At 41.4% G+C, this 144,179-nt stretch overlaps 4 protein-coding genes, 1 long non-coding RNA gene and 1 pseudogene across 7 annotated transcripts in view; 4 read left to right on the forward strand and 2 right to left on the reverse strand.

Annotated features, from left to right (window-relative positions):
- Positions 1-14,191: 14,191 nt before the first annotated feature.
- On the reverse strand, positions 14,192-22,008 carry zgc:86599 (Cyt_c_Oxidase_Vb domain-containing protein). Its single transcript, XM_021590664.2, has 4 exons — positions 21,854-22,008; positions 21,321-21,391; positions 14,965-15,064; positions 14,192-14,798 (listed from the first exon to the last, which is right to left on the reverse strand). Exons 1-4 carry the CDS (start codon positions 21,948-21,950, stop codon positions 14,686-14,688), a joined length of 381 nt encoding a protein of 126 aa, XP_021446339.1. The 5' UTR covers positions 21,951-22,008; the 3' UTR covers positions 14,192-14,685.
- A 7,794-nt stretch (positions 22,009-29,802) lies between these two features.
- tcf7l1a (transcription factor 7 like 1a) lies at positions 29,803-54,523 on the forward strand. Of its 2 annotated transcripts, none has more exons than XM_036967494.1 (12): positions 29,803-30,775; positions 30,916-30,997; positions 31,347-31,510; positions 42,163-42,246; positions 44,432-44,549; positions 51,133-51,226; positions 51,363-51,449; positions 52,242-52,358; positions 52,432-52,597; positions 52,736-52,843; positions 52,929-53,016; positions 53,127-54,523. In XM_036967494.1, exons 1-12 carry the CDS (start codon positions 30,590-30,592, stop codon positions 53,699-53,701), a joined length of 1,869 nt encoding a protein of 622 aa, XP_036823389.1. In that variant the 5' UTR covers positions 29,803-30,589; the 3' UTR covers positions 53,702-54,523. The 2 variants fall into 2 exon arrangements, with proteins under 2 accessions (XP_036823389.1, XP_036823390.1); XM_036967495.1 differs by having other exon boundaries at positions 30,919-30,997.
- Positions 54,524-54,725: 202 nt separating this feature from the next.
- LOC110509322 lies at positions 54,726-64,930 on the reverse strand (annotated as a pseudogene).
- A 1,662-nt stretch (positions 64,931-66,592) lies between these two features.
- Positions 66,593-73,398, forward strand: dusp11 (dual specificity phosphatase 11 (RNA/RNP complex 1-interacting)). 2 transcript variants are annotated; one of them, XM_021590667.2, is made up of 10 exons: positions 66,593-67,012; positions 67,223-67,315; positions 67,442-67,517; positions 68,106-68,237; positions 68,324-68,447; positions 68,589-68,649; positions 68,754-68,800; positions 68,876-68,951; positions 69,048-69,176; positions 72,293-73,398. In XM_021590667.2, the coding sequence occupies exons 2-10, from the start codon at positions 67,281-67,283 to the stop codon at positions 72,684-72,686; spliced, it is 1,074 nt and encodes a 357-aa protein (XP_021446342.2). In that variant the 5' UTR covers positions 66,593-67,012; positions 67,223-67,280; the 3' UTR covers positions 72,687-73,398. The 2 variants fall into 2 exon arrangements, with proteins under 2 accessions (XP_021446342.2, XP_036823781.1); XM_036967886.1 differs by having other exon boundaries at positions 68,136-68,237.
- Positions 73,399-78,114: 4,716 nt separating this feature from the next.
- atp6v1b2 (ATPase H+ transporting V1 subunit B2) lies at positions 78,115-95,619 on the forward strand. The gene is made up of 14 exons (XM_036967965.1): positions 78,115-78,302; positions 78,632-78,687; positions 78,824-78,922; positions 79,064-79,157; positions 85,763-85,840; positions 85,959-86,098; positions 86,434-86,535; positions 90,918-91,015; positions 93,218-93,341; positions 93,466-93,616; positions 94,020-94,102; positions 94,266-94,370; positions 94,467-94,596; positions 94,728-95,619. Exons 1-14 carry the CDS (start codon positions 78,164-78,166, stop codon positions 94,856-94,858), a joined length of 1,530 nt encoding a protein of 509 aa, XP_036823860.1. The 5' UTR covers positions 78,115-78,163; the 3' UTR covers positions 94,859-95,619.
- Positions 95,620-139,632: 44,013 nt separating this feature from the next.
- Positions 139,633-144,179, forward strand: part of LOC110509656 — a 6,740-nt gene continuing 2,193 nt past the window's right edge. The window contains exons 1-3 of the long non-coding RNA XR_002471458.2: positions 139,633-139,753; positions 143,000-143,068; positions 143,653-144,179. The exon at positions 143,653-144,179 is cut by the window's right edge and continues 177 nt beyond it. This is a non-coding gene — a long non-coding RNA (uncharacterized LOC110509656). The remainder of the gene's footprint in view (positions 139,754-142,999; positions 143,069-143,652) is intronic.

Genomic DNA, 144,179 nt, shown 5'->3' on the forward strand with positions numbered 1-144,179 from the left:
GTCAGAGGAAGAAGTCCTTGCTAAACGTTATCTCTCAAAAAAAGAAAGATGCCACTCCTGACATGTCCTGTGTATATAAATTGTTTACACCCTGATATGTTCCCATCACTGAAGGCAATCATACAGGCTGCGCTGAACATGCCAGTTAGCAGCTATGAGAGATCTTTCAGTGCATTAAGATGTCACATACCTGCACTAGTGGAAAAAAATGACTCAATTCTCATTCTTGAATAAAAGTAAAGATATCTTAATAGAAAATTACTCAAGTAAAAGTCACCCAGTAAAATACTACTTGAGTAAAGGTCTAAAAGTGTTTGTTTTTAAATATATTTCAGTAACAAAAGTAAATGTAATTGCTAAAATATACTTAAGTATCAAAAGTAAAATGATGAATAATTTAAAATTCCTTATATTAAACAAACCAGACAGCACAATTTTCTTGTTTTTTTAAAATGTATCTACGGATAGCCAGGGTCACACTCCAACACTCAGACATAATTTAAAATCAAAGCATGACCAATGACTCAAGATTGAATGCATCATGACAATTGACAAAGATATACATACTAACACACTTGGGAAAGAGTGAAGTCATAGACAGGTTTGCACCTACAGTTTAATTTGGTTTAATTTCTAATCTTTATGGATGGACTGTGTAATATAAACATTGTGAATATTTATTTGGCGAAAGGATTGTATGCTGGTGTGTACATGTGTGTAAAATTGTGAAGTGTTGTTACTACAGGAGTGTTGGAGGGGGTGTACTTGTTGTGTAATTAAGTAGGTAGAAATATTATCCTGTAGCTAATTGACCTTGGAATCTGTGATTGATTACCACAATTATTATAAAATCATGATTTTCAAGTGTGTTTGGTGCCCCCCCAACTAATCTACAGTTATAATACAAGCCTACTACTAATGAGTTTCTGGAGTTCCAACATAATCTGAAGGATGGCAGCCTAAAATCCTAATCCTGCCATATTGCACGTAACTACAATATTTTTGTTCATTGCAAAACATTCATTTGTGGTTTAGGCTGCCACCATTGGGATTATTTTGGAACTGCACAGTGTGCGCCACATGACTATCTCAGCAGTAATGTGACCAACATCAACATGAGGCTTTTTCAATTATTTTGTATTGCCAATCAAATATTGGACATGGTTTATGAAAACATTGCAACAAAATGATAAATACTTTTCCCAACAATTTTTCTTCATGGAAAATGATGAACTCTGATCACAGCACTGTCCAGATCCTTCCAACCTACCTTACAGCAGTAAACCCCTTGTGAAATCTGTGAATGTGTGGACTGAGGACAGCATAGAATCACTTAAGATATTTATTTTATGTACAGATTGGGACATTTGTCATGAATTAGACGTGCACAAGTCAACACTGATTGTCACAGACAACAAGTGTTGACTCTGTGATACCCAAAAAGCAAACAAAGGCAAACAACAAACAGCACATCACAATGGAGGTAAAGGACTGTATCAACTGCAAGAGGCAAACGTTCAAAAACAAGGACCAACAACAACTGCTGGGGTGGCAGGGTAGCCTAGTGGTTAGAAGGTTGCAAGTTCAAATCCCGAGCTGACAAGGTACAAATCTGTAATTCTGCCCACTGTTAACCCACTGTTCCTAGGCGATCATTGAGAAAGAAAGGTAAAAAAAAAAGTTATAAAATAAAAAATGTGTGCAAAAGGAGCTCAACCAAAAGCTCAGTCAGATAAGGAAACGCAAGGAATCAATAAAAAACAAAACTCAAAAAAAACTGTGGGAGTCAAGGAGAACAATCACCAACATGAACCTGCAAAACAAATCCTTGAACACACCAGATGAGCTGACCAAAGCCAATTAATTACATGTTTTTGCATGCAAGATTTGATGTGTATAATGTGATTGACTCCATTGTTATTGATGGTTGTGTTCGTAGGTTGGAAATCAACCCTATAGTTGTCACTGGAGTCTTCAAGCACACCTGTATGAATAAGGCAACAGGTCCTGATGACATCTCTGCTTTTCTTCTAAAAACATGTGCAGAGGAACTGACTATGGCAATGTTATTCACACTGTACACAAACGAATGCACTAGACTAATCCTGATAATTATATTGTCAACTTTTCTGATGATACCGGCATTTTTGGTCTGCTGTATAAAGATGCTGAAACTGCTGTGTACAGGTCAGAGATTCAAAAAAGTTAGTCAAGCGGTGTGATGAGAACCATCTCAATGTTAATGGTGTTTGACCCCAAGTACCTGGGTGTACACATGGACAATGTGCTGGAAGGTCCAAGTAGAGAGTGTCTGCTGCAGAATCCAACAATGCTTGTTTGTGATAAAGAGATTTTTGCTGGAGGTTGATTTTGCTGGGAGTTCATTGCTGAGAGTGGGTATGTTCTGAGTTTGTTGCTCAGGTAGAGCTTAGTTGATGTCCTTTTGTTTTTTAGTTTGTTTGTAAAATTGTGTAATATTCTGTTTAATTTGTTCCCAGGGGGGAAGGGGAAGGCACCTTGGGAGTGCTTAGGCAAGAGGCCCGCGGGCATACATATACCCGTAGTATATTCACTGTCTAGTCACACTAGGTAAGACCTGGGCGGACCACTCCCTGTATTTTGGTTAGGGCACCAGGTGGTGCTAAATTAGGTAAGTAGTGGGTAGGCAGGTAAGATAGGAGAGGGGGGGGGCTTTGAGATTTACTTTCTTTGCTTTGGTTCCGTCCAGCCCCTTTTCCCCATATTACCGTGTACAGGAATAAAGTCCTTGTAAAACGGTACCACATTCTGTCTGTCATTCTTACTCGCACCTACAGTCCATACCTTTTTCACTTCACAGAGAGTTTAGTTGTAGCAGGGTGTTGCGTTCCCTCTTCATAGAGGCGTGCGTAACATTAAATAATTAAGGCAATTTGTGTAACTTGATTCATCATGGACACTAGGGTTCGTGCAGACTTATTGGATATTACGACATTCAGAATGAGACTGATGAGTTAATAATGATAATTCATGGATGACTGGTAGAACAATATATATCTTTAGAGTTCATTTGGGAAACGGTAATGCATTAAATAAACTTTTCCCATGGTGCCCCAGATTCATACTTAATTAATTGTTATATGATTAATTTGAGTAATAATTGAACGTGGTATGTAATTATTTGATCAAATAATTTCCATTGCAATAATGGTACTAACATCACAACACTAGCTAGCTAGAAACATTTGCACAGCTTGCTAGTTAGCTTACATTAGGTAAAGCAGGCACAAGCTAAATAACTTTGTGCCCTTGAGTTTTTAAACAAAGGAAATCGGAGATAAAACTGTTCTATGTTCTACCAATGAAGGGGCGTAGACTTCGGAGCCAAACTTTGCTTGCCTCCAGAAAGAAATGTGTGAGCCTGAAAAACCGAAGGCCAAAATGAACAAAAACATCACAAAATATCTTCATAATTTATGCACGAAATCTACCGGATTGTTTCGGCTGGGAAGCATGCGGTGATTGGTCAGCAGCAGGGATTCTTCAATAAAGTCTTTGTTGTCTATCAATGAGAGACGACTCGTTTTACTGCACTTGTTTAAATAAAAAAATGTATACTGCACCAAACATCTTAGTTTGATGTCAAATTAAGCGACTAAGATCTCTTTGGCAAAAACATCAACATTAATAACTGATTTCTTGAGTTAATTCGGACTATTTTGAGGAAGTCTGTACTGGCTAGGTGTCTCAAAATGAACAAACAGCACTATTGCCGCTTTTTTTCTAGTTTTTCAAGCAAAGGTCTTTTAAGGGAGTATGCCAGCACACTTGTTTGGTTCGGCTAGCCGACTTTGGCTAGAAGCAAAACACCAGTCTCAACGTCAACGGTGAAGAGGCGACTCCGGGATGCTATGAGTAGTCCACAGCGTTGTACGAGATCTTCAGTTTCTTGACAATTTCTCGCATGGAATAGCCTTCATTTACCAGAACAATTAATAGACTGATGAGTTTCAGAAGAAAGTTCTTTGTTTCTTGCTATTTTGAGCCTGTAATCGAACCCACTAATGCTGATGATCCAGATACTCAAAATGAGTATTGCTTCTTTAACAGGTTTCAGTAGTGCTAACATAATTGCAAAAGGGTTTTCTAATGATAAATTAGCCTTTTAAAATGAGAAACTTGGATAAGCTAACACAATGTGCCATTGGAACGCAGGAGTGATGGTTGCTGATAATGGGCCTTTGTATGCCTATGTGGATATTCCGTTAAAAATCAGCCGTTTCCAGCTACAATAGTCATTTACAACATTAACAATGTCTACACTGTATTTCTGATAAATTTCATGTTATTTTAATGGTAAAAAAATGTTTATTTTCTTTCATAAACAAGGACATTTCTAAGTGACCCCAAACTTTTGAACGGTAGTGTAAGTAATCAGATCCTTTACTCAGTACTTGGTTGAAGCACCTTTGACAGCAATTACAGACTTGAGTCTTCTTGGGTATGACGCTACAAGCTTGGCACACCTGTTCTTCTCTGCAGATGCTCTCAAGCTCTGTCAGGTTAGATGGGGAGAACTGCTGTACAGCTATTTTCAGGTCTCTCCAGAGATGTTCGATCGGGTTCAAGTCCAGGCTCTGGCTGGGCCACTCAAGGACATTCTGAGACTTGTCCCAAAAGCCACTCCTATGTTGTCTTGGCTGTGTGCTTAGGGTCATTGTCCTGTTGGAAGGTGAACCTTCGCCCCAGTCTGAGGTCCTGTGTTCTCTAGAGCAGGTTTTCACCAAGCATCTCTCTGTACTTTGCTCCATTCACCTTTCCTCAATCCTGACAAGTCTCCCTGCCCCTGAAAAACATCCCCACAGCATGTGGCTGCCACCACCATGCTTCACCGTAGGGATGGTGCCAGGTTTCCTCCAGACTTGACGCTTGGCATTCAGGCAAAAGTTCAATCTTGATTTCGTCAACTCCAAACTCCAAGATCACCAGACCCGGGCTTTGTCTCAGCCCCAAGTCTTTTTCCCTGTTGGGAGGTTGCAAAGCTTGGCTACACTGCATTACACACTGCAATGAATACTCCAAACATGAGCCCTGGCCTGCCCTGCCTTTTTAGTGCTGCCTAAAACCAGCATTTCTGCAGGGTCAAAGTGGTTTTCCAAAGTCATTTTTGATTCATCCCAAAAACTTTTTTTTTTTTTTTTTACAACACTCGTGGGCAACTGTTCATACTCTGAGGGAGAGAGTGCAAAGATGAGAAGAAGAACCGGAGGTAAACTTTGTTAGCTTGTTTTTACAACAGCGCATTTTGTTAGCCCATGATGATGTTATTCAAAGTTATTGACCTCACAGTAAGCCAGATTTTAGTAACTTAAATTTCAACATGTTGACTAAAAAGCTGCAATGACAGATAACGTTAATTAAGCTAACTAACTAAAGTGAGGGACTACCCAGTCTAGCTAGCCGTGCTGCTTCATGAGCAACCTATGAGATTTTATGAGCAAGGTTTTGACAGTACAGTTATTGATTAGCTATCTGGACATTGAATCCAACTGCTGGAGCTCTGTTACCACCCGACAAAGTATAGTATCAATAACTAACCAATTACCGTTTAATCAAGTACTGTCCAAAGATGCACAAAAACAAATAGTAATAAAGATAGCTAGCTTACTTACAGAGACGGTTGTTGTATTTGTAGGAGTAAGTGAATAGGTTATGTGCTTACATCTAACAGTAGCTACATAGATGGCAAAGTGGCTGACAACGTCACGAAAACGATGTGCGTCCTTCCATGGGGCATAAGTCTGCCTGATTCTGGATGGCCAGATTGCTAGCAAGGGTGACACTGCCATGTGTGGGAATCATAAGTGGCTTATTTCAGCATGTTTCATCATGAACACAGGTATTGTGGTTAGTGACGGGTAAAACATTTGAATGTTAATCAGGTTTAAGATTGAGTGAACTGCTAATATCATTAAGGAACAGAAATGATCCCAGACTTGACCTTTAGCTCAATTCACATAAACATTATTTGCCTGTTGTTCATGTTGTGAATGTGTGCGTGTATTTTTCTTACGCGTGTTTGTTAAGAATTCGCCATGTTGCTACGGCACTGATACTATGCCGTCTCTGTAACAATATAGGAGATCTGAGAAAGCAGAACTTCAGACAGCAAGGAAGAGAGGGGAGCAGACAGGGCAGAGTGAGAACACAGGAGAACATAGAGAGAGGGGAGGCCCACACAAGACAAACATGGCACATTCCTCTCAAGTCAGAGGAAGAAGTCCTTGCTAAACGTCATCTCTCAAAAAAAGAAAGATGCCACTCCTGACATGTCCTGTGTATATAAATTGTTTACACCCTGATATGTTCCCATCACTGAAGGCAATCATACAGGCTGCGCTGAACATGCCAGTTAGCAGCTATGAGAGATCTTTCAGTGCATTAAGATGTCACATACCTGCACTAGTGGAAAAAAATGACTCAATTCTCATTCTTGAATAAAAGTAAAGATATCTTAATAGAAAATTACTCAAGTAAAAGTTACCCAGTAAAATACTACTCGAGTAAAAGTCTAAAAGTGTTTGTTTTTAAATATATTTCAGTATCAAAAGTAAATGTAATTGCTAAAATATACTTAAGTATCAAAAGTAAAATTATGAATAATTTAAAATTCCTTATATTAAACAAACCAGACGGCACAATTTTCTTGTTTTTTAAAAATGTATCTACGGATAGCCAGGGTCACACTCCAACACTCAGACATAATTTAAAATCAAAGCATGACCAATGACTCAAGATTGAATGCATCATGACAATTGACAAAGATATACATACTAACACACTTGGGAAAGAGTGAAGTCATAGACAGGTTTGCACCTACAGTTTAATTTGGTTTAATTTCTAATCTTTATGGATGGACTGTGTAATATAAACATTGTGAATATTTATTTGGCGAAAGGATTGTATGCTGGTATGTACATGTGTGTAAAATTGTGAAGTGTTGTTACTACAGGAGTGTTGGAGGGGGTGTACTTGTTGTGTAATTAAGTAGGTAGAAATATTATCCTGTAGCTAATTGACCTTGGAATCTGTGATTGATTACCACAATTATTATAAAATCATGATTTTCAAGTGTGTTTGGTGCCCCCCCAACTAATCTACAGTTATAATACAAGCCTACTACTAATGAGTTTCTGGAGTTCCAACATAATCTGAAGGATGGCAGCCTAAAATCCTAATCCTGCCATATTGCACGTAACTACAATATTTTTGTTCATTGCGAAACATTCATTTGTGGTTTAGGCTGCCACCATTGGGATTATTTTGGAACTGCACAGTGTGCGCCACATGACTATCTCAGCAGTAATGTGACCAACATCAACATGAGGCTTTTTCAATTATTTTGTATTGCCAATCAAATATTGGACATGGTTTATGAAAACATTGCAACAAAATGATAAATACTTTTCCCAACAATTTTTCTTCATGGAAAATGATGAACTCTGATCACAGCACTGTCCAGATCCTTCCAACCTACCTTACAGCAGTAAACCCCTTGTGAAATCTGTGAATGTGTGGACTGAGGACAGCATAGAATCACTTAAGATATTTATTTTATGTACAGATTGGGACATTTGTCATGAATTAGACGTGCACAAGTCAACACTGATTGTCACAGACAACAAGTGTTGACTCTGTGATACCCAAAAAGCAAACAAAGGCAAACAACAAACAGCACATCACAATGGAGGTAAAGGACTGTATCAACTGCAAGAGGCAAATGTTCAAAAACAAGGACCAACAACAACTGCAACAACTGCTGGGGCGGCAGGGTAGCCTAGTGGTTAGAAGGTTGCAAGTTCAAATCCCCGAGCTGACAAGGTACAAATCTGTAATTCTGCCCACTGTTAACCCACTGTTCCTAGGCGATCATTGAGAAAGAAAGGTAAAAAAAAAAGTTATAAAATAAAAAATGTGTGCAAAAGGAGCTCAACCAAAAGCTCAGTCAGATAAGGAAACGCAAGGAATCAATAAAAAACTAAACTAAAAAAAAACTGTGGGAGTCAAGGAGAACAATCACCAAAACAAATCCTTGAACACACCAGATGAGCTGACCAAAGCCAATTAATTACATGTTTTTGCATGCAAGATTTGATGTGTATAATGTGATTGACTCCATTGTTATTGATGGTTGTGTTCGTAGGTTGGAAATCAACCCTATAGTTGTCACTGGAGTCTTCAAGCACACCTGTATGAATAAGGCAACAGGTCCTGATGACATCTCTGCTTTTCTTCTAAAAACATGTGCAGAGGAACTGACTATGGCAATGTTATTCACATTGTACACAAACGAATGCACTAGACTAATCCTGATAATTATATTGTCAACTTTTCTGATGATACCGGCATTTTTGGTCTGCTGTATAAAGATGCTGAAACTGCTGTGTACAGGTCAGAGATTCAAAAAAGTTAGTCAAGCGGTGTGATGAGAACCATCTCAATGTTAATGGTGTTTGACCCCAAGTACCTGGGTGTACACATGGACAATGTGCTGTGCTGGAAGGTCCAAGTAGAGAGTGTCTGCTGCAGAATCCAACAATGCCTCTATTTCCTACTTAGACTCAGGGATTTTGGAGTTGGCCAGAAAATAATGCTCTCGTTCTGCAGTGCAACCAGAGATTATCCTGGAATATGGCATCAACGTATGGTTTGGTATTTGATCAGTTCAACTGAAATCCCAAATTGCCCACCTGGTACAAACTGTCATGAAGGTCATGGGTGGCAATTATCATCAGCTGTTTGCGTCAAGGGTGTAGACATGGGAGGCCCACCAACTGGGAAGCCAGGCCTTGACAGGCCCATCCAAATAGATTTGATGTGGTTTAAGCATTATTGTGGACTTAGGGGATTTAAAAAATATATATTTTTTAATGTATGTTCTATTAAAAAAAGTGCAATTTTGAGTGAAAATCTGAATAGTATATATGAAAATATAGGATTTTTCACACAGGGGTGCCTTTCCTAAACTGGTGGACCGTTTGGGAACTTTTTGGCAAAAGTAGAGTTATACCCACTTCTTCAGGCACCACTACACCACTGCATAGGGCTGATGGAAAGACAGCAGTCACACACAGCATGATGTTAGAGCACCACTACACCACTGCATAGGGCTGATGGAAAGACAGCAGTCACACACAGCATGATGTTAGAGCACCACTACACCACTACATAGGGCTGATGGAAAGACAGCAGTCACACACAGCATGATGTTAGAGCACCACTACACCACTGCATAGGGCTGATGGAAAGACAGCAGTCACACACAGCATGATGTTAGAGCACCACTACACAGCGCTGATGGAAAGACAGCAGTCACACACAACATGATGTTAAAGCACCACTACATAGGGCTGATGGAAAGACAGCAGTCACACACAGCATGATGTTAAAGGACCACTACACCACTGCATAGGGCTGATGGAAAGACAGCAGTCACACACAGCATGATGTTAGAGCACCACTACACCACTGCATAGGGCTGATGGAAAGACAGCAGTCACACACAACATGATGTTAAAGAACCACTACATAGCACTGATGGAAAGACAGCAGTCACACACAACATGATGTTAAAGCACCACTACATAGGGCCGATGGAAAGACAGCAGTCACACACAGCATGATGTTAAAGCACCACTACATAGGGCTGATGGAAAGACAGCAGTCACACACAACATGATGTTAATGCACCACTACACCACTGCATAGGGCTGATGGAAAGACAGCAGTCACACACAACATGATGTTAAAGAACCACTACATAGCACTGATGGAAAGACAGCAGTCACACACAACATGATGTTAAAGAACCACTACATAGCACTGATGGAAAGACAGCAGTCACACACAACATGATGTTAAAGCACCACTACATAGGGCCGATGGAAAGACAGCAGTCACACACAGCATGATGTTAAAGCACCACTACATAGGGCTGATGGAAAGACAGCAGTCACACACAACATGATGTTAATGCACCACTACACCACTGCATAGGGCTGATGGAAAGACAGCAGTCACACACAACATGATGTTAAAGAACCACTACATAGCACTGATGGAAAGACAGCAGTCACACACAACATGATGTTAAAGCACCACTACATAGGGCCGATGGAAAGACAGCAGTCACACACAGCATGATGTTAAAGCACCACTACATAGGGCTGATGGAAAGACAGCAGTCACACACCGCATGATGTTAAAGCACCACTACATAGGGCTGATGGAAAGACAGCAGTCACATACAGCATGATGTTAAAGCACCACTACATAGGGCTGATGGAAAGACAGCAGTCACACAGCATGATGTTAGAGCACCACTACACCAATGCATAGTACCGATGGAAAGACAGCAGTCACACACAACATGATGTTAAAGCACCACTACATAGGGCTGATGGAAAGACAGCAGTCACACACCGCATGATGTTAAAGCACCACTACATAGGGCTGATGGAAAGACAGCAGTCACATAGGGCTGATGGAAAGACAGCAGTCACATACAGCATGATGTTAAAGCACCACTACATAGGGCTGATGGAAAGACAGCAGTCACACAGCATGATGTTAGAGCACCACTACACCAATGCATAGTACCGATGGAAAGACAGCAGTCACACACAACATGATGTTAAAGCACCACTACATAGCGCTGATGGAAAGACAGCAGTCACACACAACATGATGTTAAAGAACCACTACATAGCGCTGATGGAAAGACAGCAGTCACACACAACATGATGTTAAAGCACCACTACATAGGGCTGATGGAAAGACAGCAGTCACACACAGCATGATGTTAGAGCACCACTACACCACTGCATAGGGCTGATGGAAAGACAGCAGTCACACACAGCATGATGTTAATGCACCACTGCATAGGGCTGATGGAAAGACAGCAGTCACACACAGCATGATGTTAAAGCACCACTACACCACTACATAGGGCTGATGGAAAGACAGCAGTCACACACAGCATGATGTTAAAGCACCACTACATAGGGCTGATGGAAAGACAGCAGTCACACACAGCATGATGTTAAAGCACCACTACACCACTACATAGGGCTGATGGAAAGACAGCAGTCACACACAACATGATGTTAAAGCACCACTACATAGCGCTGATGGAAAGACAGCAGTCACACACAACATGATGTTAAAGCACCACTACATAGGGCTGATGGAAAGACAGCAGTCACACACAGCATGATGTTAGAGCATCTATGGAGAGGTGTATTTATACACCACATCAAAGCCTTTTTTAACTCCAACCATATGACTCGGCTCACTGATAAGAGTATATCCTAGAAGTGACAGTAATGCTTTTGAATGAGCACTTTTAGAACGCAATGAACTAAAGTGGTAACTGATAAATGAACCTGAAAGTAACAAACTGCACACCTACTGCCTTTTCAAATGCACTTTGGGGATATAACCTTATGTACTTACGGTTTTATCCCAGCAATATCGAAGCTCTTTTGCAAAATGTAGATGTGGAGTGGCCCCTCTCGCTCGAGTCTGGTTGATGCACAAACACTCCCCTAGATTAACACGTTTGTACTTTATGTAACGATGGTTCCATTGAAACTGAAGCGCACGCCTTAGTGTAAATGCCTGCGCCAAAGCCTGACATCTTATCGTCCATTTATCCACTGTACTTTGTTTTAAGCATAGATGTCATGTATTATAGATGATGCTTGTACCACATTTGACCATGATTGTTTTTAGTATCTCAAAAAGCAATTGGAGTTGTCCACAATGTGGTTTTAAAAATAAAATCTGGAGTGATACTTAAATTCATTTTTTAAACACAAACATACAGCAGGGTCGGGGAGGTCTAATGGTCTCAGACCCATCCGGCTGATCTGACCCTAGTAGCCTGATGCTGGAGCTGACCGGGGGCTCTCACAGAAGACATGATAAAGACAGGGTAAGACACCCTGGACCTCTAGGAGGAGACCATGCCAGCAGCAGCCTGAAGGTAGGACAGTTCCTCCAAATCAGATCTCTGTGTCTCAGAGAGAGACAGGAGAGCAGTGGCTCAGCGGCAGTAGACAAAAAAAAAAAAAAAAAAAGTAGCAACTGCAGCTTAATGAAGTCAGCACAGTTGATGTAATCCCCCTGAGTTCTCCTCCCGAAACACAGCCTTTCTGCCTCTCCCCCTTTCCATCTACCTCTTCTCCTCTATGGCATTCACCCTCTCCCTCATCATATCCCCCCACACCCTTCCTACCGCCTTTCCTGCAGTATAAATAATTTCCCAGCTCAAGTCAGGCATTTCTCAGGCCTGTAGGATGTGACTGTCCTCTCTTCCTCTCCCTCCCCATTCCTCAACCTCTCCTGAAAGAGTGGTAATGGGTAGAGGAGATGGAAATATAGAAGGACAAGGAATGAGTCCCAAAATACACAGGAAAAAAAACAAAAAACACGATGGGTAATTGGGCATCACCATCCTTTTCTTCTAGTAGCCATGGAAACACAACTTCATTAGGCTACAGGGGATTATAGCCCCGGGCAAATCTCCACTGACAACCTAAACCTAGACTATTCCCCCTCCACTTAGTAGTGCACTATATGGGGAATGGTGTCATTTAAAAGTTGTGAACTATAGTGAATACGGTGTCTTTTGAAGACAAGCAGTGGGTCAAAGAACCCTCATAGTTCCCACCATCTTGTGGAAGACATCCGTATCAACATACTGTAGGCCTACTGTGAGAATGGATTAACACTAGTGTGACTAACTTAAAAACGAAGGAACTCAGACATTCTGATGTTCTGCCCGGTACAGGAGAAGTTGTGGAGTCAGACAGATGTAGACGTGCTTCAACACAGCAGTTTCCAAACTAACCAGCCGAATGACTCACTCAAGATCCTCAGGAATAACTAAGAAGTTTTTTTTGTTTTTTTTAATGATATCGGCCAGTCCCTGAAGGAGTCAGTACGGTTCACTAATTCATATTAAACTGCTTATGGCAGTAGGCAGAGCATGGCATTAGTCATGTAAACACCTTACTTTGCTCATCTTAAAATCGGCACATGGGTCATAATCAAAGTAAGCATAAGTACGCTGATTAAAACTTGGTTTTCAGGGCAATTTTGAATGATTACATGTAAACACCTTAAAATCACCGTTTCAGCAGTGTATTCTGTCTGTGCATGTAATAGCACCAGCCGACTAGAGCGAGCCTCCCTCTAACACGAGTTACGTGTCCCTACGTCCTATCGGCATCGAACATGTCACCCTCCCTAGCAGAGGGGGTGACCCCGGCAATTTGTTAAAACGAGAGGCTGCCTGGATCTTTAATTTAAAGACCCTTGCTCCCGTCGGTTTCAACGTCGATTTTGATCTGAAGCCATTGTGATTTTGCAGCCCTATGTAGCCAAATTGTATCGATGATCGTATGCTATCCATTTATTTTTTATTTTTTATGTTTTCTTAATTTGAGAATTAACCAATGATCTCAGGCCACACCCAGCCATGATTTGACCCCTCCCTGTATGTGTCCTTTGACGCTATAGAAAGTCACCCCCGCAGTGTTTGTCATTATACCCTGATGAAGACAGCGTGTCTATCTAAACGTTGGATATTAGGTTATTGCGTCTGAGCCCTTAGTGTGCGGCTCGCTCTATTTTTTCAAGTGTTCTACTAACCAGCACCGCGCCTAAATAGGTGTGCGTTTTTCACTTCTAGATCGAACTCCCCAAAAACAACATGGTCAGTCAAGTAGAACCTTTATTTTGAGAGGCGATTTTCTGCATTCATCAAAGTCCCATCAGGTAGCCCGACTTCCTGTGTCCATGTAAACACGACTATTAGGGAAATTGTTCTTCTCGCAAAATATATGTGAACATTTTTAATCAAACCACTATATTAATCTGACAACCCACAATAAATTGTATTGTGTGCAAGTAACCGCACTCATTACATAGAATGAATATGGAACATCTGCAGGGAGGCACAGAACTGGGATCATCTGATGGTAAATGTCACCCTCTGTTGGTGACTGGCCACATGTAGCAGAAGCAAGTCATATCGAGACTCAACTGCGGTACATGTACAGAACACAACCCACCACAAGAGAGACTGTCAAAAAAAAAAAAAAAGGGTCCCACCATCACAATCTACACGTCACCACTGGAAAAAGCATGAGGAGTTAAAGAGTTTATTGGTTTGATAAGAGGGGTAAACTGGACCAAGTAACATTGTACAGTACATACGTCAACGTAAACTGCTGTTTGAATATAATTGCTTGAACAATAACATTGTGTCCCACACCGTAAAGCCTAGGCTTTTGGTACATTTAAAACAATAACTGGCACTGTAAGCACAGACCGACATTGAGGTTAGATCATCAAGTAGACTCTAGGATGAGATAAAGAATTGGACAGCAAAGAAATCATAAAAAGGAATCCAGAAAGTGCACAGAGCACAATGTTCTAATTTAGAAACCCCTACACCTAATGTGCAAATACACTTCCTGAAAGGGCATTGTGATTTCTGACATCACTGTCTAACCCCACTTCACCCCATTCTAAAGAAGCTGGAATCTTTCAGAGTGAATGTAAGGGAATAGGTGTGTTTTTTTTTGGTGGTGTGTATGTATGTATGTATATATATAATAGATAGAGGGTGTATATATTTTAGTGTGGCAGCTCGTGGGGCACCAGTTTGTAGTGGGAGCCACAGGAGGGACAGCGCTGAGCCTCGCCCTGATGGAGCCAGAACCACACCACTGCTGTGTTATCCTCCTCACCTAGAAATGGAGAGAAGGGGGAAGGGGAGAGAGTGATTGAAGGAGAGATTAGATATGAGCAGAGACAAGAACAATCGGACAGCCAAGACAAATGAGTGGTATGGCTTCTGGCAACAGAGCGCTACCAGACAGCTGTTGCAAGACTAATATGAAGCCAGTCACGTACAGACACAGCCCACAATCCTCTTTGTGGTGACGGAGGGCACCAGATGAGGGTCAGCCTTGGAGCCAGCATACTCCTTGGGTTTCAGCATGCTGTAGGGGTCCTGGAAGGAATTCAAACAAGGCAGGTTCAGTAATAGAGCCTTATACAGTATGAGAGAGCGAACTACAATAAGGGCAAAGCCCACTAAGAAACCTTGTAATGATACTAGCTAAGTTAGCCAAGTAACATCAAAATCACACGGTCACATGCGTCGTAAAACAGGTGTAGACTAACAGCAAAACGCTTAATTTACCGTCTCTTCTCAATGCAGAGAGAAAAATAAGAGGAATAAACACACAATAAGTAACGATAAGTAACTTGGCTATACACACACAGCTTACCAGTACAGAGTCAATGTGCAGGGGTCCGAGATAATCAAGGTAGATACAAAAGTATGTGGACACCCCTTCAAACTAGTGGATTTGGCTATCTCAGCCACACCCATTGCTGACAGGTGTATAAAATCAAGCACACAGCCACCCAATCTACATTGGACAAACTTTGACCATAGAATGGCCTTACTGAAGAACTCTGGCACCGTGGCACCGTCACAGCATGCCACCTTTTCAACAAGTTAGTTTGCCAAATATCTGCCCTGCTAGAGCTGTCCTGGTCAACTGTAAGTGCTGTTATTGTGAAGTGGAAACGCCTAGGAGCAAAAATGACTCGGCCGCAAAGTGGTAGCCCACACTAGCTTACAGAAGGAGCTTGTTCTCTGGAGTGAGGAATCACACTTCATCAGCTGGCAGTGCTGTAGACACCGAGGAAATTGAAGCTCTCAACATGCTCCATTGCAGCCTCGTCAATGTGGACATGCTCGGCCAGCCGTTTCCTGTAGTCCACTTTCAGCTCCTTTGTCTTGCTGACATTAAGGGAGAGGTATATGTCCTGGCACCACAATGCCAGGTCACGTCTAATCAGTGATCAGGTCTACCACCGTCGTGTTATCAGCAAACTGCAGTTCCTACATCCATTTTCTTACTTAGAAAAATTTGATATTTACCCATTGATTCCTGACGAATGTAACAAAACACCTCCTGAACTTAGTTCAGCTGTCGTACCCCATCAGAACCCAAAATACCAACACTAGGCCTATATAGCCTCTAAACATGCTTTAAACAATCATTTAGATATCTTGGATGATCAGTCCTTGCATCCCTAGCACTATGAATTTGAGAGTGGTTACATTTCTCCAGGCCCATCACTCAGCTGTTTCAAATGCGGAATGCTGCTTTAAGGTCGATGTCCCTAGAGTTGAAAAATGTGATGAAAGCTACCATTGCTGCACTGCTGTGTTTAATCACTTTCATCCCTACATCCCATGAATTTGTTTACCCATAGAGATTTTACCCTATGACAAACAATGTCAGTTTACAACAAGTTATTGCTCACTTATACATCATTGGAAAGAATAGAGTCACACTTCAATCAGACACATTTTCGGGAATGTTGAGATCCACAGAACTTTGACCTCTAGGGTACATATCAGAATTACCCATTTAAAATGTCTTAAAAAAATTATAAAAAATAAATAAAATGTAAACTTTGTTTGACAAGTGGTTCTGTACGGTCATGAAATTACCTTCCAAGTGATAGTGTCTTTAGAAAGTATTCACACCCCTGATTCAATACTTTGTAGAAGTACCTACAGCTGTGAGTGTTTCTGGGAAAGTCTCCAAGAGCTTTCAACATTTGGATTGTGCAACATATCCCATTATTCTTAACAAAATTATTCAAGTTCTGCCAAATTAGTTGTTGATCATTTCTAGACAACCATTTTCAGGTCTTGACATATTTTGAAGTAGATTTAAGTCAACTAACTCGGCCACTCAGGAACATTCACGGCCTTCTTGGTAAGCAACTTCAGTGTAGATTTGGCCTTGTTTAGGTTATTGTCCTGCTGAAAGGTTAATTAATCTCCCAGTGTCTGGTGGAAAGCAGACTGAACCAGGTTTTCCTCTAGGATTCTTTTTATTTTTTTATCCTTAAACTCCTCCTTAACAATTACAAGCATACCCATAACATGATGCAGCTTGAAAATATGATGAGTTGTACTCAGTAAAACAGAGTTACACATGGAATAAACAAACGTACAGTCAATAACACAATAGAAAAATATAGAGATAATTGTATGTGGGGTGTAAGGATAGCACAGTTACTCCATGCAATTGGCAACAACAAAAAACATGCATCTTTCGCTCCTGAAGTTTAGGCTTAACATAAAAGGGGTTGAAAACTTAAGACATTTCAGCTTAATCGTTTGTATTTAATTTCAAAAAAACAATTCCACTGACATTATTGGGCAGTGTGTGTAGATCAGTGACAATATAAATATGATATATTTTAAATTCAGGCTAGAAAACAAAAAGGTGGAAAAAGTCAAGGGGTGCGAATACTTTCTGAAAGCACTGTATAGAGGAAACTTTTGCTTCCTTAAAAATCAGTATCGGTCTCAAAAAAAAAAAATCACAAATCGGCAGGCTCTGCTAGTGTCACTGGGCAGCTCGCAGCTGGATTTCCCTTTGTAATCTCTGATAGTTTGCAAGCCCGGTGGTCACGAGTCAAATTCCACGTTACTGTTTAGTCACGGTAATTAGGCTTCTCCAAGCTCCAATGCTGCTGGTGGTCATTACCAAACTTGCCAACTGCCTGGTACTCAGCACTCCATTTTCCCTCTAATCACTGACATCAATACAAATGTAATCGAAAATCTAATCAATCACTTCATGACCGCCCATGAGCTCATGTTGTAAAACATTTATGGGCTTGGCAATTGTGTGAGAAAACAGTTGATGGATTCCATCAGCTTTCTATAGGCTAGGCCTACTATTTATCAACTTTCCTAATATTAAACACATCACTTTGCTTTACAACAGGAGCATAGCCTACCTGGATGGCATGAAAATGAACCATGGGAAAAGCGTTCAGTCGCTATTTAAGTGCGTAGTTGACAGTTTTCCTTCTCATGCCCCAAGAATAGTTTGATGGGTGACAATAGTAGCCCATCACGTGGATCATGTATTACCACTTGTGAATGACACCCAGCTTGTGCAGTAAGGAATAGTAAATGCCTTTTTTTTTGCGACTTTTTGAAAATCATAGTCGCACACCTTATGTAGCCTAGCCCAAAGGCTTATATGATATGGTTTATATTACAACTAAAAAGGCCAAATAGCGCCTTAAAATTAAGCACGAGTTAAGCACACGCATGAGTTAAGTTTGGGGAAGATATTAGTCACCATAAATACGCACCTTTTTAATAAAGCATTACATGCATAAATCGCATTGGCCTTCACTTTCCAGAAGTGTTTTCCCGCTAATTGATTGCAATTTGGAACATTTGCGATTAGAGCCTACTGCCATGTGCGCATTGCTGCGCTTAAAATGTGAAGAAAATCACATAACTTAACATATTAAGCTAAATGTTCTGATGTTGTATCAGCCTCATTTCTTTTAAAAGATTGATGCGAGTAGTTGTATTAATTTGGGATATATCACATCCCACAACTGTCCCAGAGTATGTTTGGAATATTGATTTCTTGCACAGTACAGTTGACTAATAGCATAGGTCAACTTTTGTACTATTAGGGATAGTAGATTGACATAGGCTTTGCTTTTCTTTAGGCCTACTTGTTGGCTGACGGAAATAAGGCTATATGGAAACCTCTAACATCTTCAATATGGGCGTCGGAATTGAATTATAGGCTACAGTGCCTTGCGAAAGTATTCGGCCCCCTTGAACATTGCGACCTTTTGCCACATTTCAGGCTTCAAACATAAAGATATAAAACTGTATTTTTTTGTGAAGAATCAACAACGAGTGGGACACAATCATGAAGTGGAACGACATTTATTGGATATTTCAAACTTTTTTAACAAATCAAAAACTGAAAAATTGGGCGTGCAAAATTATTCAGCCCCCTTAAGTTAATACTTTGTAGCGCCACCTTTTGCTGCGATTACAGCTGTAAGTCGCTTGGGGTATGTCTCTATCAGTTTTGCACATCGAGAGACTGAAATTTTTTCCCATTCCTCCTTGCAAAACAGCTCGAGCTCAGTGAGGTTGGAAGGAGAGCATTTGTGAACAGCAGTTTTCAGTTCTTTCCACAGATTCTCGATTGGATTCAGGTCTGGACTTTGACTTGGCCATTCTAACACCTGGATATGTTTATTTTTGAACCATTCCATTGTAGATTTTGCTTTATGTTTTGGATCATTGTCTTGTTGGAAGACAAATCTCCGTCCCAGTCTCAGGTCTTTTGCAGACTCCATCAGGTTTTCTTCCAGAATAGTCCTGTATTTGGCTCCATCCATCTTCCCATCAATTTTAACCATCTTCCCTGTCCCTGCTGAAGAAAAGCAGGCCCAAACCATGATGCTGCCACCACCATGTTTGACAGTGGCATGGTGTGTTCAGGGTGATGAGCTGTGTTGCTTTTACGCCAAACATAACATTTTGCATTGTTGCCAAAAAGTTCCATTTTGGTTTCATCTGACCAGAGCACCTTCTTCCACATGTTTGGTGTGTCTCCCAGGTGGCTTGTGGCAAACTTTAAATGACAATTTTTATGGATATCTTTAAGAAATGGCTTTCTTGCCACTCTTCCATAAAGGCCAGATTTGTGCAATATACGACTGATTGTTGTCCTATGGACAGAGTCTCCCACCTCAGCTGTAGATCTCTGCAGTTCATCCAGAGTGATCATGGGCCTCTTGGCTGCATCTCTGATCAGTCTTCTCCTTGTATGAGCTGAAAGTTTAGAGGGACGGCCAGGTCTTGGTAGATTTGCAGTGGTCTGATACTCCTTCCATTTCAATATTATCGCTTGCACAGTGCTCCTTGGGATGTTTAAAGCTTGGGAAATCTTTTTGTATCCAAATCCGGCTTTAAACTTCTTCACAACAGTATCTCGGACCTGCCTGGTGTGTTCCTTGTTCTTCATGATGCTCTCTGCGCTTTTAAACAACCTCTGAGACTATCACAGTGCAGGTGCATTTATACGGAGACTTGATTACACACAGGTGGATTGTATTTATCATCATTAGTCATTTAGGTCAACATTGGATCATTCAGAGATCCTCACTGAACTTCTGGAGAGAGTTTGCTGCACTGAAAGTAAAGGGGCTGAATAATTTTGCACGCCCAATTTTTCAGTTTTTGATTTGTTAAAAAAGTTTGACATATCCAATAAATGTCGTTCCACTTCATGATTGTGTCCCACTTGTTGTTGATTCTTCACAAAAATAGTATATCTTTCTGTTTGAAGCCTGAAATGTGGCAAAAGGTAGCAAAGTTCAAGGGGGCCGAATACTTTCGCAAGGCATTGTATTTGGTTGACATTTTGATGTATATGCACAAACTCTTCCGAATTGTTTCGGCTGGGAAGCATGCAGACGCCTTAACACCTGCTTCCGACCAGAAATGTGGAATGGTCCAATAGAAATGCGAGTGCAATGTGAGAAGATGTGTCGTACCTTGGCTGGAGGCTGTGTTAAAGCCAGGTGCAACTTTGCTAAACTGCGTACGTTAAGTGCATCTTTTGTACATTAAAAATATAATTTCTCACTGGTATGGAAATTAGGTTCAAAGGTTTGCAAAAAGTGAGGATTAACATTTTTAACTAGTGATATACATATTGCCAGAGTCCATCTGTTTTATAGTAGTTAGTTTGAATAGGATGTGCAATCTTACTCTCCACTCTATTGATTTCAACATGAAAGCGGTACAAGTGATTAATAAGTGTATGGGCCACCCCCATATCAAAATGCATCACTCCAAAAATGTAGCTGGCTGTCTTCAGTAACTTGTCTTCTAACGAGTGCTGTAAACAATATTTCCAGTTTCCATGTGTTAAAAATAAACAATATGATGACTAATGTAGCACATGCATGTGTAGGTAACACATTTGATGTTTAGGTTATAAATATATCATGAACTGGTTCAGCATATTCATTGATTTAAACTGATCTTTGTTTTGACATTGGTCTATTTTTCAAAGGTTGTTGCCAACAGGATGTCGTAACGTCATTTTCAAATGGTTATAAGAATGTACCTTCAAAACTTTCGACAGTTCAATTCCAAAAGTATTGTACTTAATTTTGAACAAAACAGCGTAATGAGTACAAAAACGTGATGTGATTTTTTTTATTTTGATGATCTACCAGAAATTATTTTTTTTAAACTGATTTGACTTAACCTGGCCTTGGGTTCTCGAGAGCTACATCAACGCTAGCGTTCTAACGTTAGCTAGTTAGTGCAAGATACCTAACTGACATTAAAATATTATTTTTTTAAATACTCCAAAATCTTGACCTACCGCGCCCTGTTGGGCAGCCTTCATAACGATCTTCTCCAGACCAGTGGCCTGCTCCTCGTCGGTGGGGATGCCTGAAAACATGTAATCGTCAGTGTTTGCTAGCAAGCTTAGCTAACTAGCTTGTCAGCTAGCTGATATGATTGGAATTAGCTAGCCAACTAGCAAAATTAGCACTGGGCTACTTTCGCGCTAACCACACTCAATAATGTCGACACTAAGCTAGAAGGCTAATGCACCATCTTTGGCTACGGTCGCTATAAAGACAAAATAGCTCAATATAGAACATGGAAAAATTGACATCTGCTCAGTTAGCTACTTCATTTGAACAAAAAACGGAACATATATAAAAATAATAGATATATATTTTGCTACAACGAACATTTTATGACAGCCATCTAATACTATACTGTTGTTAGCTAGCTCTGATAAATTGGATAACTAAGCCTTGCGCCATTGCCTGGCATCGTCTGTCCTTGACATCAAATATGTCTAATATGATGCTTCTGCCCAAAAACTCAACATTACCGACTCACCTCCAGCAGCCATGCCGCGGGTGAGAATAGGGACCGGTGCGGCCCGGCAAGTTGTAGCGGCCCTGATGGACGATCGGAGCAGTAACCTTGCAGCCATTTCGACTTCTGGTTGAAAATACAACTGGCAGCACGCTGATGACGTTTAATATTTTTACCTACTTCTTCTTCTCCTTTGGAAGTTAATTGGCGGATCGCATCCAACTTTTAGGTGCACACACCGCCACCTACTGCACTAGTGCGTGATGCCATTCACGTCCTACCTACATTATATTCTTAGATACAATAAATCAAAATTGGGGAAAAGGAAAATTACCCTACCATCTATTAGTCCTCTATAAAAAAACACCACCCATTCCACTATTTAACACTATCTAGTCCTACTCCAGACCAATGGTCTGAAGGGACATATCAATACCCCTCAACACCCCCTGCAGCTGTTCTGCAGTAAATCTTCGCAATCTCAAGCACTTCTCTGCCGCTGCCACTACAACCTCTATTTTCGGTGACTTTCAATTAATTTCTGCTGTACAATTAACCACCATGGCTATAAATGCTAAAAAGCCCATGTTACTGAAGCACATATTATTCCCATTACTCTCTCTTGATCTCTGCCTCCTCACAGGAATCCTCTCACGATCTTTCACCCTGTAGCCATCTTCCTCTAACACTCTTCACTGCGTCGGCATACAACACTTTCTGTACTACCATAACCCTGGCAACCTCAATCTGCCTTTCTATCACCGGACATCTCCGATCTCCTGCCCCATGATCACCTCCACAACTAACACACACAACTTTCTCCACCGATACCACACTTTCCTTCGTCTCATGCCCACTCATGCACACTTCTCACATCTAGACATCGGCCAACACCATGGGTTTAGCACCTACAAAACCTACAGTTTACAAACAAGTTTTTCCACTGATACCACACATTCCTTTGTCTCATGTCCAACTGCACATTTCTCACATCTAGGAATTTCCCTTCTACACACTGCTGCCACATGACCATAATCTTGACACATAAAACATCGTAATGGGTTCGGGACAAAAGCTCTCACGGGATAACTGACATCCTAAATTGACTATTTGGTCAAAACTCTGCATCAAAACTCAGTAGTACAGACATCTTAAACTTCTGTTGACCCTCAACACTGAATGCCACTCCAGTTATCACTCCTTTCAACGGCACCCTGCTCCGGGAAGGAAAGCAAGTCACAGCTTTTGTCCCCAGTCGCATGGTGCAGAGAGCACGCTCCCTCTGAACAGCAGAAACACAAAAAATCTACATGATTCCACCTACCCAACCTCTTCTCCACCCAACCTGGCACCACATATGGATCAGACAGAGGACAAGGATCCATTCTCTCCAAAAAATCTCACTCCCACTGGGCAAAAAAAAGACCTTTATCACCATCTGGACCAGGCTCAAACTCAGCGGTCTTCACCGCACATGCCTCTGCAGTTAATTCATCATCACTCTAGTCCTGTTCAACTTCCATCTGCAGCACTCCCATACACTTAATATTTTGTACTTTCTTCCTTTTTTCCTGCCCATCTTCTTACCAACCTCTATGGGTTCCTTCGACTCCATCTCCAAATCAGACAGCCATTAGGGCATAGGCCTACCCGCCATTTTGTCCACCCGTCTTCTTTTGACGCGCTTGTCAAAGACAGTCTGTGCTCTTGTATTAAAAAAATAGATGGGGTGCGTTCAAAGGGCCAGGGTTCCAGTTCCTTAATACACACATACTAAAACAAAATTAACGTAACAAGTTCTAACTCCCTCCCCAAGCTCCGGGGCCTGAGAGGGTGGTACTGCTCGTGCAAGTACATCATGTAAATCCTTTGCCGAAAAAATCCTTCAGGCCCAGGAACTGCTCTGCCACATGCATAATAACGTACATTCTTCTGGACCTCTTCTCCACCGTAGCCATGCCATTGACCACCATTGCCATAAATAATATGTTTTGCAGATGTCAGTCAGTCACAATTTACCCATGGCGCATCATGGTTTTAATGCTCTCGAGCAACTGCTCCATTTGTGGTGGTTGACTGTACCTGAAAAGGTAGGCTATACACATACAGTACTTCATCATGCCAGCTAATTAGCTCCAGCTTTCTGTACATTCAGTATTCTATATGACATGGCTAATGACAAAGATGGTGGTATGGCACTATTCCTCTGCTAATAATCAGATGAGCCCAAATACGCTTACCCATATTTCGTAGTCGAGGGAAGATCATAAATCATCTAGACTTGACTGTGCTTCAAATGCTAGAAAAGATTACGCAAACGTAAACAATTGGACATGCAACCATCTTTATTTCATTTAAAAGCTCAATCAAAATCAAAACCCTGACAAGACAGATAGTAAAACACAAAACATCCCCCTGATCGCGTAGAAGACCATGAGTTAGAGCCTAATAGTCTAAGACCGGACTAAAACCAGACTAATAAACTGGCATTATCCCTGGGTTAATTAAGATACAGTAATCAAGTCAGTTTCTTTCCCTGACGTCTCTCCAATCTCCCCCTATAAATCTTACCTCGGTTCCCAGAATGATCCAACTCATGTTCCGCTTGGTTGTATAGGCATGTGGGGGCTTTGGGACTACAGGAGCTCAACGTAATTGCCAGGGAACATTCTGTGGCCTCCTCACCAATCCTTGTCCACCATATCGATCCCTGAAATGACATCATCTGAATCAGAGGTGATCGTAGAGTCATCAGCTGATGAGAGGATTGAGAGGTGAGAATAGATGAACGAAGGGAAGAAATAGAAAGATGACAGAAGACATGAGAGATGAGAAAATATGGAATGAGATAAAGAGGGATGTGTTTTGAAACCAGAGCTGGGCAACACTCACTGGCTTAGTAGTCACACAGGGCCCTAGTATGCAAATTCTGTCCACTGGCCTCCTCTCCCTGCTCCACTATCTGAGATAGAGATTGTTCAAGTGATTTTCAAGTGATTAGGAGTTAAAGAAAACCTAAAGACGATTAAAACATTGTATTCATAACATGGCTAAGGGTAATGTCGTCCTACTTCATGTAGACTCAGTGTTGGTGTAGATACCCTCATAAATGTTCTCATTTGTCTCAGCCAATTGCAGGGGTTCGGACACCTCGTCTGGGCCAATGGGCGCCTCTGTACCCGAAACCAGGGTGGCAACGGTTGGCTCAGAGAGATGAAAAAGACCTCCGGCCAGCTGTAGTTTTTAAGCGGTAACAAAGTGAGATTGGAAATGAGTGCACGTGTGTGAGGCCTACTGTCCTCTAGTGCCGTGTCCTCTGGATCATCAAAATCATCAGACCAGTACTCCTTTTCAGTAAAAGAAGACTGACACACACACAAAGATTTTATTTTGACTGAAAGGCTGAAAGGGTTAGCGGCGTGCATGCATGTCTGACCTGTTTGTTGGACAGATGAGGGCGGGCAGCTGGTGATTCAGGCTGTGAGAGCAAAGGAGCAGGGGTTAAAGGGTTATTTATGATAAAGGTGTGTGCATGCATGTCTGACCTGTGGGTTAGACAGGTGAGAGCGGGGCAGCAGTTTTAGGGGTTTCTGGGAACAGGGGTTTCTGGGAGCAGTGGAGCAGTGGAGCAGGGGTTAAAGGGTTATTTATAATACAGATGTGTGTGTGTGTGTGGGTATTACCTGTGTGTTGGACAAGTGAGAGCAGAGCTGTCGGTGCCTCTGGCCCTGAGAGCAGAGGATCAGGGGTTTCTGGGAGCAGAGGAGCAGGGGCTTCTCGGAGAAGTGGAGCAGGGGATTTTGGGGACTGTGGTTCGATTGGCGTCTCTCTCTCAGTGGACATCTGAGACAGAAAGGGGCTCTTCAGATTCCCTGAAGGGGGGGGGGGGGGGGGGGTGTTATTGATATGTCATAATTATTAATTGAGAACCTTAAAGTCAAAAAGTGTTTAATGTTGACTGGTTTTCTAAGTCGATACCCATCTAGCTTGTTTAATTTTTTGTATTTTATTTAACCTTTATTTAACTAGGCAAGTCAAATTCTTATTTACAATGACCGCAGACCAAAAGGCAAAAGGCCTCCTGCGGGGATGAGGGCTGGGATTAAACATAAGAAAAAATTAAATAAATATCGGACAAAACACACATCACGACAAGAGAGACAACCCAACACGACATAAAGAGAGACCTAAGACAACAACATAGCAAGGCAGCAACACATGACAACACAGCATGGTAGCAATACAACATGACAACAACATGGTAGTTACACAACATGGTAGCAGCACAAAACATGGTACAAACATTATTGGGCACAGACAACAGCACAAAGGGAAAGAAGGCAGAGACAAGAATATATCACGCAAAGCAGCCACAACTATCAGTAAGAGTGTCCATGATTGAGTCTTTGAATGAAGAGATTTAGATAAAACTGTCCGGTTTGAGTGTTTGTTGCAGCTTGTTCCAGTCGTTAGCTGCAGCGAACTGAAAAGACGAGCGACCCAGGGATGTGTGCGCTTTCGGGATCTTTAACAGAATGTGTCTGGCAGAACGGGTGTTCTTTGTGGCGGATGAGGGCTGCAGTGGATATATCTCAGATAGGGGGGAGTGAGGCCTAAGAGGGTTTTATAAATAAGCATCAACCAGTGGGTCTTGCAACAGGTATACAGAGATGACCAGTTTACAGAGGAGTATAGAGTGCAGTGATGTGTCCTAGAAGAAGCATTGGTGACAAATCTGATGGTGTTGCTTATCTATGGGCAATTCCACGATAACTGAAATGCGCCAAGACTCAGAAACCATTGATTTCAAAGTTTAACAAACCATACTCTATGCACAACTACTTTTAACAATTTACACTGAACACTTTACCTAAAAACACATTTACTGAAAGAATTGTGCAGATGCCAAAAGTTTAGTAAAATAATTTATGTAAAATCTCCCTCAGTTTTGTTTTATTTTTATGTGATCTCGTTTTCCATGATGTCTGCAGAAAGAAGGAGGTGCCAGCCATGACATGACACCTCGAGTTTGAAAAAAAATCTATTTAGATTCTTGATCTACAGTAAGTGAAGTGGATTTACACCCAGTAACATAATTTAATTATTAATTTAATTATTAATTATTAGAGATTGACATCCATTATGTATTTCTGTGTAGTACAGATCAGGGACCCATAATCTGTACTACACAGAAATACAAAATGGATGTCAATCTCTTCATGGAGATGTATTCTAAATAGGCCCACAAAGAAAGGTAGAAATATGCAATATCCTCCTTTGCATATCTGGGTATTATTCTACAAACGGGCTATTACAAGTCTAAGCCAGGGGAATTGTTTTCAGATGGTCATAACAAGGATCATTTAAATATTTGATTTAATTTTTGGACCCCGTTCAGGTATAAAGATAAATAATACCATTTTGATTAAACATTGAATTTGGCCTTACTGCTATCAGCCCATAGAAACATATTGAGTAACAGATGCATACATGGAAAAACAGATAGTCAATAAATAAATAAATAAATAAGAAGTTTGTTTCGAAGTGTCTGTCCTGTATCTGAGAGATGAGATCAGGAAATTATATATACAGTACCAGTCAAAGGTTTGGACACACCTACTCATTCAAGGGGTTTTCTTTATTTTACTATTTTCTACATTGTAGAATAATAGTGAAGACATCAAAACTATGAAATAACACATATGGAATCATGTAGTAAGCAATAAAGTGTTAAACAAATCAAAATAGATTTTATATTTGAGATTCTTCAAAATAGCCACCCATTACCTTGATGACAGCTTTGCACATTCTTGGCATTCTCTCAACCAGCTTCACCTGGAATGCTTTCCCAACAGTCTTGGAGGATTTCCCACAGGTGCTGAGCACTTGTTGGCTGCTTTTTCTTCACTCTGCGGTCCAACTCATCCCAAACCATCTCAATTGGGTTGAGGTCAGGTGACTGTGGAGGCCAGGTCATCTGATGCAGCACTCCATTACTCTCCTTTTTGGTCAAATAGCCCTTACACAGCCTGGAGGTGTGTTGGGTCATTGTCCTGTTGAAAAACAAATGATAATCCCACTAAGTGCAAACCAGATGGGATTTCATATCCCTGCAGAATGCTGTCGTGCAGTAACGCTCCCCATCCAACCCGACAGAGTTTGAGAGGATCTGAAGAGAAGAATGGGAGAAACCCACAAAATAAAGGTGTGCCAAGCTTATAGCATCATACCCAAGAAGACTCGAGGCTGTAATCGCTGCCAGATGTGCTTCAACAAACTACTGAGTAAAGGGTCTGCACTTATGTAAATGTTATATTTAAGTTTTTTATAAAATTTCTACAAACCTGTTTTGCTTTGTCATTATGGGGTTTCGTTTGTAAATTGATGAGGGGGGCGGGGTGAACTATTTAATACATTTTAGAATAAGGCTGTAACGTAACAAAATGTGGAAAAAGTCAAGGGGTCTGAACACTTTCCGAAGGCACTGTATAACAGTCATAGCAATAAAACCAAATATATTACCTTTACTGTGAATGTTATTGTACCTGAAGTGGTCTGTTGGTTTATTATGTAGATTTGACTACTTTGAACATCATTACTGCCAGTTTTAAAGAGTGGCTTTACCTAATGTCTCCGTTTGACAATGGCCTATGTGGCATTGATATGAATCAAAAACATTCATTCTAGTGTCAAAATAAACTATACAGTGTAAATAGGATAATGTTTGTCATTAAAGTCAGTCTCCTCCAAAACTGAGATTTGCGAGCTGATAGGACAAAATTCGGAATGAAGGGTATTCTAACAGTTTTCTTTTAGTTGAGTTTATTTCAACCCTGCCCACGTACCCATAGTTGGCATCACCCAAGTAATCGTCAAATCGGAGCGCGGCTGCACGCAATCACAATGCCCACGGTCAATTTTGTTCGCACACCAGCTGGCTGAAGCCAATTGGTGAAAGAAGTTGACTAGCCCTATCTAGCCTAGGCGACTTCAAGACCTTGTTAGACTGTTACAAGTTATCTAGAAGGGTAGTTACTGTAACTGTTGACTGTTTTGGCCACCTTTAAAGATTTTTGAAATAAGCTACCATAAAAGTACATGTGACAGATTGTATCAATAATAAATATATGTTGCAATCTTTAGTTGGTTCCTTTTTCCAATATAAAATGGATTTAAAAAGCGTTATTGTGATATCATGCTTACCTCAGTGAGATTGAATGTGCAGTATAGATTTAGCCATGACTAAAATACTTTCATTCAGAACTGAAAATTAACCTGATTTCAACGTCTGGAAAATACGTATGTCGACATCTGGAAAAGAGGTATTTTCAACTTCCGAAAAAAAATATTATTTTCAACTTTCATTCAGATCCGAAAATGAACCTGATTTCAACGCCTAGAAAATACATATTCTCAACATCCAGAAAATAAGTATTTTTGACGTCCGAAAAAAACAAACATATTTTCGCCTTTCATTCAGAACCTAAAATGGACCTAACTTCAATGACTGGAAAATGTTCCTTTTAGAGGTCTTTCAATATCATTTTGCTATCTGGGTTGTCTCATTAACTCATTGGAGTGTGGTGGGATTATGATAGGGATGGGTGCATGCGCATTATCATCATCGTACATTCTTCACTTCACACCACGAATATGTACATGGCCAATGCAAATCCAATCTAATTCAGTGTAGTGAAAAAACAGCGATATTCAGTGTGCAATCCAGACTAATGCAGATATGGCAAAGATATTCCAAAAATGTACACGTATTGCCAGAACTTTCACACTGATTTAAGAATGTTTTATTTTTATTTTAAAGAAATCAACTGGGAAAGATCAGGTTCTACACATGATTGATGGCTGGACTGGCATTTCTCCGCCCAAACGTCTTCCCTCCTCCCTTTCTCCTCCTTCCCTCCTCCCCCTGTCTACCTTCCTCCCCCTCTTTCCCTCCCCCTCCCTCTTGTCTCTTCACCCCCTCCCCCAGTCTCCCGGCGGCGGCCTAGCTCTCTTCCTTCCACTCCACTTCAGAAACACCAAGCGACTTTTCTTCTTTCCCACGCCAGCACAGACACACAAAAACAGAACACAGACAGCCCGCGAGTAACTTCTTCTCGAAGTCACAACAATTACATTTTTCTCAGTTTTAACGATAATGGACGACGAAATAAGCAAGAAAGTAGGGCTGGTGAGCTGACTTCGCTTCGGATGGATTTTACTCGGGGGGGGAAACAGGATAAAGTTTTATGTGCGTGCGTGTTTCAGCGAACTTCGACGCACAACTTTTCATTGTTGTCGTTTTCCCTTTCAGTTGGAGGAGATACCTAGCTATATATATATATATATTTTTACACCCGTATGCAAATATTCATGGATTTAACTTTTTGCTTTCGTCGGTGTGTTTTGTAACTTGTTTTTCTATCCCAGAAGACGCAACAAGGAACGAGGGGGACAAGTCAAGAAATCTGCTACCTAAATAGCTACTGTAGTTAGCTTAGCTACTGTAGCTAACAAAAATGAACAGTCGTTGAATGCTTATTTTTGCGGGGTTTGCAATAAATAGTCTCTTGTTTATGGGTTATATCGTTACTACCACTGAAAAGCGTGCAAATATAAATAATACCGTGTGTTAGCTAGGTAGCCAAGTGTTTTGAGATAGGGTTTTTGGAACTGGATATTTTCCGAACGGAGTAAGTTAACTGTTAGCTAGCTAAAACAGGACTTCCACAGCAAGACCACACTGTTTCGAAATCCAAGATGCCGCAGCTGGACGGGGGAGGAGGCGATGATTTGGGGGCAAACGACGAGTTAATTTCGTTTAAAGACGAGGGGGAACAGGAGGAAAAAACAGCCGAGAATGTGTCCTCTGAGCGGGACCTGGACGACGTCAAGTCCTCGCTGGTTAACGAGACGGAGAACAACAGCAGTTCGTCTGACTCCGAGGTAACTAGTTTGTCTACTTAGCTAATGTTAATGTGACGGAAGATTGAATCACTCTATAAACCACTGCAGTACAGTACTAGCCGTTGTCTTCTAGCTACCAATCTGTGTTGTTTTACAAACTATGTTTATGTGTTTGTCAGCAGGCAGGCAGTCACAGACGTCCACAGCAGCACAGACCAGATTGGGAGAGCTATGTCAGGCAGAGAGAGTTCTTTGCAGAAGGTATCTAAAACTTTACAAACTCAATAGTAAAACTATAACTGTAACTCTCACGGATCCTTTATGAATGCTCCCCCGTTTTCTCTCGTTTTCCTATGCATTATCTTTACAATCTCTTTCTACCTCCCAGTCTCCCTTTATCTCCCCATTCATTTAAATAAGCTTTGTTGAAATGAGGTCATTTTACACCCCTTATAAGAAACAACCAAAACCCTCCTTTCTCCCTCTTCCTATCCCTCCGCCCCCTCCTCTCTCTCAATTCAATGAGCACTGTTGACCCCAGTCTATCCCCCAGCTCAGAGGAGGGAGTGGATCAGCAATTGCTAAAGTTAACTGTGTGTGTCTTTTCCAGCTCTGAGACAGCAACACGACAGTGGGTTGTTCAAGGCATCTCCATATGCTGGCTATCCCTTACTGATGATCCCTGACCTGGGTAACCTAGCTAACCTGAGTCACCTGGGGAACCTTGGCAACCCCTACCTCTCTCCCGGAGCCCTCTCACCCGGCGCCAGGACGGTGAGTCAGTCACACATGCACGAACATGCATTAAACACACTCAATCTTTAGTTAATATTTTTTTGCAAGTAAGGCTGCTAGACTAACATAGCTTTCTATGTGGTGTGGCGGTGTATCTAGTGTGTGATGTCTGGTGTGTGTTATAAGGGACGGTGAACGATGAGTTCTATGTGTGCTCTGACTCTGAGCAGTATAATATGTCTCGTAGCGATTAACGGTGTGTTATGATAACACACTAGCGTTTCAGCAGCAGGCAGGCCTCAACACCGTCCTGCTAAAACGCTGATGCAGGAATGTGTGCACGTGTGAGAGAGAGACATGTATAGATGCTACAGTATTTCTGTCATCACCATCCATGCGTACCTATGTTAGTTGTAGTCAACATTGTTTTTTTGTTTGCTTTCTGTATATTGGGGCCGAGGACCTATTTGGGTTTATCCCCTAAGTCCTTTCTGTTTGTGTCTAATAAGACATAAAATCTTAGCTTTTTAACTGAGAATTGAAAAATGGTCCCTACGTCACAACTGTCAGAAGCTGCTCTTTTAACATGTACGTTTACCCCCCCCCCCCCACTTGCATACCCTGCCTGCCTCTACACTCCCCTCCCCAGGTATTAATGAGCTATTGTTGTCATGAGGAGGAGGAGGTGGAGAAGCTCAATTGACCTAATGTTGCTCTCCACGGGAGATCATTACCACATGCACACACAGTGGAGGTTGTGTTGACTTTAGTCAGCACCGTGGTTAATCCTCCTCATTAGATGGCATGTGTGTGAGAGATGTACGCCTCTCTGTCTGAGTGAAGATCTACATGCTAATGTAAATTGTACAATAACTGAATTGTAGCACACCACCATGTGTGTTGTCCAGCGTCTACCCTCACCAAAATATGGAACAAAAACTCTAGGGGTATCCAAAACAGTAAGGGTGAAATCAGGTGCACTCTAGACCATGACTGAAAGTTAAGTGTGTAACGTTCTGTGATCCGGGCTTGATATAGGTGGACCCCCCACGGATACTGTAACCCCAGGGAGAGTTGCTCTGGCCCCTTTCCTCTTTTAACACACGCGTTTGAGTTGGAGTTAGACAGGAGTGTTGGGGATGGATTCAGCCTTAAGTTGCTGATTTTACTCACTTGGTGAGCTTTCAACACACACACACTTGGTTGTCAGTCACCCCTAAGCATTAGTGAATTTGTGGAGGGGATGCTGGGAGAGATTACTGACACTGTTCTAACACGTCTCGCTACCTCACTCTCTCTTTGTGAATGGTGTGTGTGCTGTCGACAGCCTTCTCTCCTGGTATTTTAAGTTCAGTGAGACAATGTGGAGTAAACACAAGCCAGAAGGCCTCACACTTTACATAAACACACACTGCAACCTTTACACACACACACACACTGAGCGAGAGACACCGACCATCTGAAGAGTAAACTCACATGGGACAATGAGGTCAGTTGCACAAAGTCTGCAAGGCTGACATGGAGTTGACTTTTGTGTTCTCCACAGACCTGGGCAGAAAATAGTTTATAGTAGTTTATTTGAAAATGCCAACTTATCAAATACTCAAGGTAGTCAAAGATGGTTTGTTTTGCATTCAACTAAAAGGCAACAATTTGATATTCAAATACAGGTCTCAGAAAACCAAATCATATTTGAAGGTATTAGAACATATGCAAGTTATTTGAAAAATGTATTTATGACTGGCGAATATTTGTTGAAGAACCAAAATCTACAGCAGTTGTATTAGTCTAAATATATGATCATAAGCACATGGTTTGGAGGGCACCTGGATATCCTTCTTAATAAAGCCTACAATGAAAGGCCCACCCAGTGCAGTAAAAAAAGATAGATTTTCCTGTTTTATACAGTGTCTTCAAAGTATTCATGCCCCTTGACTTGTTAAAAATTGTTATCGGCTCAATTAAATAAATAAAAAAATCTCGCCCATCTACACACAATATTCCATAATGAAATGCATATCTTTTCTGAAATGTTTGCAAATCTATTAAATTAAATGTAGAAATATCTTATTTACAATACAGTGCCTTCGGAACGTATTCAGACACTTTCACCTTTCCCACATTTTGTTACGTTACCGCCTTATTCTAAAATTGATAAAATAATTTCCCCCCTTATCAATCTACAAACAATACCCCATAATAACAAAGTGAAAGCAGGTTTTAAGAAATGTTTGCAAATGTATAAAAAAAAATACTGTATTTACTTTAAGTCTTCAGACCCTTTGCTATGAGACTCAATTGAGCTCAGGTGCATCCTGTTTCATCCTTGAAAGGCACAGAACTGTCTATAAAAGGTCAGAGTAAAAGTCAGAGTCAGAGTAAAATCCAAGCCATGAGGTCAAAGGAATTGTCCGTAGAGCTCCGAGATGGGATTGCATCCAGGCAAAGATGTGGGGAAGGGTACCAAAAAATGTCCGTAGCATTGAAGGTCCCCAAGAACACAGTGGCCTCCATCATTCTTAAATTGAAGAAGTTTGCAACCACCACTCTTCCTAGAGCTGGCTGCCTGGGCAAACTGAGCAATCGCGGGAGAAGGGCCTTGGTCAGGGAGGTGACCAAGAACCCGAAGATCACTCTGACAGAGCTCCAGAGTTCCTCTGTGGAGATGGAAGAACCTTCCAGAGGGACACATATTTCTGCAGCACTCCACTAATCAGGCAGAGTGGCCAGATGGAAGCCACTCTTGAGTAAAAGGCACATGACATCCTGCTAGGAGTTTGCCAAAAGGCACTACTATCTATGAGAAACAAGATTCTCTGGTCTGATGAAACCAAGATTGGACTGTTTGGCCTGAATGCCAAGCTTCATGTCTGGCCAATGTCTGGCCAATACCATCCCTATGGTGATGCGTGGGGATATTTTTCTGCGGCAGGTACTTGGAGTCTAGTCAGGATCGAAGGAAAGATGAACGGCGCAAAGTACAGAGATCCTTGATGAAAACCTGCTCAGGGCCTCAGTCTGGGACAAAGGTTCACTTCCGACGAGACAACAACCCTAAGCACACAGCCAAGAGAATGCAGGAGTGGCTTCGGGACAAGTCTTTTAATGTCATTGTCTGGTCCAGCCAGAGCCCAGACCTGAACCCGTTCGAACATCTCTGGAGGGAGACCTGAAAATAGCTGTGCAGCTTTGCTCCCCATCCAACCTGACAGAGCTTGAGAGGATCTGAAGAGAAGATTGGGAGAAACTCCCCAAATATAGGTGTGCCAAGCTTGTAGCGTCATACCCAAGAAGACTTGAGGTTGTAATTGCTTATAACAGTGAACCTTTTTTTGTGGGATACACACAAGATACACAAGGTCTTGTGGCATATTTTGGTTGAACAATCCCAATTTTAGATTTTTTAAAATTGAATATATTTAACCTTCAATTAACCAGGCAAGTCCGTTAAGAACACATTTGTATTTACAATGACAGCCTAGGAACAGTGGGTTAACTGCCTTGTTCAGGGGCAGAATGACAGATTTTCTTACCTTGTCAGCTCGGTGATTTGAGCTAGCAACCTTTCGGTTACTTGCACAACGCTCTAACCACTAGGCTACCTGTTGCCCCAAATGTCCTTGTGTGGCCCATCCAGAGCCCGGACTTGGACCCGTTCAAAAATCTCTGGAGAGACTGGAATATAGCTGTGCAATGGATTTGCAACCCTCTGCATGCGCAGTGCATTCTTCCGTCACATGTGCACTCTTCCATCAAATGTATAGCTGATTCTCAAGATCTTGCACACTAATGAGATGCTATTGAGCCCACACTACTAGACTGTCTGAGCCAAGAACTACATGCTTTCTGCTAAGTTTTGTTTACAATACTGGGCAGGGTGAATATATTTTATATTACATGATTCTTTGTTAATGTAACTACCCATCCCGGATCCGGGAGAATTGTCATCAACTGACACTAAGTAGCATAACGCAACGGACAAAAAAAATCTTACTAGAAAATATTCATATTCATGAAATCACAAGTGAAATATATTCAAACACAGCTTAGCCTTTTGTTAATCACCATGTCATCTCAGATTTTGAAAATATGCTTTACAGCCAAAGCAAGACAAGCATTTGTGTAAGTTTATCGATAGCATAGCATTATGCCTAGCTAGCAGCAGGCAATCTGGTCACGAAAATCAGAAAAGCAATCAAATTAAATCGTTTACCTTTGATGAGCTTCGGATGTTTTTTCTCACGAGACTCCCAGTTAGATAGCAAATGTTCCTTTTTTCCAGAAAAAATATTTTTGTAGCCGAAAATAGCTCCGCTAGTTCTTCACGTTTGGCTGAGAAAACGACTAAATTAGCTCCATAATATCGACAGAAACATGGCAAACGTTGTTTATAATCAATCCTCAAGGTGTTTTTCAAATATCTATTTGATAATATATCAACCGGGACAAAGCTTTTTTCAGTAAGACCGGGTGGAAAATGGCTACCTCTGTCTTTTGCGCGAGAAAGAGCCATCAGGTGGACACTGACGCAATGCTGTCGCTCAGGCTCATTTTTCAAAATAAAAGCCTGAAACTATGTCTTGTGATACTAGACACATTAAGGAAGCCATAGAAAAGGGAATCTCATTGATATCCCATTCACTGCTCAATAGGGAAGCATAGGAAGGGACTCTTATTTAGAAACCGCTGCGTCCCTGATTGGATTTTTCTCATTCTTTTGCCTGAAATATCAGTTATGTTATACTCACAGACAATATCTTTACAGTTTTGGAAACGTTTGTGTTTTCTATCCTAAGCTGTCAATTATATGCATATTCTATTTTCTGGTCCTGAAAAATAGCCTGTTTATTTTTCCAAAAATAAAAAAATGACCCCTAGATTCAACAAGTTAACTAGTAAATAGTAGCCTACAGCAAAGTGTTTAAATCATTTATAACTTAAGTTTCTGCTAGTTAGTTTTTGCCACCATGTGGGGTTTATCTTGCTTGAGCCTGCTATGAGTGTTGATTCACCTGTTTCCATACACATTTCATTTTAAAGGAGTTGTTTAATCTAACTGCCTAACTATTTATCTGTACATGGAATTGTATATATATTTTTTTTACTCATTTTGTTCTAATCTTTACATGAATTGCTGCGGGCACTATCTGATGTGTGGAAACATTTCACTGCAGCTAATGTAGAAGGAAAAGCTGTGTACATTTGCAAATACTGTGCCAAATCATATGTGAGGAATGCAACAAAGATGCAGAATCATCTGGCCAAGTGCATAAAGTTCCCTCAGCGCTCACAACAAGCAACCTCTGACAAAAGTCCCTCTACTTCTATTCGAGGTGAAAATTATGAATTAGACACCTTATCGATAGCAACAGCTCATGGTCCTCCTGGAATCAGAAGGTTTTTTGACTCAATGGAGGAACGCAGTCAGTGAAATGCTGATGAATGTCTTGCATAAGCTGTGTATGCAACTGGTTCACCTCTGCTCACAGGCAATGTGTATTGGAAGAGATTTCGGAATGTTCTTCGTCCAGCAAACACACCTCCAACCAGACATGCTTTATCTACTCATTTGCTGGATGCAGAGTTCAACATAGTTCAAGTGAAGGTCAAGCAAATCATAGAGAAAGCAGACTTCGTTGCAGTCATCTCTGATGGGTGGTCAAATGTTCGTTGGCAAGGAATAATGAACTACATCTCCATCCCTCAACCAGCATTCTACAAGAGCACAGGCACACCGGTCTCTACATTGCAGATAAGCTGAAGGCAGTTATCAATGACCTTGAACCTCAGAGGGTATTTGCACTGGTGACAGACAATGCTGCAAACGTGTAAGCTTCTTGGTCTAAAGTGGAGGAGTCCTATCCTCACATCACACCCATTGTCTGTGCTGCACATGCATTGAATCTGCTCCTCAGGGACATCATGGCACTGAAAACAATGGATGCACTCTACAAGAGAGCCAAGGAAGTGGTTAGGTACTTGGGGTCATCAGGTCATAGCAGCAATCTACCTCACCAAGCAACGTGAGAAGAATAAGAGCACCACATTGAAGCTGCCCAGCAACACCTATTGGGGTGGTGTTGTCATCATGTTTGACAGTCTCCTGGGGTGGGAAGGAGTCTCCAAAAAATAGACATATAACTGTCTGCCGATATGGAAAGCCCCATCAAGAGGATCCTTCTGGATGATGTATTTTGGTTGAGTGGTAAGCAGCCTGAAACTCCTGAAACTTATTGCAGTAGCCTTTGCACGGATTGAGGGAGACAATGCCATCCTGTCTGGTGTTCACTCTGCTTGCAGATGTAAGGGAAGAAATTCATACTGCCCTGCCCACTTCACTGTTGCTCCAAGCAGAGGAAACTGCAGTTGTGAAATGCATCAAAATGTGGGGGTCCTTGTTGGACCCCAAGTATGCTGGCAAGAGCATCCTGTCTGGTGCAGAGATCAACAAGACCTATGGTGTCATCACTACCGTGTCTCGCCACCTTGGCCTGGAGGCAAAAGGAGGCAAAAGACCCTCACTACCTTCACATCCTGTCGGGCTGTGTCAGAGCAAGGTTCTTGGCGGTCTGACGAAGTACACTTCCAAGCAAGGGCTTTGGGATGGAGATGCAATATGGCAGTCGTGCCAACATATCTCATCAGCCACCTGGTGGAAGGGACTTTGCAGATCTGAGGCTCTTTCCCCTGTTGCCTCCAACATCAGCCGCCTCAGAGCGCAACTGGTCCTTATTTGGGAACAGACACACCAAAACACGCAACAGGGCTGACCAATACAAGGGTTGAAAAATTGGTGGCCATCCGGGCATATTTGAGGCTTTTTGAGCCTGACAACGAGCCGCCCTCAACAAGGTTGGAAAGTGACAGTGAAGAGGCGGCTTCAGTCTGATGGTCAAGAGGTGGACATTGAGAAGGTCCAGGGAGAAGACATGGAAGCCTGAGAGGAAGACAACCAAAGCTTTAGTTTCTAGACTAATTTTACAGATGTATGTTGAAAAACATTTTTGGGGATGTGGTAGGTCATTGGGCGTCATTCGATATTCCCTTTTGTTTTTCAGTGAAATCATCCCATGTGAAGAGTCAACTAATTTAATTAAAGTTCAATTCGTAACTAAATTTTTATTTTATTTTGGAAGGATTTAATCATTTGCAATTGTCTACTTATGATAAGGTACAGTGCCTTGCGAAAGTATTCGGCCCCCTTGAACTTTGCGACCTTTTGCCACATTTCAGGCTTCAAACATAAAGATATAAAACTGTATTTTTACAGTTGGGAAGATGAATGGAGCCAAATACAGGACCATTCTGGAAGAACCTGATGGAGCCTGCAAAAGACCTGAGACTGGGACGGAGATTTGTCTTCCAACAAGACAATGATCCAAAACATAAAGCAAAATCTACAATGGAATGGTTCAAAAATAAACATATCCAGGTGTTAGAATGGCCAAGTCAAAGTCCAGACCTGAATCCAATCGAGAATCTGTGGAAAGAACTGAAAACTGCTGTTCACAAATGCTCTCCATCCAACCTCACTGAGCTCGAGCTGTTTTGCAACGAGGAATGGGAAAAAATGTCAGTCTCTCGATGTGCAAAACGGATAGAGACATACCCCAAGCGACTTACAGCTGTAATCACAGCAAAAGGTGGCGCTACAAAGTATTAACTTAAGGGGGCTGAATAATTTTGCACGCCCAATTTTTCAGTTTTTGATTTGTTAAAAAAGTTTGAAATATCCAATAAATGTCGTTCCACTTCATGATTGTGTCCCACTTGTTGTTGATTCTTCACAAAAAAATACAGTTTTATATCTTTGTTTGAAGCCTGAAATGTGGCAAAAGGTCGCAAAGTTCAAGGGGGCCGAATACTTTCGCAAGGCACTGTAAAAGGTTTGTTTCTGTCTCCATATGATATGGTAAATATATCCAATGCAAAAATAACATCTACATTTAAATGGTATTAATATTAATTCCCATATATTTCCATGGAATGTTTCCACCTCTGAATATCCCCAAAATGTGCAGCCCTAGTCATACCCAAGAAGACTGGAGGCTGTAATAGCTGCCAAAGGTGCTTCATCAAAGAACGGGGAAAAGGGTCTGAATGCTTCAACATCAACAAAAGGAAGGAGCTGATTGAAGACTTCAGGAGACAGCAGAGGGAAACTGTCCCCATCCACATTGACAGGAAAAACTTCAGGTTGAAAAGCTACAATCTGAAATGGTCCACCCACACAGATAGTGTGGTGAAGAAGGCGCAACGGGTCCTCTTCAACCCAAGGAGGCAAAAGACCCTCACTACCTTCACATCCTGTCGGGCTGTGTCAGAGCTCTCCAGAAGGTGGTGCGATCTGCCCAACGCATCACTGGGGGCACACTGCCTGCCCTCCAGGACATAAATAACATCCGGTGTCAGAGGAAGCCCAAGAAAATCATCAAGGACATCAGCCAACCGTGCCACGGCCTGTTCAACCCGCAACCATCCAGAAGGCCAGGTCAGTACAGGTGCATCAAAGCTGGAAAAGAGACTGAAGAACTGTCAAGTAGACTTAAATAGTCTAGTCACCACTAGCCGGTAACCTGTCCTGAACTGGTCACTGGTCACTGTCACTAGCCGGCTACCATGAGTATGGCCATGGAAGAACTGGGACATTTTCAGCTTCCAGGAATTGTGTGCAGATCCTTGTGACGTGAGGCCGTGCATTATCATGCTGAAACATGAGGTGGTGGCTGTGGATGAATGACACGGCAATGGGCCTCAGGATATCGTCACGGTATCTCTGAGCATTCCAATTGCCATAGATAAAATGCAAGTTGTTTGTTTTCTGTAGCTTATGCCTACCCATAACCTCAGCACCACCATGTGGCACTCTGTTCACAACGTTGACATCAGCAACTGCTCTCCCCACGGTGCTGTACATGCTGCATGCCATCTGCCCGGTATAGTTGAAACCGGGATTCACACATTTCCCGCATGCCAGTGGCCGTCAAAGTGAGCATTTTCCCACTGAGGTCGGACATGACGCGGAACTGCAGTCAAGTCAAGACCCTGGTGAGGATGACGAGCACGCAGATGAGTTTCACTGAGATGGTTTCTGACAGTTTGTGCAGAAATTATTCTGTTGTGTAATCCCATAGTTTCTGTTTTGCCAAATTCTCTAAAACAATGGAGGTGGCTTATGGTAGATAAATGAACATTAAATTCTCTTGCAACAGCTTTGGTGGACATTGCTGCAGTCAGAATGCTCATTGCACACTCCCTCAACTTGAGGCATCTTTGGCATTGGGTTGTGGGACACAACTGCATATTTTAGTGGCCTTTTATTTTTCCCAGCACAAGGTGCACCTGAGTAATGATCATGGTGGTTAATCAGTTTCTTAATATGCCACACCTTTCAGGTGGATGGATTATCTTGGCAAAGGAGAAACTCACTAACAGGGATGTAAACAAATTTGTGCACAGCATTTGGGAGAAGTAAGCTCTTTGTGTGTATGAACAATTTCTGCAATCTTTTATTTCAGCTCATGAAACTTGTGACCAACACTTTACATGTTGCGTTTTATATTTTGGTTTAGTGTAAGCACAGAATGGCATGCTAATTTAAAAGATGGCTAGTCGCCTGGCCGGCGGACACTCCTGTATGTCAAGCTGTGTGCTGTTTACGCACCTTTTTCATTTATGGTGAATAGCATTCACAAACCTAAGTGGAGGGAAGGGTGTGTTGGTGTGTGTGGTTTCTATCTTGGTGTTTTGTAAGAAGCAGTAAGTTTAGCCTCCAGCCATGCAGCAACATCATGATTGTACAGCAAACTACTGATTGTTTAGGGATAAAGAGGGAGAGTTGTGTAGGCTTCATCAGTATGGTATTTCTAACAGCTGGTTTCATTTAGAACTCACAGCCAGAACTTCCTGGGGCCTTGGAATGGGGGTATATGTGTGTGTGTGTACTGGAGGCCGGTGTGTGTGTGTGCTCAGCCCCACTCTCCCTCACTCACTCACACACACACAGTGCCTACACTTTCTCCTTGTGCAGTGAACACACTCCCTGCACAGGCAAACACTTATTATGTTCTTGTGGTCCTCATTATTTGAGTTTTATTTGACCTGCCACACAATGGGACCCTTATCCATGATGTGCGTGTGCTCTTGTTTTTTTTCCTCAACTGAAAGTCAGCGACTCGGTGTAGCATGTTGGTCTGCTGTGAACATTATACCACAACCCTGACACACATTCCCCGACACTCCACTTTTCTACTCCTCTATATTGCCATGTCCATTTTTAGCCCTATATCTTATCCCTTCTTCCTTCCTGTCTCACCACCTTGGAGTGGTGACTGACCGCTGAGAGGTTGTGCCCTACGTTAAAAGCATGTGTGTGTGCCCGCTGCTTTTCTAAACTAATGCGCTCCCACACATAAACCTTCATGCAGAGAGACGTACAGCTGGAGTCTGACTGATACACTCACCAGATGTCTGCAGAAAGTAATCCGACCAGGACTCATGTGGAGAGTCATCGGAATTCACTTCTCATTCTCACCTCTCACACTAACGCACACACATCCTACCAGCTGTACCCATTTCATGATATGTTTTTTGTCCACAAAGTTACATTTTTTTGTGTGGTGCTTAATTGTTTGCAGGCAGTCTTTAAATCTTTGAATTCTCTCTCCCCATTCCTTTGTCTTTCTCTCCAGTATCTACAGATGAAGTGGCCCATGCTGGAGGTTCCAGGAACATCCGCTTTAAAAGACCCTCGCTCCACCTCCCCCGCTCACATGGTGGGTTTGTGTGTCTTAGGGCTGGGCGGTATACTGTATTTTACTATATACCGGTATTGATGCACGGACCAGTTTGGGTTTTTACTTCACCTTTATAGAACATTTTTTCAATGTTTGGTTTGCTAAATGTGATACGCTACTGCGCCGTGTGTAGCGTCCATTTAATATTGTTTCCCCCGCAACTTGAGACGTCTCTCTCCTCTTCCTTTCTCTCTCTCCATGCCACTTTCCACACAGACCAAGCTCCCACCCCTGTCACTCAAGGAGCGTGCAGTTGTTGCGTTCAGTTTGCATGGTCAATGCAGCACATGCAACAAGATGTTGATGACCACGATGCTGATTTCCACTTTACTAAATATAAATCTACAAGCGTTCTATAATTACACTTTGTTTGTGTATCTTACTGTCTGCAAACAGCTAGTTGGTCTTAGCATGTTTCAAAAATGTATTGTTTTTGACACTAACGCTAACACTAATGTTTTTGACATTAGTTAGATGTCTGGCTAACTAGCTAGCTAATAAATCGACTGAGTCAGAGCAAACGTAGCTAGCTAATACAGCCTTGTACTAGTGATGGTGTAAGCCTAAATCAGCACGTTTCTTCAAAATCAAAGGGGAATAGGCAAAGCGTGAATGTTAGCTACATGATGTAGCTAAGAGAACATTTTAATGTAACCCAAGGTTATAGGATCCCCTAGGAAACACTGACCAACACTTTGGTTCCTACCCTGTCACAACTACTCCGTCTTTTTTATTTGTCATGTCAAACACTGTATTCGAAGTGCCCACTATTATATTCTAACTTTCCCCCAAGTGTTTTGATCTAAATCGCAAGTCAAATTGCAATTGCAATATTTAGTAAAAAAAATAAGGCCTAGATTTTTGCCCATATTGTGCAGCCCTATGTGGCAGTGTGGAAATGGTCTCAAAAGAGTGTAGGAAATGGATGAAAATGCTGAAATTTTAAAAGTATAAAACATTCAGTAGAGAGCCATTGAAATCACTTAGAATAATGTATTTGTTTCCACGTTATCGTCATGCACTACTTACCCATAAAGCAAATGTGGAGCGATTATTGTTCAAAAACATAAAATACCGTCCAAATACCATCACACCAAAAAAAAATTGTTATATTTTGGCCATATTTCCCAGCCGTTGTGTGTGCTCGCTTCACAATCTAGCCACCATGCAGTGACAATGGTCGGAGCACAATTGGCCCGGTGTCGTTAGGGGAGGGTTTGACCAGGGTAGGCCCTCATTGTAAATAAGAATTTGTTCTTAATGGACTTGCCTAGTTAAGTTTAAATAAATAAAATTAAAACACCCTGACATCTAAAAGGCCAACTGTTGCTCAAGCTAGCTTCTTGCTAAGTACCTGGTCTTTCTTACAAAACTTACCTGGGTATGTAACCCTGCTCTGCTAGTATAAGCCATTTAGATTGCTCCCCCCCCCCCACACACACACACAGCACTCAGGTGACCTGACTCCTGACCTCCCTCAAACTCGCTGCAGACAGACACTGGAATGTTCATGCTGAATAGTGTTAATCTGCCTGGAGACACAGGACTTTCACACCTCGGGGTGTGTGTGTGTGTCTAAAACCGGCAGAGTGAGTGTGTATGAGATGAGCGGGATTATATTCCAGTGAGTATTAGCCAGTGTGTGTTGTGTATCTGAGGATAGACCTGCTCTGCCATGGAGGACTGATCCCCTGTCATTGATAGTCAGACAGAGAGGCCCTACCCAGAAACAACCCTAGCCCTTAGGCTCATGTGTAGATTTTAAGGCATTGTACAGTAGGGCTGGGAATTGCCAGGGACCGGACGCTACGATATTATCACGGTACTTAGGTGCCAATACAAAATGTATTGTGATTCTCACGATACTGATTTATTTTGATTCGATGTTCCAAACATATTGCTGCTCATATGTCTGCTGCAGAGGGACGAGAGTCATGAGAAAACAAGTTTGTCAGTCATGTAAATAAGTGCTGAAAAAAAAATGTGGATCCCTATTTAAAAAGATAAAGAACAAGCAAATAAGGCAAATAATATTGCGATATTGTCAAATGTAGTGAAAATTCCACCTAGGGGAGAAACTGTTACTCCTTGTGACCAGGCACCGTATGAACTTTCCTCTGTTCCTAATCTCTTGCTCTCATCCCTCTTGCTCTCTCCTCTCTAGTCCAATAAGGTACCAGTGGTGCAGCACGGTCACATGCCCCCCTTCTCTCCCCTCCTGTCCTACAGTCCAGACCCCTTCCCCCCGCGGACACCCCCTCCTCACCTCTCACCTGACACAGGTATGGAACCTCATCCCTCTCGCTAGTCTCTCTGTAACAATGGATGTGTTTATTTTTTTATATATATATATATATATATATAAAACACACATACAGTTGAAGTCGGAAGTTTACATACACTTAGGTTAGATTCATTAACTCGTTTTTCAACCACTCCGCAAATTTCTTGTTAACAATCTATAGTTTTGGCAAGTTGGTTAGGACATCTACTTTGTGCATGACACAAGTCATTTTTCCAACAATTGTTTACCGACAGATTATTTCACTTATAATTCAATGTATCACAATCCCAGTGTGTCCAAAGTTTACATACACTAAGTTGACTGTGCCTTTAAACAGCTTGGAAAATTCCAGAAAATGATGTCATGGCTTTAGAAGCTTCTGGTGGGCTAATTGACATAATTTGAGTCAAATGTTGGTGTACCTGTGGATGTATTTCAAGGCCTACCTTCAAACTCAGTGCCTCTTGGCTTGACATCATGGGAAAATCAAAAAATCAGTTCTCAGAAAAAAGTTGTAGACCTCCAAGTCTGGTTCATTCTTGGGAGCAATTTCCAAATGCCTGAAGGTACCATGTTCATCTGTACAAACAATAGTAAGCAAGTATAAACACCATAGGACCACGCAGCTGTCATACCGCTCAGGAAGGGGACGCGTTCTGTCTCCTGGAGATGAACGTACTTTGGTGCGAGAAGTGCAAATCAATCCCAGAACAACAGCAAGGGACTTTGTGAAGATGCTGGAGGAAACCGGTACAAAAGTATCTATATCCACAGTAAAATGAGTCCTATATCGGCATACCGCTCAGCAAGGAAGAAGCCACTGCTCCAAAACCGCCATAAAAAAGCCAGACTATGGTTTGCAACTGCACATGGGGACAGAGATGGTACTTTTTGAAGAAATGTCCTCTGGTCTGATGAAACAAAAATAGAACTGTTTGGCCATAATGACCATTGTTATGTTTGGAGGAAAAAGGGAGGTGCTTGCCATTTTGAAGAACACCATCCCAACCATGAAGCACGGGGGTGGAAGCATCATGTTGTGGGGGTGCTTTGCTGCAGGAGGGACTTGTGCACTTTAGAAAATAGATGGCATCATGAGGTAGGAAAATGAGGGCTATATTGAAGCAACATTTCAAGACCTCTTCCAAATGGACAATGACCCCAAGCAAACTTTCAAAGTTGTGGCAAAATGACTTAACTTCTTGATGCACCCATCCCGTTAGCGGGATCATTTTCGTCAACCACCTCTGAATTGCAGAGCGCCAAATTCAAATTAAATGACTAAAAATATTTAATTTTCATGAAATCACAAGTGCAATATAGCAAAACACAGCTTAGTTTGTTGTTAATCCACCTGGCAGATTTCAATAAAGCTTTTTGGCAAAAGCATACCAAGCGTCTATGTAAGAACATCTCTCTCGGTAGGCAAAATATTACAAACAGCTAGCAGCCAAGTAGATTGGTCACGAAAAGCAATAAATTAAATCGCTTACTTTTGGTCTTCGGATGTTTGCACTCACGAGACTCCGTTACACAATAAATGTTCCTTTTGTGCCATAAAGATTATTTTTATATCTAAAATAACGCGCCAACCAAATGGAGGTATGTTCAGAAATCCACAGGCTCGAGCGATCACGACATCGCAGACAAATTCCAAATAGTATCCGTAATGTTCGTAGAAACATGTCAAATGTTTTTTTCTAATCAATCCTCAGGTTGTTTTTATAATATATCAACCGGGACTGTAGCTTCTTCAATAGGCGAGAGAGAGAGAGAAATGGCTGCTCCAAGCTGTTGCGCATACAAAACGCTGCTGGCACCCAGCAATACAGTGACGCGATGTGATCGATCTTGCTCATTTTTCAAAATAAAAGCCTGAAACTGTCTAAAGACTGTTCACGCCATGGGGAAGCCATAGGAAAAGGAATATGGTATCCCTTTAAATGGAGTGAAGGCAGGCTATGGAACATGGAGCTTTCAAAATAGAAGCCACTTCTGGGTTGGATTTTCCTCAGGTTTTCGCCTGCAATATCAGTGCTGTTATACTCACAGACAATATTTTGACAGTTTTGGAAACTTAGTTTTCTATCCTAATCTGGCAATTATATGCATATTCTGGGCCTGAGAAATAGGCAGTTTAATTTGGGTACGTTTTTCATCCAAACATCAAAATACTGCCCCCTACACTCAACAGGTCTGGGATATGGCCAAAAACCAGTGAAAATGCAGAGGGCCAAATTCAAATAAATTACTATAAAAATCAAACTTTCATGAAATCACACATGCAAGATAGCAAATTAAAGCTACACTTGTTGTGAATCCAGCCAACATGTCAGATTTCAAAAAGGCTTTTCTGTGAAAGCAAACGATGCTATTATCTGAGGATAGCACCATAGTAAACAGAGAAGCATATTTCAACCCTGCAGACGCGACAAAACGCAGAAATAAAAATATAGTTCATGCCTTTGACGAGCTTCTTTTGTTGGCACTCCAATATGTCCCATAAACATCACAAATGGTCCTTTTGTTTGATCCTTTTGCTTTTTATCCAGAGAAACACCGGTTCCAACATGAGCAACGTGACTACAGGATATCTCAAAAGTTACCTGTAAACTTTGCCAAAACATTTCAAACGACTTTTGTAATACAACTTTAGGTGTTTTTTTAACATAAATAATCAAAATTGAAGACTGGATGATCTGTGTTCAATACAGGAGTAAAACAAACTGTAGCATGCTTTCTGGTCACATGCCTCTATCTTCAAGTGACCCTCGTTCAAGATGGCCGTACTTCATTACACAAAGGAAAAACCTCAACCAATATCTAAAGACTGTTGACATCCAGTGGAAGTGATAGGAACTACAAGAAGGTATCTTAGAAATTTGGATTCCCAAAGAAAACTCATTGAAAAGAGTGACCTCAAAAAAAAAAAATCTGAATGGTTTGTCATCTGAGTTTAGCCTGCCAAATAAGTTATGTTATACTCAGACATGATTCAAACAGTTTTAGAAACGTCAGTGTTTTCTATCCAAATATACTAATAATATGCATGTCTTATCTTCTGGGGATGAGTAGCAGGCAGTTGAATTTGGGCATGCATTTCATCCGGACGTGAAAATACTGCCCCCTGTCACCAAGAAGTGAACTTCTTGCGTCGAGTAATCCCGTATCCGGGAGCGTAATCATAGCCTCAAGCTCATTACCATAACGCAACGTTAACTATTCATGAAAATCGCAAATGAAATAAATATATTCACTCACAAGCTTAGCCTTTTGTTAACAACACTGTCATCTCAGATTTTCAAAATATGCTTTTCAACCATAGCTACACAAGCATTTGTGTAAGAGTATTGATAGCTAGCATAGCATTAAGCCTAGCATTCAGCAGGCAACATTTTCACAAAAACAAGAAAAGCATTCAAATAAAATAATTTACCTTTGAAGAACTTCGGATGTTTTCAATGAGGAGACTGTTAGAAGCAAATGTTCAGTTTTTCCAAAGATTATTTGTGTAGGAGAAATCACTCCGTTTTGTTCATCACGTTTTGCTTAGGGAAAAAAACGAAAATTCAGTCATTACAACACCAAACTTATTTCCAAATTAACTCCATAATATCGACAGAAACATGGCAAACGTTGTTTAGAATCAATCCTCAAGGTGTTTTTCACATATCTATTTGATGATAAGTCACTCGTGGCAGTTTAGTTTCTCCTCTCTTCAAAATGGAAACATGCACGCACCTGGAGATTACGCAATAGTTTCGACGGAGGACACCAGGCGGACGGACACCTGGTAAATGTAGTCTCTTATGGTCAATTTTCCAATGATATGCCTACAAATACGTCACAATGCTGCAAACACCTTGGGGAAACGACAGAAAGTGTAGGCTCATTCCTTGCGCATTCACAGCCATATAAGGAGACATTGGAACACAGCGCCTCAAATCTGGGGTACTTCCTGTTTGAAATTTCATCTTGGTTTCGCCTGTAGCATCAGTACTGTGGCACTCACAGATAATATCTTTGCGGATTTGGAAACGTCATTGTTTTCTTTCCAAAGCTGTCAATTATATGCATAGTCAAGCATCTTTTCGTGACAAAATATCTTGTTTAAAACGGGAACGTTTTTCATCCAAAAATGAAATACTGCCCCTAGAGTTTCAAGAGGTTAACATTCCTCAAACATACATGTCTCATACCATTTTAAAGCTATTCTCGTTGTTAATCCCACCACAGTATCCAATTTCAAATATGCTTTACAGCAAAAGCACCACAAACAATTGTTAGGTCACCACATAGCCACAGAAAAACACAGCCATTGTTTTTCCCCCAGCCAGAGAGGAGTTTCAAAAACCACAAATAGAGATAAAATTAATCACTAACCTTTGATCTTCATCAGATGACACTAATAGGACTTCATGTTACACAATACATGTGTTTTGTTTGATAAAGTTCATATTTATCAAAATATGAGTTTACATTGGCGCGTTACATTCACTAGTTCCAAAAACATCCAGTGATTTTGCATAGCCACATCATTCAACAGAAATACTCATCATAAATGTAGATGATAATACAAGTTATACACATGGAATTATAGATATACCTCTCCTTAATTAATGCAACCGCTGTGTCTGATTTCAAAAAAACTTTACGGAATAAGCCAGCCATGCAATCTGAAACGGCGCTTAGAAACATCTGTCACAATAGCTGCCATGTTGACGTCAACAAACAAGAAATTACATGATAAATATTCCCTTACCTTTGGTGATCTACATCAGAAAGGACTCCAGGAATCCCAGGTCCACAATAAATGTTTGTTTTGTTAGCGCGTTTGGTATACATATCCAAACGCTCATTCTGGTTAGCGTTACATCGGACAAAAACTTCAAAAGGTTATATTACAGGTCAAAGAAACATTTCAAACTATGTACTGAATCAATCATTAGGATGTTTTTAACATATAGCTTCAATAAAGTTCCGACCGGGCTATTCCTTCTTGTCTTCATGAGCCATGGAACGCAAGTGACTACCATGAGGAATAAGCATGATCAGAAAATGGCTGACTGCCAGACACCTGATTCTGCTATCATTCACTCCCACAACACCATAAGTCTCATTATAATTTCTATTGATGGTTGACATCTAGTGCAACCCCTAGACAGTGCAACATCATTCATATCTCAAGGGGATTTCATTAGGGACTCTGAATACATACAAAGCTCAGATTTCTCACTTCCTGTTTTGATTTCTCCTCAGGATTTTGTTTGCCGTATGAGATCTGTTATACTCAGACGTCATTCAAACAGTTTTAGAAACTTTAGAGTGTTTTCTATCCAATAATAATATACATATATTTGCAACTGAGACTGAGGAGTAGGCCGTTTACTTTGGACAACTTATTCATCCAAGCTACTCAATACTGCCCCCCCAGCCATAAGAAGTTAATCCAACTGTGTTGTCAGATTTACTCTTTTTAGGCTTTACGGCGAAAGCATACCATGCGATTATCTGAGGACAGCGCCCCACACAAATACTTTTTCAACCAGCACAGGTGTCACAGAATCACAAATAGTGGTTAAATAAATCACTTACCCTTTGAAGATCTTCCTCTGTTTGCAATCCCAAGGGTCCCAGCTACACAATGAATGGTCGTTTTGTTCGATAAAGTCCTTTATATAAAAAAGGCTGTTTAGTTGGCGCCAATGATCTCAGTAATCCACTCATTCAACGTGCATACAAACTAATCAAAAAAGTTACCAGTAAAGTTCGTCCAAACAAGTCAAACGCTGTTTCTAATTAATCCTCAGGTACTCTATCTAAATAACGATAATGTTTAAGATGGAGAATAGTATGTTGAATAGGGAAGATAAATAATGAAGAGCGCGCACCTCATTCACGCTCTAACAAGACCACTTTTCTAATGAGACACCTTGTAGTTTTTCCAACTACTAAAACAAGCCTGAAACCCTTTCTAAAGAATTGACATCTAGTGGAAGCCATAGGAACTGTAATATGGGTCCTTTCTATTTGTATCTATTTGTATTGACCTCAAATTACATTTCCGGGTGGATTTTCCTCGGGTTTTCGCATGCCATATCAGTTCTCTTATACTCAACCCTCTGAAGTTTCTAAAACTGTTACAATGTCTTTCTATCTAATGCTACCAAGTATATGCATATCCTGGCTTCTGGGCCTGAGTAACAGGCGGTTTACTTTGGGCACGTCAGTCATCTGAAATTCCAAACAAAAACCAGTCTCCAAAACAGGTTAAGCAATTTAAAGGCAATGATACTAAATACTAATTGAGTGTATGTAAACTTCTGACCCACTGGGAATGTGATGAAAGAAATAAAAGCTGAAATGTATCATTCTCTCTACTATTATTCTGACATTTTACATTCTTAAAATAAAGTGGTGATCCTAACTAGCCTACGACAGGGCATTTTTACTAAAATTAAATGTCAGGAATTGTGAAAACTGAGTTTAAATGTATTTGGCTAAGATGTATGCAAACTTCTAACTTTAACTGTGTATATGTGTGTGTTGCTCTCTCTCCACTGTCCTTCTCCACCTTCCAGGTCTTCCCCGCACTCCCCACCCAGCAGAGCTCTCCCCCTACTACCCTCTCTCTCCTGGAGGCATGGGACACATGACACATCCTTTGGGCTGGCTGTGAGTCACACACTCACATTTACCATCTTGTGATGGATACAATGATGGTTTAGTTTATTTTGCTAACAATTTCTAGCCGAATGAATGATATTGCAACACAAGTGACGCTGTTTCCCCTCTCTCTCTTTGTCTCCAGGCCGGGCCAGTCTATGTACGGTATTCCAGCGGGGGGGTTTAGACCATCCTACCCTGCAGCTCTCGCCATGAACTCTTCTATGTCCAGGTACAGCTCACCTAATCACTCACACACATCCATGTATTACTGCTCTGGAGACTTAATACTATAGAGACTGGACTTATATCTGTAAAGCAAGGGCTCTCAAACTGTTTGTGGCCTGGACCCCTTTTGAAATAGAAAATTCATCAGTGACCCCCTCATAATATAGAACGACTTGAGTGAGATAAAAATAGAATAGAATCATTTTTACTATGACTTCGGCAGTGCGTGGCCGGACGAACCAAGTGTCGGGCCCTGGGAAATAACATTTTTAAAGGCCTGCCTTTTGGCATCGGTGAGAAAATGTTGCAGTGTTCAAGCTAATTTTCTGCAATTCTACACAATTTGTCATGGGGCAGAGATTTATGTTGTTGCTGCATTAAAGCTAATATCCTAGAATTCTACACAATTTGCCATAACGCAGAGAGAAAACGTGGCCGCTTTTTTTTTTTTATACTTAAATACAAGAAGTATTGATTTGGATAATGAGTAATTGGTGGAGTACTATGGATACCAATATCCCTCTGTGAGCCTCCCTGGTCCATGTTGCCCCTGCCAGGGCTGTTAACATCTACTGGAGATGAAGAAAATTATATTGCTCCCTCAACTTATTACGCGAATCCCTTGATCAAAATGTGTTTCATCGGTTATTAGTAATATTCATGAAAAAATATGTTTATTGATCGTTATATTTTGAGCTCTTGCCCCGGACCCACTTTGAGAACTTCTGCTGTAATAAATGCAATCATGTCATTTCAAATGGTATTTATGCTTTATGGACCTGTGTGTGATTGACAGCTTGGTGGCCAGTCGTTTCTCGCCCCACATGGTCCCGTCCCTGCAGACGTCTGTCCCTCACCCTGCCATCGTTTCCACGGCGATCAAACAGGAACCAAGAGACGGCAACCGCCACGGGTACGCATCCAAACTATCACACACATGTTAACACCTCTTGCCGACTCACTGACTGTCTCTGTCTGGTGTGTAGGTGTGGCGTATCCATGGGGGACAGAGAGAAAGAGGAGGAGAAGAAGCCCCATGTGAAAAAGCCTCTGAATGCCTTTATGCTGTACATGAAGGAGCAGAGACCCAAGGTGGTGGCAGAGTGCACGCTGAAGGAGAGCGCTGCCATCAACCAGATACTGGGACGCAGGGTAAGTGGCAGCGTGAGCTTGCACACTGTCTTTCTTTGGAGGATTATACAATGGCTGTGTTCATACTGAAAACTGTTGTCGATGGCCTATGCTCCAGAAGGGAGTATGTGTTAACCCTTTGTGTGTGTGTCTCTACAGTGGCACTCTCTATCTCGTGAGGAGCAGTCAAAATACTACGATATGGCCCGTAAAGAGAGACAGCTACACTCCCAACTCTACCCTGGATGGTCAGCTAGAGACAACTACGTAAGTACTATAGTAAACATTTAGTAGGGATTTGATTGGTTGCTTTGAGATGATGAGTGTGATGTGATTGGTTGTTTGTGTGCAGGGGAAGAGAAAGAAGAGGAAGAGAGATGGCAGGCCAGAGACTGCTCCAGATGGACAAATAACACACACCCAGTCTGCTGCTCCAGAGGGTAAGTGACTTCCAAGACCAGAGAATTATGAGAAGTGACCAAACTATATTTTTTGACATTACTGGAAACTAACAGCAAAGACTGATCAGTGTTTTATTTTGTCTCTCCAGAGCACTTCTCTCCACAGCCCAAGAAGTCATGTGTGTCGTATGGAACTCAGGAGAGGCCCAGTGTTTCTCACACACACCTGACACACACACACCTGTCCCAGGCTAGTCCCGCCTCCTCCCTGGACTCTCCAGCCACGCCCACCACTGCTCTGGCCTCCCCTGCCGCTCCCGCACCCACACACACTGAACACACACACTCTCACTCTGAGCACACACATCCTGAGCAGGTCCAGCCCCTCTCCCTCACCACCAAACCCCCTCGCCCACACTCGCACAGGGAGACACACGGTCAGACTTACACCCACATCCAGTCTCACACACACCCACACTTGTTCACTCACACACACCTGCCCCTCACCACTAAGACCACTTCATCTCAATCCTCTTCCTCTCATCCCCCCTTTTCTCCCCACATGAGCTCATCCAGTAACCAGACTCCGCCGCTCCTTACTGGACCAATCCCCTTCACCTCTGGCTTAGCCCCTACCACCTCCATCCACCAATCGACGATGAGCTCCCATCATGTCATGCTCCAGTCCCAGCCTCTCTCCCTCGTCACCAGAAATAATCATTGAAACCCAAAGATGCTAACCACAGATCTAGGATACAATTTTGCTATGCCCAGTCCTAACCTTAAGCATTACACTAACCCTAACCACTGATCTAGGATCAGATTTTCCCAAACCGTAAGAATTACACTACCCCCAGATCCTTTATGCACAGTCTATCCATATTCATGGGTGGGATGAAAAACTATCTGACCCTGTATCAGTGGATAGGAGGGTACTCTACTCTGGTCAGGGGTGAACAACTCCTTGAGGGTTTTAGCTCCAGAGCAGCAATACACCCAATTTGAATAGTGGTTTAAATGAAGATCATGATTAGTTGGTTAGCTGAATCATGTGCTGGGCTGGGAAAAAGCCTGCAATAACCAATAACCTGTTGCCTTCGAATTAGGATCAACTTTTTCCTACTCTTTTTTTTTGTTTTTGTTTTTGTTTTTTTGTCTCTGTTTGTAAATAAACTTTCTTTTTTTTTTTTCCTTTTCTAGATAGTAGATCTGGTTTTATATTAGTATGAAAAGAAAACAATTATTGGTCAATATTTGACCACCTCTTTTTAACTTGTCTTTGTGAAACCAAGCATATTTTTAGTCAAATGGTATTGTAGAATATTACCTTTTTTTTTTGATGAATTTGTCCAATTTGTTACTTGTATGAAATACAAAAATGTAAAGGCACATTTTTTAAAAGAAAAATGAGATCAAAGTAATAATTTCTGTCTTTGGTAGTAATGAGTGCAGATCTGCCCCCCCCACACCTACTCTTTTATAAATCCCCCCTCCTGTATGACTGAGTCTTTGTTGATAATAAACATCTACTTATTTCTGAAACGTGTCTTTGCCCGTATCTGTGTGTTTCTGTTCCTGTGTGGTCTTTGCCTTTGGTAGGATGGTCTTTGACATGAACTCAAGGCAACTTCAATGGATCTCATCATTGAAGCTAGTAGTTTCTTAACAAACAAATAAAATGTTTGACCAGCAGAAGTAACACGTTTTAGATATGGTCTTTGTCCAAGAACATGTTTCCTTAACTCAACCTTTTATTGCTACAGTAAACAAACTACAAAGTGCAGTAACTGGGTGTGCTCCAGAAACACCCAATATGTTGCAGAAACTACCGGACTAATTTAATAATATCTGATCGTCTTACAATCTAAGCAGGGTTTAGCATAATTTGGGTATGTGTGCGCACGGACCAGTTTGGGTTTCCCTGAACCATCCCTGGGTAAACTGTTTTTGTTGTATAATGTTTGCTCTATTAAACTGTTTCAGTTCGGTGTCTGATTGGCTTCCTGATGGAACACCGCTGACCGTAAATGAATCTTTAGAGTGAAAAGCAATAGCTCAGAAGCACAATTTTATCCGTAATGAATCAATGTGTGGCAGAGTTGGGGTCGATTCCATTTAAATTTGTCAACTCCGAAATCAAAACAAATGTTCATAATTGACAAGCATTGGAACACTTATCCAGATCGACCTACAGGAGCAATTAGGGATAACTACCTTGCTCAAGGGCACAGACAGATTTTTCATCAGCGACCTTTCGGTCACGGCCCAATGCTCTTAACCACTAGGCTTCCTGCCATCATAATGTACTTTCTGAATTGAAATATAATTTACGCCAACCCTGGTATGTGGTAGGTTTTTATGTGGTTTATCAGTGTGTTGTGTTTCTGTGGTACGTACAGTATGCAACTGTATATCCGGTTGTGGATAGCGTGACAGGCACTCATGTGTTCCTCTGTCCCATTCTTACCTGTCTGTGTTGGGAAATGCCCCTAGTCCTTCCAACAGCTCAGTATGTCTTCCTCACCTGCCCACCTACACATAAGTGGGTTTAATCTTTTAGTATATATGGGCTGTTGCTCCTCATTCCTCTACAGCAGAGGTACTCATATTTGGCTGTATCTTCAACTTCACTGTATATAGACATTGTTTTCTTTGTACTGTATTATTGACTATGTTTTGTTTATTCCATGTGTAACTGTGTTGTTGTATGTGTCGAATTGCTATGCTTTATCTTGGCCAGGTCGCAGTTGCAAATGAGAACTTGTTCTGGTTAAATAAAGGTGAAATAAATAAATCAACTGTATCAGCCCAGTCAGAGCCATAACTCAGAAATAAACTAATTTGTCTTAGTTACAATACAAAAAAATACCTTGAACACATCAGTCAATTAATTAAATATCAGACAATTTCATCAAGGTCGTTTTAAGCACACTCAACTTACATTAAATGGTTTCAAATAAGAGCATAGCAGCAGAAGCTAAGTGATATCTAGCCATTTTCATCCTCTAGGATATTTTAAGACGCATTAGTTTGTTGAGGAAAGGGGCCATGATAATCTACTCTATGGTGAAACCATCAACACCTCCCAATCTGTTCCTGCATCCATATGTCTGATCATCACAATGTTATTTTTATTTCATGCACACAAATGTAACAGAGTGGAAATTCCTTCGCAACCTAGACCCACAAGCACAACCTTCTGACCAACAACACTCTAAGTCAACCGTACTAGCTGATAGAGCAATGGTCAAGCCTAACAATCCGAGAGAGACCGTTCTCTTCAGATCTAACAAAGGCTTTGGGTTCAGCTTATATGTTTGTGAGGTCTGTTGTACTCGGGGTTGACGAATGTTGCGGCAGAAAGTCCATTGGCCACGCCCTCCTTCCGGGCTCGGCAAATGGGAACAACTCTCTGGTCAATCGTGATACGAAGCAAGGCATTTCCTTTCCCCCCCCCAGCAGACGACCATTGGCCTCGAAGCAAAAGGCCACACGATGGGAAATGCATGTCAGAAGGCGTGTCAGTTCCAGGGCACCACCCCCTTCCTCCTCCAATAGGATGCAGAATGTCTGGAGGAAGACGGCCCCCAGAGGGTTCATGAACGCCCCGTAACCTGGTGCGGTGGCATACATAACTGCCGTATCCATGGGGATGGACAGGTATTGAGACAAGGTGTCCTCAATGATGTCACTTCCTGCTGAATCCGTCTCCACTGTCACCCCATCATCCAGCTCACCCCCACGACACGCCTAGAGAGAGAGAGAAAGATGATTACTATTGATTATTATCACTGACTGATTGAATGACTGACCTCACTGTTGTGGGTGTGGTGATGATGGTACTGACCTGGATGAAGAACAGTTAGATTTTTCCCTCCATGTGTGTGTTGTTGAAGCAGGAGAAGATGTGGGACAGTCTAACCGGCATTCCGTCCGCCCCGAACACACAACCCTCCTCCCCGTGAGATGATAGCACCGCCAGGAAGCACTCTTTCACCGGCTGCTCGCTCTCTGCAATCAATCAATTAATCAAATTGTATTCATTTATACATTTTTGGGTCAGAAAATGCTTTATTGGCCTAGACCCACTAAGAGCAAGCAGCAGCACAGTGGCAAGTAAAAAAACCGTGAGAGGACCAGACTAGCTTTCTGGCTGAGCCGGTTAGCAGAAAAAAGACAACTAGAAAATTCTATCTCCTGCTGTGGCATGTGACGATGGTGGCACTTGATTCCTCGAAACAGTCTGCTTCAACTAACAATTAGCTCACCCATCAGTCATCCTTCTGTCTGCAGGGCACAACACAGTGTGCACATGTCAGCAGGTGTTTGCAGAGTAGTTATTAAATAGGTGTGTATGGGACTGTGCAATGCATCACTAGGACATTATGTCTCTCTCGCTATGTGTGTGTGTCATAGTTTCATCCTGTCTGCGCCCTTTACATATTTCACATCTCTAGTAGTTTTTACTGTAAATAACAATGAAAGACAGTATCTTTCCTCTGCCTCCCCCCTCCCTAATATTTATTTAACCTTTATTTTGACAGGGAAGACATATTGAGACCTAAGTCTATTTACAAATGTACCCTGTATAATGCAATCTAAAAGAATAGAATATGTTCCGGGATTCATCCAATGGCTTTGAGGAGTATACCACATCAGTCACCGGCTTCGTCAATAAGTGCATCAATGACGTCGTTACCACAGTGACCATACGTACAGCACGTATCCCAACCAGAAGCCATGGATTAGATGCAACATCCACACTGAGCTAGAGCTGCCACTCAAGGAGCGGAACACTAATCCGGATGCTGATAAGAAGTCCCGCTATATCCTCCGACGAACCATCAAACAGGCAAAGCGTCAATGAAGGACTGAGATTGAATCCTAGTACACCGGATCTGACGCTCTTCGGATGTGGCAGGGCTTGCAAACTATTATGGATTACAAAGGGTAACCAGGATACATACTCAGTGGCTGCACTGGCCAACTGGCAAGTGTCTTCACTGACATTTTCAACCTCTCACTGACCGAGTCTGTAATACCTACATGTTTCAAGCAGACCACCATAGTTCCTGTGCCTAAGAATGCCAAGGCAACCTGCCTAAATGACTACCACCCAGTAGCACTCACGTCTGTAGCCCATTCACATCGACGGGGCTGTAGTGGAGCGGATCGAGAGCTTCAAGTTCCTTGGTGTCCACATCAATAACAAACTATCATGGTCCAAACACACCAAGAGTCATGAAGAGGGCACGACAATGTCTATTCCCCCTCAGGAGACTGAAAAGATTTGGCATGGGTCCTCAGATCCTCAATGAATTCTACAGTTGCACCATCGAGAGCATCCTGACTGGTTGCATCACTGCTTGGTATGGCAACTGCTTGGCATCCAACCACAAGGCGCTACAGAGGGTAGTGTGTCCGGCCCAGAACATCACTGGGACCAAGCTTCTTGCCATCCAGGACCTCTACACCAGGCGGTGTCAGAGAAAGGCCCTAAACATTTTCAAAGACTCCAGCCACCCTAGTCACAGACTGTTCTCTCTGCTACCACACAGCAAGCATTACCGGAGTTCCAAGTCTAGGTCGAAAAGGCTACTCAACAGCTTCTACACCGAAGCTATTAGACTGTTAAACAGTTAATCAAATGGCTACTCAGTAAAATCTTTGAAATTATTTGATGTTACATTTGTATTTTTGTTCAGTTTACAGTACCAGTCAAAAGTTTGGACACACCTACTCATTCAAGGGTTTTTCTATGTTTTTACCATTTTCTACATTGTAGAATAATAATGACGACATCAAACTATGAAATAGCACATATGGAGTCATGTAGTAACCAAAATAGTGTTAAACAAAACATTTGAGGTTCTTCAAAGTAGCCGCCCGTTGCCTTGATGATAGCTGTGCACACTCTTGGCATTCTCTCAACCAGCTTCACCTGGGAGGAATGTAGAGATCTACAGGTCTTTAGCGAAGTTAAGCCAACGTTTTGATACAGGATACAACGATGGGTATCAAAACTGTCACCTGTAAACAAAACGAAGGGCACTATGGGTGGTGGCATCCAAAGGTTTAAGAGTAGGAGCAGCTGCACTTTGATAAATAACATCACCATAATCAAGAACAGATAAAAAGGTTGACTGAATGATCTGCTTCCTACCTGCTTAGAGAAAGGCATGATCTGTTTCTGTAGACAAAGCCAACTTCAAATCTTAGCTCCTTAACCAGCTCATCTATATGTTTTTTAAATGTCAAACCCATACAAATACAAGTGCCTAAGTATTTACACGTGGGAAAACATTCAATCGGAGAACCATCTAATGAGTGAACATGTAAGTAATTTGAAACGTTCTTACGAGAATTTAAAAACAACATGAATATAGTCTTGCCCATATTAAGCACAAGTTTTAAATCAGCTATAAAACCTGACTGTAGTTTAGACACAGCCAGACCAACAGTCAGGCAATAACATACATAATACTATCGTCCGCATATACAGTGCCTTGCGAAAGTATTCGGCCCCCTTGAACTTTGCGACCTTTTGCCACATTTCAGGCTTCAAACATAAAGATATAAAACTGTATTTTTTTGTGAAGAATCAACAACAAGTGGGACACAATCATGAAGTGGAACGACATTTATTGGATATTTCAAACTTTTTTAACAAATCAAAAACTGAAAAATTGGGCGTGCAAAATTATTCAGCCCCTTTACTTTCAGTGCAGCAAACTCTCTCCAGAAGTTCAGTGAGGATCTCTGAATGATCCAATGTTGACCTAAATGACTAATGATGATAAATACAATCCACCTGTGTGTAATCAAGTCTCCGTATAAATGCACCTGCACTGTGATAGTCTCAGAGGTCCGTTAAAAGCACATAGAGCATCATGAAGAACAAGGAACACACCAGGCAGGTCCGAGATACTGTTGTGAAGAAGTTTAAAGCCGGATTTGGATACAAAAATATTTCCCAAGCTTTAAACATCCCAAGGAGCACTGTGCACGCGATAATATTGAAATGGAAGGAGTATCAGACCACTACAAATCTACCAAGACCTGGCCGTCCCTCTAAACTTTCAGCTCATACAAGGAGAAGACTGATCAGAGATGCAGCCAAGAGGCCCATGATCACTCTGGATGAACTGCAGAGATCTACAGCTGAGGTGGGAGACTCTGTCCATAGGACAACAATCAGTCGTATATTGCACAAATCTGGCCTTTATGGAAGATATCCATAAAAAGTGTCGTTTAAAGTTTGCCACAAGCCACCTGGGAGACACACCAAACATGTGGAAGAAGGTGCTCTGGTCAGATGCAACAATTGCAACAATGCAAAACGTTATGTTTGGCGTAAAAGCAACACAGCTCATCACCCTGAACACACCATCTCCACTGTCAAACATGGTGGTGGCAGCATCATGGTTTGGGCCTGCTTTTCTTCAGCAGGGACAGGGAAGATGGTTAAAATTGATGGGAAGATGGATGGAGCCAAATACAGGACCATTCTGGAAGAAAACCTGAGGGAGTCTGCAAAAGACCTGAGACTGGGATGGAGATTTGTCTTCCAACAAGACAATGATCCAAAACATAAAGCAAAATCTACAATGGAATGGTTCAAAAATAAACATATCCAGGTGTTAGAATGGCCAAGTCAAAGTCCAGACCTGAATCCAATCAAGAATCTGTGGAAAGAACTGAAAACTGCTGTTCACAAATGCTCTCCATCCAACCTCACTGAGCTCGAGCTGTTTTGCAAGGAGGAATGGGAAAAAATTTCAGTCTCTCGATGTGCAAAACTGATAGAGACATACCCCAAGCGACTTACAGCTGTAATCGCAGCAAAAGGTGGCGCTACAAAGTATTAACTTAAGGGGGCTGAATAATTTTGCACGCCCAATTTTTCAGTTTTTGATTTGTTAAAAAAGTTTGAAATATCCAATAAATGTCGTTCCACTTCATGATTGTGTCCCACTTGTTGTTGATTCTTCACAAAAAAATACAGTTTTATATCTTTATGTTTGAAGCCTGAAATGTGGCAAAAGGTTGCAAAGTTCAAGGGGGCCGAATACTTTCGCAAGGCACTGTAGATGAAATGTACCATTTTTAACAGATTGACGTATGATGTTTATATAAATAGAGAACGGGTCCCAAAACTGACCCCTGTAGTACACCTTTATGGACTTTAAGAAATTCAGACTAAACCGCATAAATCTCGATGGCCAGAGTTCTGTCACTAAGATAATCATGAAACCATGAACAGGCGTCAGAGCTCAGGCCTATCGAGGCCTATCAACTTAGTCAAAAGCTGATGACAAGATCATTAACAATTAAAGTGTTTCCTGTCATAACGCTACGCCAGGCCTAAACCCTGATTGGCTTACGTTCAAAATACATTTCTCCGATCATTTTCTTTTAGCAAAGTTGTACAATTACCAAGGATTTGAGAATCTTAGCTAGACAAGGACATATTGAAATGGGGCGATAAAGATTAAGATCTCTACTATCTCCGCAATTATGGAGTGGCAGCACAAGAGCTGATTTCCCATACTTTTGAAATATTTCCTGATAACAACGTTAAATAAAAACGGTGGGTTATTGAACCAACAATGATGGGCGCTGCACAATGAAGCAGACCAGGATCCAAATTGGTCAGCTCCAGCTCCTATAGATTTCTTGTTGTCTATTTGCTAGCAAAGCATCCAGGAGTTCCTTTTCTGTAAATAAACAAAAAGAAAAGCACTGGCTATCAGCATCCAGCCTAATATCATTGTGAATAGGCTAAGAAGTTATTTTCAAAGAGATAGCCCAAATAAAATGGTGATTCAATTATGACATTTTTGTTGTTGTTGTAATGAAGCCAGAGTCTGAATTAATTTGTTGTGGCAGAGAGGGGGAAGTAGAACTATTCAGGGATTTTTACAGTTTTCCAGAATTTAGCCGGGTTCCCATTACAATCTGAAAGCACACTTACTTAATAATCAGATTTTGCCTTTCTGATTTTTTTTTACACAATGATTCCTCAGTTGCTTAAAAGCTTGCCAGTCTGGGCCTAAGCCTGTTTTTCTGGCCTTGACCCAAGCCTTATCTCTTTTATGAATGACTTGATAATTCCGGAGTGCACCAGGAAGTCAAACTACCTTTAACCCTTAATTTTTTAAAGGGATCATGATTATCCACAATAGCATTGAAGACATCTGCAAAAAGGCTCAAAGTTAAATCAGGTTGAGGTAAAGCTGAAATACAATCAAGCTCACTAAAATAAAGATCCTGTAAAAAAGTCTATTCACTGTGGTTTTTAAAGTTCCTATTTGTCATGACACAAGGCTTAGATTTTTGTATTCTCACATCTCTAACACAAACAACTGGGCAATGGTCATTAACGTCTTGGGCAAAGACACCAGTAGAAATCAAATCAAATCAAATGTTATTTGTCACACGCGCCGAATATAACAGGTTCACAGTGAAATGCTTACTTACAAGCCCTTAACCAACAATGCAGTTTTTAAAAAAATACCTAAAAAACAGTAAGAGATAAAGTAACAAATAATTAAAGAGCAGCAGTAAAATAACAACATTTAACATATAACATATTTCTCTGGTGTATGTGTTAAAACAAGATCAATCAGTGTTGACTTCGAAGGATCTTGAGGGTTGGGCTGTTTTCAGGAGATGAACAGTTAACAATTCCTCCCAGAATCTGAGACCTTCGTTGACTTTTGGGTTAGAGAACATGATATGTGTGTTTGTATGTGTGTGTATACATTTTCCATTGCTTTGTGTGCTGGGCTGCGGCGGACTCTGTGACCGTCCCCTAATTGATAACATTATGTAGCAACTCTGATAAGTTTGATAACGTTGATAAAACCAGGTTATAAAGTATTTATTATTGTTTTGGAGCTGATTTGTAGCAGGGGCGTGTGTATAAGATGTGTGTTACCTGTCTTGAAGAGTGTGTAAATCTCCTGAGCGTTAAGATCCATGTGAATGTCCACCCTGTAGCCCAGTCTGGTCAAGGCACCGTGGAGTCTCTTGGTGTCTTTCTCTGCCCCCGGCCTTCTGCCCAGTGGTACCCCGTAGTCAAAGTTTGACTCGGAGACCAGCACGGCCCGGTTGCACTCCTCATCGCCAGCATTTGTCCGTCTCCACAGCGGCATGTCCAAATATATAGAGACCAACGGCCCAGTCACGTTGTTGCAGTCTGGTTCCTCTCAAGATTTCTACCTATCCCTTGGGAGTGTGTCCGTGCTCCTGTCTTCCCCTGCTTGCTCTCTGGGGGTTTATGTCAGAGTCTGTGACAAATGTACAGCTATATTGTGCACAAAGCGTGACACAAGTCCAATGTAATAGAAAGAGGATCAGAGCACTGAATGAAGTGAGCTCTCTTCCCTTATGGGGTAAGGTCCAACAGGTAAAAACCCACCTGAATAGACCACCAGCAGGCAAATATCCACCTGAGCTGAGTGTCAGTCAGTGTAAAGTCAGAGAGTGTCCGGTTCATGTGTGTATATGTATTTTATACTGCAGCTGTTCCAACCGGCAGACAGGAAGGCTACCAGCTACAGCCACGCCCTCAACACTAACACACCTGGGTGGTTGTTGGCAAAATGTCACGATCGCATGCTGTTGCATCACAGTTCCTGGTATTACCTGTTATTTTCTACATTCATTCCTCCTTCCCTCTTCCATTCCTCTTTGCTGTCTACTGGGAATGCCAGCTCAGTAAAACATGTGCTAGCTCATCTCTGGACTTACCCACCTTTTACATTCAATAGCAATTCATTACCAGCTCATCTATCATTTTTACAGGGCTTGCTGGACAGACTATCATCAGTAGCTTCACTTTCACAATGACTTGGGACTTAAAAGGTCACATTATATGAATAGGGGTAAAGGGTTCTGAGAAATCACATCACTGCAGGGATTGACATTAAACCAAAGTCTGAAAGGCACATGCCCATCAGGCAGGTCAGGATTTTTTAGGTGTTGCCCAAAGATTATGATCACTTGCCTGAACATTTAAAGTATTTGTTTTCACCTACACACAGGGGAGGAACCACAAAGACCAGACTACTGTCTTTATCTTATTTTTACTTATTGTTAGGGATGGGTCTGAGTGCTCAATTCAAGGTTAGTAGTCAATAACTAATGCTGCGTTCAAGTGGGATACTCAGAAAGTACTACTTGTAAACTGGGAGCAAAGAGTTGTGTGCATTCACGTGCTTTCAACTTGAGAACGCTGCAAACAAATTGTAGTGTTAAAAACCATATTAATGTATTGTTTTTCACAAATAATGTTTTGTTGTTGCATTTAACTTCTGAAAAATGCTGTTATCGAGGTAATTTCCTTAGTGTGTAACGTCAGAGTTCAGCATGTAACATAGGTCGGAGCTCAGAGATGATAGACAAGTTTCCCACTACTAATTACCAGTTGCGGTGGCGTTCAAGTGGATTACTCCCAGTCGTATTCTGGTATTTACGAATTTAGGAGCTGTTATGAGCGCCACATAATAATCGCCACATGAACTTAACACAATTTGATTAACACAATTCGATTTAGCAACATTTACGGTTACTGGCCCAACGCTCTAACCACTAGGCTACCTGCCACTCTAATTGACAAACATACAAACCAAAACAAAGGCAAAGTCTTCTCATGCTTTCTTGATTTCAAAAATGCTTTTGACTCAATTTGGCATAAGGGCCTGCTACACAAATTGATGGAAAGTGGTGTTGGGGGGAAACTATTATAGACATCATAAAATCCAAGTACACAAACAACAAGTGTGCGATTAAAATGGGTAAAAAACACACACATTTCTTTCCACAGATGCAGCTTAAGCTCCACCCTCTTCAATATATATATCAACGAATTGTTGAGGGCACTAGAATGGTCTGTAGTACCCGGCCTCACCCTACTAGAATCTGAAGTCAAATATCTATTGTTTGCTGATGATCTGGTGATTCTGTCACCAACCAAGGAGGGCCGACAGCAGCACCTAGATCTTCTGCACAGATTCTGTCAGACCTGGGCCCTGACAGTAAATCTCAGTAAGACAAAAATAATGGTGTTCCAAAAAAAGTCCAGTTGCCAGGACCACAAATACAAATTCCATCTAGACACTGTTGTGCTAGCCTAGAGCACACAAAACACTCTACATACCTTGGCCTAAACATCAGCGCCACAGGTAACTTCCACAAAGCTGTGAACGATATGAGAGACAAAGCAAGAAGGGCCTTCTATGCCATCAAAAGGAACATGAAATTCGACATACCAATTAGGATTAGTCTAAAATGACTTGAATCAGTTATAGAACACATTGCCCTTTATGGTTGTGAGGACTGGGGTCCGTTCACCGACCAAGAATTCACAAAATGGGACAAACACCAAATCAAGACTCTGCATGCAGAATTCTGCTAAAAATATCCTCTGTGTACAATGTAAAGAACCAAATAATACATGCAGAGCAGAATTAGGCTAATACCCGCTAATTATCAAAATCCAGAAAAGAGCTGTTAAATTCTACAACCACCTAAAAGGAAGTGATTACCAAACCTTCCATAACAAAGCCATCGCCTACAGAGAAATTAAACTGGAGAAGAGCCCCCCTAAGCAAGGTGGTCTTGGGGCTCTGTTCACAAACAGACCCCACAGAGGTCCAGGACAGCAACACATATAGACCCAACCAAATCATGAGAAAACAAAAAGATAATTACTTGACGCATTGGAAAGAATAAAAATAAAAAAACAGAGCAAAACAGAACGCTAAACAGGCCCTAAACAGAGTACATTGAGCTGCACTTCCTAATATCCTGACAAATGTATGACCATATTAGAGACACATGTTTCCCTCATATTACACAGACCTCCAATTTTGATAAACTCCCATATCTATTGGGTGAAATTCCAGTGTGCAATCACAGCAGCAAGCTGTGTGACCTGTTGCCACAAGAAAAGGGCAACCAGTGAAAAACAAACACCTATATTTATTTTCCCTTTTGTACTTTTACTATTTGCACATCATTACAACACTGTATATAGAGCTATGACATTTGAAATGTCTTTATTCGTTTGGAACTTGTGTAAGTGTAACGTTTACTGTTAAATATTTGTACTGTTTATTTCACTTTTGTTAATTATCTATTTCACTTGTAAATATGTAAACATATGTTTCCCATGCCAATAAAGGCCCTTTAAATTGTAATAGCCTATAATAGATTGGAATAGCAGGTCTACATCCTGTCTGCCTTCAAGTTGACTATTTTTCTAAAACGGAACCTATTGCATTAATTAGGGTGCTTAAGACCGAATCTTACTCTAGACTTAGTAAAACACATTATATGAACACACTGCAGAAAGTATGGTTTCACATAAAACTATTTTCAAAATAGAGTGCATTCAACCTTACACCGTTACGTCTCTAACTGTAGTATAGAACAGTTATAGTTCACAACATCTTAATTCTATTTGTGAGTACGGTGTACAGTAGAGGTCGGCGTTAGAAAGCAGCTTGGACTCGGAAGAAAACACCGGAACCACTGCAAAACCAGCCGGGATCCCGCATTTTGCTACACAAGGGTTGAAAAATCACGTGATTAAATGAAGCTTCGGACGTCGTTGATGACGTCCTTTTGATAAAGCGAAAAACGCGTCCGCACACTGCTTCGAATTCAGCTGCTTAGCGAGTCGCCACCGGCCTCGGTACTCCGGTATCACTACAGACAACTGACTGACAACCCAATGGTGCTTTAGAAAGACCGTGTCAAAATTGGTCTAGCAATATCTGCTATGCTTGTATTCAGGTTTAAATTGGGGTTCCTCTCCTGCCATAACACATCCAAACCACTAGGGGAGAACAGAGACATTCTGACCGCAAGATACACTAGACTCTCCTTACGTCATCCAAACGCGGCAGCTGAAAGGTGGAATGTGATTCATGCTAACTTGCTTTCGGTTGCATACATTGACTTCTGTTTTCAGGTCAAATGAAACACGGTTCATGTTAACTGTTGAGAAGAGTTAATATTTGATTGGGTGAGTAAGGAAATTGTTGACGACGTTACAGCAAAATATGTGCCTTGAGAACTAACGTAGTTAGCTAGCGCTGGCTAATCCTCGGTCGACCGCCCAGACATTTGTGATACCTTTCTCAATACGTCTGTGTTGTCGATATAATTTGATAGCTAACGTAGACATCTTTGGTTTTGCTGCTAGTGGCTAATACACTTTTTTTTTAAATTGCAGATCATGTTGATTGTATAAATAAGGTTAACTGTTACCCAAAAGTGAACCCAAGAAAAAGATGCCTCCTCGCAAGAAAAACGGGATACCGGACAGGTAAATAGCCACTGTTTAAACGGTTAACTATTTAATGCTAATGTTAGCCCCCAGAGCTGGACCTCAATCAGTAATGTAGACGGGATTCTAGACTGTCATATTGATGTCCTGCAATCTCTCCTACAGATGGGAAGACTACCAGGCCGTAGGGAAGATTATATCTGGGACGCGGTTCATCGCTTTTAAAGTCCCTCTGAAACCGGTAACAGTCAAGAGCTGTGTGTGTGTGTGTGTTAAGTCACTCAACTCCACGATGTACTTGATGTGAAATACATGGTGGATTTCAGTGACTTCGCTGTGTGTCCCCCTGGTGTGTTGTCAAGCACTGGGTAGTCTAGGAAACCCAGAACTAGAATCTAGCGGAATTGTCAGCTGCTCAATGTTATGTTTTATTTAATTTAACTAGGCAAGTCAGTTAAGACCAAATTCTTATTTTACAATGAAGGCCTAACATTATGTGAGTCTGTCCAAAAGAGATTAAGCACTGGGTTACGGGGTTGGTGTTAGTGGCCTTGGGGTTTGTAATAGGTATACTGGGATGTATTTGTTATTCAGATTCCGTTGCAAAACGTTTTGCAACAGAAACCTTTTACTCTAGGATGCAAACAAAACGGTGAGGGACCTACCTGAATATGTCAAATAGAAAATCTTGTTTGTTGCAAAATGTTTTCCGTTTGGAGTAAATTATTTCTGTTGCGAAACATTTAGCAACAGAGTCCGACTAATGGTACACCCCTGGTAGCTAGGAGTGTTAGTAGTTACTAGGCTAATAACTGTGTGTGTGTTCCAGTCCCTGTGTCGTCATGTTGAACGTTCACAGGCGTTTGGTCCATGGGAGCTGATGCAGACTATGGAGAAAGATGGACAGGAGCTGGGACTGATTATAGACCTCACCTTTACTACGCGCTACTACAAACCTGAGGTACGCACACACAATCACTTCCCCACACACACACACACACAATCACTTACTGTGTAGTCTAGTGTAGTTTGTGTGTGTGTGTGTAGGACCTTCCAGACTCCGTGTTCTACCTGAAGATTTTCACAGCTGGTCATGAAGTTCCCAGTGACCCCACAATCCTTAGCTTCAAACGTGCCGTCCGCGGGTTCCTACGAGACAACACACACAACGGTCAGTCACACACCACACACACACCCACACCCTCACTTGTGGTTTGTGAAACTGATTGTCTGTGTCTTGTTAGTTAATCGTCAACACATCAGCAGAAATACAAGATAATGTAAACGTATTTATTATCTTTCTCTTTCAAAGATAAGCTGATCGGAGTACACTGTACTCATGGGCTCAACAGGACAGGCTACCTGGTCTGTAGGTAAGGAGCTTTTAGCAGATTTTGTGGAGTTTCTGGTAGATTCTACATGTGCTTAGTTTGTAACCTACATCTTTCTTTTCCTCTTCTCACTCTCCCCTCTTCAGGTATCTGATAGATGTAGATGGGATCGATCCTAAAGAGGCTGTGGAGTGTGAGTACTGAACCTCATTCAAAAATTGTGTGCACACATGCATGTGTGTAATGTATTTTCCATGTGTTATTCCAGTGTTTAACTCTTCGCGGGGTCACCCCATAGAAAGAGAGAACTACCTGAAAGACCTACATACTGGGCCAAAGAGAAGGTAATTTGTGTCTCGGTTGGTTGATCGGTCGGTCTCTATTGTTGTCTCTGTCCATCCATACTTTTATTCATCCATCCCTCCTCCCTCCCTCTGCAGTAATGATGGGATGGAGGAGTCGGAGCAGGAGCCAATCAGAGGCCGCTCTGGCAGTCGTCATAACATTCTCGACTCTCCTGCCCACGACCGCGACAGACATTACGACAGGCATGACTACAACCAATTTGTGTAAGCACCCTGTCCTCTAACCCTTATAGACATACAGGTATGTCTACATACAGTACTATCATAAAGTATTCAGATCCCTTGACTTTTTCCCCAAAAATGTAAAGTTGCGGCCTTATTCTAAAATTGATGAAATATATCAATCTACACACACCACCCCATAATTTCAAAGCGAGAGCAGGTATTTAGACATTTTTGAAACCAGATACCTTATTTACATGTACAGTTGAAGTTGGAAGTTTACACACACTTAGGTTGGAGTCATTAACTCGTTTTTCAACCACTCTACACATTTCTTGTTAACAATCTATAGTTTTGGGAAGTCAGTTAGGACATCTACTTTGTGCATGACAAGTAATTGTTCCAACAATTGTTTACAGACAGATTATTTCACTTATAATTCACTGTATCACAATTCCAGTGGGTCAGAAATTTACATACACTAAGTTGACTGTGCCTTTAAGCAGCTTGGAGAATTCAGAAAATGATGTCATGGCTTTAGAAGCTTCTGATAGGCTAATTAACATCATTTGAGTCAATTGGAGGTGTACCTGTGGATGTATTTCAAGGCCTACCTTCAAACTCAGTGCCTCTTTGCTTGGCATCATGGGAAAATCAAAAGAAATCAGCCAAGACCTCAGAAAAAAAATTGTAGACCTCCACATGTCTGGTTCATCCTTGGGAGCAATTTCCAAATGCCTGAAGGTACTACGTTCATCTGTACAAACAATAGTATGCCGTCATACTGCTCAGGAAGGAGACGTGTTGTGTCTCCTAGAGATGAACGTACTTTGGTGTGAGAAGTGCAAATCAATCCCAGAACAACAGCAAAGCAAAGGGTACAAAAGTATCTATATCCACAGTAAAACAAATCCTATACGGACATAACCTGAAGTCCGCTCAGCAAGGAAGACGCCACTGCTCCAAAACCGCCATAAATAAGCCAGACTACAGTTTGCAACTGCACATGGGGACAATGTCCTTTTTGAAGAAATGTCCTCTGTTCTGATGAAACAAAATATAACTGTTTGGCCATAATGACCATTGTTATGTTTGGAGGAAAAAGGGGGAGGCTAGCAAGCCGAAGGACACCATCCTAACCGTGAAGTACAGGGGTGGAAGCATCATGTTGTGGGGTTGCTTTCCTGTAGGAGGGACTGGTGCACTTCACAAAATAGATGGCATCATGAAGTAAAATGATGTGGATATTTTGAAGCAACATCTCAAGACATCAGTAAGCTTGTTTGCATATGGGTCTTCCAAATGGACAATGACCCCAAGCATACTTCCAAAGTTGTGGCAAAATGGCAAAGGACAACAAAGTCAAGGTATTGGAGTGGCCATCAGAAAGGCCTGACCTCAATCCTAAAGAAAATGTGTGGGCAGAACTGAAAAAGCGTGTGCGAGCAAGGAGGCCTACAAACCTGACTCAGTTACAGCAGCTCTGTCAGGAGGAATGGGCCAAAATTCACCCAATTTATTGTGGGAAGCTTGTGGAAGGCTACCTGAAACATTTGACCCAAGTTAAACAATTTTAAAGGCAACGCTACCAAATACTAATTGAGTGTATGTAAACTTCTGACCCATTGGGAATGTGATGAAAGAAATGAAAGCTGAAATAAGTAATTCTCTACTATTATTCTGACATGTCACATTCTTAAAATAAAGTGGTGATCCTAACTCACCTAAGACAGGGAATTTTTACCTGGATTGAATATCAGGAATTGTGAAAAACTGAGTTTAAAAATATTTGGCTGAGGTGTATGTAAACTTCCGACTTCAACTATAAGTATTCAGACCCCTTGCAATGAGATTTGCAATTGAGCTCAGGTGCATCCTGTTTCCGTTGACCATCCATGAGATGTTTCTACAACTTGATTGGAGTCCATCTGTGGTAAATTCAATTGATTTGACATGATTTGATAGGCGGACACACCTGTCTATATAAGGTCCCACAGTTGACAGTGCATGTCAGAGTGAAAACCAAGCCATGAGGTTGAATGAGTTGTCCGTAGAGCTCCGATACAGGATTGTGTCGAGGCACAGATCTTGGGAAGTGTACCAAAAAAGTGTCTGCAGTATTGAAGCCCCTGACAAACAGTGACCATCATTCGTAAATAGAAGAAACTTGGAACGACTAAGACTTCCTAGAGCTGACCGCCTGGCCTAACTGAGCTATTGGGGGAGAAGGGCTTTGGTCAGGCAGGGGGCCAAGAATCCAATGGTCACTCTGACAGAGCTCTAGAGTTCCTCTGTGGAGATTGGAGAACCTTCCAGAAGGACAACCATCTCTGCCCTACTCCACCATAGTAGTGGCCAGGCGGAAGCCACTCCTCGGTAAAAGGCACCTGACAGCCTTCTTGGAGTTTGCCAAAAGACACCTGAAGGACTAAGACCATGAGAAACAAGATTCTCTGGTCTGATGAAACCAAGATTGGCCTGATTCCATGTGTCACATCTGGGGGAAACCTAGCACCATCCCTACGGTGAAGCATGGTGTTGGCAGCATCGTGCTGGGGCAGGGACTTGGAGTCTCGTCAGGATCAAGGCAAAGATGAATGGAGCGAAGTACAGAGAGATGCTTGACGAAAACCTGCTCCAGGGTGCTCAGGACTTCAGACTGGGGGGCGAAGGTTCACCTACCAGCAGGACAACATCCCTAAGCAAAGACGACGCAGGAGTGGCTTCGGAACAAGTCTCTGAATGTCCTTGTGTGGCCCAGCTAGAGCCCAGACTTAAACATTATCGAACATCTATAGAGAGACCTTTAAATGGCTGTGCAACGACGCTCCCCATCCAACCTGACACAGCTTGAGAGGATCTGCGGAGAAGAATGGGAGAAGCGCTCCAAATACAGGTGTGCCAAGCTTGTAGCTTCATACCACAGACTCTAGGCTTTCATTGTCGCCAAAGGTGCTTCAACAGAGTACTGAGTAAATTGTCTGAATACTTATGTAAATGTGATATTTACGTTTATAATAAATTAGCCAAAATGTTATTATTTTAGAATAATGCTGTAACAACAAAATGTGGAACAGGTCAAGGGGTCTGAATACTTTCCGAATTCACTCCATATGTTTAATTTTGGTCTGACGGTTCTGCTCTCTCTCTCTCTACAGGCCTCTCCACCAGAGGGGTATGAACCACCAGACTCACGGCTTCCCCCCTCCTCTGCCTCCTTATGGCATGTGGCCTCCCCACCCGAGCCTTCTCCCCCATCTTCCTCACTTCAACAACTACCAATGGAGACCCCCCCAGCCACAGAACAACTGGAGGAGGCCCTACCCACCAGAGGAAGACAGGAGGGGAGGGGAGGACTGGAGGTCCTCCCACCACGAAGGCGAGAGGAGAATTCGTTGCCCTCCCCCTTTCCCTGTTCTTCCTCGTTACTCCCCCAAAGGGTGGACTAATGAGCCTGAGGGGTCTGCCTCCTCCCTCCCCTCTGAAGAGATAAGTGGCCCACAGAGGAAATTCCGCCCACGACACAAACGCAGCAACGACTGGACTAAATAGAGGAGAGAGGGGGAGTGCAGTGTGCTTTTTAAAAATTAAAAGTGAACCTTCCCGGTGTTTGACTGCTACAGTTCCATGGGGGCTGAATAGTTTGATTTGCTTTTAGAAACAGATTTTAGGTTTTAATTGAGATGTGTACGGTTGAGACGGAGAGAAAGGCCTTAGTTCACTTACATAAAGTGCCTGACTGACTGTTTTCTGACTGACTAACCTTGTCCCCAGGCTATTGCGTAATGTAAGGCTGGTACATCAACTATTCAATGTTGGCCTTACTGGGTAAAGGGGCATTTTATTTGAGAGAATAACACTTGTGAAAGGCAATGCTCTGCTTGTGGTGTGTTAGCGTATGGGGGAGGTGTTATGGGAGATGATTGGTTGGTATATTAAGCTGAGTAAGTTGACTCCCATGCACCTGGAGTTTCTCCAGGTCTTTCTGTATTGGCTAACGGAGGCCAAGTTTAACACGTTGGTCCACCAGTCTTTTTGCGCAATTTGGGTTGAATTGCCTGGGAATGAGATGACTTGACGATTGATTTACTGACTTTTGGCTGACTGACTGGTTTCCTTTAGACATGAGTTGCCAATGCACTCTGTTTCATGTATGTATCATGTATGACAGGCAAATCATATACATGCATGAAAATCTCTTATGTGCTTTTTGGTCTGAGTGTTTTTGATCAAAGGTAATAAAGAACATTGGGAGCGGGAAAAACATGGTGTCTCATGGTTGAATGGTCGCTGTCTTAACTAACTACATGGTCTGTTCCTACTGTTCAAACTACAAGAATGAAACAATACTTTTTGAATTGCTGTAAAGACTAATGTCTCCTGGTGATAATGGCGCCGAAGGCGATGGCTGCTGTTTTATGATACCGTAACCAATTGTGTATGTATGTTTTGTGTTTTTTTTTGCGTTTTGTAACTTATGTTGTACATAATGTTTCGGCCACTGTGTCTCATGACCGAAAAGAGCTTCTTGATCTCAGGGCAGCGATTACTCACACTGTACTTGAGGAATTCTTCAACGATTCGGACGGGAAGGATTTACTCCAGACACCCGACAAGGCCCTCATCCCTGTCATTTGCATGGAGGAAAAGACGGGGGTATTGTAGATGACGGTCCGGGTGCCTTGTAAGGATCCATCGGGAAGGATCCATCGGTCCTATTAGCCAACGCACAATCAATCGATAGTAAAATAGATGAACTACGAGCACGTGTATCCCACCAACGAGACATTAACTGACATAACTTATGTTTCACCGAGTCGTGGCTGAACGACGACATGATTAACATGCAGCCGGCGGGTTTTAAGCTTTTTCGGCAGGATAGAACAGCGGCCTCTTGTAAGACAAGGGGAGGTGGCCTATGCATATTTGTAAACAACAGCTGGTGCATGAAATCTAAGGAAGTCTTGAGGTTTTGCTCGCCTGAGGTAGGTTATCTCATGATAAGCTGTAGACAAGTTGATTTACCAAGAGAGTTTACATCTATATTTTTTCGTAGCTGTCTATGTACCACCGCAGACCTATGCTGGCACTAAGACCGCACTCAATGAGCTGTTTTCCTCCATAAGCAAACCGGAAAAGCTCATCCAGAGACACGTACAACGCTCACCCTCCATTTGGCAAATCTGACCATAATTCTCTCCTGATTCCTGCTTACAAGCAAAAACTAAAGCAGGAAGCACCAGTTACTCTGTCAAAAAGAAAGTGGGCAGATGAAGCAGATGCTAAGATACAGGACTGTTAGCCTAGCACAGACTGGAATATGTTCCGGGATTCTTCCGATGGCATTGAGTACACCACATCTGTCACTGTCTTCATCAATAAGTGTATCGACGATTTCTTCCCCACAGTGACTGCGTACATACCCCAACCAGAAGCCATGGATTACAGGCAACATCCTCACTGAACTAAAGGATAGAGCTGTTGCTTTCAAGGAGTGGGACTCTAACCCGGAAGCTTATAAGAAATCCTGCTACTCCCTCCGACGAACCATCAAGCAGGCAAAGTGTCAATACAGGACTGATTGAATCGTACTACACGGGCTCCGACACTCGTCGGATGTGGCAGGGCTTGCAAACTTAAACTACAAAGGGAAGTACAGCCACGAGCTGCCCAGTGACACGAACCTACCAGACGAGCTAAATTAGTTATATGCTCGCTTCGAGGCAAGTAACACTGAAACATGCATGAGAGCACCAGCTGTTCCGGATGACTGTGATCGCTTGGGGTATGTCTCTATCCGTTTTGCACAGCGAGAGACTGACATTTTTTCCCATTCCTCCTTGCAAAACAGCTCGAGCTCAGTGAGGTTTTGCTTTATGTTTTGGATCATTGTCTTGTTGGAAGACAAATCTCCGTCCCAGTCCTCCTGTACATAGCCCACCTATAATTTAGCCCAAACAACTACCTCTTTCCCAACTGTATTTAATTTATTTATTTATTTTGCTCCTTTGCACCCCATTATTTTTATTTCTACTTTGCACATTCTTCCATTGCAAAACTACCATTCCAGTGTTTTACTTGCTATATTGTATTAACCTTGCCACCATGACCTTTTTTGCCTTTACCTCCCTTCTCACCTCATTTGCTCACATTGTATATAGACTTGTTTATACTGTATTATTGACTGTATGTTTGTTTTACTCCATGTGTAACTCTGTGTCGTTGTATCTGTCGAACTGCTTTGCTTTATCTTGGCCAGGTCGCAATTGTAAATGAGAACTTGTTCTCAACTTGCCTACCTGGTTAAATAAAGGTAAAATAAAAAAATAAAAAAATAAATAAACATGGGGGCCCCTCAGGGGTGCACGCTCAGTCCCCTCCTGTACTCCCTGTTCACTCATGACTGTATGGCCAGGCACGACTCCAACACCAAATTTGTCGATGAAACAACAGTGGTAGGCCTGATCAACGACAACGATGAGACAGCCTATAAGGAGGAGGTCAGAGACCTGGTCGTGCGGTGCCAGGACAACAATCTCTCCCTCAACGTGATTAAGACAAAAGAGATGATTGTGGACTACAGGAAAAGGAGGACCGAGCACCCCCCCCATTCTCATTGACGGGGCTGTAGTGAAAGTAACTATTTCTCGTTAAGGTCTACTCCGGTTGTATTCGGCACATGTGACAAGTAAAATTTGATTTAGATTTGATTTCATAATATGATTACATATTAACCTTTACAGGATTAGTAGGTCCCCCTCGGGGCGGTTGAGCTAACATGGGCTAATGCCGTTAGCATGAGGTTGTAAGTAACAAGAACATTTCCCAGGACATAGACATATCTGATATTGGCCGAAAGCTTAGATTTTTGTGAATCTAACTGCACTGTCCAATTTACTGTAGCTTTTTACAGTGAAAGAATACCATGCTATTGTTTGAAAAGAGTGCACAGTTATGAACTTAAAGTTATTAATAAACCAATTAGGCACATTTGTGAAGTCTTGATATAACATTTTGAACAGAAACGCAATGGTTCATTGGATCAGTCTAAAACTTTGCACATACACTGCTGCCATCTAGTGGCCAAAATCTAAATTGTGCCTGGGCTGGAATAATACATTCTGGCCTTTCTCTTGCATTTCAAAGATGGTACAAAAAACTCACGTTTTTTTGTTTGTATTATCTTTTACCAGATCTACATTCATTTCACATTAACACAACCTTCAAAGTGTTTCCTTTCAAATTGTATCAAGAATATGCATATCCTTGCTTCAGGTCCTGAGCTACAGGCAGATTTGGAAAATTGAAAAAAATGGTCCGATCCTTAACCCTGAAAGTGCCACCAGACCTAAAAAAACAACTAATGTCTCTATACCAAGTTGAGTCTCAGCTTTCAGATGCAATTGGCTCTTTGTTAAGCCCTGATCCCCTTGTTTACTGTTGCAATCTCTGACAACTTTTTTCTGGAAAACTCGATTCCCCCTTCTAACTACTGATTTCAAACTGTGTTTTTAATATACTTTGAAATTAAACACCAACTACACCTTGCTAATCAGGAAACTCTCTGGTATTTGTGGTGGACTTTCATCATAATTGCTTCACGTGAACCTCGTAAAATCATCTTTGTAGTGTGGCTAGCCACTGAATAGCTCTGAATTCACTGTCAGCATTGTCAAAGCTACAACCAATTTTGGAGCAAACTACTGCTCTCAAATCGTATTCTGATGGGAGTTGTATTATTAACATGGCTAACAACCGTTATGAGAGAAGTTATATTATGTGGCTAGCTAGCATTAGCCATGTTTGGTGGTCAATGAGACAGAGCTAGCTTACCAGCTCAGCTAGCAAACAATGTAACAAAAATATAATTTCAGATTAGAAAAATGTATTATACATTCATTGTTAAATTATTTAGCCAAATTATTCCCCACTGCCCTCACTGGCTTTCATGGAGCTCTGCAATTGGTTGGTCAAAATTCTGGGCCTTAGCGAAGGGTCAATTAGAACTGAGTTGATAGCCCATAGCGTTCCAAAGTTAGAGCTAAATGTCTGATGGCACCGGCCCCTATATCAGCCGCCATCTTAGGTCGTACCAGTATGTCAGAATCAGTAGAGGCTGCTGAGGGGAGGACATCTCATAATAATGGCTGGAACGCAGCAAATGGAATGGCATCAAACCATGTGTTTGATGTATTTGATACCTTTCCATTAATTCCGCTCCAGTCATTGCCACAAACCCTTCTCCCCAATTAAGGTGCCACCAACCTCCTGTGGTCATATTAGCGCAATTGCAAATGTCTCAGCCTCAGGATCACAGAAACACATCACTGAAATATAGCTGCTAGCAGCAATTAACGGGGTTCACAGGATGACAGAAAGGACACAAGATTAGTTGGATAACAAAGCAAGCACTCTATCAGGTCGGAACTATCTTCATTTATGTGCAATCAGTGAAGTCATTACCATGTTTATCTCTCAATACCACAAGGATGATGCATGTGATGTTAGTCTGGTGCTGTAGGTTCGTTATCTTTTAGTGTAGAAGGTAATAATTCTTAAGTCATTACTTAATGTATTGAGTTAATATAATATATAGCCAAGTTATTATTACTCATTGTGTAGTTATCCCTTTTTTATTATTATTTTTCTATTATTTCTCATTAGTAAGCATTTCACTGTTAGTCTACACCTGTTCTTCACAAAGCATGTCACAAATAACATTTGATTGTTTTATTTGATTTGATAACATTTTACTATAAATGTGTGAACATTTTAAAATACTGTACATTGTTTTGTTATACCAGTGGTATACAGGTATTATTTGCCACGGCTGTCAGCCAATCAGCATTCAGCGTTCGAACCACCCAATTTATAATACTTGTTTTAGCCCAAAATGTCAGTTTACACACCTTATAATAAAACAAATCTTGGAATAATCAGCACCTTGGTCAGCTCCTCCGCGTAGCTACCTCGCATGCGCAGTTTTGCTGTCACGACTTGTCTGCTCCAACTCCAATTCAGAGGTAAACATGGCGTTGAAGGTGCTGAAGGGAATGGTCAGCGGAGCTGTTAACGAGCTCTCATCAGCCGTTACCGGCAACAAGACGGCTGCCTCCCGGGAGCAAGTCCTGGCCGTTAAACGCGACTACATCTCCCAGCCGCGCCTGAGTGAGTTATTAGCTGTCGTGCCCGGTAAACCGGAGAATAACGCAGGAACGGAGGGGCTAGACAGACAGCCCGATAGGAGATAACGTTGCGCATTCTGCGGCAAGTGATGATGACTAGTAGTAGTATTTAGGGTAATCGATTGCTATTGAAACTCATTTGTATCATATGTTGCTGGGATATATACTTTTCTCATATCCTAATGAATTAAAATAAATCGAATTTCACCATCACCCCCTCAAAATGTTTTGCAGCAGTTGCATGACTTGCAGCAGTTGCATGACTTGCAACTGTGTGAGCAGTGTGTGAGTAACTCTGCTCTCTGTTTGTAGCCTATAAGACAGTGTCTGGGGTGAACGGGCCTCTCGTGATTCTGGACCAGGTGAAGGTGAGTGATCACAGATTAGTACATCTTCAAATCAACATATTGTATTAAAACACAGCCAGGCTCTGTCCAGCGGGCATGTTATTCAGTTTCCCAAGTGTGATGAAATCATCCTCGTGTGTGTGTGTTTGTGAGACAGTTCCCCAGGTATGCAGAGATCGTCCACCTGACCCTGCCAGATGGAACCAAGAGGAGTGGCCAGGTGTTGGAGGTTACAGGGTCTAAAGCCGTGGTGCAGGTCAGTGTGTCTGTGTGTGACTTGCCCATCATGTCTCAAAATCCTACAACTCAGAGCACTGTGTTAACTGTCCCTTGGCGTGTGTGTGTGTGTGTGTGCGTGTGCGCGTGTGCGTGTGTGCATGTTTGTGGGTGTGTGTAGGTGTTTGAGGGGACATCAGGTATTGATGCTAAGAAGACCAGCTGTGAGTTTACAGGAGACATCCTACGCACCCCTGTCTCTGAAGATATGCTGGGTACGGCACTTAGGGACTGTATGTTATTCATAACGAGGGATACCTGGAGAAAATCTGACCTCTGAAGGGAGGTCAGATATTCCCCTATACCCAAAATATAGATAAAAACAAAGTGGATAGCAGAGAACATGCCTATCATTTACCCTCACACCTACAGTGCCTTGCGAAAGTATTCGGCCCCCTTGAACTTTGCGACCTTTTGCCACATTTCAGGCTTCAAACATAAAGATATAAAACTGTATTTTTTTGTGAAGAATCAACAACAAGTGGAACACAATCATGAAGTGGAACGACATTTATTGGATATTTCAAACTTTTTTAACAAATCAAAAACTGAAAAATTGGGTGTAATTTTACAAGTTCTCCCACTTAAAAAGATGAGAGGCCTGTAATTTTCATCATAGGTACACTTCAACTATGACAGACAAAATGAGAGGCTCCTCTGTCCTCCACTCGTTACCTGCATTAATGGCACCTGTTTGAACTTGTTATCAGTATAAAAGACACCTGTCCACAACCTCAAACAGTCACACTCCAAACTCCCCTATGGCCAAGACCAAAGAGCTGTCAAAGGACACCAGAAACAAAATTGTAGACCTGCACCAGGTTGGGAAGACTGAATCTGCAATAGGTAAGCAGCTTGGTTTGAAGAAATCAACTGTGGGAGCAATTATTAGGAAATGGAAGACATACAAGACCACTGATAATCTCCCTCGATCTGGGGCTCCACGCAAGATCTCACCCCATGGGGTCAAAATGATCACAAGAACGGTGAGCAAAAATCCCATAACCACACGGGGGGACCTAGTGAATGACCTGCAGAACGCTGGGACCAAAGTAACAAAGCCTACCATCAGTAACACACTACGCCGCCAGGGACTCAAATCCTGCAGTGCCAGACGTGTCCCCCTGCTTAAGCCAGTACATGTCCAGGCCTGTCTGAAGTTTGCTAGAGAGCATTTGGATGATCCAGAAGAAGATCGGGAGAATGTCATATGGTCAGATGAAACCAAAATATAACTTTTTGGTAAAAATTCAACTTGTCGTGTTTGGAGGACAAAGAATGCTGAGTTGCATCCAAATAACACCATTCCTACTGTGAAGCATGGGGGTGGAAACATCATGCTTTGGGGCTGTTTTTCTGCAAAGGGACCAGGACGACTGATCCGTGTAAAGGAAAGAATGAATGGGGCCATGTATTGTGAGATTTTGAGTAAAAACCTCCTTCCATCAGCAAGGGCATCGAAGATGAAATGTGGCTGGGTCTTTCAGCATGACAATGATCCCAAACACACCACCCGGGCAACGAAGGAGTGGCTTTGTAAGAAGCATTTCAAGGTCCTGGAGTGGCCTAGCCAGTCTCCAGATCTCAACCCCATAGAAAATCTTTGGAGGGAGTTGAAAGTCCGTGTTGCCCATCAACAGCCCCAAAACATCACTGCTCTAGAGGAAATCTGCATGGAGGAATGGGCCAAAATACCAGCAACAGTGTGTGAAAACCTTGTGAATACTTACGAAAATGTTTGACCTCTGTCATTGCCAACAAAGGGTATATAACTAAGTATTGAGATACACTTTTGTTATTGACCAAATACTTATTTTCCACCATAATTTGCAAATAAATTCATAAAAAATCCTACAATGTGATTTTCTGGATTTTTTTCCCTCATTTTGTCTGTCATAGTTGAAGTGTACCTATGATGAAAATTACAGGCCTCTCTCATCTTTTTAAGTGGGAGAACTTGCACAATTGGTGGCTGACTAAATACTTTTTTTGCCCCACTGTAGGCTATTGTTAAAAAAAAAAGAGGGTAGTCTAAGTTTGGAACAGTGGTACAGTTGTCATTCAACTGTAAAAATTGAGTGCAACAGAACCAATGACAACTGAAGTATCTGATCATCATCAAAAAATTTGAGAAAAAGCCATTTGTTTATTTAAACAGCAGCCGCATATCATCAGGTATGTGCTTGTAAAATTTTGTCATTTGGAAACCTGTCATTTTTCTAATTTAATATATTTTATTCCATGATATTGTTGTTACAAAATAGATTTGTGTTGACTGTGAAATATAAGAGCATTTGCTAGTCTAAATGAACATGCGTAGGTCACTGCATGATCCTCAAACCAAAGACTGGCCAAACTCATATTTCTTCAAGTGAATTCAAAAGGCCCTGTAGAATGACTGTATAGCATAATAAGACTATTTTGTCTAGTTACTATCTAATTCTAAGTAATTAGTTAACATTTTATACAGCCTAAATGTCAAAGTCATGGGCATGTTGTTGATGTGTTGTTGAAATGCTGAGCGCTCCTGCCAGCCTGTTGTGTGTAACAAATGCTTCACAATTGATTTTTTTTTAAATGGCATTGCGTACTAAAGCTTAGTTATAGATCGCTTTATATAAAATCTTAAGAGGTAAGCCTATGCTTTTAGCCTTTTTCTTTAACAAAGGCCCCAATACCCTCACATACCCCCTCAATTCTAGCCCTGATTTTAACTTAGCACACCAAGCCATTCAAGTTTCAACATTTACTAACACTAGCTATTCCATGTAAAGTGTTGGTCCCATGTTTCTTGAGCTGAAATAGAAGATCCCAGAAATGTTCCATATGAACCAAAAGCTTTTTTCTCTCATATTTGGTGCACAAATTTGTTTACATCCTTGTTAGCGAGCCTTTCTCCTTTGCCAATATAATCCGTCCACCTGACAGGTGTAGCATATCAAGATGCTGATTAACAGAATGATCATTACACAGGTGCACCTTGTGCTGGGGACAATAAAAGGCCACTCTAAAATGTGCAGTTTTGTCACACAACACAATGTCACAGATGTCTCAAGTTTTGAGGGAGCGTGCAGTTGACATGCTGACTGCAGGAATGTCCACCAGAGCGGTTGCCAGAGAATTTGATGTTAATATCTATACCATACACGTCATTTTTAGAGAATTTGGCAGTACGTCCAACTGGCCTTACAACTACAGATCACGTGTAACCACTCACCTGCGGGTCGTCTGAGACCAGCCACCCGGACAGCTGATGAAACTGTGGGTATGCACATACAAAGAATTTCTGCACAAACTGTCAGAAACCGTCTCAGGGAAGCTCATCTGCGTGCTTGTGGTCCTCACCAGGTTCTTGATCTGACTGCAGTTTGGCATCATAACTGACTTCAGTGGGCAAAGGATCACCTTCTATGGCCATTGGCTCGCTGGAGAAGTGTGCTCTTCACAGATTAATCCCGGTTTCAACTGTACCGTGCAGATGGCAGTGTGTATGGAGTTGTGTGGGCGAGTGGTTTTCTGATGTCAACGTTGTGAACAGAGTGCCCCGTTGTGGTGGTGGGGTTATGGTATGGGCAGGCATAAGCTACACACAACGAAAGACAACTGCATTTTATCGATAGTAATTTGAATGCAAAGAGATACGTTGATGAGATCCTGAGGTCCATTGTTGTGCCATTCATCCGCCGCCATCACCTCATGTTTCAGCATGATAATGCACGGCCCCATGTCGCAAGGATCTGTACACATTTCCTGGAAGCTGAAAATGTCCCAGTTCTTCCTTGGGCTGCATACTCACCAGACATGTCACCCATTGAGCATGTTTAGGATGCTTTGGATCGACGTGCACGACAGCGTGTTCCAGTTCTCACCAACATCCAGCAACTTCGCACAGCTATTTTAAGAGGAGAGGAACAATATTCCACAGGCCAAAGTCAACAGCCTGATCAACTCTAAGTGAAGGAGATGTGTTGCGCTGCATGAGTCAAATGGTGTCCACCAGATACTGACTAGTTTTCTGATCCACGCCTCAACCTTTTTTTAAGGTATCTGTGACCAACAGATGCATTTCTGTATTCCTGGTCATGTGAAATCCATAGATTAGGGCCTAATGAATTTATTTCAATTGACTGATTTCCTCATATGAACTGTAACTCGGGCCTACCATAGGGCGGCGCACAATTGGCCCAGTGTCATCCGGGTTAGGGGAGGGTTTGACTGGGGGGGCTTTGTTGAAGCTCCTTTGGCAGCGATTACAGCCTCAATTCTTCTTGGGTTTGACGTTACAAGCTTGACACACCTGCATTTGGAGAGTTTCTCCCATTCTTCACTGCAGATCCTCTCAAGTTCTGTCAGGTTGTATGGGGAGCGTTGCTGCACAGCTATTTTCAGAGACTTGTCCCGAAGCCACTCCTGCATTGTCTTGGCAGTGTGCTTAGGATTGTTGTCCTGTTGGAAGGTGAACCTTTGCCCCAGTCTGAGGTCCTGAGAGCTCTGGAGCAGGTTTTCATCAAGGATCTCTCTGTACTTTGCTCCGTTCATCTTTGCCTTGATCCTGAATAGTCTCCCAGTGCCATGCCACTGAAAACATCCCCACATGATGATTCTGCCACCACCATGCTTCACCTTAGGGATGGTGCCAGGTTTCCTCCAGACGTGACGCTTGGCATTCAGGCCAAAGAGTTCAATCTTGGTTTCATTAGAGCAGAATATCTTGTTTCTCATTGTCTGAGAGTCCTGTAGGTGCCTTTTGGCAAACTCCAAGTGGGCTGTCATGTTCCTTTTACTGAGGAGTGGCTTCCGTCTGGCCACTCTACCATAAAGGCCTGATTGGTGGTGTGCTGCAGAGATGGTTGTCCTTCTGGAAGGTTCTCCCTTCTCCACAGAGGAACTCTCTCGCTCTGTCAGAGTGACCATCAGGTTCTTGGTCACCTCCCTGACCACGGCCCTTCTCCCCCAATTGCTCAGTTTGGCCGGGCAACCAGCTTTAGGAAGAGTTGGTGGTTCGATGATGCTTCCATTTAGAATGATGGCGGCCACTGTGTTTTTGGGGACCTTCAATGCTGCAGAAATGTTTTGGATACCCTTTCCCAGTAATGTGCCTCGACACAATCCTGTCCCGGTGCTCTATGGACAATTCCTTCGACCTCATGGCTTGGTTTTTGCTCTGTGGGACCTATTACAGGTGTGTGCCTTTCCAAATCATGTCCAATCATTTGAATTTACCACAGGTGGACTCCAATCAAGTTGTAGAAATATCTCAAGGATGAACAATGGAAACAGGATGCACCTAAGCTCAATTTGGAGTCTCATAGAAAGGGTCTGAATAGTTACGTAAATAAGGTATTTCTGTTAAAAAAACATTTATACATTTGCAAAAATGTCTAAAGCTGTTTTCTCTTTGTCATTATGGGGTATTGTGTGTAGAATGCTGAGGATTTTTATTTATTTACTCATTTTTAAAACAAGGCTATAACGTAACAACATGTGGAAAAAGTCAAGGGGTCTGAATACTTTCCAAAGGAACTGTAGTGCACACAAAATCTACTTTTTCGTAAAGAATCTAAAGTTCAATGTGTTTCCATCGCATTTTCAACTCTACTGATAGTTTTGTCACAAACTGTTGCGTCAAATAGCAAATGTGCCTACTCTGGTCTTGGCACCTGCCCACTAGCCAACAGCTCGCAGATACAGTGCAGGTAGCTGTGCGGGTTGTCTAGTCTACATGATGACGTTACTATGGATGAGAGCGAGAATATTTTCATTTATCAAACAGCAGGAATTGGCTGCCAAAATCTATGGATAGTAGACTATAATTTAATCTGGCAAACAGGTAGGCCTACCTCTTATTTATTGAATAGGAAGAAATAGGCTCCAACACAATAGCCCTCTTGTTGTTAATATCTAATTAAAATGAGTGAATGAGGCCTTCTGGAATTAGCCGACTTTCAGCATCCATTGCTTTTCCATCTCCACTGCTGCCGCTTCATAGTAATGTACAATAAGTGATGTAAATTACTCGAATATGGCTCATTGTGAGATCAATAACGCTAATAAATAGCTTCATTATGGGCAATGAAACATGTTGTTTTTTATTAAAATCAATTGTAGCAGTAGCAAACTTACCTCCGGTCCTCCTCCTCATCTTTGCTTTCAAACTGAACATTTTAGACAAATACAACATTATTTCCTGGAAGAAGCCTTTGACTCACATCCTGAATTGCCACCGGTGCACAGCACAGCCATCGGTTTGGCAGCACAAAAGGGGTTTGCAACAGCAAGAACAGGGCAGGCCAGGGCTTATGATTGGGATAGCCTATCCATTGTGGTGTGTAATGCAGTGTAGCCTAGTTTCATATACACCATCCCAGTGCTTCTCCCAGCATGCTCTTCGTATAGCCTTAGCCTACGGTATAGGCTATGGATCATTTGATTGAGACCACACTAGGCACACTTGCCATTGCACGCCCAGCAGAGAATCACCTATGAGGGGCAGCATCGGGCACACATCGAGTTATAATAAGCAACTCATTCTCAAACACTGAGCAATACGACATTTAATCGATTACAAATGACATGACCCTCCCCTGAACCAAATAAAAAAAATACTAAGCCCTCCCCCTGACTGAAATTGAAAAAAAAGCATGACTCTCCCCCATTTTCCTCCGGGTAACAATTGTGTAATTTCGACCTCTCCCTCACTGTAAATGTTTTGTTGTTGTTGTATACACATGCACAGTAACACACATTAAGAACAGTCAATCTGAACCTGTGTGTGTTGGTGTGCATGCCTGTGCGTGTGTATGGGCATTTCTGTTTGCAGGACGCGTGTTTAATGGATCAGGCAAGCCCATCGACAAAGGCCCCACAGTGATGGCAGAAGACTACCTGGACATCATGGGTACACGTCTAGAGTTATAGATTGAGAGATGAATATAACGATAGAGAGTATTGTTTCTTTTTTTGAGGAGATAATAACGTGTGTGTGTGTGTGCGTGCGGACGTGCTCGTGTGTCCAGGCCAGCCTATCAACCCTCAGTGTCGTATCTACCCGGAGGAGATGATCCAGACAGGGATCTCTGCTATAGACGGCATGAACAGCATCGCTAGGGGGCAGAAAATACCCATCTTCTCTGCTGCAGGACTGCCACACAATGAGGTATGCACACACTCCCTACCTCCATTAACCCCCATCCGCAGCATTAAGAGCTGTGTGAATGGCCTGGCAATTTGTGTGAAGGTATTGAAGTAGCACATCCATAGGGTCTAGTGCTGATTAAACCCACTAATGAAATTGATTCATTAATTTGTATCATTTTCTTTTAATTAGTTCAGTTTGATTAAATGGGAAATGAGCTTTGAGGCTCTCCTCCAAGGAAGGAAACAGTTGTTTTTTCATATCCTGCAGCGTGTTTCTATCTTTTGCCCCATCTCTTCTCCTCTGTCTCCTCTGTCTTCCCCCCCCCCCCCCCCCCCCTCTCTCTCTCTGTGTAGATAGCGGCTCAGATCTGTCGCCAGGCAGGCCTGGTGAGGAAGTCTAAAGATGTGATGGACTACAGTGATGACAACTTCGCTATCGTCTTCGCCGCAATGGGGGTGAGACATATATGGTTACACACACATGACCCCTTAAACGGCCAAAAGCTGAGGGATAGGCCTGGAGAAATGTATCCCCTCTCAAATTCATAGACAGAGTAATGGATGCAAGGACTGACCATCCATGATGTCACATGTATAGTTTAAAGCATGTTTTGAGGCTATTCAGTGTTTGTCTAGATTTACAATGTTTACAAACATTGGAGTCAAACAAGCTTATATTTGTTGTTCTGACCGGATGTGACAGTTGAACTCATGAGGCATTTATAAGTTATATTCTTCCAGGAACAATGGATACATATTATACATTTCTAAGTTGAAAAAAAGTATGTAACAACTGCAGATTGACTCATTAAAACAGCGGTTCCTAAAGTAGGGGTTGCGACCCCGGGAGAATTTCCAACCCTGCCCCAAAAATGTTTTTATTAATATACGGTACCACCTTCTCATTCAAGTGTTTTTCTTTATTTTTACTATTAATAGTGAAGACATCAAAACTATGAAATAACACACATGGAATCATGTAGTAATCCCAAAAAAGTGTTTTATATTTGACCAAATAAGGCTATCTTCTGTATACCACCCCTACCTTGTCACAGCACAACTGATTGGCTCAAACATATTAAGAAGGAAAAAACTTCCACAAATTGACTTTGAACAACGCAGACCTGTTAATTGAAATGCATTCCAGGTGACTACCTCATGAAGCTGGTTGAGAGAATGCCAAGTGTGTGTGAAGCTGTCATAAAGGCAATGGGTGGCTACTTTGAAGAATCTCAAATATAAAATATGTTTTGATTTGTTTAACAATTTTTTTTGTTACAACATGATTCCTTATGTGTTTTTTCATAGTTTTTATGTCTTCACTATTATTCTACAATGTAGAACATTTTGCAAGTCAATGTAGAAAATAGTAAAATAAAGAAAAACCCCTTGAATGAGTTTCCAAAACTGTTGACTGGGACTGTACAGTGCCTTGCGAAAGTATTCGGCCCCCTTGAACTTTGCGACCTTTTGCCACATTTCAGGCTTCAAACATAAAGATATAAAACTGTATTTTTTTTGTGAAGAATCAACAACAAGTGGGACACAATCATGAAGTGGAACGACATTTATTGGATATTTCAAACTTTTTTAACAAATCAAAAACTGAAAAATTGGGCGTGCAAAATTATTCAGCCCCCTTAAGTTAATACTTTGTAGCGCCACCTTTTGCTGCGATTACAGCTGTAAGTCGCTTGTGGTATGTCTCCGTCAGTTTTGCACATCGAGAGACTGACATTTTTTCCCATTCCTCCTTGCAAAACAGCTCGAGCTCAGTGAGGTTGGATGGAGAGCATTTGTGAACAGCAGTTTTCAGTTCTTTCCACAGATTCTCGATTGGATTCAGGTCTGGACTTTGACTTGGCCATTCTAACACCTGGATATGTTTATTTTTGAACCATTCCATTGTAGATTTTGCTTTATGTTTTGGATCATTGTCTTGTTGGAAGACAAATCTCCGTCCCAGTCTCAGGTCTTTTGCAGACTCCATCAGGTTTTCTTCCAGAATGGTCCTGTATTTGGCTCCATCCATCTTCCCATCAATTTTAACCATCTTCCCTGTCCCTGCTGAAGAAAAGCAGGCCCAAACCATGATGCTGCCACCACCATGTTTGACAGTGGGGATGGTGTGTTCAGCTGTGTTGCTTTTACGCCAAACATAACGTTTTGCATTGTTGCCAAAAAGTTCAATTTTGGTTTCATCTGACCAGAGCACTTTCTTCCACATGTTTGGTGTGTCTCCCAGGTGGCTTGTGGCAAACTTTAAACAACACTTTTTATGGATATCTTTAAGAAATGGCTTTCTTCTTGCCACTCTTCCATAAAGGCCAGATTTGTGCAATATACGACTGATTGTTGTCCTATGGACAGAGTCTCCCACCTCAGCTGTAGATCTCTGCAGTTCATCCAGAGTGATCATGGGCCTCTTGGCTGCATCTCTGATCAGTCTTCTCCTTGTATGAGCTGAAAGTTTAGAGGGACGGCCAGGTCTTGGTAGATTTGCAGTGGTCTGATACTCCTTCCATTTCAATATTATCGCTTGCACAGTGCTCCTTGGGATGTTTAAAGCTTGGGAAATATTTTTGTATCCAAATCCGGCTTTAAACTTATTCACAACAGTATCTCGGACCTGCCTGGTGTGTTCCTTGTTCTTCATGATGCTCTCTGCGCTTTTAACGGACCTCTGAGACTATCACAGTGCAGGTGCATTTATACGGAGACTTGATTACACACAGGTGGATTGTATTTATCATCATTAGTCATTTAGGTCAACATTGGATCATTCAGAGATCCTCACTGAACTTCTGGAGAGAGTTTGCTGCACTGAAAGTAAAGGGGCTGAATAATTTTGCACGCCCAATTTTTCAGTGTTTGATTTGTTAAAAAAGTTTGTAATATCCAATAAATGTCGTTCCACTTCATGATTATGTCCCACTTGTTGTTGATTCTTCACAAAAAAATACAGTTTTATATCTTTATGTTTGAAGCCTGAAATGTGGCAAAAGTTCGCAAAGTTCAAGGGGGCCGAATACTTTTGCAAGGCACTGTATATATCGTCTTTATCTCAAAATCATTGTAATGTGGTTGACCGTAAAAATCTAAATGAAAGTTAGATGCTGTGACACCCTGTGGAGATTGGGCCTGAGTGATCAGGTTACTGTAAACTTGGTATTGTTTGACTGGACAATGGTGGTTAGTTTTACACATCTTCAGATGTTATAAATGAAATGAAGGCCTGTTGTTCTATCTCTCTCATCCTGTATCCTGTCCATTTGAAGGTTATATAATCAATTCAACATTTCTAGGACTCTGGTCTAGTAGGCATCTCTTTGTTCACGCTTTGTCTTATAAGTTAACTGAGGATCTATACCCTCAGAATTATGCTTTGATAATGTCAGTATTGCCTTGCAACTTAAGTTGTATGCCTTGTGAATCCATTTGTTTTGCAAGAAATGAAATTACACTTGCTTTGATATTCACTTCTCATAATGTTTATTCTAATTTTAAAGGGTGAGATTTTACGAGTGAGGCACACTATATATACAGAAGTATGTGGACACCCCTTCAAATGAGTGGATTCGGCTATTTCAGCCACACCCATTGCTGACAGGTGTATAACATCGACCACACAGCCATGCAATCTCCATAGACAAACATTGGCAGTAGAATGGCCTTACTGAAGACCTCAGTGACTTTCAACGTGGCACCGTCAGAGGATGACACCTTTCTAACAAGTCAGTTCGTAAAATTTCTGCCCTGCTAAAGCTGCCCCGGTCAACTGTAAGTGCAGTTAATGTGAAGTAGAAACGTCTAGGAGCAAAAATGGCTCAGCCGTGAAGTGGTAGGCCACACAAGCTCACAGAATGGGGACGCCAAGTGCTAAAGCACGTAGTGCGTAAAAAATCTCTGTCCTCGGTTGCAACATTCACTACCGAGTTCCAAACTGTTTCTTAAAGCAACGTCAGTACAATAACTGTTTGTCGGGAGCTTCATGAAATGGGGTTCCATGGCCGAGCAGGTGCACACAAGCCTAAGATCACCATGCGCAATGCCAAGCGTCGGCTGGAGTGGTGTAAAGTTCACCGCCATTGGACTCTGGAGCAGTGAAAACGCGTTCTCTGGAGTGATGAATCACGATTCACCATTTGGCAGTTGGACGGACTTTTCTGGGTTTGGTGGATGCCAGGAGAACGCTACCTGCCCAAATACATAGTGCAACTGTAAAGTTTGGTGGAGGAGGAATAATGGTTTTCATGGTTCGGGCTCGGCCCCTTAGTTCCAGTGAAGGGAAATCTTAACGCTACAGCATACATACATACATTTTAGACAATTCTGTGCTTCCATCTTTGTGGGAACAGTTTGGGGAATGCACTTTCCTGTTTCAGCAGGACAATGCCCCCGTGCACAAACCGAGATCCATGCAGAAATTGTTTGTCGAGATTGGTGTGGAAGAACTTGACTGACCTGCACAGAGCCCTGACTGCGAGCCAGGACTAATTGTCCAACATTGGTGTTCGACCTCACTAATACTCTTGTGGCTGAATGGAAGCATGTCCCAGCAGCAATGTTCCAACATCTAGTTAAAAGCCTTCCCAGAATAGTGGAGGCTGTTATAGCAGCAAAGGGGGGGGGGGGGGGGGGGGGGGGGGCAACTCCATATTAATGCCCATGATTTTGGAATGAGATGTTCGGCAAGCTGGTGTCCACATACTTTTGTTGATGTAGTGTATACATAATATACACATATCAAATATTACCCCACTACAGGGTGACCGCTTTGTTATTATTTTACTCAAGGATTCCAGCTTTAAACTTTGACCTCTAACCCTTGACCCCAGGTCAACATGGAGACAGCTCGGTTCTTCAAGTCAGACTTTGAGGAGAATGGTTCCATGGACAACGTCTGTCTGTTCCTCAACCTGGCCAACGACCCCACGTAGGTCACTTCTAACCTTTAACCTCTACCCTCATCTCACCTGCTCCTCAACCTGTCCAATTAACCTTCATTGCAGGGTTTTCATTAGCTGGTAATTGCCTGTTTTTGGGCAATATTTTTTTTGTTGTAGCTGATAAATAGAATTGTTGCCAAATTGACCGGGAGAAAAAACAATCCCATTAAAAAGTATTATTTTTTATTAATTGATGGAAATATCAGTTGATGTAAATACAGTTGACTGTTGTGCTTTTTTTTTTTTACCCCTTTTTCTCCCCAATTTCGTGGTATCCAATTGTTCAGTAGCTACTATCATGTCTCATCGCTACAACTCCAGTACGGGCTCGGGAGAGACGAAGGTTGAAAGTCATGCGTCCTCCGATACACAACCCAACCAAGCCACACTGCTTCTTAACACAGCGCGCATCCAACCCAGAAGCCAGCCGCACCAATGTGTTGGAGGAAACACTGTGCACCTGGCAACCTTGGTTAGCGCGCACTGCGCCCGGCCCGCCACAGGAGTCGCTGGTGCGCGATGAGACAAGGATATCCCTACCGGCCAAACCCTCCCTAACCTGGACGATGCTGGGCCTATTGTACGTCGCCTCACAGACCTCCCGGTCACGGCCGGTTGCGACAGAGCCTGGGCGCGAACCCAGGGTCTCTGGTGGCACAGCTGGCACTGCAGTACAGCGCCCTTAACCACTGCACCACCCGGGAGGCAAACTTTGAATTTTTAAGGTTAAGCTTAAAACAAAAAAAAACTCAAATAGCTTTATTTCGCAGGATTTTGAACTTGCAACATTTGGAATCAGGGGCAGATGTTTACACGCATCCCCAACGCCCGAGCCAAACTGAAACCTACTTGAAGGTAACAGTGCTCGCTGTTTGCCTCTAAGTCAACAGACATAGATGAACGTTGAATACAGACTTGTGTCATTGGTGACCTGGCTGGGGTATCAGTGTCTCACACTCCACATTGCAATGCGAGGCGGAGGCATTTTGAAAACATATACTTAATTGTTTGAAACCTGAACTTTTTTTTATTTCATATGAGGCATGTCTTACCTTGCTTCAAATGATCTTAGGCAAAATCTGACCCGAGAAACGCGGAGGCAATTGTTTTATAAACACTTCCTCATAAGCCATTGAAACCAGAATTTCTCTCGTGTTCTATTGGTTTCCACATCAACTTTCTTTTGTAGTCCAGAAGCTCAAAGACACAATCCTAGTCATATTAGCAACCCATCCTCGTTGTTGCATCTTTAAAGTCCCCGTCTTTCCAAGTTTCCAACAGAGATTTTCATCTCTGTCACATACGGAACCTATATTATCAGGTGGTTAAGAGCATTGTGCCAGTAACTGAAAGGTCGCTGGTTCGAATCCCCAAGCTGTCCAGGTGAAAAATCTGTTGATGTGCCCTTGACGAAGGTATTTAACACTCATTTCTCCTATAAGTCGCTCTTGATATGAGCGCCGGCTAAATGTTTAGAATGGTGTTTTCCTGCTAATTGCATTTTGGGAAATTACGTTTTATTGGCTGCTTCATTACAGGAGTTGCATGTTCTCTTAACCTTTATTTAACTAGGCAAGTCAGTTAAGAAATTACAGTCTACACCGGCCAACGCTGGACCAATTGTGCACGGCCGGTTGTGATACAGCCTGGACCGAGATGCAGTGCCTTAGACCGCTGCGCCACTGTTAAGATGAACTACCATGGTGTAAATGTGATTCCTGTCCTTCTGAGCGCTGGGGGTGGACACCCTATGCATGGGTCGGCAAACAGGCAAAACTCTTTTTTTTTTTTACTGTATAACCACCAGGAATTCACTTCGGTAATCTGTTCCCAAGTATTCCCACGAATAAAAAAATATACATATGTCATTGTGTCTCAATGTAATCAATGTTTTTTATTTTCAAATACAATCTATTTTTGGGCCTAGTTGTGGTCAATTTGCAGTGTACAAATGATCAGAATTATATTCCGCCCCCGACCATCTCTTCCGGAGAAAATCCTCCCGCCGAACAATCTAGTTGCCTACCCCTGCCCTAATGGGTTAGTCACCCTATGCATATGTGTCCAGTAAATTAAAATCTGCCCAGTCATGTTGTCCGGCCCCACATTTTCCTAACGGAAACCATGCTTCATTGGTGACCTCTCACCTCTTGCCTTGAAGATCTTGCCCTCTCCCCGTCTCTCTGCAGTATAGAGCGTATCATCACGCCCCGCCTAGCTCTAACATCAGCAGAGTATCTGGCCTACCAGTGTGAGAAGCACGTCCTTGTCATCCTGACTGACATGAGCTCCTATGCAGAGGCGCTACGAGAGGTATAACACACACACACACACACGCTGAGGTGCTACGAGAGGTGAGACATCACCACAGCAAACATCAACATTATTACACATTAAATCAATGACAACGAGTAAATGTCATCCCCCCACCTCTCAGGTCTCAGCGGCCAGAGAGGAGGTCCCAGGTCGTCGTGGTTTCCCAGGTTACATGTACACTGACCTTGCCACCATCTACGAGAGAGCTGGTCGGGTGGAGGGACGCAACGGCTCTATCACCCAGATCCCTATACTAACTATGCCCAACGATGGTATGTCGATCACCCAGATCCCTATACTAACTATGCCCCCCAACGATGGTATGGTTATCACCCAGATCCCTATACTAACTATTCCCAACGATGGTATGTCGATCACCCAGATCCCTATACTCACTATGGCCAACGAAAGTATGTCGATCACCCAGATCCCTTTAATCACTATGGCCAACGATGGCATGTCGATCACCCAGATCCCTACACTCACTATGCCCAACAATGATATGTCGATCACACATATCCCTTTTCCCAACGATGCTACTGTTCACACATGTATTACTTAACTGACTGCTCAAATATGGACAGTCTTTTACTTTCTTCCGCTCTCTCAAGTGATGTTCTCTCTCTCTCTCTCTCTCTCTCTCTCTCTCTCTCTCTCTCTCTCTCTCTCACTCAGACATCACTCACCCCATCCCTGATCTGACAGGGTACATCACTGAGGGACAGATCTATGTGGACAGACAACTGCACAACAGACAGGTGACACCACAGAGACACACACAGGAATGTGGCTGTTACCTTCAAACAGCGCCTCTGGGCATTGGCAGGATTCTAGTGTCTGGCAAATCGATTCTCTCAATTGATGTTGTGATGTTTCCGACTCTCTCCCTCTTTACCCCTCTCTCTCTCTTTCTCTCTCTAGATCTATCCTCCCATCAATGTTCTGCCATCACTGTCTCGTCTGATGAAGTCAGCCATCGGAGAGGGGATGACACGCAAAGACCACTCTGATGTCTCCAACCAGCTGGTATGCATACACACACATACACACACACACACACGCTGCTCAACAACATTAGACACTTCTGCTGGAAATCATCTGTTATTGTGTGTGTGTGTGTAGTATGCGTGTTATGCTATAGGTAAGGACGTGCAGGCGATGAAGGCTGTGGTAGGAGAGGAGGCTCTGACGCCTGATGATCTTCTCTACCTGGAGTTCCTACAGAAGTTTGAGAAGAACTTCATCGCCCAGGGTACACTGGGGCATAGGGGGGAGGGGACGGGAGGACTGTGTGTGTGTGTGTGTGCCTGTCTGCCTGCGTGCGTGTTTGAGTGCGTGTGCAAGTGTGTAATCTCTCTCTCTCTCTCTCTCTCTCTGTTCCAGGAGCCTATGAGAACAGGACTGTGTTTGAGACACTGGATATCGGCTGGCAGCTGATGAGAATCTTCCCCAAAGAGATGCTGAAGAGAATCCCTCAGAGCACGCTGGCAGAGTTCTACCCCCGCTTGAAGTAATGATGACAAACATAGGAATGCATAGTGACACACACAACTCCAACCCTTCCCTCTTGCTCGGCCTCTTTGTAAATGGTGTTGCTGTTGTAACATTGCCAGTAGCTTCTGTACTGTACGCATTATCATAGGCTAGTACTGATACTGTCACACACAGAGGTAACCCCTTACCCGAACAGATAGACCCGTAGAAGTAGAAGATGCAGATGATGGAGACAGTGGTTTCCAAGCCAGAGAGGTTCTCTCTGACCAGCAGAGCCAAATAGCCTGGTAATAGGGTCTGGGATTTTCCCTGGTCAGATCACATGATCAGGAAAATCTCCTGGCCTTGGCTGTTAGATGTATTGGATGGATAGATGGACGGAAAGGAGCTGGAGGAATAGTGAATGGTCTGTTATAAGTCAGAGGGATGGTATAAGGTATTTTTAACAGGATGTGTAGGTGTACTTTAGGCGTACTGTAGGTGTAGACTAGTGAATATGCAGTGATGATGCATGTGTATGAAAGATGGGCTCAAGGCTAACAGCCTATTTCACTCACAAGTCATTGTTTACGTTTCTAATGGCCTTTTGTTATGACCATATAAGTTGCCTGTGCGTTGCTCCTAGTATCTTTTGCATAGATCAGTGCCGTTTCTGCGCCGAATTAACCCAAAAGCCCCCTTAATTCATTGAACTAAAGCCAGAGATACAACACACAAACTGCCGGTTGTTATTATTACCTGTTCACTGAGTGCACAAACATTAGGAACGTCTTCCTAATATTGAGTTGCAACCCCTTTTGCCGTCCGAACAGCCTCAGTTCGTCAGGGCGTGGACGACAAGGTGTCGAAAGCGTTCCACAGGGACGCCGGCCCATGTTGACTCCAATGCTTTCCACAGTTGTGTCAAGTTGTCCGGATGTCCTTTGGGTGGTGGACCATTCTTGATACACACGGGAAACTGTTGAGCATGAAAAACCCAGCAGCGTTGCAGTTCTTTAAACACTCAGACCGGTGCTCCTGGCACTTACTACCATACCCCGTTCAAAGGCACTTAAATCTTGTGTCTTGCCCATTCACCCTCTGGATGTCAATTGTCTCAAGACTTAAAAATCATCATTTTTTAACCTGAATCTTCCCCTAAATCAACAATGATTAAAGTGAATTTAACAAGTGTCATCAATAAGGGATCATAGCTTTCACCCGGATTCACCTGGTCAGTCTGTGTCATGGAAAGAAGCAGGTGTTCCTAATGTTTTGTTCGCTCAGTGTATATGTGTCGTCTATATATTTCTCTCTCTATTTCTCTATTGTAGCTGCTCCGTCGACACGCACGCTGTGGTTTAGTGATGACAATGTTGTTATTTACGGTGAAGACTTCTAGAGTAGACAGATGTACTGTACTTATGTATGTGTTCCTCCTATATCTTTTGGTAAATGTTCTGTTTCGGGATTTATGGTTAGTGTCGTTTTGGTCAAAATGCAGGCATGACTGCTCAGCTTTCTGGGGTGTGTCTGTGCAATAAAGGAATACACGCTGCTCCCGCTCTCTTCTGTGGTTCCTAGCTCTTTAAGGATGCTGCCACAGAGACTTTTGGCATCCGGAAATTACGGATTGAGCCAATGGTTTTTCAGTGGTACAAATTGTCCGTTTTTTATTTTATGAAACTCTTCCGGAAAGAGTTTAACTTTTGACTGACAAAAAAACAGACAGTGATGAATGCGTCATGCAATTTTGTACGTCTTTATGAGTCTCTTTGTGGCCGTGGCCTTGCACCATGCAGTGCACACACGTGCAGTGCGCACACACACACAGTTGCGGAGACAGACAGTCCTCTGTGTTAGCAGATGCAGTACAGTGAAAGGCCACAGGGTGGTGCTGTTGAACTGTGTACTAATGAATGTAATAAACTGCTCCCCTCTCTTCAATCAGTGAACCTACCGTAGACCTACACCTAATAGGTAGATTGTAATTAATGACAGTTGCTCTCTACTGAACACATGCTGAGAAACAAGCTGGTTTGTTCCTCAGTCCCACTGAGTACAGACAGGATTTAAGGTTAGTGTTTAGGAAGGGAGCGAGGAGAGAAGGGGGAGCGAGAGAGGAGAGGAGATATGTTTGCATGACATGCCCTGTAGGCAGAGGGCTGTGTGTTCAACTGTGTCCTCATGCACACAGACAGTTTGTTCTCTCTCGACTCTTTTCTGGCCTTCAAACAGATAATGACCCTAATCTCTCCCTCGCTCGCTCTCTTCTCCCTCCTATGCCAGACTCACACCTTCGCTAAACACCTCTCTGTGGGGCGGAAATGGGCTGTATTTTCCCTGGTGTGGACAGGTGTGAATTTTCTTGTGTCTTTGTGTGTGCATGTGTGCGTGTGTAGGGGGACAGTCGAGTCCTACAGGGAGCTGAATCACTGGATGTAAATGAGCCATACAAGCCGAGCAGAAGAAACACACACACACACAGCTTGGTACAAGGGAAGGTCTTTGCGTGGGGTGGCATTTTTAGAGGGCATGTGTGTTTATCATTCCTCAAAACCTCAGTGTGTCTGCCATGATGACACACACTGTCACATCTCATAGATCACACACACACACACACACACACACACACACACACACACACACACACACACACACACACACACACACACACACACACACACACACACACACACACACCTGTGTGTGTGAGCAGTTTTATTATGCTGAGTGTCACATGCTGTGAGCTTCTCCGTTCTGTCACTTGTATCTTTCTATTAATCAGACGTGTGTGTGTGTGTGTGTGTATCAATACGTGTTTTTTCAGGGTAAACAAACATATGGTTTCTCTTCTCCACACGCATTGGAATTATTCATGAGCTGTCTGTATGCGATCACAGTCAGATAACACACATAATTGAAGTAATGACGATAGCATAAGGACGTGTGCTGAAGGACACACACACACACACACACGCACACACACGCACAGACCCACACACACACAAACACCACTAAAATGGCCTGTATCCAGGCAACTGTGAGAGAGCAGTAGAGTGTGAATGGTAATAGTCAGAGGACTATTATTATGTATTTAATCGATATTTAATTGAGCCAACCTTAACCCTTTTCACAGTCTCTATGGGATTTTTATTGTAGCGAAGGGGACACACAATGTGCTGCACAAGAATAGAGGAGAGAAGAGGAGGGCGGAGGAGAGGAAATGAGAGCAGAGGAGAGTAGATGAAAGAGGGAAGGAGAGGACAGAAGAGTAAATTAAATATGAGGAGAGGGGAGGAGAGGACACAAAAGGAGAGGAGAGGACAGGAGAGGAAATTAAATAGGAGAGGAGAGGAGAGGAGTGGAGTGGAGAGGAAGGGGGAGGAGGCACGAGAGGAGTGAAAACAAGGGAAGAGGTGAGAGTCTAAAACAATGCCAATTGTTTTAGATCGATTTTCCCTTATGATCGCTGGAGACAAATGTGAAACCAGTCATATGGCAGCAATCTGAAGAATATCAACATATCACCTTTTCCACCTTCTACAGTGTAAAACATTTCCTGTAATTTTTACAGAAAATTACTGGCAGCACAGTAGCCAGTAGGTTACTGTACATACAGCATTCAGTAATATACTGGCAACACAGAAGCCAGTAAATTACTGTAGATGTACAGGACCTTTACTGGAACACTTTACAGGATATTACCAGAACACCTGACTACAGCAACATGCTGTATTTTTTGTAATTTACAGCACATTACTGGAAGCACAGTGGGTTAGTAAACTGTTGCAGATTTACAGTGCAGGTAGCTAGTGCCATCGACGGGCAGTATTTCTGGTACATGTATTTGATATATGTTTTTCAATACCTCTTCTGTAACAGTTTAATTAGAATACATGTATTTAGTTTTTTTTTTAATGCCTGCTTTTAACTACAACATTTCTCTGTAACGGTAACATAATATTTTTACTTGCTATGACTGTGGTATATTATTGTTAACCTTAGTTTAATACACTGTAAGTCACTCTGGATAAGAGTATCTGCTAAATGACCCCAAAAAAAGTGTAACCGAAAATGAACACTTGCAAAGCACACTGCTGGGTATTATTCTAATGAGCTCCGCCCCCAAACAAGGCCGAATTGGATCAAAATACAAATAGTTTGGGGGCGGAGCTCATTAGAATAATACCCAGCAGTGTCCCTTGCAAATGTACATTTTTAACATTTACATTTTGCTCATTTTGCAGACACTCTTGTCCAGACCGACTTAAAAAACAACAACACATATCATAGTCATAGCAAGTAAAATGGTTCTGTAGCCATGACGGGAAATGTTGTTGTAGTTAAGGACACATTTGCCTTCAGCATACCCTGTATTTGTAACAAAATACCTTTGGAATGTATCTTTGCCGATCTCTGGTTAGTGCAAATTATGTTACTGTCAAATTTACAGGAACTTGGCTCCCTGTAAGTTACTGGAAAACGCAGAGCAATGACAATAATGTTAAACTAGCCCAATATACTGTATGAAAGGAAATGCTACTAATCATGCTGGCAAGTTACAGTAATTACATGGGGTTAGTGCAAGCAGGTTGGCTGCTAGGTATTTGTGTATTACAAAATGTTTCTCAATATTTCGTGTTTTATATCACTTGCGCTTCTAGAGGCCTAAACAAAAGCTTCCAAACTGACTGTGATTAAATCAAATCAAATTGTATTTGTCACATGTGCTGAATACAACACCTTACAATGAAAAGCCTTACAATGAAACGCTTACTTTACAAGCCCTTAATTAACGAACAATGCAGTTGTCAGAAAATAAGAGTTCAGAAAATATTTTACTGAATAAACTAAAGTTTTTTTTAAAATAACACAATAAAATAACAATAACGAGGCTATATACAGGGGGTACTGGTACAGAGTCAATGTGCAGGGGGGGGGGGGGGGGGGGGGGGGGTACTATGGTATTCAATCCTGATCTGTAGTCAATGAACAGCATTCTCACATACTTATTTTTGTCCAAGTGGGAAAGGGCAGTGTGGAGTGCAATAGAAATTGCGTCATCTGTGGATCTGTTGGGGCGGTATGCAAATTGGAGTGGGTCTATGTATTCTGGGATAATGATGTTGATGTGAGTCATGACCAGCCTTTCAAAGCACTTCATGGCTACAGACGTGAGTGCTACAACGCAGTAGTCATTTACGCAGGTTATCTTGGCTTTCTTGGGCACAGGGACTATGGGGGTCTGCTTGAAACATGTAGGTATTACAGACTTGTTCAGGTAGAGGTTGAAAATGTAAGTGAATGGCCTCCCGAGTGGTGCAGTGAGCTAAAACTCATCCAACTCATCCCAAACCATCTCAATTGGGTTGAGATCAGATGATTGTGGAGGCCAGGTCATCTGATGCAGCAATCCATCACTCTCTTTCTTGGTCAAATAACCCCTACACAGCCTGGAGGTGTGTTGGGTCATTGTCATGTTGAAAAACAAATGATAGTCCCTCTAAGTGCAAACCAGATGGGATGGCGTATCACTGCAGAATGCTAGTTAAATGTCCCTTGAATTCTAGATAAGTCACAGACAGTGTCACCAGAAAAGCACCATCACACCTCCATGTTTCACAGTGGGAACCACATATGTGGAGATCATCTGTTCACCTGCCTCTCACAAAGACACGGCGGTTGGGACCAAAAATCTCAAATTTGGTTCCACCAGTCTAATATCCATTGCTCGTGATTCAAAGTTCTTGAAAAGTTCTGGATTGACTGACCTTTATGTCTTAAAGTAATGATGGACTGTCATTTCGCTTTGCTTATTTGAGCTGTTATTGCCATAATATGGACTTGGTCTTTTACCAAATAGGGCTATCTTCTGTATACCACCCCTACCTTGTCATAACACAACTAATTTGCTTGAACGCATTAAGAAGGAAAGAAATTCCACAAATTAACTCTTAAAAATGCAGACCATTTAATTGAAATGCATTCCAGGTGACTACCTCATGAAGCTGGTTGAGAGAATGCCAAGAGTGTGCAAAGCTGTCCTCAAGGCAAAGGGTGGCTACTTTGAAGAATCTCAAATATAAAATATATTTTGATTTGTTTAACACCTTTTTGCTTACCACATGATTCCATATGTGTTATTTCATAGTTTTGATGTCTTCACAATTATTCTACAGTGTAGGAAATAGTCAAAATAAATTTAAAAAAACCTTGATTGAGTAGGTGTGTCAAACTTTTGATTGGCACTGCACATTAAATTGTCAGGGTATTACTACAGTACCACATATCAGTTCAATTGGCACAGCCTTCTCACTAACGGGTGCAACAAATATAGCCACTTACAAGGCAGGCTTTGAAATATGTTAATGAGACAGTGATTCTTTCCCCTCCCACAATGCACCATAATTTGCAGAATGCTGCAGTAAATATACAGCAGAAAAAAAACACTATTGTTGTATTGTATTTTAATAAAACTATAGTAATTGATAACAGTGAATATTTAATTATATTATACAGCACACCCTTTCAATATTTGGTGTTTTATATCGCTTGCACTTGTAAGAGACCTTAAAAAAGGCTTCTAAACTGGCAGTGAGTGCAGGGCAAAACCGATCAAAAGGACATGGCTAATCACTCAACCATTACAGCTTTGAGACTTGCTGTCACTCTCATCTGTCCCCTATAGTCATTAGGTTATTAGGGGATTACTACCACATATCACTTAAATTGGTACAGCACTCTCACTAATGGGTGCAACAAGTATAGCCTCTTGCAAGCCATGCCTCAACATTTGTTAATGAGCCACAACAATACCATGCACCCACAAAAGGTTTTTGGCACTCCAAAATTACAGTATGGTACTGTATGCTGAATTGCAGTAAATTACTTGCAGAACAGTAGCCAGTAAATTACTGTTGATTTACATTAAAAGGTTTTTGATTCCAAAAATAAGGTATGGTACTGTATTCTGTGGGGTGGTAGTGAATTACAGTACATTACTGGCAGCACAGTAGCCAATAAGTTACTGTAGATTTACAGGCCAAATCTATGATACTTCTCTGCTCCCCCAGAATAGAGGAGAGGAGGGCGGAGGAGAGGAAATGAGAGGAGACAAGAGCAGAGTCGATGAAAGAAGAGAGGGGAGGACACAAGAGGAGAGTAGATGAAATAGCAGAGGACACAAAAGGAGAGGATAGGGGAGGACAAAATGAGAGAGGGGAGGAGAGATATATGGTATAGTACTGTATTCTGTGGGGTACAGCATTCTCACTAATCGGTGCAACAAGTATAGCCTTTTACAAGGTACGCCTCAAAATATGTTAATGAGCCAGAGATTCTTTCCTGCCCACAACATATTCCCACAATCCACCATAATTCACAGTATGCTTCTGTAAATATAAAGCAAAACATGTAATACAGTACTTTACTGAATAATTGTATTGTAAAATTACAACAGTGTAGTGCAATGCCATTGAGCCCCCATAATGCATTGCTCTTTACAGTAGTGTAATATAGTGTTACAGTAGCTAACTGTAAAAGTTTTGCTGTAAATCTACAGAAATTTGTTAGTGTAAGCTTCTGTAGCCGTGCGCAAATGACAGTATACCAACTGGGCACAGACGTCAGTTCAACATCTAGTTTTGATTTATATTTGGTTAAGTTGTCAACTAACGTGAATTCAACGAAAAATTACACCATGTCATTGGATTTAGGTTAAAAGTTGGGTGAAAAAAAGACAAAATTCCCTGATCAGTTTTCCACTTTGATTTAACATCATTGCATTGAATTATTTTGTTGAAATGACGTAGAAACAACGTTGATTCAACCGTTTTTTGCCCAGTGGGTACTGCCAAACTTTCCGAGTTGATTTATGACTTCTAGAATGTTTTAGCAATATAGACTAGACTTTTCACGCTATTTTTTTGTCATTTATATCTTGTTAAATATGAGTCACTATCGTTAGTCACCGTCACCGATGAAAGAAGAGACTAAGAGACTTTAGTGTTAGTTTCCTTACATTTTGCATCATTCCATTCCGTTGTTAGTTTACCTTTCTTCCCTCTGTCATATTCATGTGGTTGTTCCTGAGGATTGCTAGCAATAGTGGATCATTGTGCAAGTTGTGCAATCCTTATGCAGCCTGAATGATTATGGAACGCAGACCATGCGTAGCAGTATAAACCTGAAGCCTGCCACACGGTTCAAGACGACTGGACGTTGTCATCACAGCTCCCTTTGTACACTTTTCTCCCCTTCCAATATTTCATAGATTGAACAATTGGATACTGCAACTTTCCAAATGAATCCAAAAACCTTATTTCACCAATATATGTTGTGCGCAATTTTTTTAAATGTATTGTTCGGAAATACTTTCCTAATACTTTCCTAACCCGAAATAAATAAATAGTATGCACGATCAGAGTATTTTTAAATCTACCAATTGGTGCTGAAAAGGAGATAAATATGCATGTGTTTGCATATATTTTTGTTATTATCATCTGAACCGTTCTCTCCATAAATTCTAGCGAGTCTGTCGAGAAAACTTAAATGAAATGGTACACCAAATTTAAAGGCATGGCTTTAGATAAATGTATCCCACGAAAAACTCTATTGAATGAAAACTCCAGGAGAAAATCTGTTGGCCAGGAAGTGGGAGGGCTTTCAGCGGTTGAATGACATTTATTCAGCGTGCGCAGAGGAGCCATGCCTGCAAAGCCTGTTAGGCACCTGCCTAAGGTAAGCCTGATTACTAACTACTGCGATGTGTGTAGGAAAGGCGTGCGTAGGAATACCATACATCTCCTCAGTCTGAATGGGATCCTATGTGACCTGTACGTGAACTCTGAGTGCTGAATGAGCAGGGTTCAGACCTCCAAAGGGAGGTTCACTGGTAACCCTCAGGGATGCTTGTGTGTGTGTGTGTGTGTGTGTCACAGTGAAAAGCCTTGTTTTGACAGAAAGTGAAATCCGTTTGCAGCATCTGTCATGATGTGGATCAGCAATTTTATGACAAACTTCATGCAATTATACTCATTTTGCCATGGGGCAGAGGGAAAGAAATGACCGTTTTACAGCAAATTTCCTGCAATTCTACTTGTTTTGCCATGGGTGGAGAGAATTTCTTTTAAGTTTTAAAGCTAATTCCCTGAAATTCTACACATTTTGCCATGACTTATGCCATGATATCTATGTGAGAGTGGGGTTGGGGGCCTGGGGCCCTAAGCGACCACTTAGGTCACGTATGCCTGTAGCCGGCCCTGAGTAATCCATTTGATTACACACACTGTAAAAGTAATGTATTATCCATCCCGATTCTTTCAATTATTTATTTAGGGGACGTCGTCTTCTCCTTGGGGGCGTTACTGGTGAATAAGGCCTTGTTAGGAGAGTAAACGACAAGAAATGAACAGATTGGAGAGGAGAGAGGAAGGTCGCACATCTCCCTCACTGCATGACAATTAGGCCCTGGACAGAAAGAGAGAGAGAGAGCGAGGGAGCAAGAAAGGGAGCTGTAGAGCAGGGACAGAGCAGCAAAGTGTAGATAGAATATGCTCTATGGAATGTGTAGATAGAATATACTCTATGGAATGTGTAGATAAAATATGCTCTATGGAATGTGTAGATAGAATATACTCTATGGAACGTGTAGATAGAATATACTCTATGGAATGTGTAGATAGAATATGCTCTATGGAATGTGTAGATAGAATATACTCTATGGAACGTGTAGATAGAATATGCTCTATGGAATGTGTAGCTAGAATATGCTCTATGGAATGTGTAGATAGAATATACTCTATGGAATGTGTAGATAGAATATACTCTATGGAATGTGTAGATAGAATATGCTTTATTTAATGTGTAGATAGAATATACTCTATGGAATGTGTAGATAGAATTTGCTCTATGGAATGAGTAGATAGAATATACTCTATGGAATGTGTAGATAGAATATACTCTATGGAATGTGTAGATAGAATATACTCTATGGAATGTGTAGCTAGAATATGCTCTATGGAATGTGTAGATATAATATACTCTATGGAATGTGTAGATAGAATATACTCTATGGAATGTGTAGCTAGAATATGCTCTATGGAATGTGTAGATAGAATATACTCTATGGAATGTGTAGATAGAATATACTCTATGGAATGTGTAGATAGAATATGCTCTATGGAATGTGTAGATAGAATATACTCTATGGAACGTGTAGATAGAATATGCTCTATGGAATGTGTAGATAGAATATACTCTATGGAATGTGTAGATAGAATATACTCTATGGAACGTGTAGATAGAATATGCTTTATTTAATGTGTAGATAGAATATACTCTATGGAATGTGTAGATAGAATATACTCTATGGAATGTGTAGATAGAATATGCTTTATTTAATGTGTAGATAGAATATGCTCTATGGAATGTGTAGATAGAATATACTCTATGGAACGTGTAGATAGAATATGCTTTATTTAATGTGTAGATAGAATATACTCTATGGAATGTGTAGATAGAATATGCTCTATGGAATGTGTAGATAGAATATGCTTTATTTAATGTGTAGATAGAATATACTCTATGGAATATGTAGATAGAATATGCTCTATGGAATGTGTAGATAGAATATGCTTTATTTAATGTGTAGATAGAATATACTCTATGGAATGTGTAGATAGAATATACTCTATGGAATGTGTAGATAGAATATGCTTTATTTAATGTGTAGATAGAATATACTCTATGGAATGTGTAGATAGAATTTGCTCTATGGAATGAGTAGATAGAATATACTCTATGGAATGTGTAGATAGAATATACTCTATGGAATGTGTAGATAGAATATGCTTTATTTAATGTGTAGATAGAATATACTCTATTGAATGTGTAGATAGAATATACTCTATGGAATGTGTAGATAGAATATACTCTATGGAATGTGTAGATAGAATATACTCTATGGAATGTGTAGATAGAATATGCTCTATGGAATGTGTAGATAGAATATGCTCTATGGAATGTGTAGATAGAATATACTCTATGGAATGTGTAGATAGAATATACTCTATGGAATGTGTAGATAGAATATACTCTATGGAATGTGTAGATAGAATATGCTCTATGGAATGTGTAGATAGAATATACTCTATGGAATGTGTAGATAGAATATACTCTATGGAATGTGTAGATAGAATATGCTCTATGGAATGTGTAGATAGAATATACTCTATGGAACGTGTAGATAGAATATGCTTTATTTAATGTGTAGATAGAATATGCTCTATGGAATGTGTAGATAGAATATGCTTTATTTAATGTGTAGATAGAATATACTCTATGGAATGTGTAGATAGAATATGCTTTATTTAATGTGTAGATAGAATATACTCTATGGAACGTGTAGATAGAATATACTCTATGGAATGTGTAGATAGAATATACTCTATGGAACGTGTAGATAGAATATACTCTATGGAACGTGTAGATAGAATATACTCTATGGAATGTGTAGATAGAATATACTCTATGGAACGTGTAGATAGAATATACTCTATGGAACGTGTAGATAGAATATGCTCTATGGAATGTGTAGATAGAATATGCTCTATGGAATGTGTAGATAGAATATACTCTATGGAACGTGTAGCTAGAATATACTCTATGGAATGTGTAGATAGAATATACTCTATGGAACGTGTAGATAGAATATGCTCTATGGAATGTGTAGATAGAATATGCTTTATTTAATGTGTAGATAGAATATACTCTATGGAATGTGTAGATAGAATATACTCTATGGAACGTGTAGATAGAATATGCTTTATTTAATGTGTAGATAGAATATGCTCTATGGAATGTGTAGATAGAATATACTCTATGGAATGTGTAGATAGAATATGTTCTATGGAATGTGTAGATAGAATATACTCTATGGAATGTGTAGATAGAATATACTCTATGGAATGTGTAGATAGAATATACTCTATGGAATGTGTAGATAGAATATACTCTATGGAATGTGTAGATAGAATATACTCTATGGAATGTGTAGATAGAATATGCTCTATGGAATGTGTAGATAGAATATGCTCTATGGAATGTGTAGATAGAATATACTCTATGGAATGTGTAGATAGAATATACTCTATGGAATGTGTAGATAGAATATACTCTATGGAATGTGTAGATAGAATATGCTCTATGGAATGTGTAGATAGAATATACTCTATGGAATGTGTAGATAGAATATACTCTATGGAATGTGTAGATAGAATATGCTCTATGGAATGTGTAGATAGAATATACTCTATGGAACGTGTAGATAGAATATGCTTTATTTAATGTGTAGATAGAATATGCTCTATGGAATGTGTAGATAGAATATGCTTTATTTAATGTGTAGATAGAATATACTCTATGGAATGTGTAGATAGAATATGCTTTATTTAATGTGTAGATAGAATATACTCTATGGAACGTGTAGATAGAATATACTCTATGGAATGTGTAGATAGAATATACTCTATGGAACGTGTAGATAGAATATACTCTATGGAACGTGTAGATAGAATATACTCTATGGAATGTGTAGATAGAATATACTCTATGGAACGTGTAGATAGAATATACTCTATGGAACGTGTAGATAGAATATGCTCTATGGAATGTGTAGATAGAATATGCTCTATGGAATGTGTAGATAGAATATACTCTATGGAACGTGTAGCTAGAATATACTCTATGGAATGTGTAGATAGAATATACTCTATGGAACGTGTAGATAGAATATGCTCTATGGAATGTGTAGATAGAATATGCTTTATTTAATGTGTAGATAGAATATACTCTATGGAATGTGTAGATAGAATATACTCTATGGAACGTGTAGATAGAATATGCTTTATTTAATGTGTAGATAGAATATGCTCTATGGAATGTGTAGATAGAATATGCTCTATGGAATGTGTAGATAGAATATACTCTATGGAACGTGTAAATAGAATATGCTCTATGGAATGTGTAGATAGAATATACTCTATGGAACGTGTAGATAGAATATACTCTATGGAATGTGTAGATAGAATATACTCTATGGAACGTGTAGATAGAATATACTCTATGGAACGTGTAGATAGAATATACTCTATGGAATGTGTAGATATAATATACTCTATGGAATGTGTAGATAGAATATACTCTATGGAATGTGTAGCTAGAATATGCTCTATGGAATGTGTAGATAGAATATACTCTATGGAATGTGTAGATAGAATATACTCTATGGAATGTGTAGATAGAATATGCTCTATGGAATGTGTAGATAGAATATACTCTATGGAACGTGTAGATAGAATATGCTCTATGGAATGTGTAGATAGAATATACTCTATGGAATGTGTAGATAGAATATACTCTATGGAACGTGTAGATAGAATATGCTTTATTTAATGTGTAGATAGAATATACTCTATGGAATGTGTAGATAGAATATACTCTATGGAACGTGTAGATAGAATATACTCTATGGAACGTGTAGATAGAATATACTCTATGGAATGTGTAGATAGAATATACTCTATGGAACGTGTAGATAGAATATACTCTATGGAACGTGTAGATAGAATATGCTCTATGGAATGTGTAGATAGAATATGCTCTATGGAATGTGTAGATAGAATATACTCTATGGAACGTGTAGCTAGAATATACTCTATGGAATGTGTAGATAGAATATACTCTATGGAACGTGTAGATAGAATATGCTCTATGGAATGTGTAGATAGAATATGCTTTATTTTATGTGTAGATAGAATATACTCTATGGAATGTGTAGATAGAATATACTCTATGGAACGTGTAGATAGAATATGCTTTATTTAATGTGTAGATAGAATATGCTCTATGGAATGTGTAGATAGAATATGCTCTATGGAATGTGTAGATAGAATATACTCTATGGAACGTGTAAATAGAATATGCTCTATGGAATGTGTAGATAGAATATACTCTATGGAACGTGTAGATAGAATATACTCTATGGAATGTGTAGATAGAATATACTCTATGGAACGTGTAGATAGAATATACTCTATGGAACGTGTAGATAGAATATACTCTATGGAATGTGTAGATATAATATACTCTATGGAATGTGTAGATAGAATATACTCTATGGAATGTGTAGCTAGAATATGCTCTATGGAATGTGTAGATAGAATATACTCTATGGAATGTGTAGATAGAATATACTCTATGGAATGTGTAGATAGAATATGCTCTATGGAATGTGTAGATAGAATATACTCTATGGAACGTGTAGATAGAATATGCTCTATGGAATGTGTAGATAGAATATACTCTATGGAATGTGTAGATAGAATATACTCTATGGAACGTGTAGATAGAATATGCTTTATTTAATGTGTAGATAGAATATACTCTATGGAATGTGTAGATAGAATATACTCTATGGAATGTGTAGATAGAATATGCTTTATTTAATGTGTAGATAGAATATGCTCTATGGAATGTGTAGATAGAATATACTCTATGTAACGTGTAGATAGAATATGCTTTATTTAATGTGTAGATAGAATATACTCTATGGAATGTGTAGATAGAATATACTCTATGGAATGTGTAGATAGAATATGCTTTATTTAATGTGTAGATAGAATATACTCTATGGAATGTGTAGATAGAATTTGCTCTATGGAATGAGTAGATAGAATATACTCTATGGAATGTGTAGATAGAATATACTCTATGGAATGTGTAGATAGAATATGCTTTATTTAATGTGTAGATAGAATATGCTCTATGGAATGTGTAGATAGAATATACTCTATGGAATGTGTAGATAGAATATACTCTATGGAATGTGTAGATAGAATATGCTCTATGGAATGTGTAGATAGAATATACTCTATGGAATGTGTAGATAGAATATACTCTATGGAATGTGTAGATAGAATATACTCTATGGAATGTGTAGATAGAATATACTCTATGGAATGTGTAGATAGAATATGCTCTATGGAATGTGTAGATAGAATATGCTCTATGGAATGTGTAGATAGAATATACTCTATGGAATGTGTAGATAGAATATACTCTATGGAATGTGTAGATAGAATATACTCTATGGAATGTGTAGATAGAATATGCTCTATGGAATGTGTAGATAGAATATACTCTATGGAATGTGTAGATAGAATATACTCTATGGAATGTGTAGATAGAATATGCTCTATGGAATGTGTAGATAGAATATACTCTATGGAACGTGTAGATAGAATATGCTTTATTTAATGTGTAGATAGAATATGCTCTATGGAATGTGTAGATAGAATATGCTTTATTTAATGTGTAGATAGAATATACTCTATGGAACGTGTAGATAGAATATACTCTATGGAATGTGTAGATAGAATATGCTTTATTTAATGTGTAGATAGAATATGCTCTATGGAACGTGTAGATAGAATATGCTTTATTTAATGTGTAGATAGAATATGCTCTATGGAATGTGTAGATAGAATATGCTTTATTTAATGTGTAGATAGAATATACTCTATGGAACGTGTAGATAGAATATACTCTATGGAACGTGTAGATAGAATATACTCTATGGAATGTGTAGATAGAATATACTCTATGGAACGTGTAGATAGAATATACTCTATGGAACGTGTAGATAGAATATGCTCTATGGAATGTGTAGATAGAATATGCTCTATGGAATGTGTAGATAGAATATACTCTATGGAACGTGTAGCTAGAATATACTCTATGGAATGTGTAGATAGAATATACTCTATGGAACGTGTAGATAGAATATGCTCTATGGAATGTGTAGATAGAATATGCTTTATTTAATGTGTAGATAGAATATACTCTATGGAATGTGTAGATAGAATATACTCTATGGAACGTGTAGATAGAATATGCTTTATTTAATGTGTAGATAGAATATGCTCTATGGAATGTGTAGATAGAATATGCTCTATGGAATGTGTAGATAGAATATACTCTATGGAACGTGTAGATAGAATATGCTCTATGGAATGTGTAGATAGAATATACTCTATGGAACGTGTAGATAGAATATACTCTATGGAATGTGTAGATAGAATATACTCTATGGAACGTGTAGATAGAATATACTCTATGGAACGTGTAGATAGAATATACTCTATGGAATGTGTAGATAGAATATACTCTATGGAACGTGTAGATAGAATATACTCTATGGAACGTGTAGATAGAATATGCTCTATGGAATGTGTAGATAGAATATGCTCTATGGAATGTGTAGATAGAATATACTCTATGGAATGTGTAGATAGAATATACTATATGGAATGTGTAGATAGAATATACTCTATGGAACGTGTAGATAGAATATGCTCTATGGAATGTGTAGATAGAATATGCTTTATTTAATGTGTAGATAGAATATACTCTATGGAACGTGTAGATAGAATATGCTCTATGGAATGTGTAGATAGAATATGCTCTATGGAATGTGTAGATAGAATATGCTCTATGGAATGTGTAGATAGAATATGCTCTATGGAATGTGTAGATAGAATATACTCTATGGAATGTGTAGATAGAATATGCTCTATGGAATGTGTAGATAGAATATGCTCTATGGAATGTGTAGATAGAATATGCTCTATGGAATGTGTAGATAGAATATACTCTATGGAATGTGTAGATAGAATATACTCTATGGAATGTGTAGATAGAATTTGCTCTATGGAATGAGTAGATAGAATATACTCTATGGAATGTGTAGATAGAATATACTCTATGGAATGTGTAGATAGAATATACTCTATGGAATGTGTAGATAGAATTTGCTCTATGGAATGTGTAGATAGAATATACTCTATGGAATGTGTAGATAGAATATACTCTATGGAATGTGTAGATAGAATATACTCTATGGAATGTGTAGATAGAATATGCTCTATGGAATGTGTAGATAGAATTTGCTCTATGGAATGTGTAGATAGAATATACTCTATGGAATGTGTAGATAGAATATACTCTATGGAATGTGTAGATAGAATATACTCTATGGAATGTGTAGATAGAATATGCTCTATGGAATGTGTAGATAGAATATACTCTATGGAATGTGTAGATAGAATTTGCTCTATGGAATGTGTAGATAGAATATGCTCTATGGAATGTGTAGATAGAATATACTCTATGGAATGTGTAGATAGAATATACTCTATGGAATGTGTAGATAGAATATACTCTATGGAATGTGTAGATAGAATATGCTCTATGGAATGTGTAGATAGAATATGCTTTATTTAATGTGTAGATAGAATATATATAATATAGATATGGCAACATGTGTTCCCAATATGGATATATTTTCTCTCTATCACAATCATTCTCTCTCTCTCTCTTTGTCTTTATCAATGTTCTTTATTCGCATTGTGACTTGACCAGAGCTCAGTTTCACCTGAACCCCCCCCCCCCCCCTCCACCCCCATAGTGTATGATTAGTGAATATTTTCTGACCTACCTTTCCACTAACTGCTCTTTTCAATTTGTCTTATTCCTTCTCTTTCATTTTTCTCCATTCTTTCTCTCCATCTGGTAACTCATCTGATAATTGGGTTATTCCAGCATCTACCAATCAGAGGTGAGCCTTTAAGTGGCTTCAGGAAAAAATATTACTATTGATCTCCGCTCCCGCTGTGTGTGTCTGTGTGCTTGTTCTTCTGTGTTTGCGCTGACATGTAGCCACCACAGAGAGCTTCTGTTGCTGCTGCTTTATCAAATTAAACTAAAGAGAACAAGAGAGTTAAAGGGGAAATCCGCAGTCGTTATATCAATCTTTGGACTTATAAATCTTTGGACTTATACTCATTGATATACTCATATACTCATTGATTCTTGAAGAAAATAAATGAGAAATTTCAACTGTCATACCCCATCAGAACCCAAAATATATATATTTTTTTGGTCCAAAGTTTATAATAATTGTAATATCTTGTATGGTCAGTTCCTTGCATCAACTTTACTGTTTCTGAATGTAAAGGTAGACTCGATAGCGATATGACGTAGATGCAGGAAGTTAACAGCATAGTGGGTCAATTTCTGCAACAACTAAGAGTGGTGAAGCGCGAGGCTCATCTTCTCCGCTGTTTTGGTGCTCTGGCTACCAACGCTGTGACAGCGTGGAATCAACCTGTGCACATACGCAGAAACTGTGTGCGAGAGCCAAGCCTTGCACCTCTCTCATCTCAATATATGCAGTGCTGCTCGTGGCGACGTCATTTCGCTGAGTCTACCTTTAAGAGTGGTTACATTGGTCCAGGCCCATCCCTCAGATTTGTAATAAAACGGAGGTTAGGTGGGTACTTTTGTTATTGTTTCAATTGCGGATTGCCCTTTTAAAGGAAAGGAGAGGACAGGGCAGAGAAGTGCGAGACGAGAGGAGAGACGTAAAAGTCTGTGCGTGCATGTGTGTGTGTTTTTTTGTGTGTGTGCTGATGTCTTTCTTTGACTCTCATATTCTGGCGTTTTAGCAGTGAACTCATATCTGATTCCAGGCAAATAGCTCAAAAGTGACTTCGAAATTGGTAGGCTTGGGTTTTGCTAGGGTGTTGTGGATCCCATGACTGTGGATCAGAAGGTTGGGTGTTTGACCCTAGTGGTGAACACGCATTCTTTTTGTTTTTGTTTTTGTTTTTTAACCCAATCCTAAACCTTTACCTTTACCTTAACCATCCGGAATGAGTGTCTAAACTTGATGTTTTAACCCTATCCAAAACCGTAACCCTTAACCTTCTGTATTGGACATCTGGAGAAACGGTATGGTGCTGAACAGGAAGAGTCAACCAGGATGTAAAAAAAACGTCGAAATTTGACATTTGGAGAAACTGAAAAAAAAGTGACGTTTTTGGAGAAACGTGGATGAACGTCTAATTCTGCAGTGAGACTGCGAGAGCTCGTTGCTGAATTATATCTGGCAGGACTCAGGTTTTATGTTTTGAATGCTTCTATGACGTTTCACTCCCACTGAATAATGCTCAGTGAACTCACACAGTCTCGTAGGGTGGAGTTCGCATATTCAACTAATCAGCTTTATCAGCGTGTGTCTGTCTGTCTATGAGGGCGTGTGTGTGTGTGTGAGTTTGAGCGTATGTGTGTGTGACGAGGGCGGCTGTAACCAGAGAACTGAGCGACAGGAAGGCCGATACCTGACACCCTTTTTCCTGCCTCACTCGCACACTCACTCTATCCTTCCACAGACAGTAATGCTAAACGATTAGTGCTTTTTGAGGTTCGGTGTCTGTTCGATTATTTAAAAAAATAATCATGTATTTATTTATTGTATTTTTTTATTTGACATTAAATTCACCATTTATTATGTGGGTTGAATGCTGCAACAATACATAATAAAACAGTTAGTATATCATCTCTATAGAGCTGCTGCCTATGCTCTCCGACAAAAATCACTATTTTAGGAGATCCTCATGTTAAATAATGCATACTTTTATGATTGTAGAATACCAACTATCAATCACTTAGATCATGTATTTCCAGGCTGAGCTACCTCACGAAGCGACTGCTCTCCCTCTCGATCACGAGTTCTTCTGTCTCTTCTCTTCTCTCCGTCTCCGTGTCTGCTTTTACACAGACGAGACAAGTGGGCATGCAATGGATTATGGTCACTAGCCACGTTTCCACCATGACAGCTGTGATGGAAACAGGACGTTTCGCTACAGTTTTATAAATGCTGACAGATCATCTGTTTGTTTGACCTGGTGGGATCTTTTTAGTTTCTGATTAATGAACTATGTGAGAAATGGCGGTGGGAACGCCTTGATGCGCAAATATTGATATAATAACCAATATATCGAAGTAAGCGTGGAATCACGCGGTGATATGGTGTGTTGTCCTCTCACTACGACTCGGGAAGCCATGCAGTTTATTAGGATACAGAGGGTGATAAAAGTGCACGGTGATCTTGACGCTCCTTTACCATAATTGTTGAGGGTCTTATTCTGGTGACATGATAATCAATGCTTGACTACCGTTTGACAAACACAAATATTCTCGCTCTTATCCATGATAATCTCATCATGAAGACTAGCCTACCTGCACAGCTACCTGCACTGTATCTGCAAGCTGTTAGCTAGAGGGCAGGTGTAGGCACATGTGGGCAGGTGCCAAAACCAGAGTAGGCACATTTGGGCAGGTGGGCAGGTGCCAAAACCAGAGTAGGCACATTTGCTATTTGACGCAACAGTTTGTGACAAAATTATCAGTAGAGTGTGATGGAAACACAACGAACTTTAGATTTTTATCCGGGAAACATGAATTTGATTTGATTTGTAAACTTAAGCGAAAAAGTACATTTTGTGTGCACTACCTCATAACGCACTGATTTTTTATCAGCAACAATTCCATTTGGTGGAAACACACCACTGTATGCAGACTTTAGAATATTTAGAATACATGAACATCTTTTTCCAATTGGATGGAAACCACTGTAGTTAATTACCATGTTTTCTGCGCTAAACTATGTAGAATATTGGCCTGTTGGAAACTACAACTCCCTATTGCATCGCACAGTTCAGGCACTATTTTATTTATCTCTAAAGAAACTGCGCATTGAGCTCACATATTTTCAAATAATTTAACTGATTAGTTGTTTAATTTTTTTTTTACTGACATTTTGGTGAATTGCTCAGCACTAACAGACAGACAATTTTTTCTCTCCTATGACTCTATTACTCTCTCTCTCTCTCTCTCTCTCTCTCCGTCTCACTCTCTCTCTCTCTCTCTCTCTCTCTCTCTCTCTCTCAGTGTCTGACTCGCTCTCTCTCTCTCTCTCTCTGTCTCACTCTCTCTGGGAGGGTGGATTGAGGCAAAGTTGGGTGACATTTAAAATGGCATCAGAGTTGAGAAACGCTCAGTTAGTCCACTGGAAATGGAAAATGTGTGTATGAGTCAATAGCAATTAGTGTGTGACTCTCTATTAGTGGTTATCTTATGTTCACTGAAGAGAGGAGAGAGAGAGAGAGACAGAGAGAGAGAAAGAGAGAGACAGCGAGAGAGAGAGAGAGAGAGAGAGAGACAGAGAGAGAGAGAGAGACAGTGAGAGAGAGAGAGAGTGAGAGAGAGAGAGAGAGAGACAGTGAGAGAGAGAGAGAGACAGCGAGAGAGAGAGATAAAGAGAGAGGCAGTGATACAAGCTGAGATGACAGCATCCCATAACTGCCAGAAGCAATGCTGACTGACACACACACACACACACACACACACACACACACACACACACACACACACACACACACACACACACACACACACACACACACACACACACACACACACACACACACACACACACACACACACACACACCACTGCACTTCTGTAGACTAATCAACACCCATTTAGTGCAATGAGTAAAAGACACGCACGGACGCATGCACGCACGCACCCAAACAAACACACACACTCACCCTTGAACACAGGCACACTCGACTTGAACATTTAGCATATTGTATACAACATGTTCTTTGATTGCAACCCATTTGAATAGCACATAAAACAATTCTAAACATTGACTGGTGAAGAAATGTCAACACTCGTAATGATTTGAAGCTTGTGTTTACTGTAAGAAAGACACCTACAGTATGAGTCTTGTAACGGATGACATTAGCAGCAGTTGGTGGAGTGGAAGGTGGGAATAATGGCTCTAGGAATCCACGTTTAGAGATTTTTATGTTCTTGTAAGGCTTCAAAGACAAATGCTGTAAATAATAACAAGAATATCCTTCCAAAAAATCTGAATGAATGTATTTTGAACAGTAATAAATATCAGGAATTTATCATGGTCCGTGTATTTACTGCTGCAGTGTTTTTAACAAACAAAACAATGCCGCATGGCGCTAACCGACCATTACCACGGCTACCGCTAATTAGAATGGAAATGTTTGTGAAATGTGTGGTTAGTGAAGGAGCGCTATGTGCTTCTCCACACCCGACTGAATGGAAACACTCTATAATAGCCCAACATATTCTCTTTGAATGCAACCCATTTGAACTGCAGATTCAAATAAAAATGTTATTTTTTAAAAATATATATAAAGAACCATTGATTTGAAGTGACTGTTTATATTTCTTAAATATTTATTGATCTCAATATTAAATAATTTCCGGGTAACAAATCAAAATCAAATCAAATCAAATTTTATTTGTCACATACACATGGTTAGCAGATGTTAATGCGAGTGTAGCGAAATGCTTGTGCTTCTAGTTCCGACAATGCAGTAATAACCAACAAGTAATCTAACTAACAATTCCAAAACTACTGTCTTGTACACAGTGTAAGGGGATAAAGAATATGTACATAAGGATATATGAATGAGTGATGGTACAGAGCAGCATAGGCAAGATGCAGTAGATGGTATCGAGTACAGTATATACATATGAGATGAGTATGTAAACAAAGTGGCATAGTTAAAGTGGCTAGTGATACATGTATTACATAAGGATACAGTCGATGATATAGAGTACAGTATATACGTATGCATATGAGATGAATAATGTAGGGTAAGTAACATTATATAAGGTAGCATTGTTTAAAGTGGCTAGTGATATATTTACATCGTTTCCCATCAATTCCCATTATTAAAGTGGCTGGAGTTGAGTCAGTGTCAATTGGCAACTTCCGGCGCCGACAGAGATGGCCGCCTCGCTTCGCGTTCCTAGGAACAATTAAGTACCTTACTGTTTAGAAAAAATATATATATTTCACCTTTATTTAACCAGGTAGGCTAGTTGAGAACAAGCTCTCAATTACAACTGCGACCTGGCCAAGATAAAGCAAAGCAGTTCGACACATACAACAACACAGAGTTACACATGGAATAAACAAACATACAGTCAATAATGTAAAAAAAAGTCTATATACTGTGATAGTTTTCCATAAAAATGTTTTTATTTTATTTATTTTTTACAAAAACAGATTCTTAGCAGAGAGCTGAAAACGAGCTGTTATTGGCAGAGATGTTTGAAACTCTCTTTCTTATTGGTCTGTTAACCAATTTACTTCCACGTGATGTCACTAGGCATGCCAAAACTCCATCCCACCAAAAAAGGCTGAAATTTCAGGCGGTCTTCTTAAACAGCTCTTACACTAAAAGGGCATTATCATAATTTTCACAATTTTACAATATTATTCCAACCTCATATTGCTGAACTATAAATAAAACAAATGAAATCACATTTTGACTGCACTGGGCCTTTAATGATTTGAAGCTGGTGTTTTCCTCTGTCAATTTACCAATCAATTCAAGTGTACTGTTAACCAATGTTGCTGATTAGCATTATTACTCACCAGACTCATGTCCAGGAGGAACGAAACATTTTTCAAAACAGGGTGGTAACACCTGAACTTGACTAATAAGAACAGAGATATTTGTATTCTGTGTTGCTGTGCTACAGTGTGTGTCCTACTGAACCTGATACTGGTTTTCCTTCGGTGTTGTCTGGTCTGTAGTCTGCAGGTCCTAGTTCAAACAAACACACACAAACACACATTTACAAACACAATGTTTGGTGAGGGAAAGAGATTTCAGCCTTTTGTGACTGTCTGGAACATACATGACCAGTGGAACAGTCCAGATCCTGTGTCACCTAGTCTGTGTGTGTCTGGTTATTTTAGGTGGTTTGGACAGTTATTTTTTCCAGAGTGGATTCTGTTTGGATGACCCTCCTTCCTGCCCGTCCTCAGGCTAACTATCTATATCTGGACGAGGACCTTCAAGGACATCCGAGAACAACTTGTGAGTGTGTGTGCACGAAAATGCTGGCTTAAATACAACCCAAATGTGGGTTATTTGATAACCCAGCACTGGGTAAATATTGGACAGAACAAACGCTGAGTTATTTTGACACAGACAGTTGGGTTGGGTGAATAACCCAACATGTTGGGTTGTTAGGATTACCCAAACGTGGGTTAATCTATTAACCATCATTTGGGTTTTTATTCTGTTTCATGCTGGGTCTTTTTTTTTATGCAGGTGTAGGCCTATTAGGGCTGTGTTAATAATATAATTATTCACAAATCGTAACAAAGCAGTAACTACACCAATATTAAGATATGAATAAGCTCTTGAGCAAGTCATACACTTGGGTAAGCCTCATTAAAAAGGCAAAAGTGTCAGTGTTCAATTAGTGATGGGTCGTTCGCGAATGAGTCGGCTCTAAGAGCCGGCTCTTGTAGGTGAATGTTGGGAGCCGGCTCGCATATCAGAAGAGTCGAATCTATTTATAACAATATATATTTTTAAATAAGACATGAATAATCACAAGATTTTTAAAAATAAAAATAAATAAATGGGCCTAAATGCTCAAGCGCACGCACATTCGTTCTGACCGTCTGCTCAGACTAACAGACTTGTTGTTCCTGTCAATCAGACACGTAGTGTCAACCAATGAACCAAAGATGCGTGATGGAGGGCTGAGCCAACTCACTCACAGTCACACACTTAGCAGCCGAGGAGAGAGAGAGAGACTGGAAAATGAGTCGGAAGCACAGTAGCATTTGGATGAATTTTAAAAATGTAGACAATGTTAGAACACAGTGTAGAATTTGCCAAAACAAAATCTCATATAAAGCCGGTTCTACGCGCAACCTACACCGGCATATGCGAACTGTGCACCCAACTGTGAAGCTAGCTGTAGCTGAGAAATTAGTGGGCCTGCTAGTGATAGTGGTGGAGTCAGCACCTCCACATGTGGAGATGTATCCACTCAGTCAAGAAGGCCTACTCTGCGACCCACAGCAACGCAGTCTTCTTTGGACCAGTTTATGCCGAATTCTGTGTCTGTAGCAAAACAAGGCCAAATTGATATCGCATTGGCTAAAATGATTGCCACCGATTTCCACCCACTTTCGATCGTGGAGGACATAGGTTTTAGAAACTATAGCAATAGTCTAAATCCAATGTACACAATTCCCAGCAGGAAAACCCTTTCAAAATCACTTATTCCACAACTGTACGAGAGCACACAGGCTTCAATGTGGGAAAGAGTCCAAAAAGCTACTGCAGTTTGCCATTTTATATGTTGAAGCGGTTTCTTGAGTTAAAGGATACCCTCATCTCTACCCTGGCCATTGTCAATGCACCTGTTGATGCTCTGACCCAAGAGGAATGGGAGGTGGTGGAGGAGGTGTGCAGAGTCCTGGAACCCTTTGAGCAGGTCACTGTGGAGATCAATGGAGAGAGGTACAGCAAGCAGTTATTACTACATTATTATTTAATCCAGTATTATATATGTATATGAGCAGTAGTAGAATGTAATATCAGTAGACAAAACATGAACTTGAACTAATAAATTACTGTTCTCTCTTTTCAGCAATGTGACAGCCTCAAAAATGATACTCCTGTGTAAGGATCTACAGCGAATCACAGCCAGCTGCCTGAGAGAAGCAAATGTAACCACAGGACATGTGACAGAGTTGATGGACACTCTATCTTCATCAATGGACAGAAAGTTCCACAGAATGGATAAAAATCACGTGCTATCAGAAACCGCTGCACTTGACCCCAGGTTTAAGAAGTTAGCCTTCAGTGAAGCCAGAGCGATTGATGAGGCTCTTCAAAGAACAACCTCAGCAGCAGGGAGGGACAGCCCCAGCAGTCAGCTGGCTCAGGCACCAGGGCAACAGGAAGAAGAGGGATCAGATGGAGCAAAAGCACCAGCAGTAGTGCCACAAACGTCTGCTGTTTGGATGCTGTTTGATGAGAGAGCAACTGGGGATGCAGCACGAAGGAATCCCTCAGCAGATGCCATAATGGAGGTTCGATCCTATTTGGAGGATCTGCAGATCCTCTGTGCTGGTAGAAGAACAAGACCTCTGTCTACCCACGGCTTACTAAAGTCATGACAGGGAGACTCTGCATAGTGGCCACATCTGTTCCCTCTGAGAGGGTCTTCTGGAAAACGGGACAAATAATTACTGAGAGAAGACACCACATCAGGCCCTCGAAAGTGAGGCAGCTTGCATTTCTGAATGCAAATCTCTCATAAAAGCAAAATATGGTCAGCATTGCTGTGTGCTGCTGGTTATAACATGGCAATAAAGGAGAGAGAGAAAAGAGGGACCAGTTTAATGTTTTAACTGGGATGCTGCTGGTTATAACATAGCAACAAAGAAGAGAGAAAAGAGGGACCAGTTTAATGTTTTAACTGGGATGCTGCTGGTTATAACATAGCAACAAAGAAGAGAGAAAAGAGGAACCAGTTTAATGTTTTAACTGGGATGCTGCTGGTTATAACATAGCAACAAAGAAGAGAGAAAAGAGGAACCAGTTTAATGTTTTAACTGGGATGCTGCTGGTTATAACATAGCAACAAAGAAGAGAGAAAAGAGGGACCAGTTTAATGTTTTAACTGGGATGCTGCTGGTTATAACATAGCAACAAAGAAGAGAGAAAAGAGGAACCAGTTTAATGTTTTAACTGGGATGCTGCTGGTTATAACATAGCAACAAAGAAGAGAGAAAAGAGGAACCAGTTTAATGTTTTAACTGGGATGCTGCTGGTTATAACATAGCAACAAAGAAGAGAGAAAAGAGGAACCAGTTTAATGTTTTAACTGGGATGCTGCTGGTTATAACATAGCAACAAAGAAGAGAGAAAAGAGGAACCAGTTTAATGTTTTAACTGGGATGCTGCTGGTTATAACATAGCAACAAAGAAGAGAGAAAAGAGGAACCAGTTTAATGTTTTAACTGGGATGCTGCTGGTTATAACATAGCAACAAAGAAGAGAGAAAAGAGGGACCAGTTTAATGTTTTAACTGGGATGCTGCTGGTTATAACATAGCAACAAAGAAGAGAGAAAAGAGGGACCAGTTTAATGTTTTAACTGGGATGCTGCTGGTTATAACATAGCAACAAAGAAGAGAGAAAAGAGGGACCAGTTTAATGTTTTAACTGGGATGCTGCTGGTTATAACATAGCAACAAAGAAGAGAGAAAAGAGGGACCAGTTTAATGTTTTAACTGGGATGCTGCTGGTTATAACATAGCAACAAAGAAGAGAGAAAAGAGGAACCAGTTTAATGTTTTAACTGGGATGCTGCTGGTTATAACATAGCAACAAAGAAGAGAGAAAAGAGGAACCAGTTTAATGTTTTAACTGGGATGCTGCTGGTTATAACATAGCAACAAAGAAGAGAGAAAAGAGGAACCAGTTTAATGTTTTAACTGGGATGCTGCTGGTTATAACATAGCAACAAAGAAGAGAGAAAAGAGGGACCAGTTTAATGTTTTAACTGGGATGCTGCAGTTTTGCACATTATTCGTTTTTCTTTGATATGGTGCAATATTCTATTATTGTGTTGTTCAGATTGTATTAGTTTTGAATGGTTACATTTATATGCACTTTGTTTATATACATTAAAACACTTCTACTTTAAATGCACATTTTTAATAGCAGTCTTTTTCATAACAAACCAATGCATTTTTAAATACATTGTGATTAAGGTAGACTATGATTTCATTTACTAATTTAATTAGAATTGTTTTAACACCAATCATAGTCAAACTATCGCAAACTACAAAACATATTTTTTTTAAAGACCCGTTTGGGAGCCAAAAGAGCCGGCTCTTTTTGGTGAGCTGAACCGAACGAGCCGGCTCACTGAAAAGATGATCCGAAATGACATTTACACTCACGGGTGGCTGAAAAAAATAGCTATCTAAGCCACACCCCGAGTCTTCTCATCTGACCCAATAGGTCATATCTCAATAACCCAGCATCAATAACTCAGCATGAACAACCCAACTATGTAACCCAATACCTGCAACCCAGCAGTTCGGTCATCCAAACAACCCAGCATTTGTGTGTGCGCGCTTGCTCTTCTGTCATGTGTGTCCCTGTGTGGTCACAGAGACTCAAACACATGCATGTTCACATGCACATACACACGTCTCAGCAGGTCTCACCCCGACAAGGTAAAGAGACAGTTTAAACACTCTAATCAGTGAAACTGTTTAACTTGTCTGAACTCTTACCTGGCTATTAACATAGCTTTCTCACTCTCTCTCTCTCTCTCTCTCTGTGTGTTTGTGTGTGGCTGGATTTAAACCTGATGGTAATTAACCTGAGTGCAGGACCTGGTTCAGAGACACAGAGCAGGTAATAATGACTAATCTCATGTTATTGTCTTACCTCTTGACACAGTGCTGTTTATAGCTGCTGGGTGTGTATGTTTGACCAAGAAAAAAAAAACTACAGCATTGTACACCTGAGAGTGTGTGTTCTATCTACATCTTTATCAAACTGCATGTGATGTGTCTCTAGGGTTGCCGTTGTAAAATGACAGGCTGAGGCTGCTTGGAGATTCTACTCAGATAGGGTGAGAAAAAGAGATGGAATGAGAGATAGATCCCTTTCTCTTTGTTCTCTCCTCCCTCTCTGTGTGTGCCCGTGCAGTCAGAACTCTTTTAGTGCCAGTGTTGTTCACCTTGCAGAGGTGGCTGTAGTTATACTGCAACATCAACTTCTGTCAAACACATCATCAATGTTTCATCACCACTGAACTCTATTTATCCTCCCAGCCTCTCAGGTTGTGTGTGTGTGTGTGTGTGTGTGTGTGTGTGTGTGTGTGTGTGAGAGAGAGAGAGAGAGAAAGACAGAGCTGTCAAACATGCTTTGAAGAGCAACAAAGGATTCATGCTTATAACCTCGCATGACAGGGGAACACCTGCAGTGTGTGTGTGTGTGTGTGTGTGTGTGTGTGTGTGTGTGTGTGTAAGAGAGAGAGAGAGCAGGAGAGAGGGATAGAAAGAGAGAGAGAAAGAGACAGTTAGCTGTGTGTGTGTGTGTGTGTGTGTGTGTGTGTGTGTCTGTGTGTGTGTGTGTGTGTGTGTGTGTGTGTGTGGCGTCAGCATGCGTGTGTGTGTTATATGTGTGTGTGTATGTTATGTGTATGGATGTGTGTGTTTGTGTGAGAGTGTCAGTGTCAGTGTGAGTGTGTGGATGTGAGTCCTGTGAGTGGGGGGGGGGGGGGGGGGGGGGGGACGACGACTGGTGTTAATTAACAACTCACGTCCTGTTGTAAATCAAGTTGAGAATATTAATGTCTCCCTCCAATATTCACCACGTTTAAAAGCAAATACTGGAACAGTATTTCTAACACAGAGCATGGGGAATGGTGAGGCGATCTATAGAACACAGTTTGTTTGTTATTTTGTGATGTGATATAAAAATGATTGAAGTGTTTTTGTTAATAGAGGGATGTGATTTGAGAACCGAAAAGATATAATTGTTTTACATAACTTTGTACAAGTGAAGTCACGCCCCTGAGTGAGGTCAGAGAGCGTGTCAGCCTGCCGGAACTGTCCCTTTCCTGCAAACTGTATAAATGATGAGTAAAAAATTAACATACGAGACCAGAAACAGGTCCAGCTAAATCTTCGCGTTTAAACACAAAGTAGAGACGATATCCTCACCTCCTGGGCAATATCTGGCACGGCTAATTAGCTGTCCTAAGTAAAGTATCTTCGAAAGTGAATTTAAGTGGAACCATTCTACTACTCTGTTCAAACCATCGTATAACGCCACTCTCATCACCCCACTGGGAACCATCGACATGGCTGGAAGCATCTTACAGAGCGGATGGATTGAGAATAAACTCTGTAGTTCTGCTCAGGACTACACGACAAGTCACCAGATACCGGACGCCTGCAGGAGAACAACAGAAGACTTGTTGGAACCCTTTGGACAGTCAGAGCCTTACAAACGTGCCGCAAAAAGGCCCACTCCCTTTCCAAGGCAGCCCTGTCCACTGAGAGAGATCCGGCGAACCAAGACATTTCACGTAAATACGTTAAGGATTTCTTACACAAAGAGGGCGGCAGTTTCTGTACAAATATACAATGCCTTGCGAAAGTATTCGGCCCCCTTGAACTTTGCGACCTTTTGCCACATTTCAGGCTTCAAACATAAAGATATAAAACTGTATTTTTTTGTGAAGAATCAACAACAAGTGGGACACAATCATGAAGTGGAACGACATTTATTGGATATTTCAAACTTTTTTAACAAATCAAAAACTGAAAAATTGGGCGTGTAAAATTATTCAGCCCCCTTAAGTTAATACTTTGTAGTGCCACCTTTTGCTGCGATTACAGCTGTAAGTCGCTTGGGGTATGTCTCTATCAGTTTTGCACATCGAGAGACTGAATTTTTTTCCCATTCCTCCTTGCAAAACAGCTCGAGCTCAGTGAGGTTGGATGGAGAGCATTTGTGAACAGCAGTTTTCAGTTCTTTCCACAGATTCTCGATTGGATTCAGGTCTGGACTTTGACTTGGCCATTCTAACACCTGGATATGTTTATTTTTGAACCATTCCATTGTAGATTTTGCTTTATGTTTTGGATCATTGTCTTGTTGGAAGACAAATCTCCGTCCCAGTCTCAGGTCTTTTGCAGACTCCATCAGGTTTTCTTCCAGAATGGTCCTGTATTTGGCTCCATCCATCTTCCCATCAATTTTAACCATCTTCCCTGTCCCTGCTGAAGAAAAGCAGGCCCAACCCATGATGCTGCCACCACCATGTTTGACAGTGGGGATGGTGTGTTCAGGGTGATGAGCTGTGTTGCTTTTACGCCAAACATAACGTTTTGCATTGTTGCCAAAAAGTTCAATTTTGGTTTCATCTGACCAGAGCACCTTCTTCCACATGTTTGGTGTGTCTCTCAGGTGGCTTGTGGCAAACTTTAAACAACACTTTTTATGGATATCTTTAAGAAATGGCTTTCTTCTTGCCACTCTTCCATAAAGGCCAGATTTGTGCAATATACGACTGATTGTTGTCCTATGGACAGAGTCTCCCACCTCAGCTGTAGATCTCTGCAGTTCATCCAGAGTGATCATGGGCCTTTTGGCTGCATCTCTGATCAGTCTTCTCCTTGTATGAGCTGAAAGTTTAGAGGGACGGCCAGGTCTTGGTAGATTTGCAGTGGTCTGATACTCCTTCCATTTCAATATTATCGCTTGCACAGTGCTCCTTGGGATGTTTAAAGCTTGGGAAATCTTTTTGTATCCAAATCCGGCTTTAAACTTCTTCACAACAGTATCTCGGACCTTCCTGGTGTGTTCCTTGTTCTTCATGATGCTCTCTGCGCTTTTGACGGACCTCTGAGACTATCACAGTGCAGGTGCATTTATACGGAGACTTGATTACACACAGGTGGATTGTATTTATCATCATTAGTCATTTAGGTCAACATTGGATCATTCAGAGATCCTCACTAAACTTCGGGAGAGAGTTTGCTGCACTGAAAGTAAAGGGGCTGAATAATTTTGCACGCCCAATTTTTTTGATTTGTTAAAAAAGTTTGAAATATCCAATAAATGTCGTTCCACTTCATGATTGTGTCCCACTTGTTGTTGATTCTTCACAAAAAAATACAGTTTTATATCTTTATGTTTGAAGCCTGAAATGTGGCAAAAGGTTGCAAAGTTCAAGGGAGCCGAATACTTTCGCAAGGCACTGTATGATTACTGTAAGTGAGAGTAGTTTCTAAATGTACCGATGTTAAGTGTCTCTGGCCGTCTTTCTCTCGCCCTCTCCATCTCTTTTGTAACAAGCAGCCATGTTGTTGTCGGTCCGCTAGGGACCTGTTTTCAACGTATTTAGTGTGTATGTTTATTCTGTATCACCATTGAATTAACAAGTAAATAGATAATTAAACAAATTTGTGTAGTACTGAATCATAAGTAAGGCTCAGGTTTATGCAGATGCAAGGAGGTTACGACTGTTCATAATGATGATATGCTACTAGGTTATGATTAATAAGTTTACTGTTTTTAGATGTGATAGGTAAAGACAGTTAAGAGTTTAATTCGAGAGATGGTATCTCTTTATAGAACCGCTCTCGTGGTGCCCCAGATCCTAATGAGTTAATTGTAACATGATTAATTTAATCGGGTAACACTTAAACATAGTTCGGTAATTAGATAAATAACAGTCTTCAGATTGATGTTAATGTCAGGTCTTGACTGTGTGTGTGTGTGTGTGTGTGTGTGTGTGTGTGTGTGTGTGTGTGTGTGTGTGTGTGTGTGTGTGTGTGTGTGTGTGAGAGAGAGAGAATCTTAGGGAAACACTGTGCTGCTGGTATGTTACATCCCATCTCCATTCAACCTGTCCTCGTTTCCTCTTTAACGCGATCATACCAGACACACACTTTATTAGCAAAGTCATTTTTTTACATTTTTACATTTCACCTTTATTTAACCAGGTAGGCAAGTTGAGAACAAGTTCTCATTTACAATTGCGACCCAGCCAAGATAAAGCAAAGCAGTTCGACACATACAACACAGAGTTACACATGGAGTAAAACAAACATACAGTCAATAGAAAAATAAGTCTATATACGATGTGAGCAAATGAGGTGAGATAAGGGAGGTAAAGGCAAAAAAAGGCCATGGTGGCGAAGTAAATACAATATAGCAAGTAAAACACTGGAATGGTAAATTTGCAGTGGAAGAATGTGCAAAATAGAAATAAAGATAATGGGGTGCAAAGGAGCAAAATAAATAAATAAATACAGTAGGGGAAGAGGTAGTTGTTTGGGCTAAATTATAGATGGGCTATGTACAGGTGCAGTAATCTGTGAGCTGCTCTGACAGCTGGTGCTTAAAGCTAGTGAGGGAGATAAGTGTTTCCAGTTTCAGAGATTTTTGTAGTTTGTTCCAGTCATTGGCAGCAGAGAACTGAAAGGAGAGGCGGCCAAAGGAAGAATTGGTTTTGTGGGTGACCAGAGAGATATACCTGCTGGAGTGCGTGCTACAGGTGGGTGCTGCTATGGTGACCAGCGAGCTGAGATAAGGGGGGACTTTACCTATAGCAGGGTCTTGTAGATGACCTGGAGCCAGTGGGTTTGGCGACGAGTATGAAGCGAGGGCCAGCCAACGAGAGCGTACAGGTCGCAGTGGTGGGTAGTATATGGGGCTTTGGTGACAAAACGGATGGCACTGTGATAGACTGCATCCAATTTATTGACTAGGGTATTGGCGGCTATTTTGTAAATGACATCGCCGAAGTCGAGGATCGGTAGGATGGTCAGTTTTACTAGGGTATGTTTGGCAGTATGAGTGAAGGAGCCTTTGTTGCGAAATAGGAAGATGATTCTAGATTTAATTTTGGATTGGAGATGCTTAATGTGAGTCTGGAAGGAGAGTTTACAGTCTAACCAGATATCTAGGCATTTGTAGTTGTCCACATATGTCAGAACCGTCCAGAGTAGTGATGCTAGCCGGGCGGGTGGGTGTGGGCAGCGATTGGTTGAAGAGCATGCATTTAGTTTTACTTGTATTTAAGAGCAGTTGGAGGCCGCAGAAGGAGAGTTGTATGACACTGAAGCTCGTCTGGAGGGTTGTTAACACAGTGGCCAAAGAATGGCCAGAAGTATACAGAATGTATAAATAGAATATAAATAAACACACATGGAGTCTCTAGTAAACGTGTGTTGGTGAAAGTTTAACCGTGTGAGTGTTAAGGACTTGTAATGTCTGTGAATGTATTTCCTTATAGAAACGTAACAGAATAATACTGAATATAGTGTGTAGTATGTTCAGTTATGGCAGAGAGGGTAAAACCTTTGTGAGTGTCGCGTGTGAGAGAGAAAGTGAGTGTCTGAGTGTGTAAATGTGTGTGTGTGTGCCTAACCGCATGTCCATCCCTCCCTACTCCCGTAGGCCTTGGCAGTCAGTAAGAGAGGGCAAAATGCTTTGAGGCTATTTGGTGATTATCTGTAGAATATGGTTTCACACAATGTCCCTGACAATGACTGCAGCACTTACCCTGGTGTGTGTGTGTCCTTGGTAGAGCTTCTAGCTAAGAGTGATGGGTCAGAAAATGGGCTTGTCTGCTACTCAAGACAATCACACCATTTAACTCTCCCTCTATCTACCACTCTCTCCTTCCCTCCTTTTGCTTGCCTCTCTCTCTCTCTCCCTCTCTCTCTCTCTTTCACTCTCTCTCTCTCTGTATCCTTATCCTTTTCTTCTCTACCCTTTCCTTTCTCAACCACTAACCCCTCTCCTCCTTCCCTAGCAACTCTCTTCCATCGCCCTCTCTCTCCTTCGCTGATTCTCCCTTCTTCCTAGAGAAGGGACATGGAGGATAAGGGGTACATGCAGGGAGGAGAGAGAGAGGAAAAATGACTTGTGAACATCTGAGTCCCTTTGCTAGTGCCTTTTTCCGAAATGAGTCACACTCACTGGAGTGCCACAACCTAAAACAATTCCGCTCCTCTACGATGCAAAACCATTTGCCCTAGCATTCAGGTGCCACACAAACGCACCGGGTCCCATTTCTCCTTTCTATGTATCTTTCTGGTAACACAGTCAACAGTTTCTAGAGGGGGGCCTGTAGACTGGGCACACGCCCTGTGTGAAAAGATGAGCTTACAGTTTTCACTGACAAAGGTCTGTCAAAAGATGGGATGCTTGTCATTCATCATTAACATCAATGTATCCTAACTGACGAGCGAGGTTCTCTCTGAATGTAATCTGGCAGTAACCAGATTGACCATTTTCCTTGCCAGGTGCTGCATGATTGCACTGCCATTCCTGAAACAAAAGGCAACTGCAATTTCAACACAGTGGGATTCTTTCTTATTTTTTTTTCACCACTTCTGGGTCTTTTGCAAAACATTGGAGTGATCACACTTGTCAACCCCACCCATCTGTCTGTTGTAATTGTGGATTAAAGCAGGCTGGCCGACCACCTTCCTGTTCCAAACACCATCCTGTCAGACTAGCCTCGTTACTTGAGTGGAATCACTTACATTGTGAAAATTGGATTGTGTCTCTCCACTGTATGGCCCTATCCTACACCGACACATATCCCCACGCTCGGTTTGGTGATTGCATTGAACCCCAGGTTCTCTCAGACCACTTACGAGCGCGAGTGATGTATGAAAGTTGTCGAACCAAACGTTGTAACCCTGGTATGGCACAACCGTAGGCCAACCACATCACCATCCCGACTGCCAGTTGTACACATTGAAATCCAAAGTGTACCTTGTGTCAGATGAAGAAATGATCCATAATTTGAATCCCCACTTAATTGGCTTCCCTTTCATATACTGCCTGATGCCTGATTGCCTATTTGATTTGACCTTGCGCCCATCTATGGCTACGTTTTGGTTTGGCTGATAGGGCTTTTGCAGTTGCAGTTCTCTAAGACTATCTGCATTGTCCTCAGTGGCAGGATCAACGATGTGTAAAGCAGCAAACAGAGCCTTGAAGCGACGGACGCAACATGAAAGCTCTAGGTTCTGTCAGTTTGGGGTAAATCCCATGGAAATGAAGCAGTCCAAGAAACCGGTAGAGTTCTGCAGGTGTAACATCAAGCCACGCTCCAAGCGAATCACCATAGGACGGGCACTCCACGAACCTCTGCCACCAATGCCTTGCGTGAAAAACCACAAGAAGAGGTCTCTCTTTCTTAGTCTTCCACCGAACTGCCTGACCTACCCCTGCCAAAATCTAAACCAACTGGACGTTCTGGCCTGAAAGGGATGGATTCAAGTGCCTGTGTATCAACATCATCATAGGACTGAAATGTGCTATTGGGCAAGACGTGGAACACGAACAGAAAGACTTAGAGACAGGACAAGAGAAAATAGATAATTGTTTTTTAAAAATCTGCCGTCTCCAGCTACAACAGTCGGTGACAACATTAACAATGTCTACACTGTATTTCTGATCAACTTGATGTTATTTCAATGGACAAAAAATTTGCTTTTCTTTCAAAAACAAAGACATTTCTAAGTGACTCCAAAGTTTTGAATGGTAGTGTATATACATAAAGGCCTGATAACACATAAGAATACACACATCATTCATAGTTACCTTCCAGTTGAAGAGCTTGGCTGAGAGGCCTCAGATGGTGGGCTCCTCAACGTCCTCTGTCTGCTTGATCTCATTCTCTTCATCCTCGTCTTCTCCAAGTAGATCAGCATCAAGGTCATCTTCCTCTAAGCAGGCCATGCCTTCATGGTCCTCCTCATCCTGTAGGCCTTCCGCAGCATTGACCCGCAGCTCATCTTCCGTCAGTGTCCTCCTCCTTGTGGGCAGGGACTGCATTATCTCCCGGCACTGGTCTCCTCTGTCCACTTCTAAAACTCAAACATAAAGACAGGAAAATGAACATTTCGAATATAAACCAGGTACAACCCCTCTAAAGAATAGCCTGAGACTGACAAAAAGTTACATTCAGAATACGCCAAAAAAGAGAGAATCATCAATGAAAGTCAATAGTGTGTCCAAAAGTTATCAATTGCAAGGTGACAAAAGTTACATTTTACTATCCAAAGGATCATGTCATATAATTGCAAAGTCCATAACTGAAATAATATGATCATGCATGCCTGTAAGTAGCAAAGTCACAAACCAGCAAGACCAGGAACATTTAGATACCGAGCAGACAACCACAACAATCATTATTCGTAGGCTATTATCATAAGGGTATAACATTACATTAATTCTCGCAATTACAGCCGGAAGACTTAATATTTTATTGGAAACATATCACAGATAAACAGACACCTAATGAGATATAGCCATGGCTATGAGGATAGCCATGCAAATTTGTGCCTCACAGCACCCCTCTCTCTTTCAGCTGGCTGGCTAGGAACTAAATATAATCACTAGCCAGTTCATTTTTTCGCTCCAATACCTAATGACAAATGCATTTTATTTTGCACAATTATCAAAGAAAATATTGACATTTAAAAAGACAAGACAAGAACTACATCCACCAGACTAACGTTCTCTGTCTTGTGTGACCGACTTGACCAACACAGACTCATTTGTCATCATTGTTAGAGAAAAGACTCTAAAATGGAAATATAATAATTACCAACATAAAAACAAAATATGTACAGCTTCTTACCTTGATATGGTTGTCCACATCTGAATGAAGGCGCCGCCAAAGTTAGTCATAACCTGTTAGATTGAGTGTGGGGAGTGGCGGCTCCCTGTGGCAACAGCGTCGAATCAGACATTTTCATGTTGAGTTTGTCCTTTTGAGAGAAAGCCTAGTTACCGCCCCTTAACCTCTAAACCAATCATCTATAATTAATGCAGACATTGTAACCTATCAAAATAAAAATAAAAATATATGATTGTAGCATGGAGATATTGACGTGACAACCATTGGAAACATGTTTCTGATTTTGGAATAAATGGTCTGAAAAGGGTTCACCCTATTACCACGTGAAATTAACCCTGCAAGCACACAGAATTAATCCGTAAAAAATAGATGCTGATTCATAATACTTCCTTCCTGTCATAATACTTCCTTCCTGACATAATACTTCCTTCCTGTCATAATACTTCCTTCCTGTCATAATACTTAGTTCCTGACATAATACTTCCTTCCTGACATAATACTTCCTTCCTGTCATAATACTTCTTTCCTGACATAATACTTCCTTCCTGTCATAATACTTCCTTCCTGTCATAATACTTCCTTCCTGTCATAATACTTCCTTCCTTACATAATACTTCCTTCCTGACAGTTGGACAGGTCTCAAAGTTGGACAGCTTCCCTCGGGCGTCTGAAAAGATTTGGCATGGGTCCTCAGATCCTCAAAAGATTCTACAGCTGCACCATCAAGAGCATGGTTGCATCAATGCCTGGTATGGCAACTGCTTAGGCTCTGACCGCAAGGCACTACAGAGGGTAGTGCGTACGGCCCAGTACATCACTGGGGCAAAGTTTCCTGCCATCCAAGACCTCTGTACCAGGCAATGTCAGAGAAAGGCCGTAAAAATAGTCAAAGACTCCAGCCACCCTAGTCATAGACTGATCTCTCTGCTACCGCACGGCAAGTGGTACCAGAGCGCCAAGTCTAGGTCCAAGAGGCTTCTAAACAGCTTCTACCCCAAAGACATGAGTCTCCTGAACATCTAATCAAATAGCTACCCAGACTATTTGCATAAGCCCCTCTATTTTACGCCACGGCTACTCTCTGTTGTTTTCACCTATGCATGGTCACTTAATAACTCTACCTACATGTACATATTACCTCAACTAATCGGTGCCCCCGCACATTGACTCTGTACCGGTGACCCCCTGTATATAGTCTCGCTATAGTTATTTTACTGCTGCTCTTTAACTACTTGTTCCTTTTATTTCGTATTCATATTCGTATTTATTATTTTCCTTTTTTTTGAAACCTCATTGTTGGTTAGGGGCTCGTAAGTAAGCATTCACTGTAAGGTGAAATGCTTACAGTGAAATACGTAAGCATTTCACTGTAATACAACAATACCTGTTGTATTCGGCACATGTGACTAATACAATTTGATTTTGATTTGAAGCCTTCAGGGTTCTTGTCGCTGAATGGGAACCACTGACACCTACGACTGCTTATAATGGCTTACAATGGCTCATATTGGATGATAAGGGCTTCAAATGGGCACTTAGACCATTCTGCTCTGAGCACATTGAGAGGGAGATCAGTCCTGTCACTGCAGGGAGAGATATAGAGATCGAGGTGCTTGTAGGGCTGTGGCGGTCACGAAATTTCGTCAGTAGGCGATTGTCAAGCACATAACTGTTGGCCTCACGGTAATTGACCGTTAATTAACATAAACACAATTAGCATCTCCTGGCTTCTAATAAATCAATGTAATATAGCCTACACCTTCACAATAAATCCATTATTTATTTTAGACAGGTCTAAAGAAACATGATATGAAGAACATGTAGTCTTTAAAAAAAACAGTATATCATACTTTGAGTTGTCCTTATGTTAGGTCCTAATCTGGCTATGTCATATGGTTGTGGGCAACACTAGTTCATTTAGCAGACAAGATTTGCTTATTTTATAGTATGAAGAATACAGTTGAACAAAGCTGAATGAAATGGAAAGGATATTTTCTCCAAACGATTTGAGGGAGTGCCCACATGTGGCTACTCTGTGTTGAGCTGTTAACAAAGAAATAGGTACGCCTTTAAGCTTAATTTAGAGTTATTCATGTAACTTTAGTTGTTCTACAAACGTTGGGCTACATGTTTTGATGCTTTAATACATTGTAAGGCTGTATGATGCAACTCTAATGATGATTTGAAAAAAGTTGCTTGAAAGGCATGAGCTCTGCTTTGTTTTTTTCCGCAGGCAGTCTCACATTCACAATTTGAGAATCACTTGATAATGCCTTGAATTTCCCAGCAGCATCCCTTTTGTGTGGCCATAATGCACCCTAAGAAATCCATGCCTTTTGTAGCTCTTCTCCCTAAATGCTGCCCGCTCCAAAGCAGCTCGCATCTCACTCCACAACACAGACAGCTCTGGGTGTTAAGTCTGCGTAAGCGCTCAGCAGGAGACAATCTAGCCCTTACATGGTCTCTGGAGGAAACGACTTGACAACCCTCTGTGATCTCTGAGAGACTTCGGCCGACATCGGATCCACTCGGAAATTTGGGCTTCCGGGATTTCTGGGATTCCTCAGAGGCAAGGTAGAAATTTGAGGACGAGCGTCGGCGCCAGGGAACAGACTTCCTCTCCCTCCTACGTTCCCGTAGCCGCCCATCGATCCGGATGGTCAAGGCTATGAGGAAGTTGAGGTCCAGGGGCTGCGAGCTCGTCTGTAATCACCTCCGACAACCCGTGAAGGAATGCATCGAACAGGGCTTCCGTGTTCCAGCCACTCTCAGCCGCCAACGTGGGAAAGTCCACAGCGTAGTCTGCCACAATATGGGAATCCTGACGTCGTTGGGGCAAGATCCCTCACGGACATCAGCGTTATCACGTACGCTATCATTGAGATGGAAATGAAGAAGTCTGCAGCTCAAAGATGAGAGAACACTGGGAGAGAAATGCCCGGCAGGAGCCGGGATTTCCAGCGTAGCACTCCGGAGAAGGTAAGCGGGGTTCTTGGGAAGCCAGGGTAGATTGGGGAGAAACGCAGCTGGTAGCGGCGAAATTGACAGTCTGGAGGGTTACATTAGTGGTGGGCTGCCTCACAGACAGTCCGAGGAATTGCTCCAGCAATGTGTTAAAGGCACGGTCCTGGCATTCCGCCAAGGTCTGGAATCCTTCTATAAGAACTTGAAGTAACTCCTCGTGTTTTCCAATGGTGGCTCCCAGGGAGGAGACAGTGTTGCGGAGCTGGTCCGAGTCTGCCGGGTCAGTCATGACCAGTTCGTACTATCACGACTCAGGATATGACCCAGATGCAGACATGGGAGGCTGATAGTACAGTTCTCAGATTATTTATTGTAAACACAGGGCAAAGGGCAGGTCAAGGGCAGACAGAGGTTCGTGATCAGATCAGAGTCAAGCAGGTACAGGACGGCAGGCTCGGGATCAGGGCAGGCAGAATGGTCAGAACCGGGAAAAACTAGGAAACAGAACTAGAGAAACAGGAAAGCGGGAAAGAACGGTAAGACCTGACCAGGCAAGACGAACTGGCAACAGACAAACAGAGAACACAGGTATAAATACACAGGGGATAATGGGAAGATGGGCGACACCTGGAGGGGGTGGAGACAAGCACATAGACACTCCTCTGAACAGTTTATGTTGAGATGTGTCTGTTTCTTGAATGTGAATTATGTATTTGCAATTTCTGAGGCTAGTAGCTCTAATCAATGTATCCTCTGCAGCAGAGGTAACTCTAGGTCTTCCTTTCCTGTGGCGGTCCTCATGAGAGAAAGTTTCATCATAGCGCTTGATGGTTTTTGCAACTGCACTTGAAGAAACTTTCAAAGTTCTTGCAATTTTCCGTATCGACTGACCTTCATTTCTTAAAGTAATGATGGACTGTCATTTCGGTTTGCTTATTTGAGCTGTTCTTGACATAATATGGACTTGTTTTTTTACCAAATAGGGCTGTCTTCTGCATCCCACCCTTATCTCGTCACAATACAACTGATTGGCTCAAACGTATTAAGAAGGAAAGAAATTCCACAAATTAACTTTTGACAAGGCACACCTGTTAATTGAAATGCATTCCAGGTGAAGCTGGTTGAGAGAGTGCCAAGAGTGTGCAAAGCTGTCATCAAGGCAAAGGGTGGCTACTTTGAAGAATCTCAAATATATAAAATATATTTTAACACTTTATTGCTTACTGCATGTTTCCATATGTGTTATTTCATAGTTTTATGTCTTCACTGTTATTCTACAATGTAGAAAATAGTAATAATAATGAAAAGCCCTGGAATGAATGTGTGTCCAAACTTTTGACTGTATGTGTGAAATTTGTTTTGATTTAGAATGGACCATTATCATGCCCCTCTCGAAAACAGGGGAAAGAGGAAAAAATACATGTCTTCTCTGCACTTAAATAGCGAATGGAGGACGCTTTATCCTGTTGTCCATATTCATACCAGCCAGGTAGACTATACTCCTGTTGTAAAGATAAGCAATGTGCTTAATATTTGCTTAATATTAGGAACGTTGAGAAATAAATATAGTAGGCCTAGCCTATAGAAAGCTGATGGGATCCTCCTATTTTTAATAGAGGCCATCACTCTATTTTCTCGCTCAATTGCATAGCCCATAGAAATGTTGCGCAACATGAGCTCATGGACTCTCATGAAGTGATTGATTGGATTTTTGATTACATTTGCATTGTCAGAGTGATTAGAGGGACAATAGAGTGCTAAGTACCAGGCAGTTAGCAAGTTTGGTAGGCTTCTAATGACCATCAGCAGCATCAGAGCTTGGAGAAGCCTAATTACCGTGACTAAATGGTGTGGCGGTAATACGGTCACTACAACAGCCCTAAGCGTGTGTGGGAATGTGTGTGTGTGTGTGTGTGTGTGTGTGTGTGTGTGCGTGTGTGTGTGTGCATACCTGCGTTTTTGCATGTGTGCTCACATGCATGCTTGCATAGGTGCTTGCATGCATGCTTGTGGACCTACTTCTCAAACGTGGGAGCATCCTAGTTCTGAATTAGTAATTAATTAAGATCTCCGGCTGTGTGCGTGTGTGCAACAAGATCTCACAAATTGATACGGATTGACTTCACTATTCAACGTTTTTCCGAGGGGATAAACATCACATTTTTACAGTTAAGTTTAGTCATTAATTCCGAATGGTTAAGGTAAGGGTTAAGGTTTGGCATACGGTTAAAACCAAAAAATACACACAAAAAAAGTGCCTAGCATTTAGATTGAACACAGCCCCGGAGCCGTGGCTCGCACCTTTCACAATGCCCTAGCAAGCCACAAGCCTACTTGATGGTAATAGAATGTACCGGATGGTTTTGAAGGCATCTCCGGACATCCTGGGGACCTGGACAAATGTTGAATATTACCTTGGATCTCGTGTTTGTGTGTTTTAGCTCTGTCTCTCTAGCTGACACTGTCCTGTGTTCTGACAGCTACAAACAGACAGACACTGTTCCCAAAGAGACCACGCTGTAACCGTAGCGTATCTGTGTTCCGAACGTTGGTCAGCCACCGTTGAAACGCATCACCTATAATCAATGAGACATGCCACACCGGCCTCAGAAACAACACTGCAATGAATAAGCTCTTCAGTGAAGTAGCCATCTTTTTAAGCCTATTTTCAAGGGTTCTATAAGTCTGTGAAGTGTAAACAACATTGGCACAATGTAAAAAAAAAATCCTGTTGTTTTTATGGTAACTTACTGACAGCCAGTTACCTGTAATTACTGTAAAAAAGGTACAGTATGTTACTGTAAATCCCAACAAAACTTTGGTTAACAGTACATTCATTTTTACAGTAACTTACAGGTAACTGGCTGCCAGTAAATTACCGTAAAAATAACAGGATTCCCCCCCCCCCAGTGCAGTCAAAAATCTAGCAGAACACTCAATGCTCACAAAACACATGCAACACACGTTGGTTGTGTGGTTTTAAATTCAGGACCAGGTCAATGGTTACAAAGCATTGCATCAGGTACTATTTCCTTCAGAAAAGAAAGGTTGAGTGAAGGCGAATAGACTGAATAAGACACAAGTGTTGAGATTGCGCTAGCTCAAGCTCTGTATGGTATTTTATGTAGAAGATCGTCAGGGTCATCACTCTCCTGGCCTCACGGCCGAATTAGACTTTCATCCATCTTTCGCAAATTTCGAAGTTGTTCCAAACATCACATTTTTAAGCGTTTAAGGTTATGTTTAGGCCTTAACTCTGAAATCTTAAGGTTAAGCATTAACTCTGAATGGTTAAGGTAAGGGTTAAGGTTCGAGATAAGCTTAATACTTAAAACCTTAGAAAACAACTTTCCATCGCTGGATTCAAACATGGAACCTTTGGCACCAGAGGTCGATGGTTACACGCATCCACTATACCCGTCCGCAATGCCCTAACAAAACCTACAAGAAGGTAACAGCGGTCACTGTTTCCCCTAGTGGCCAGTTTCCACATCATCTCCCTATGTCCTCAGATATTGCTAGATGTTGAATACTGACTTGTATCACGGGGTGACCTGGCTGCACTCATACATGACATCGCATTCTATCATTCTTATCAGGTACAGTACATGCTCTCAATACTGTTTTGTGACATTCTCTTCATAAGCTGTTGAGAAGTAAATGCTACCCTGCCTCAGTGCCTAAACTCTCTAACAAGTCTAATCTGTCTGTTTACCAGATCACTGCCTTTATCATCAGAGAAGAGCGATCTGTGAAATAATAATAATAGATTACACTACGTGAATCGAATCTCAGATACAGGCACCTCATTCTGCAAAACATCAAAACGCAGACTACATTATCACTGCTACATCTGGTAGGAGACAGAGACAGTTTCATGTTATTGCTGTTTCATCCCCTGGGGGGGAACAAAAAAAAACAGATATTAGCTTATCCCCTGGTTAGTTTCTCTTTCTCTCTCTCGTACTCACGCTCTCTCTCTCGTACTCTCTCACTCACTCACTCACTCACTCACTCACTCACTCACTCACTCACTCACTCACTCACTCACTCACTCACTCACATATGGCCCCATGCAAGTAGCTATTTACCCATGATACACTTACTGATAGCTGTGTGTGTGCACAGGCACATGGACAGATAGGGCTCTACCTGTGCAGAGCAAATGCTTCTTTACCCTTCCAGTCTCCAAAGTGATCTTTTCGGTGGTGGTATCATTTCCCCCCAAAATTTTTTTAATATATATATATATATATATAATTTTTTTTGTCATCGTTCTGAACTAACCACAAGCAAATCGTTGTTAAATTGTCATCTATGCATCAGAACCAAAAAGAGTGTCTTGATTGTTGACCAAATTCCCAGTCGTGGCGTGCAAAGGCAGTTGCTCATGTCCAGATTTGTGACCAGAAAGAACTTGTTTCATCTCCTCCAGTTTTGCAAAAACAGTTTAGGCCTACGTTTATAATCAATGTAAAAAATATATAGTTTATGCCTACATTTGTAATCAATGTAAAAAACAGTTTAGGCCTACGTTTATAATCAATATAAAAAACAGTTTAGGCCTACGTTTATAATCAATATAAAAAAACAGTTTAGGCCTACGTTTATAATCAATATAAAAAAACAGTTTAGGCCTACGTTTATAATCAATATAAAAAAACAGTTTAGGCCTACGTTTATAATCAATATTAAAAAAAAGTCTTCAATATTATGGGATGAAGATGTAACATGTTTCTGGGGAATTTATTATGATATTTGTGAGAAAGAACAGGGCTACCCGGCTGGCAACTTGAACAAGCACTCTTCAGGCAGGCTGCCCTCCAAAGTGATGGCGCAGTGCAGACAAAACATGCTTTCCAGCCAATCACGCAACCTCTGCTACAAGTAAGCCGAATGATTTTCCTTGCTCTGGTCTCCAGAGAAGTGACATGATATGTCCCTAGTTGATATGGACAGCTAACACAAAAGGACTTTCAGCTCCAAATGCAGGTATAAAACGCAGTTTTTTTTTATTTCTGTAGCCTATCTTGCGTTTTGAAAATGCGTCACCGTTTATGGCTGTAATGACAGACAATACATTTCAGCAGCGATTTGTGCGCGCATGTTCGCGTGTGCACACATGCAGGTGCGATCGCGGGGGTCGCACGTTTTGTACCGCTCTCTTTTGGGGTTAGCTGGTCAAACATTTTGAAAACTATTGCAATACATGATAGTGACAAAACATATAGTTGGTTTGGACAAAGTAATAGTATGACACAGTATTTCTGTCACGCCCTGACCATAGAGAGCCCTCGGTTCTTTCTCTATGGTTTAGGTCAGAGCGTGACTAGGGGGTGGTCTAGTCATTGATTTTCTATGTGGCTGGGTTGTAATGGTTCCCAATTAGAAGCAGCTGGTAATCGTTGCATCTATTTGGGGATCATATTTAGGAAGCCCTTTCTCCAACCTGCTTTGTGGTATATTGTTTTTGAGCGAGTGCATGTACCACTGGTTTGTTTATTGGTTTGTGTAGAAGTTTCACTTGAAATAAATATGTGGAACTCAAATCACGCTGAGCCCGTCTTTCGACCGTGACAATTTCTTACGATCTTCTATTTTGACTGAAATTGGGTTGGTCTTTGTCAATAAGTGCAGCATGCATTCATTTTCCAAATAGTTTAGCGAAATACTTTACTCATCAGATTGTGCTGCTTTCCCCTCATCTTGTAATAACTGTTTCAACAAGTCATTTTTTTTTGTGCACGACCCTGTGTGTGCATGTGTGTGTATATGTGTGAGTGTTTGCTTGTGTGTGTATGCTCTGTGATCTCAGGACAGACTAAGGTCATTATCATCACTTGCCATGGCTGGAATCTACAAATGCATTAGCTCAAAGCTTTGCATAGTCCTTGTTTCCCTGTCTGTGTTAGCATGCTTGTGCCCCCCCCCCCCCCCCCCCCCCCCCCCTGTGTCTGTATGTGTGTACGTGTGCAGAAGTGTGTGGGTGTCTGCGCGTGATTCACTCCAGGCACTGTCGTCAGAATTAGAATGGTCCCCACCGTTCTGCTAAAGGTTTGAGTTCCGCTGTAATTTACTGTTCAAAGGATCTGAGTCTGAGAAGCCAAGCCACAATTACCGCTAGAAAGGCATGACCGACCAGGAGAGACACCGTAATTGAGTTCAATTTTAGTTTCTGAATAGATCATTCTATTAATTTCAGGAAATAAATATAGTTCTCTACTGTCTGAAAATACTTGCACTCAGGAAAGAGGACGTTTTGATGAAAATAAGGAAATGTCTGAGTTCCTAGTACAACACACACAAACACAGAATCCCTTCAGTACTGCCACCCTGAACTCATGCGACCTCTGCAGCCCTGCAAATCTTTTTTTGAAGAACCAAGGACAGCAGCCACTGAAAAGTTTTTTTTTGCAGCAGCATCAGTCCCAACATATTCAGCACTATGGACAGCAATCCCATGACGTGGCACCATCACCCTCCGGCCCCCTCCTTCCATCCTCGGATAAGCAATGTCCTAATAATCTCACCTGAGACCAAGCATTTAAGCAGTTTCAGGCATCCTTGCAAGGATATAAGACTGATTTAGCCACACTAGGAACAGAGGTTAGGGAGTCGGCAAAGCCAAGCAGAATACAACTGCCCAGGTGCTATGTCTAACAAACCTCTTTATAGGGACTGACCTGAGCCCCCTGCAGCCTTTGTCATCCTGCCTGGCCTGCACCTATTTTTGCTCTGATGCCATGCCTTTTCATTTGGACTCCGAACACATGAAGTGCTCCAGGGCTCAGCTGTACTTTGTGTTTGCCTTGTCATTTCTACTCCTGTCTGAGGCCACAACCGCACACGTGCACTTGCACACACACTCACACACATCTGCACCAATGACACTAGTGAGTGAGTTCCAGTCTGACTTGGAGTTACTTGCTCTGAATTGACCTTCTGTCTGCTAGTCTCAACATTCACCATGTACTCCGTATATTTCTCTCTCTCTCTCTCTCTCTCTCTCTCTCTCTCTCTCTCTCTCTCTCTCTCTCTCTCTCTCTCTCTCTCTCTCTCTCTCTCTCTCTCTCTCTCTCTCTATGCAGTAGTGTATAATGGGTCAGGCTGGCTCGGGGGGCCATTAACCTCACATAACACACATAACAATAGTGTCCATGAGTGTGTGGTTATGTGGTTATGTGTATGGGTGTAGAACTGTAGGTGACTAATAGTGTTGTTAGATGTCAGAGCTGAAAGGGAATCTGACACTCTCAAATCTCCCTGCAGACGTTCAAAAAATAAACATAAATGATGAACAACCAAAACCCTCTTCTCATCTAACCTCATGTGGTTTGTGGTGTGTTTGTATTTGAAGTGGTGTGTGTTGTTTGTCACGCGCGCTGAATACAACAGGCATAGACCTTACCGCAAAATGCTTACTTACAAGCCCTTGGCCAACAATGCAGAGTTTTTTTAAGTAAGAAAATATATGTATAAAAAAATGTGTCTATATACAAGGGGTATCGGTAGTTAGTTAATGTGCAGGGGTACAGGTTAGTGAGGTAATTGAGGTTATATGTACACGTAGGTATGGGTAAAGTGACTATGCATAGATAATAAACAGCAAGTAGCAGCAGCGTATTAAAGGGAGTCAATGCAAATAGTCTGGGTAGCCATTTTATGAACTGTTTAGCAGTCTTATGGCTTGGGGGTAGAAGCTGTTAAGGAGCCTTTTGGACCTAGACTTGGTGCTCTGGTACTGCTTGCCATGTGCTAGCAGAGAGAACAGTCTATGATTTTGGACTTTGGACTTTGAACATGTTTAAGGCCTTTCTTTTACACCTCCTGGTATAGAGGTCCTGGATGGCAGGACCTCTATAAGCTTGGTCCCGGTGATGTATTGGGCCGTACGCACTAACCTCTGTAGCGTCTTGTGGTCTGATACCGAGCAGTTGCCATACCAAGTGGTGATGCAACCAGTCATATATTTTGTCTTTATATAAGTAAATATTGTTAAATAGGAATAAATAATTGAAGCTATTGTTAGATTGACGTTGCTAGCTACTGTACTTATTTACCTCAGCCTGCCTAGTCAGCTAGCCAGCTACTAAGCTTGTCAGCTAGCTAACCAGACAGTTTTATTTAGCTAACGTTAGCTAGCTAGCTACTGTAACTGTTATTGTAGCTTTCTGTTTGTATGTGGCTTGCACTTCTGTGGCATACCTCGAGGAGTTTTTGTTTTATCTTTCCAACCAGGCAAAGTACTATGAAGACACCCCTGATCTCGACAAGAGGCGAAACATTCAGAGAAATGCACATTTCAGGGTAACGTTAAGCAGTTAACTTCTATTAGATAACTGGACAGATTTAGCTACGTACAACCATTTTTCATCAACCATTTTCCATCTAGCTAGTTGCTATCTATACTTAGAGTTCAGTGGAAGCTGCTGAGGGGAGGATGGCTCATAATAATGTCTGGAATGGAGTAAATGTAATGGTATCAAACACGTAGAAACCATGTGGTTGATACCATTCAATTGATTCCATTCCAGCCATTATTATGAGCTGTCCTCCCCCCAGCAGCCTCCACTGATATAGTCATATGTCTGTCATATTGAGGTATCTAGCTATAAATAGAACCTGATCAATCAAATCGATAGGTGGAAGCAATTATGGTAATTGCAAATGATCTAAACTGGGTGTCTTCGCTAGATAGACACAGAGAGCAGGGTGGAAGAAAGTGAGAAAGAAAGAATGAAAGGGAGAGAGAGGTGGGAAGAGAGTGGAAGACAGAGAGAGATGGAGAGAGAAACAGAGCGAGAAAGACAGCAGCGCAAATGTACTTAGACTTGAGTATTTCAACAACTCTTCTCTTCCAACTTGTTGGACAATCACATGTACGGGGGAAGGATGGCCAGCCAGACAGGAGGCTGATTTTTACTAAGGAGGAGAAGGAGGCCGTGCTGACCAAGATGCATGCAGGCCATTTCAGTGAAGCGCATGATTGCCAAAATCAACCTACGCTTCTTCTGACAGGGAATTGTCAAGGAGATGGACAGCTGGGCAAGTGAAATAATCTTTTGTTTATACATTTTATGATTATGATTTCAATGATTGTCACATCAGAGAGCACACAATGTTTCAATTTTTTGCTTAAAAGTCAGTACCCAGTCTAGCCTGCCAGAAGTTTGAGAAGGCGAAGACTATGGCGCCGGAGTTGAAGCCCATCAAAGTTGTTTCAACATGGCACATGATCAGCAAGTGTCCCAATTCAAATTTGCACTGATAAGTTGTTTTGTAATGGTTGCTTTATTTGACCACAGCAGAGTTCAATATTATAGATGTGTGTGTGTGTGTGTGTGTGTGTGTGTGTGTGTGTGTGTGTGTGTGTGTGTGTGTGTGTGTGTGTGTCAGTATCCTTACAAATATGAACATC

The sequence above is a fragment of the Oncorhynchus mykiss genome, chromosome Y, assembly GCF_013265735.2.
Source record: "Oncorhynchus mykiss isolate Arlee chromosome Y, USDA_OmykA_1.1, whole genome shotgun sequence".
Classification (NCBI taxonomy): Eukaryota; Metazoa; Chordata; class Actinopteri; order Salmoniformes; family Salmonidae; genus Oncorhynchus; species Oncorhynchus mykiss.

Excerpts from the sequence above, each read along its gene's own strand:
- zgc:86599 (XM_021590664.2), bottom strand. The coding sequence starts at position 21,950 with ATGGCTGCAAGGTTACTGCTCCGATCGTCCATCAGGGCCGCTACAACT. Across the intron at positions 21,392-21,853 it reads CCGCGGCATGGCTGCTGGAG|GCATCCCCACCGACGAGGAG; the intron begins GTGAGTCGGTAA and ends ACATGTTTTCAG. Across the intron at positions 14,799-14,964 it reads GAGGATTGTGGGCTGTGTCT|GTGAGGAGGATAACACAGCA; the intron begins GTACGTGACTGG and ends CTCCATTTCTAG.
- atp6v1b2 (XM_036967965.1), top strand. The coding sequence starts at position 78,164 with ATGGCGTTGAAGGTGCTGAAGGGAATGGTCAGCGGAGCTGTTAACGAG. Across the intron at positions 78,688-78,823 it reads TGATTCTGGACCAGGTGAAG|TTCCCCAGGTATGCAGAGAT; the intron begins GTGAGTGATCAC and ends TTTGTGAGACAG. Across the intron at positions 94,103-94,265 it reads GACAACTGCACAACAGACAG|ATCTATCCTCCCATCAATGT; the intron begins GTGACACCACAG and ends TTCTCTCTCTAG.
- tcf7l1a (XM_036967494.1), top strand. The coding sequence starts at position 30,590 with ATGCCGCAGCTGGACGGGGGAGGAGGCGATGATTTGGGGGCAAACGAC. Across the intron at positions 30,998-31,346 it reads GAGAGAGTTCTTTGCAGAAG|CTCTGAGACAGCAACACGAC; the intron begins GTATCTAAAACT and ends TGTCTTTTCCAG. Across the intron at positions 44,550-51,132 it reads TCACCTCTCACCTGACACAG|GTCTTCCCCGCACTCCCCAC; the intron begins GTATGGAACCTC and ends TCCACCTTCCAG.
- dusp11 (XM_021590667.2), top strand. The coding sequence starts at position 67,281 with ATGCCTCCTCGCAAGAAAAACGGGATACCGGACAG. Across the intron at positions 68,238-68,323 it reads CGCGCTACTACAAACCTGAG|GACCTTCCAGACTCCGTGTT; the intron begins GTACGCACACAC and ends GTGTGTGTGTAG. Across the intron at positions 68,448-68,588 it reads ACGAGACAACACACACAACG|ATAAGCTGATCGGAGTACAC; the intron begins GTCAGTCACACA and ends TCTCTTTCAAAG.